Source organism: Thalia democratica, chromosome 9 (genome assembly GCF_965202585.1).
Source record: "Thalia democratica chromosome 9, ktThaDemo2.hap1.1, whole genome shotgun sequence".
NCBI classification, from domain to species: Eukaryota; Metazoa; Chordata; class Thaliacea; order Salpida; family Salpidae; genus Thalia; species Thalia democratica.
Window position 1 is genome coordinate 20,265,537 of NC_139173.1, and position 144,179 is coordinate 20,409,715.

At 27.4% G+C, this 144,179-nt stretch overlaps 4 protein-coding genes across 4 annotated transcripts in view; 1 reads left to right on the plus strand and 3 right to left on the minus strand.

The window, feature by feature from the left end:
- Positions 1-33,867: 33,867 nt before the first annotated feature.
- On the minus strand, positions 33,868-55,176 carry LOC145844157 (uncharacterized). The gene is made up of 17 exons (XM_082951522.1): positions 55,036-55,176; positions 54,315-54,421; positions 49,847-49,982; positions 48,802-48,850; positions 47,670-47,769; positions 46,992-47,057; positions 41,262-41,358; positions 40,992-41,086; positions 40,506-40,610; positions 39,975-40,076; positions 39,389-39,532; positions 38,848-39,012; positions 38,398-38,487; positions 36,550-36,642; positions 36,136-36,248; positions 35,524-35,671; positions 33,868-34,370 (listed from the first exon to the last, which is right to left on the minus strand). The coding sequence occupies exons 1-17, from the start codon at positions 55,154-55,156 to the stop codon at positions 34,194-34,196; spliced, it is 1,908 nt and encodes a 635-aa protein (XP_082807648.1). The 5' UTR covers positions 55,157-55,176; the 3' UTR covers positions 33,868-34,193.
- Positions 55,177-74,260: 19,084 nt separating this feature from the next.
- LOC145844044 (dynactin subunit 4-like) lies at positions 74,261-84,470 on the minus strand. The gene is made up of 11 exons (XM_082951373.1): positions 84,413-84,470; positions 80,132-80,278; positions 79,575-79,651; positions 78,876-79,054; positions 78,602-78,645; positions 78,427-78,528; positions 77,999-78,173; positions 77,059-77,168; positions 76,105-76,329; positions 75,753-75,859; positions 74,261-75,113 (listed from the first exon to the last, which is right to left on the minus strand). The coding sequence occupies exons 2-11, from the start codon at positions 80,264-80,266 to the stop codon at positions 74,891-74,893; spliced, it is 1,377 nt and encodes a 458-aa protein (XP_082807499.1). The 5' UTR covers positions 80,267-80,278; positions 84,413-84,470; the 3' UTR covers positions 74,261-74,890.
- A 34,259-nt stretch (positions 84,471-118,729) lies between these two features.
- LOC145844413 (multifunctional protein CAD-like) lies at positions 118,730-129,468 on the minus strand. The gene is made up of 3 exons (XM_082951812.1): positions 129,317-129,468; positions 127,671-127,869; positions 118,730-125,461 (listed from the first exon to the last, which is right to left on the minus strand). Exons 1-3 carry the CDS (start codon positions 129,466-129,468, stop codon positions 119,093-119,095), a joined length of 6,720 nt encoding a protein of 2,239 aa, XP_082807938.1. The 3' UTR covers positions 118,730-119,092.
- Positions 129,469-144,016: 14,548 nt separating this feature from the next.
- LOC145844144 (DNA polymerase delta subunit 2-like) overlaps positions 144,017-144,179 on the plus strand; it is a 1,375-nt gene continuing 1,212 nt past the window's right edge. The window contains exon 1 of the mRNA XM_082951506.1: positions 144,017-144,179. This exon is cut by the window's right edge and continues 1,212 nt beyond it. Coding sequence (XP_082807632.1) covers positions 144,025-144,179 — 155 coding nt within the window. The 5' untranslated portion in view covers positions 144,017-144,024.

A 144,179-nucleotide genomic window follows, 5' to 3' on the forward strand; every position in this document is an offset into this window, starting at 1 on the left:
GGGATTTCTTGCTCAAGTGCTAAGAGTTTTGGTAAAAATTGTAAAATAAAAAAAAATAATAATAAAACTCAAAATTTTTAAAGGGGCCCCACTACGAAAGTCAAACCCCAATTCGATGGAAATTATTGTGAAAAGCAAAGCAAAAGAACGTTTTTTAGATTAAAAAAAAGTTTCAAGTTAGCATTAAAGAATTTGAAAATAATTGGTTTTAAAGTTTTGTTTAAAAAAAAAATTACAAAAAAACCATTCAAGCCAAGTTCATGCTCATAAAATACTAACCAAGTCTTTAATGTATGTTGACAACGCTACATCCGCTAAAACGCTAAACAGCAACAAAATTTATATCAGGGTTACAAAGCAGAAGATATTTGAAAAAAATCTAATCTTTGTAGTTTTTACTAAAATTTTGTTTAAAATACATAAAAGTATACTATTTTTTTTTTTTTATTCAAAGCTAAATATTCTTTTAAAACTTAATTTTTTGAGTGTATATAAATTAAGAATAGAATTCTATGAGGAGCAGTTGATAAAATATAGTTTTTCGATTACTACTTTTTTTTAGGTTTTCAATTATTACAGACTTAATCAAATGCTATTTTTTAGCAAAAAATAAGTTTTTGAAATCGAAAAAATTAAACATTCAAATAGTGCAAATTGCTGTTAGTAAGACCAAAATCTAATTGCAGCTAAATTAGTAAACAAGTTTTTATTTATAGTTTATTAAACAAAAATAAAAATGTGCTCAAAACATTTGATCCTAGGACATGGTGCACAGGGACACGTTCAAAATACCCCTGTGTTCAAAATCCACCCGATCAAAATCCACTCAGTCAAATTCGAGAACAGCTTACCGATTGAGGGTAAGCGTTAAGGGTAACAGTGATAGTGAAAATATGTTTAAAATAAATAACAAAAAAATGCAAAATATATAGTAAATAAATTTTAAACAATGAAATAAATATCGGGTGGATTTTAAACGCAGGTGGATTTTGATCAGGTGAACTTTAAATGTGTGTGGATTTTAATAGTATACCGGTAAACGAAGAAACTTCGGTTAACGAAGTGCACAGTGCACATGCACACAACTAAAACTGTAGTTAACGTCTTGTGCAGGACAAACATTTGTGAAATGCTTCAGCTCTTTACTATTTATAAACATTTTGGAATGCAAAAACTAGATTTAACTATTAACTAATAGACTAAATAGAATAAGTAGTATTAACTATAAATAGTCTTATAAATAGTAAAAACAGATTTGCTTAATAAGTAAAATTTAAACTCAAACTAATGATCATCGGTTTTTATAAAAACTAACAAAGGAAAAATTTTAAACCAAAAACTCTTTATTATTTCTAATATTTACTAATTGTTTAAAAACTATAGGCTCGTTAATAAAATGTTCAAAGGTAAACTTTAAACCTGCGCCTTAATGCTAAATACTTTCTAAATTTTCCTTTATTATTTGTACTACATGATGGAAAATAATTTAAGGTTGTAAAATTTACATTTTTGAAAAAAGTAGTGAAACTTAACTTTTCTTTTAGCAAATAATTTTAAACTATTCCAATGTATTATTATTATTGTTATATTGTTTATTGTGCAATGTTGGACTCAGGCATCAAAACCTGAGCCACTTAAACAGGACACACAAAAAGAGAAAAAGAAAATAAACTTATATTCAAAACTTTAAGATAAATTCTATATATATATATATATATAAACATAATTTAAATGAAAACACAAAGTTAAACTCAATATGATTTACAAATGAACTAAATTAAAAATTCAATTCAAAAAATTCAAACTTATATATTACTTAGTACACACAATAAAGAAGTTTGTTCTAAAATCATTGCTTATAAAACAAAATTCATAATTACAAAATAAATAAGTAAACTAATAGTTTGTAGGGGGGAGGCGTAGGGAAACGAATATTTTTTCTTTTGTTTATAATGGAAAATTAGTGAATTTTACTGGTATTTATTGTATTTAAATCAAATCTTTTTAGCTTTAAACGAAATTGTTCTACCCCCTCACAAGATACTATATCCTGAGGTAGTCTGTTGCACATAGCTTTTGCGCTGTGAAAAAATGCGCCTTGCCACTGACTGTTTTGAAAATCATGTTTACATTCTATTTTCAAATTATTTTCTCTTAGTACGATCAACAAAAAACATCGGCGAAAGTCAGCAGAGCAGAAGCCTGGACTTTCGTTTGCCGTGAGACAAGCTATTGTATTTTCTCTTTGTTGATATTTATTTTGGGAAAAATTAAAAAACTGGTTAAAAAGATTTTTATATTTGTCATTGACAATTTTGTAAAGAGTTAATAGATCAAACTTCCATCTTCTATATTCCAGTGATTTCAAGCCAAACTTAATCATTCTATCATTATATGATGTGTAAGATATGTTGCAACGACTACAAATATGACGGGTAAAACTCCTTTGCACAGATTCAATTTTATTGATATCCTTTTTTAAATGGGGTGACGAAATTTGGGTATTAAACTCAAGTTTAGGGCGAACGTATGTTTTAAATAGTTTTGTCAGAATTGAAGCAGAATAAGCTTTAAAATTTTTTAATATTTGATAACATGTAGTTTTTGCAATTTTATATAAATAGTTGATATGTTCATTCCATTTTAAATCTTTGGAAATATAAATTCCCTAATTTTTAAAAACTTTAACTTCTGGTAACTTGATGTTATTAATGAAGAGGTCAGTTGGAGAAGATTTTTTTTTGTTAATGGTTAGAATTTTATGTTTGCTAGGATTTAAGTTTAGCTTTCTTGTTTTTAACCATATGTAAATATTGTCTAAAGATAGTTGTAATGAAGTATTTGACTGACTAAAGATTTTGGCATCATCTACAAATAAGCTTAACTCACTTTTAATATCAATGTTTGAACAAATATCGTTAATATAAATTTAAAAAAGAAGAGGACAAACTACACCACTTTGTGGTACTCCACTGTAGATTGTTAAAGAGTCAGAAAGCGTATTTTTGATAAGTACTCTTTGTGATCTATTATTTAAAAAGTTATCAAACCAATCAATTAAGTTTTCATGTAGCCCATACTGATTTAAGATTTTTAGTAATCTTTTGTGTGATACTAAATCAAAGGCTTTTTGAATATCCGTATAAACTACTTTAGTAAATTCATTTTTGAGATAAAGAACTAACCAAGAATGTAAGCATGTTAACAGTTGAATGGTTGATGAGCGGTTTGGGACAAAACCAAACTGTTTGTTAGTTAATAATTTGTTATCAAAGAGGTGATTAAGAATTTTTACAGATACAATGTGTTCATAAATTCTTGAAAAGCCACTTGTTAGAGATATTGGTCTATAATTTAACGCATCGTGTATATTACCTTTTTTGTGCACAGGAATAATAAAAGATGTTTTCCATTGTTTAGGAACATCAGATAGTTCTACAGAGCAATTAGATATTAATGATAGTGGAAAAATTATTTATTGGATAACATGCTTGATATAATAGGGTTTGGTAAGTAGAGAAGGACTATATGCTATACTGCTGAAAATTGGATGTCCTCCAAAATTATTCAATATTGTGAAGTCTTTTCATACAAACACAAGGGCAACCATTCAATATGATGGTAGTGTATCTGATTCATTTGAAATCAAAAGTGGGGTAAAGCAAGGCTGCGTACTTGCTCCAACTTTGTTTGAATCTTCTTTTCGATGCTATTAAAGCATGCTTTTAATTTATTAACCACTGGAATCAAGCTTCATACAAGAACTGACGGACACCTTTTCAACCCTCAAATCTAAGAGCTAAGCGAAATCTGAAGAAAGTCACCATACGTGATCTTTTATTTGCTGACGATGCTGCACTCGTGGCTCACTCTGCCCAAGACCTGCAGACACTGCTGAATCAGTTTTTTTCGGCATGCTCGGATTTCGGCCTTACTATAAGCCTTAAGACGACTAAAATTCTAAGTCAAGGAACAAATATTTTACCATCAATTAAGATCAATTGTAAGGATATCGAGAATGTAGATAACTTTGTATACCTTGGCTCAAATGTTGCGTCAAACGCATCACTGGACAAAGAAATAAATAGTCGCATTGGCAAAGCATCAGGCACTTTCGCTCGCTTGACTGCAAGAGTTTGGGATAACCAAAAGCTAAGCATTCGAACAAAGGCTAACGTTTACCGTTCCTGTGTCTGCAGTACTCTGCTTTACGGTAGCGAGACATGGACGTTACCTAGCGTACAGGAGAAGAAAATCAATACCTTCCACCTACGATGCCTTCGTCGCATCCTTGGAATTACATGGCAGCAAAAGATCACAAATGAGGAAGTATTGAGACGTACTGGTCTTACCACTATGTACTTTACCCTCAGTCAGCGCAGGCTTCGCTGGCTCGGTCATATCCTGAGAATGAATACTGAGCGGATCTCAAAGTTTCTATTGTATGGCGAGTTGGTCGTTGGCAAACGAAACCGAGGACGTCCTAAATTACGTTTTAAGGATGTATGCAAGCGCGACCTAAAAAGCTTGAACATTGGAACTGATGATTGGGAGTTGCTTGCAAATGACCGTGCCAAATGGAGATCAACGATACACAAAAGACTGCAAGAAAGAGAAAAGGAATATTTTAGAAAAACGAAGAAGAAGATGAAGAAATAAGAAGAAATAAGAAGCAGAATGAATTTAATTGTTTTTTTGTGTGTTTGTGTTTTGTTTATTGCATCACTGTGTATGTTTTTTTTTTTTTTAAACATGTAATTTTTTTATTTTTTTCTCTGTGCACAACACGCATAGCCGATCTCGGCTGATAGCGGGCCTTATTATTATTATAATAGGGTGGAATGTTTTCTGGCGTTTTTATGATTTTATCTTTTAGGTGGTTAATTGAACTTATAATGTCTTCATAGGTTATGAAAAAATTTTGCATTTTACTACAATTCTTTTGGGGTAGCTAAAAAAACTGGTAACTCTCGTCTTTTTTAAAAACTTTTTGAAAATTTATGTTAAAAAGTGTGGCTATTTCAAAATCTGAGGTTACTGTTTTGTTTTTATCATTATCATATAAGAGATGTATGGAATTATTTAACTTAAGTTTAGATTTCACGTAGCTACAAAACTTTTTTAAGTTTGGGTTTTTGCAGAATTTGTTTTCATATTCAAAGTTGTATTTTTTAACAGCTAATTGATACTCTTTAGACTTGTTTTTGTATTTTATCAATAGTGATTTATTTGTCTTACTTTTTTTGTATAGATTCGCTTTTTCTTTTAATAACTTTTTAATATGAGATGGATATTTTTTACTTTTGTTATTTTTAGAATAAATTGGAACAAAACGTTTAATTGAGATTTGAATTAAGCTAATGAATTGATCGTAGAAATGCTGGAGATTTTCTGAATTTTTAAATAAAGAGGTCCAATTACTTTTTGACAGGAAATCATTGATGCTTTCAAAATCTGCTTTTTTATAGTCATATGAGACTTTTTTAGCAATAGGTACTATTTTATTTTCAATTTTAATTTTTAGTGAAAGCAAGCTATGGTCACAAGTGTTTGTTATGGAAAATTAGTTGAGTGTGATATGATTCTATCTAGACCAAAATGATCAATATATATTTTAACTGTTTTTTATTTTTTAGAAGTTTTAAAAATTGAACATAAATGAGTTTTAATTTTTATTAACTTTTAGTTCCAAATGTTTCACTAATATATCAATTGTCGCATTTAGTCTTTTTTTTTTCAAATTTTTATTGAGAGTATTTCGTTTAAGTTTTTCTGTCTATTTATGTTTTTTGGCTTATTAGAGTTTTAGTATAAGTACATAAACATAATATTGAGTGTTTTAAGCATTTTCGGTTTTTTGTTTGTGTTAGACAAACTCAATAACTTTTTTACTTATTTTGTAACTTATAAGGAAAAGTAAACTTTTTTATTAAAATTAGTACTACTTCAACTTTTTTATACTTCGAATAAAAAATCTCTCTTAAAGTTAAAGTAATTACTTACTTGTTTACTGTATAGATTTCACACTAAAAAAATAAATTTTGCATCTAGTTTTGAGTATGTTATCAACTCAGTAAGTTTTGATTTGAAAAAGTAAAGATTTTATTCTTTTTAAAATATCAGTTAATATATTTTTTCATAATCAATTAAAATCGTTTATTAGTTTGCGTTATTTGTTATATTTATAAAAGTAAAAAATTAAATTACTAAATCTTCTACTTGCTCTTTGAAACATTTCTTTTTATTATATATTCATTAAAATATATTAAACGCTTAAATTTTTTATCTGTAACAACTTTTTTCTATTCAGGTAATAATAGTTTTAGTCAATGTTAGTTATTACTTCATGTTTAAGTTTATGTATTTTAATTGAATATGAGGTAATTTGAGTATTTTTTTACAATCAAAGTTATAGCTTATTGGTCTTATAGTATTTTTATATTTAATTACTAAGTTAGACAAAGGCAATCGTAGAAAAAAGTTTTAAAGTCTAAATTTTTTAGTTAACATTGTAAGAGTAGCTATAAATAATAACTTTTAATAAAAGATAAATTAATTAAATTTGTTTTAATTTTGATTTTACATAATTTAAAACAGAGATTAATTACGAAGGGTAATAAACATTGTTTTTACAAAATACAAGATACAGTTTAATCTTATAAGTCTATTTAACACTGTTTTCGCTTAAGCTATAGATAAACTTTAATTACTTAAGCGTTTTAAGCATTGTTTTAAAAATTTGTTTATTAAAGCTTTGTTTCTCAAACATTTATTGTAGTTATTTCAACTTATGAATAATACTTTCAAGCAAGCAGATTTTTTTTCAGCTGTTATGACTCAAAGTTTTATACTGAGTCGAAATTCGACCGAATAAGTTAGTTGTAAATAGTTGTACATCTGATCATAATATCATAAGCTTGATTAATTTAATTTTCATTTATCTGAAAATAGATGATATAGTTGATATATACAGATAATCGTTTTACTCAAAAATCATAAGTAACTTAATTCTAACTCTTTTTTTTTGATTTTTTGTTGTGTAGTAAGTTATGAATTTAAACTATGTTTTATAAGTAAACTAAAGAAATAAATAGTATATGAAAATACTATTAGGTAGTATTTTAGTGGGTACTACCTGAAGAGTTTTAAGAACTCAAATGTTTTTGAAGACATGAAAATCATTTCTTACAATTGTTTTGATGCAAAATTTAATTCTTTGTGACAACGATAAAAAAATTATTTAAATAATATTGTACACTTTGTTGAGTTTTAATCTTTGTTTTTGGTTTTATTGTATTACATACACGATTTGTCTTTTATTAACTATTAAAAGATATTTAAAAATAATTATGTAAAGTTCTTTCTTAGTATTTTTTAAGACTGTATAACAAGCAAACTTAATTTTGTTATAACAAACTGAAAAAGTAACCTACTAGTTATCTCATAAAATTTTATTTACATATCATAGTGAATATTCTAACTATCTGAAATGGAGAAGGTAACACTTTTGTCATTTATTTTTATTATATACTAAATAAGTGAAATAAATAAAATAAATGAAATGCTACGTAACTTATTCTTAGCCATAATCAAACTCCATAAAAGATTAAAAAATACTTCATGTATATTTTAATAAAAAGAAAACTGTTTAACACTCCATGTTCAGCTTTTTAATTCAAACTATCTAGAGTTGTGTATTTCTAAAGGTAGTTATATAATTAGTTAAAAGATACTTCAGTTTATAAGCTATCATTCAGTTTGTTTAGTATATATTATATAAAAATGTAGCAAAGAATGTTGTTTTTGTAACTTCAAAACAAATTTATGTTTTTTGAAAGTATAAGTATAACAACATGAAAGTATGAGTTAATTATTTTAAAAAAGATAAAACTTTAGTATAACAGATATTCGTGTAGATTTAAATTTTAAGTTAACTATGAACAAGATAAAAGAAACTTATAATAAAAGTATATAACATACTTCATGGCAAAAAAATTGTTGAGTTCGTTTAAAATATAACTTCTGAGCATAAAATAATAAATTGTAGTTTATTAAAAGAGAACCAACTACTAACTAAGTAAAAAAAGTGTCAAAATTTTCAAAAATTTAAGTTTTATTTTTAATTTCAATGTGTAAAACAAATTATAACACATATATTTTGTTACAGTTATTAATACAAAACAGTATTTTAAAATGAGTGAACTAACGAATTTGGTCGTCGGAAACCTGAAGTTTGTTTTCCATACGCCTCAAACTAAAGTGACAGCAAATGAAGCTCGTGAAAAGTGCGGACATGAAGAAATGCAACTGGCCACAATAAGTGACAAAGAGTTATTTATCCAGTTTTCATTACATGTCGATGAGTACATGAACGGGCAAAATTACGATATCTGGCACGTTGATGTTTATGACGAAAATGGCTTTATTTTTAGAGATTCAAGTAAAAAGTTGTTAGACCGGTTTTTCGTGCACAGTGATAATATAAAAGTTGTGAGAAAGTACAGGAATGTCGCTTTGTATTCATTTATAGATCAAGTGCATTTTGACTCAAACAAAGTTGGTAACTACATTTGTATGAGTCCAGTAGCTGGACCTCGGCAGAGACTTCTAGGTTTTCTATTTGGTTCATTGATTTTTGTGGTTGTTTTGGTTTTTGCTACGCTGTACTTTGTTTTTAAAAGAAGAGAAAGTAGAAAATAAATTCTATTCAATTCAAAAACTCTTTTTGTTTTCGTATTAAGTTGTCTGAACATGTTATTTTTTTTTAAATTAACTATTGTAAATTAATGACTAAAATAAAAAATTAAAATATGCAGCTAGTCTTTTTACATATATTTTATTCAAAAGTAGCAGTGAGTTTTTACAAAATTAAATTATTTACTTATTAGTAACATATGTATAACTACTTCTAATATTTTTCAGATTTGTAAGGCTTTAAAAATTTAAAAAAGTAAAACGGTTGTAAATTTTATTCTGTATAGTAATTCTATTGAACACAAACGAAAAAAAAAACAGAAAATGCTCAAAAAATAAATTAGCCTAAGGACCTGGTGAACAAAAAGACCTCTCGGTCATAAACCACAAAATTAAATTATTTTTAAATGTTTAGTTTTTTGTAATGAAACTAATTTATTTATTTGTTAAAAATAAAATTTTACTATTTAATTGGTTAAAACTTATCAGTACACAGTTGAAACTGAAGTTTTATTTTGTTTTAAATTATCTATTTGACGTTAATCATCGTTATTTAAATATCAAATGTAATATAAGATTTTACTTACTAACAATTGTTTATTAAAGCGGGCTAATGTAACTAAATATTTTTGATTTGCTTAAAAAGGTTATTTTTTGTAAATAAAAGCACTTTTACAAATTCTATGGAATTAGCTAATTACGGCCCACCGGCCAGATCAGTCCTGCCAAACAGATAAATCAGCACACGAGGTCTTTGTTACCTGAAATATATCCTGAGCAAAAGTCTTAATTCAAAATTTCATATTAGAAATTTACAAACGTTTTCTTACTTTTGTTTTGAGTTAATAACAGTGATGCTTGTACGATCTATTTGTTATCATAATGTTTTTAAACAGTTTTTTTTACAAAGTTACGGCAGCCTGCGTACACTTTTTATTTTATTAAGTATGGAACTTTTTTTTCAAAGCTGTGTTTAAAATTACACATTGGAAACCAAAAGTAATTGTAAACTGTTTCTAACGATTTGAATGTAATATTATACTTAGTTTGTGCTTATCAAAAATTACCAATTGTAAATAATGATGAAATAGGTTTTTTGATAAATTAATGTAAAAGGAGCTCAACAAAAAAAAATTGATAAAAAATTTGCTGATAGAGAATAACAATTAATGAACTTTACCGCAAGATCAACAACAGCATCCGAGACAACCAACGACCTAATTCGTCCTAATTAGGACTTATCAGGCAGGCATAGTTGCGTGAAACTGCTGTTGAGATCTAATCAAGCGGGTTTAAGTACAAAGTACTGAAGCGACCGTTTGTGGGTAAAGTTGAAAATAGTTGTATAGTTGCTGATAGAGAATGAAACAAAATTGAAAAAAAGGTATAAATAAATATAGAAAACATAAAAACTGGAATTTTAATCTTAAAGACCAAATTTGAACTTAATTTTCGAACATTTCGCTTAGTAAAATAAAACTAAAGCATGTATCCCGTACTAAGAAACATTTAAACTCGAAATAAAAAATATTAAATTGACACAAAACCACAAAAAATATTTAGCTGTACTTTCTTTATTAGATTAAAATCAATGTTTAGCATATAAAAATAAAATAACACTACCTAGATTTACCGAGTCCTATGAACTAGCAATATTATGATTATACAGTTACCATGAAGTCGCTACTTTTTGTGTTTGGAATGGCTGCTCTCGCCATGACTGCTTCCACCATGGTTACTGTCACCGTGGCTTTCTTTGCCATGATGACTTTTATGAGTCAGCTCGGGTAAGTGGTCGTCCGACTTGAACTCGTTTTCAATTTCTCGCCACGCGTGAACAAAATCCACGATTTCCTGATAGTTGTCAACGAAATCCCGGTTTTCTTTGTAAGGAAACAAGTGCTTTTTGTTCACGACTTCCACTTTTCCGGTCACAAAATGCTTTACAGTGTACCGCTTGCTGTTCAGAGGCGCGTTCTGGTCGACTTTGGTAATTTGCGCGGGCCAATGTTGCTTGTCGCTCTGCTTGCATATCACCAGTTCGCCGTCCCAAAACTCCGCTCTGTCTTGAAGGTTTGCTTTTCTACCCATATTGGCAGATAGTGTCTAACGTTACCATGTCAAAACACGATTGGAGTTAAATTTAATAGCTTAAATGGTTTTAAAGTTTAATACGTCATATACGTGAGTATTTGTGCTAAAAATGAATGAAAAGTTTTGAATTTGCAAGTTTTAAGTTGTTTTGTCAGTTGTCAGTAAAAACGTCAGTTTTGTTATGATTTAGTTTTGTCTTCGACACAGTAATGGGCCAGGGAAAAATAAGCCATTTAGTAAACAGATCTCAGTTTTGGGAGGACGAGCTCGTGATCGCCAAGCACAAGGACAAGCTGCATTGGCCGGCCAAAGTCATCAAGGTCGACCACGACATAGCGCTCAACGAGCGAAGGTACTCGGTCAGGCATTTTGTGACTGACGAGACTGAGTTCCTTGCCAAAAAAAAACTGTATCCATACAAAGAAAATCGAGCAATCAGGGAGGCCTACAAGGACCTGTTCGACTATGTCAAGGCGTGGGAGGAAATCGAGGAGCGATTCGTGTCGGAGTTCCCGGAATTGGCGGTTCGTGATGAAGTTACCATCGCGAAGGGCGGCACCACAAAAGGCACCACAAACGGCAACAGGAAAACTTGCGGGCGCGACGACAGCCTCTGCGAGCACCCGTTGTCGCCGGCCAACTCGGACAACTACTGGAACCCGCGCCTGGGCCCCGGCGACTCGACTTCCACGTTCCAGCACTCGGCCATGTCCGACGAGTACTGGAACCCGGAGCGGCCGCCGAAGCCGTGCCACGACGGCCACCTCGAGTGCAAGATGGTGTGCTCGAACGACAACGTTAACCAGGCCACGTCGACCTCCGGCATCGAAATGTGCCCGCAGACGGACTTCCGCAAGAGGCGGTCGGAGTACCTGAGGAAGAAGTGCCACGGCTACACTTCCAGCATGGACTTCATCCGGTACCGCGAAGAAGAGGAAGACTATTAGTTTGTGTATGTAATAGTTTGTGTGGATGACGAGCCAAAAATAAACGGATGTTGAAAGTTATAAGTTTGTTTATTTTTCCTAGTGCTGTTTGTGTTTCTGCATGCCCGGGATATTTCGGAGCAGTTTTTTATAACTTAAATCTTATATGAAAAATAAAAACCCCCTTAAGAATTATTAAAACAGCTAAATGATTAAAAGTGATCATTTCAATTTTTAGGTTAAACTTGTGTAATAGTTGTGTAATTGTTATTCGATTCATTGCCTAACAACTTAAATTTCTTTATAACATTTTTTGTGTCTTTTATTAAGTTTTCTGCTTCACACTGCTATAACATTAATAATATTAAATATGTTTTATTATTACGAAGCTTTTCTTCTTAAACTTTTTAAAAGTTTATTTATAATAATAATAATAGTTGGAATTATGTACTTTTAACTTTTAAGATTGGAGTTATCGAAGAATAAGGAGAATTATATCACTTCAAGTTTTTTAAGTTTATTACTAACTATATTTGAATAAGATTATTAATAATCAACTGAAGATCTTGTTTTAATTTGTTTTAAACGAGTGAAACATTGTTTTAGTAATGAAAATAAATAATTTGAAGTGATAACTAGAATTATAAGATTTCCTATTATTAAGCAAAATGAAATGAAAAATACAAGTTATAAAAGCCTAGATCTTAAATACCTTTTATCAAAAATTCAAAATACTTTTAGGAGTTATCTATATTGATCTACTCTTGATAAAAGGATAATGGTTTTTATATAGTAGAATTAAAAAAAAACAGACAAGCTTAGAACTTAATCAAAATTAAGAAAACAAAATCTATAATCAAAAGTCGTTGAAACAGCGAACACTTGTTACAGAAACATAATTATTAGCAAGAATTGTTAACATAAAACGGTAACTGAAACCAAACTAGTTTAAATAAGACACTTTAAAATCTTAAATCATTTTTTTTTACAAAAACTTCATTATAAAGTTTCATATTATTTTTCTTCTATTATATAGCATAATATTTCCAGAAGTAGAAATTCTACTATATAAAACATAATAAGTGTAAACTAATAAATGTAAAATGTTATTACAGCTCATAATTTCTGAAATACATCCTGTTGATACCACAGTTGTTTAAAGCTAAAAAACTTTTTCTAAAGCGGTAAATTATAAGTAATACGAAAATACTTGTCGTGAATTGCAAAAAGTAGTCTTAAAAGAGTTACTAATATAAAAGTAGACTAATGAATAGAAAAATAAACTTTTATGTTATGCTTAATGATTTGATTAATTTTTTTAATTCATTAGTTAACTTATTAGTTTCCAGTTTAAAATAAATTATATCTTATCACTTAAAATGTTAGAAAGCTTTAAAATATTAAAAAATAAATTTAGTACGTTGTTATTAGAAAATTTAAATCAAGCAACTGTAAGTGTTAACTTTTAAACAAATAGTTGTTAGTTGTTTATTTAATTATATGTATATTATTTATTGAACGACAAAGATAGAAGCTCAAATATTTGGTTCAAGGACCTGGTGGACGAAAACCTTACGATTATCGAGTCGCTTACCACGGATACCTTTTAACGAGTTCTCCAGGATTAGCTAAATAGCTATTTATTGACTACATGGGGTGTAATAAAATTTTCTCCAAAAATATTAACAGACTGCACATTTTGTTTCAATTAAACAACCTATTTATTATAAAATATTAACTTAAATTTCAGTTATACAAATCATATCTCGTGCTATCCCCTCAGTAATTTACATAGCAACAAAAGATCAGAATTAAAATATACTTGTGTAATACTTAGGTAATCAATATATGTTAGTTTAAAAAATTTATTAGCAAATACCAACTAAAAAAACTTACAATCATAAGAGTTATATCTAAATTACAGTATAAAAAAAATACATACAATCATAACAGTTACACCTAAATTACAGTATAAAAAAATACATACTTTACAATCTGTTTACCCAGTCACAAAAACAAAGCAACTTTGTAAAAATTTAATTTAAACAAGTATTCGTATTAAATAACTAATTTGATAAAATGATCAGTTAAAAAATATAATTTTACATTAAAACTGAAAAAATAGTTTAAATTTCTTTCTCAAAAAAAAACTGTCAATAAAACTTAGTAAATATTGTTTAATCTACTTCATCTAATATAAGAATATAAAAAGAATCAATTATATAATTTAATTATAATTCAATATAATTTGCATACAAAAATAAACTTAGTACAGTTTATAAGTTTTAAACAAAATATTTAATTTTTAACCTGGAAAAAATGCTGACCGATGTTAAGAATTCGTTTTTTTACAATTGAATTTTATTGTGTTTAGTAAAAGTATAATACTAAATTAAAGTAACATTAATAATTTTTATTTATATCTGTTTTCTTTTGTTTATTTGTTATATTTTCAGGATGGAATTATAATGAAGTTTAGTATGATATTCACAACTTCAATTTTAAACATCACTGGAGTAAAAAAATATATTAATAACAAAATAACTAACCAAAAGTTATTTTTTAACTAAGTTTTATCTTTTAAAATAAACAATTTATCTATATTTAATTAAACCCGTAGCTATTTACTCAAATCGAAAATATGATTTTAACATACAACTCAACTTTAATAACTTGTTATTTAATAGCGGTTTAATGTTCTTTAAAAATGATGTATAAAATAACTTCTACTTTTAGATTTAGTTTCAGCTGAACTATATTTCCTAATTGTTGCAATTAAAAAACTCTTTTGTTGTTGTTTAAACTAGCTTGTTTGATAAGCTTAGTATTAAATATATATATGGATCTAAACTACGAAATTAACGCCAGAAATGTTACATTATATTATTAAAAGTGAATTTTATTATATTATATAAATGTTTTTGAGCTACTACTTTTTTTTGTTTTTTGACTTGAATAAAACTTTTGATTTTATACAAAAATTAAATTTGATAAAGGTTGTTGTGAAAATTAAATATTTCAACTATAATTTTGTACAAATGTTCTGATAATTCATTAAAAATACAATTTAAATATTTGATTAGCAGAGCCTATATCTGATTCATTGGCTCTTAAAAAAATGAAAATTCCTGATACACAAATCATGGAAATTTATATTGCTTTCTATTTGTATACTTTAAGTAACTGTCTTTCAAATACAAGACTTTTATTTTTACCTCTAGAGGCGTGGTTCAATTGGATTTATTTTATAGATAACAAAAAGTACATATCAATCTAAATTTTTTTTAAAGTTATTTCAAGCTATAAGGACAAAACTGTAAGAAACTTTTTTTTTTTAAGAATGTAATAATTCTAACTACTTTTAAAGTCATATATTAACAAAATTGTTTTATTGTCAATCAGTAACTTTTACATTTTGAAATGATTCTATTTACACTTAGTAACATTTTTTTTTTAGTTTTAGTTTCAGTATTCTACATCTAAACTTATAGTTTGTTGCAAATAACCTAAAAAGCTAATTTGCTGTTTTTTTTACAAAGTATAAATATTTTTTTTAAATAAAAAACATATCTAGTGGTAAAAATAAAAATGCTTGGTTATATAATAAAACATACAACAATCAAAATACAAAATCATTTCAAGAAAACTAAGCTTTGTCTTATCATAAATTTTCAATTATTTTGAAGAGTCAATGATTGAAGTTCGGGCTTTTATGAAAAGAAATAGATATTTAATATTTTTTTTTTTATATAGAACTTAAAAATCTTGTCGTTGACATTACTAAATTTCACAGAAAATTAAGATAAAGCTGAAACTTATTCTATACCCTTATAATCATCTTTTGAACACAATTTAAAAGTTTAGTTTTATTATACTATAAAAAAGTTTTTATTCTTTTCAACTATTCTTCTTATAGTTGATGGTTTTTTAACTTTGTAAAATAATGAATAATTATTTAGTTAATTAAGCAACATCTGCTGTCATATAATTTTACCTAAAAGTTACAATTACCAACTTTTGATTCAGTGCTTGTTAAAGTTTATTTACAAATTGGCTTTAAAAAAATCTTTTATTTTAGTTTTGTTTGATTTAGCTTGTTTAATAAGTTTTGTATCGAATATCTGACACTAGAAATATTACATTAATTTATATCAAAACGTTTTTGTTGTAAAAATAGATATGTTTTAAGTAGCTATGTTCGATTTAATACTTAAATATATTTGATAAAAAAAATTATAAAGATTATTTAGAAACATACTTTCTGAACTACTTCTATTATTACAGATACTTTAAAAAAAAAAGTAGTAAAAATGTTTAAAATGTTAATATTTGTTTAGCAGAGCTAGAATCTGATTCATTGGCTCTTAAAAAGAATTGAAAATTCATGATAGTACAAAGTTTGAAATAAGGGTTACTATTAACAATATACATTTAAGTAGTTGTATTTCAAATTTCAAGTTTATACTTTTACCACTAGAGGCGTAATCTTAATAAGTTATTCGTTAAGCTTAGAACAAAAAAAGTTTTTCAGAAAATATATATTTATAAAAGTGTAGAAGTAACATTTTTTATCCGGATATTTTTTTAACTTTTTTCTTTAAAGTTTATTTGAAACTACTTTGTTCGAAATAACATAAACAGTATTTTTTATTGTAAAAAATGTTTTTGTTGATTAAAAATAGCATTCTAGTGGCATATTTATAAACTTTAATAAACACTTAATTTTATAAAAACATTAAATTATTCTTAAAACTTAGACTTGTGATAACAAGGCTTTTCAATTGTTTTGAAGAGAAAATAAATCAGATTAGCGCTTTAATACTAAAATATAGAAAGTGAAATGTTTATATAAAAAAAAACGGTAATATAATATATGAAATTACTGCTAATTTTCGGTTTAGTTTCAGCTGAACTGTATTTCTTAATTAGTACAATAATTATAACCTTTTGTTGTTGTTTGAATTAGCTTGTTTAATAAGATTAATTTTGAATATTTATAAATCTAAATCTCAATCACGAAATTAATACCGGTAGTATTACATTATATTCTTATAAATAAATTTTATAACATAAAATAATTTTTTGGAGCTCAAAAGTTTGTGTTAATTTTTGACCTAATTAAAATTTATCCAGTTAAAAAAAATTGAAAACTTCAAAAAAATTATTTCTAATAATCAATGTTTTGAAAAAGTCTGATAATTCATTAAAAATACCATTCAAATATTTGTTTAGCAGAGCCCGAATCTGACTCATTGGCTCTTAAAAAGAATTGAAAATTCATGATAGTGCAAAGCTTAGAAATTAATTTTGCTTTTTGATTATATAAATTTAAGTAATTGTACTTAAATTTTAAGACTTTTATTAGAGTCGTGATTTTACTGTTTTTTTTATAGTCAACAAAAAATACATATCAATTTAAATGTTTTTATAAGTTATTTGTAGTTATTAAGAAAAAACTGTGAAAAACATTTTTTTCAGGAATATATTTATTTAAAAATTTTTAAAGTTATATAATTTTAATTAAAAATATTGGTGATGATAAACTTTAAACTTTTGAGATAATTCTTTTACATTTAATTATTAAAAAAATACTCTTTTTACTTTCAGTATTTTAGAACTTAACTTAATAGTTTGTTGCCAATAATCTAAATAAATAAATTAATGTTTTTTATCAATAAATAACATATTTAGATATAAAAAAACCATACTTGATTTCAAAATAAAACATACAACTATGTTAATACAAAAACAGTTTAAGAAAACTAAGATTTTACTGATCATAAATTTTCAATTATTTCAAAGAGTCAATGACTAAATTAGAGCTTTTACAAGTTAAAAAAGAATATTAAAATTTTTCTTTTTTTTATATTAAAGCAACTTTAAAAATCTTGTCGTTTGAATCACTAAATTTCACAGAAAGTTAATAAAATGCAAAAACTTTTTCTTAATACCTATAATTATTTATATTATATTGTATTTTAAACATAATTTAAAAATTAAATTTCTATACTATATAAAATTTAACATTCATTTAAACTAGTCTTCTAATAGTTTGATGGATTTTAAACATAGTAAAATTATAAAGAACTAGTTATTTAATTAAGCTACATATGCTGTTATATAGTTTTACCTAAAAGTTGAAATTACCAACTTTTGATTCAGTGCTTGCTGAAATTTATTTACAAATTAGCTTTAAAAAAGCTTTTATTTTAAATTTTATTTATTTAGCTTGTTTAATAAGTCTTGTATCGAATATCTTACACTAGAAATATTACATTAATGTGTATCAAAACGTTTTTGTTGTAAAAATAAATATATTTTAAGTAGCTATGTTCGATTTGACACTTAAATATATATTTTTTTTAAATTTTAAGATCATTTAGAAACATACTTTCTGAACTACTTTTATTATTACAAATACTTTAAAAAAAAACAGTAACAATGTTTACAATGTTAATATTTGTTTAGCAGAGCAAGAATCTGATTCATTGGCTCTTAAAAAGAATTGAAAATTCATCATAATACAAAGTTTGAAATTAGTGTTATTATTAAAGATATACATTTAAGTAGTTGTATTTCTAATTTCAAGTTTATACTTTTACCACTAGAGGCGGTATATTAAAACTTAACTTAATAGGTTTTTTGCAAATAACCTAAACAGCTAAATTAATGTATTTATTACAAAACGTAAATATTTTTTATCAGTAATAGATCATACCTAAATGTAAAAATATAAATGCTTGATTTAAAAACAAAACATACAACTATGTTAATACAAAACAGTTTAAAAAACTAAGCTTTGTCTATTTATGAACTTTATATTGTTTCGAATACTCAATGAATTAAATTCGGGCTTCAAGAAAATAAAATATATATGTAATGTTTTTTTTTAAGCAATTAAAAAAATCTTGTCGTTTGATCGACTAAATTTCACTTAAATTTAGATCATACTAAAACTTATTCTAAACCTTTATAATTATTTATATTATATTATCTTTTAACACAGTTTAAAAAATTATTTTTTATACTATTTAATCGTTTTTATTCTTTCAGACTAGTCTTCTAATAGTTTGATAAAAATAAACGTTATGAATCATTAAAAATTTGTTAGTTATTAAAGCTACAATTGTTGTCATATAGTTTAACCTAAAAGTTACAATTACTAACTTTCGATTCAGTTTATGCTAAAATATATTTACAAATTAGCTCATTAAAAAGCTTTCATTCTAGTTTAGCTTGATTTAGCTTGTTTAATAAGTTTTGTACCGAATAACTAACACTAGAAATATTACATTAATTTGTATAAAAATGTTTTTGTTGCAAAAATTAATCTATTTTAAGTATCTATGTTCAATTTTTTACTTAAATATGTTTGATAAAAAATTCTAAAGATCGTTTAGAAAAAAACTTTTAACTACTTTTATTATTACAAATACTTTATTAAAGAAAAAACAGTAAAAATGTTTACAATGTTAATATTTGTTTAGCAGAGCCAGAAACTAATTCAATGGCTCTTAAAAAAATCTGAAAATTTAAGATAACATCAAGGTAAAAAATAATGCTGCTTTATGACCATATATATTTAAGTAATTGTATTTCAAATTTATAATTTATACTTTTACCACTAAAGACGTTAAAATATTTAGCTTTTTTAAATGTTAAAATAAAAAAAAATAAAAAGAAAATTATGTATAAAAGTGTAAAAGTATTTTTTTTAGTCGGGATATTATTTTAAACTTTTTTGTTTAAAGTTTATTTTAAACTATTTTATTCGAAATAACATAGATATCTTTTTTTTTTAGGATCTTTTTTGCTGCTAAGAAATAGCATTCAAGTGGCATATATATAAACTTTATTAAAACACTTAATTTTATGAACATTAAATAATTGTTTGAACTTAAAGTTGTGATACCAAGGCTTTTCAGTTGTTTTGAAGAGTTAATAAATCAGATTAGCGCTATAATACAAATACATAGAAAGTAAAACAATTAAAAAGAAAAAACCGGTAATATATAAAATTACTGCTAATTTTCGATTTATTTACAGCTTAACTGTATTTCTTAATTATTACAATAAATATAACCTTTTGTTGTTGTTTTAATAAGCTTGTTTAATAAGATTATTTTCACATATTTATAAATCTAAATCTCAACCACGAAATTATTACCGGTAGTAATACATTATATTCTTATAAGTAAAGGTTATAATATAAAATATTTTTTTGAGGCTCAAAAATTTGTATTTATTTTTTACTTAATTAAGATTTTTCCAGTAAAACAAATATAAATTTTCAAAAATTTTATTTTCAGAAAATAATTATTTAAAAAAAATTTCTTAATAATTCATTAAAAATACCTTTTTGTATTTGTTTAGCAGAGCCCGAATCTGATTCATTGGCTCTTAAAAAGAATTGAAAATTCATGATAGCACAAAGCTTTGAAGTTAATATTGCTTTTTGATTATATAAATTTAAGTAAATGTACTTGAATTTTAAGACTTTTATTTTTACCACTAGAGGCGTGACTAAAACTCCTTTTTTATAGATACCAAAAAATACATATCTATTTAAATGTTTTTATAAGTATTTTGTAGATACAAAATGAAACTGTGAGAAATATTCTTTTTAGGAAAGTGTTAATATTAAACAGTTTTAAACTAATATAATTTTAATAAAAAATATTGGTAATAAGAAACTTTAAATTTTTGAGATAATTCTTTTATATTTAATTATTAAAAAATACTCTTTTTACTTTCAGTGTTTTAGAACTTAACTTAATAGTTTGTTGCCAATAACCTAAATGGATAAACTTATGTTTTTTATCAATAAATAACATATTTAGATATAAAAAAAACCATACTTGATTTCAAAATAAAACATACAACTATGTTAATACAAAAACAGTTTAAGAAAACTAAGCTTTTACTTATCATAAATTTTCAATTATTTCAAAGAGTCAATGACAAATTAGGGTTTTAACAAAGTAAAAAAGAATATTAATATTTTTCTTTTTCTTAATTAAAGCAACTTTAAAAAGCTTGTCGTTTGAATCACTAAATTTCAAAGAAAATTAATAAAATGCAAAAATTTTTTCTTAATCCCTATAATTATTTATCAGATGTAACGTTAAAAGGCGTTAAATCCTGGAGATTCTGATAAGCTAAGCTTATCGGAATATATACCACAGATGTTCTTGTGTTAAAACTTTATTTCAACAAACGGCGTTTCACTGCTCTCAAATAAATTTAATAACAGATCTAGGGAGTCTCAAAAAGCTCTATTCTAAGAATATTATTTTAATAATAATTACTTTACACTAAGTTATTTAAAATATATTTTTTATTTTCAATATAATAAAACTTAACTTAATAGTTTGTTGCAAATAACCTAAACAGCTAAATTAATGTTTGTTATATAAAACATTAATATTTTTTATTAATAAATAACGTATCTAGAGGAGAAAATAAAAACGATTGATTTCAAAATAAAACATACAACTATGTTAATACAAAAACAGTTTAAGAAAACTAAGCGTTGTCTTATCATGATTATTCAATTGTTTCAAATAGTCAATGTTTGAAATTTGGGCTTTAGCAAAATAAAATAGAAATGTGATATATTTTTTTTTAAGCAACTTTATAAATCTTGTAGTTTGAATCACTAAATTTTACAGAAAATTAAGATAATGCTAAAACTTATTCTAAACCATTTAAAACATTTTTTAATACTTTTTTTAAACAAAGTTTAAAAATTTAGTTTTTATACTATAAAAAAATTTTCATTCTTTTTAACTAGTCTTGTAATAGTTTAATGGGTTTTAAATGTAGTAAAAAAATAAAGAATTAGTTAGTTAATGAAGCTACAATTGCTGTTGTATAGTTTTACCTAAAAGTTACAATTACCATTTTTCGATTCAGTCTTTGCCAAAATTTATTTACAATTAGCACGATAAAAAGCTTTCATTTCAGATTTTGTTTGATTTAGCTTGTTTAATAAGTTTTGTGCCGAATATCTAACAGAAAAAATATTATATTAATTTATATCAAAAAGTTTTTGTTGCGAAAATAAATCTATTTTAGATAGCTATATTCTATGTTATACTTAAGTATGTTTGATAGAAACATACTGAAGATCGTTAAAGAACATTTTTTGAACTACTTTTATCATTAAAAGTACCTTTTTAAAGACAAAACAGTAAAAATGTACTGAATGTTAGTATTTGTTCAGCAGAGCCAGAATCTGATTCATTGGCTCTTAAAAAGAATTTAAAATTCATGATAACACAAAGCTTATATTAATATTGCTTTTTCATTATATAAACTTAAGTAATTGTATTTTAAGTTTTTACCTTTTACTTTGAACACTAAAGGTGTGATTTAAACTAGGTTTTATATAAAAAAATATATATCAATTTGTATGTTTTTATAACTTAGTTGTTACTATAAAGAGAAAACTCCGAGAAACATTTTTTTCAAGAACTTGTTAATTTTAAAAATTTTAAAGTTATTTAATTTTAATAAAAAATATTGGTAGTGAGAAACTCTTAAATTTTGAAAAAATTATTTTACACTTAGTTATTTGAAAAAACTTTTTTTATTTTTAGTATCTTAAAACATAACTTAATAGTTTGTTACAAATAACCTAAACAGCTTAACTAATGTTTATTATATAAAACACTAATATTTATTTATAGTAAATGACATATCAAAGGTAAAAATAAAAACGCTTGATTTTAAAATAAAACATACAACTATGTTAATACAAAAACAGTTTAAGAAAACTAAGCTTCGTCTTATCATGAATTTACAATTATTTCAAAGAGTCAATGAATGAAATTCGGGCTTTAACAAAATAAAATAGAAATGTATTATTTTCGTTTTTTTTAAGTTACTTTAAAAATCTTGTAGTTTGAATTAATAAATTTTAAAGAAATTTAAGATAATACTAAAACTTATTCTAAACCCTTAAAAACATTTTATTATGTTATCTTTTAAACACAATTAAAAATTTTTGTTTTATATTACTTTAAAATTATTATTTTTTAAACTAGTTTTCTTATAGTTTAATGGGTTTTAAATGTAGTAAAACAATAAAGAATTAGTTAGTTAATAAAGTTACAATTGCTGTTATATATTTTTACCTAAAAATTACAATTACTAACTTTCGAATCAGTCTTTGCTAAAATTTATTTACAAATTAACTCGATAAAAAGCTTTCATTTAAGATTTAGTTTGATTTAGCTTGTTTAATAAGTTTTGTGCCGAATATCTAACACAAGAAGTATTACACTAATTTGTATCAAAAAGTTTTTGTTGTGAAAATAGATCTATTTTAGATAGCTAAGTTCGATGTTATACTTAAATATTTTTGATAAAAAATTCTAAAGATCGTTAAATAACATTTTTTGAACTACTTTTATTATTACAAAAACTTTTTTAAAGACAAAACAGTAAAAATGTTTACAATGTTAATATTTTTTTAGCAGAGCCAGAATCTGATTCATTGGCTCTTAAAAAGAATTGAAAATTCATGATAACACAAAGTTTATAATAAAATTTCTTTTTGAATATATACATTTAAGTAATTGTATTTCAAGTTTAAGCCTTTTATTTTTACCACTAGAGGCGTGTTTTAAACTAGGTTTTGTACATAAAAAAAAATCAATTTATATGTTTTTATAAACTAGTTGTTATTATAAAGAGGAATCTCTGAGAAATATTTTTTTTTCAAGAACATAATAATTTTAAAAATTATACAGTTATATAATTTTAATAAAAAAATTGTTAGTCAGAAACTTAAAATAATTATTTTACACTTAGTTATTTGAAAATATTTTTTTTATTTTTAGTATTTTAGAACTTAACTTAATAGTGTGTTGCAAATAACCTAAACAGCTTATTTACTGTTTATTATATAAAACATAAATATTTTGTTTTAGTAAATGACATATCAGAGGTAAAAATAAAAATGCTTGGTCTCAAAACAAAACATACAACTATGTAAATACAAAAACAGTTTAAGAAAACTAAGTTTTGTCTTATCATCAATTTTCAATTATTTCAAAGAGTCAATTAATGAAATTTTGGCTTTAACAAATTAAAGTAGAAATGTAATATGTTCGTTTTTTTAAGCAACTTTAAAAATCTTGTAGTTTGAATCACTAAAATTAACAGAAAATTAAGATAATGCTAAAACTTATTCTAAAATATTATAATCATTTATATTAAATAAACTTTTAAACACAATTAAAAAATTTTGTTTTTATATTACTTAAAAGTTTTTATTTTTTTAAACTAGTTTTCTTATAGTTTTATGAGATTTAAATGTAGTAAAAAAATAAAGAATTAGTTGTTTAATGAAGCTACAATTGCTGTAATATAGTTTTACCTAAAAGTTATAATTACCAACTTTTGATTCAGTCTTTGCTAAAGTTTATTTATAAATTAGCTCAATAAAAAGCTTTCTTTTCAGATTTTGTTTTATTTAGCATGTTTAATAAGTTTTGTGCCGAATATCTAACACAAGAAGTATTAAATTAATTTGTATCAAAAAGTTTTTGTTGTGAAAATAAATCTATTTTGGATAGCTATGTTCGATGTTATACTTTAATATGTTTGATAGAAACATTCTGAAGATCGTTAAGAAACAATTTTTGAACTACTTGTATTTTTACAAATACTTTTTTTAAGACAAAACAGTAAAAATGTTTACAATGTTAATATTTGTTTAGCAGAGCCAGAGTCTGATTCATTGGCTCTTAAAAATAATTTAAAATTCATGATAACACAAAGCTTAGAAATTAATACTGCTTTTTGATTGAATAAATTTAAGTAATTGTAATTTTAGTTTAAAACTTTTATTTTTACTACTAGAGGCGTGATTTAAACTGGGTTTTTTAGATAACGAAAAATATATATCAACTTAAATATTTTTACAAGTTATTTGTAATTATAAAGAGAAATTTTTTTGTAATACCAAATTAGGTTTTTAAGTTGCGATGTAAGACATACCAGAAATGCTAAACATAGTATCAAGTTTTTATATTTATACGCAAAAATATTTATATCTTTATTTTAAGAAAAGATCCAATTTCATTTCCTAACTCATAGACTCTTTATAACAGCAAACAAAATTCTAAAAAAAGAACAAGCTAAAAGTTAACTAGGTCAACGTATTGACTTTTCGTTTTTCTACTATTTTTCGAAACTGTCGGTGGTAAAGTATGTTTGAAAAAATTGTGTTCACTACTAGTAGTAAAATTCTAAAGATCGTTAAGAAACATTTTTTGAACTATTTTTATTATTACAAATACTTTTTTAAAGACAAAACAGTAAAAATGTTTACAATGTTAATATTTGTTTAGCAGAGCCAGAATCTGATTCATTGGCTCTTAAAAAGAATTTAAAATTCATGATAACACAAAGCTTATACTAATATTGCTTTTTCATTATATACACTTAATTAATTGTATTTAAAGTTTAAACCTTTTACTTTTAACACTAGAGGTGTGATTTAACTAGGTTTTATATAAAAAAAATATATATCAATTTGTATGTTTTTATAACTTAGTTGTTACTATAAAGAGAAAACTCCGAGAAACATTTTTTTCAAGAACTTGTTAATCTTAAAAATTTTACAGTTAAACAATTTTAATAAAAAATATTGGTAGTGAGAAACTCTTAAATTTTGAAATAATTATTTTACACTTAGTTATTTGAAATTTTTTTTATAGTCGTATATTAAAACTTAACTTAATAGTTTGTTGCTAATAACCTAAACAGCTTATTTAATGTTTATTATATAAAACATAAATATTTTGTTTTAGTAAATGACATATCAGAGGTAAAAATAAAAATGCTTGAATCTCAAAACAAAACATACAACTATGTAAATACAAAAACAGTTTAAGAAAACTAAGCTTCGTCTTATCATCAATTTTCAATTATTTCAATGAGTCAATTAATGAAATTTGGGCTTTAACAAATTAAAGTAGAAATGTAATATGTTCGTTTTTTTAAGCAACTTTAAAAATCTTGTAGTTTGAATCACTAAAATTCACAGAAAATTAAGATAATGCTAAAACTAATTCTAAAATATTATAATCATTTATATTAAATAAACTTTTAAACACAATTAAAAAATTTTGTTTTTATATTACTTAAAAGTTTTTATTTTTTTAAACTAGTTTTCTTATAGTTTAATGAGATTTAAATGTAGTAAAAAAATAAAGAATTAGTTGTTTAATGAAGCTACAATTGCTGTAATATAGTTTTACCTAAAAGTTATAATTACCAACTTTCGATTCAGTCTTTGCTAAAGTTTATTTATAAATTAGCTCAATAAAAAGCTTTCTTTTCAGATTTTGTTTTATTTAGCATGTTTAATAAGTTTTGTGCCGAATATCTAACACAAGAAGTATTAAATTAATTTGTATCAAAAAGTTTTTGTTGTGAAAATAAATCTATTTTGGATAGCTATGTTCGATGTTATACTTTAATATGTTTGATAGAAACATTCTGAAGATCGTTAAAAAACAATTTTTGAACTACTTTTATTTTTACAAATACTTTTTTTAAAACAAAACAGTAGAAATGTTTACAATGTTAATATTTGTTTAGCAGAGCCAGAATCTGATTCATTGGCTCTTAAAAATAATTTAAAATTCATGATAACACAAAGCTTAGAAATTAATACTGCTTTTTGATTGAATAAATTTAAGTAATTGTAATTTTAGTTTAAAACTTTTATTTTTACTACTAGAGGCGTGATTTAATCTGGGTTTTTCAGATAACGAAAAATATATATCAACTTAAATATTTTTACAAGTTATTTGTAATTATAAAGAGAAATTTTTTTGTAATACCAAATTAGGTTTTTAAGTTGCGATGTAAGACATACCAGAAATGCTAAACATAGTATCAAGTTTTTATATTTATACGCAAAAATATTTATATCTTTATTTTAAGAAAAGATCCAATTTCATTTCCTAACTCATAGACTCTTTATAACAGCAAACAAAATTCTAAAAAAAGAACAAGCTAAAAGTTAACTAGGTCAACGTATTGACTTTTCGTTTTTCTACTATTTTTCGAAACTGTCGGTGGTAAAGTATGTTTGAAAAAATTGTGTTCACTACTTAAGTTGTTAATTTCATAATTTTTTTTAAGCTTGTTGTTTTCGCAAATAATGCTTCCTGGTTTATAACTAAACAAATTTAATTGATAAACAACATAAGTCCAAGATCTGGTTTTAAACAAAATCAAATTACCATCATGTATCTAGCAAAAATTGTAGTAGCAACATTGTTTAAAAAAAACTTAAAATCAACACCCATTAAACTTGCGCATTGCATGTTTGTTATTAATTTTTTTTTATCTATTGTTTTGCTTTGCATTGGAACTAAGTCTAGAAATTCTTCTAAAATTTCAAAGTTAGTGAAAACACCTCTTATAAAAATTCTCAGATGAGCAGTATCTATAGTTTCAGTGCTCTCATCTTAAAAGATTAATTAAGGTCTTAATTTGATTTTGTGGCTTTATAATCTTCAGACTTCTTCTAAACATGAATTTTTGTTGTCATTGAAGAAATAAAGAAAAATATTTTATTACCGCCAACACATTTTCTTTAAAAACTTTTCAGTTCTAAACGGTAGTAATTACTTTTGCTACCTTACAACTTGCCTTAACAATTTTTTTTCTTAGCATTCTATAGTTACAGGAAGATAATAATGTGCTTTGTTGAAACTGACTTCGGAATTTTTTTTTATTTTGTTTCTCGCAATAACTCCTAACTAACATTTTTTAATGTTTATTGTTTGTTTTATATTTCACGTCTACTCTTTTTAACCGCAATGATTTATTGCAGATAAAGAATTGCTATAATGCTCAATAAAAAAATAGTTTTTCTTCTTCATTAATGGCTTAATGAGTTTTTATACTTAAGTTAAAAATGTTTGAGAAACTTAATTGTCCATTCAAGCTGACTTATAATATATATTTTAAAATATACTTAATTAATAGTTGATAAACTTTTTTGTCTTTTTGTTTTGTGAACTTTATTCGAAACAGGGTTGCCTAACAAATAGGCTAGTTTAAAAATTTGAAAACTTCAGACTAGGTTAAACCTGTTTAAGACATTTTTTAAAACTCAGGTGTGTGTAAAACTTTTATTTCAAACACTTTGAATAAATTTTCGAATTCTCATAATAGTCTTTATGACTGCAGTGTAATTTATTTATTGTATATTTTTTCTAGCCAGCTTACATATTATGTACTTTTTTATAATGATGATGTTTTAGTTAGGTATTTAAGTTTGATTAACAGCAAGTACTTAACTTTTTTAACTTTTAATAAACCTAGACAGGTTTGATATAACTCAGTCATTTTTGCTTTTTAAGTGACAACCATGTAAAAGACTAGTTTATTAATAATAATTTATTTTATTAAAGTATTTAAATATTAATTTTAATTTAAAAAAACTTAGTGTTATTACTATACAAGTAGGTATCAATTTTATTAAGTTAACTAATTAGTGAACTTTTAAAGAGTGAAAACTATTTAAAACGCAAAAATTATTTTCAAAAGTTCATATTTTTTAAAATATGAAAAAGCGCTTTTTCAACAATGTTTTTCAAGCTCAGTTTTCATAATGAACTAGATTGTAAGTAAAATGATAAAAATTTTAAGTTAAATTTATTAAGTGTTCAAGACAGTACGTAGCTTGTAATGACTTGACATATTATTTAATATAAATTTTATTCCGATGAGTATGTATAATTAAAATTGGCGTTTTATGTATATCTAAAAGTCACTTAAAATAATAAACTAAATGAAACTAAAACTTTCTTTAGTGTAATTAAAACTAAAACCGAAAGATTATTTAAAGGTCACTAAAACTAAAACTGCGGCCTGCTTAGATTTTGGAAACTTGAAATTTAGCCCGCGAGCACCACCTGCCTGCCGACCCCTGATTTAAGTGGTTGTATTTCAAATTTATATCCTTACCACAAGAGGCGTGATTATATTTCGTTTTTTTTAAGTTAAAAAAAAAATATCAGAAAAATATACATATATGTAAAAAAGTGTAAAAGTATATTTTGTTGTCGGGTTATTTTTTTAACTTTTTTGTCTAAAGTTTATTATAAATTACTTTGTTCAAAATAAGATAAATAGCTTTTTTTTTTTATTTTTTTTGCTGATTAGAAATAGCAATCAAATGGAACATATATAAGTTTTATTAAAACAATTCATTTAAAATTTAAACATTAAAAGATTCTTAAAACTTACATTTATGATAACAAGGCCTTTCAATTGTTATGAAGTATGTATACAAGTTATGTATATAAGAAGTTATGTATATAAAGTAAATAAATCAGATTAGCGCTTTGATACAAAAACATAGAAAGTGAAATGTTTATAAAGAAAAAAAAACGGTAATATAATATATGAAATTACTGCTAATTTTCGACTTAGTTTCAGCTGAACTGTATATTTTAGTTAGTACAATAAATAAAATCCTTTTTTATTGTTTGAACTAGCTTGTTTAATAAGCTTATTGTTAAATATCTATGGATCTAAATCTAAATCCAGAATTAATAACAGTAGTATTACTTTATATTCTTAAAAGTAAATTTTATAATGTAATATAAATGTTTTTTAGCTTCAACAATTTATATTTGTTTTCAACTTAATTAAGATTTTTCCAGTAAAACAAATTTAAATTTTCAAACAGGTTATTGTTAAAAAATAAATATTTTTTAAAAGTCTGATTATATATTAGAAATACCATTCAAATGTTTGTTTAGTAGAGCCCGAATCTGATTCATTGGCTCTTAAAAAGAATTGAAAATTCATGATAGCACAAAGCTTAGTTACTTATATTACTTTTTGTTTATATACATTTATATAATTATATTTAAAATTTATGACTTTTATTTTCACCACTAGAGGCGTGATTATAACTGCTTTTTTATAGATAACAGAAAAAAACCAATTTTTATAAGGTTTTTGTAAATATAAAGACATAACTGTGAGAAACATTTTTTTCAGGAGTGTGTTAGTTTTAAAAACTTTTAAAGTTATATAATTTAAAAAAAATATTGATAATGAGAAAGTTTTAACCTTTGAAATAATTCTTTTACACCTAATTATTAAAAAATACCTTTCTTAGTTTTAGTATTTTTGAACTTAACTTAATAATTTATTGCAAATAACCTAAACAGCTAAACTAATGTTTTTATTAAAAAACATAAATATATTTTATCAATAAATAACATATCTAGAGGTTAAAATAAAAATGCTTGATTTCCAAATAAACATAAAACTATGTTAATACAAAATCACTTTAAGAAAACTAAGGTGTGTATCATGATGAATTTTTAATTATTTGGAAGAGTCAATGAATAAAGTTTTGGCTATAACAAAATAAAATAGAAATGTAAAATTTTAATTTTTTCAGTAACTTTAAAAATCTTGGCGTTTGAATCACTAAATTTCACAGAAAATTAAGATAATGCTGAAACTTATTCTATACCCTTATAATCATTTATATTATATTATCTTTTGAACACAATTTAAAAGTTTAGTTTTATTATACTATAAAAAAGTTTTTATTCTTTTCAACTTTTCTTCTTATAGTTGAATGAGTTTTAAGCTTAGTAAAATAATAAGTAATTAGTTACTTAATTAAGCTACAATTGTTGTCATACAGTTTTACCTAAAAGTTACAATTACCAACTTTTGATTCAGTGCTTGTTAAAGTTTATTTACAAATTAGCTTTTAAAAAAATTTTTGTTTTAGTTTTGTTTGATTTAGCTTGTTTAATAAGTTTTGTACCGAATAACTAACACTAGAAATATTACATTAAGTTATATAAAAAAGATTTTGTTGTAGAAATAAAACTGTTTTAAGTAGCTATGTTCTATTTAATATTAAATATATTTGATAAAAAACAATATAAAGATCGTTTAGAAACATTTTTTCGAACTACTTTTATTATAAAAAATGCTTTTTTAAAACAAAACGGTAAAAAATGTTTACAATGTTAATATTTTTTAGCATTGCCAGAATCTGATTCATATCTGTTAAAAAGAATCGAAAATTCATGATTATACAAAGTTTAGAAATTAGTAATGCTTTTTGATAATATACATCTAAATAATTGTATTTAAAACTTTTTTTTTTTTTTCTACTAGAAGTGTAAATTTTCTCAGATTATTTTTTAGCTTAAAAAAGTTTTTGATCAAAAAAAAAATTTATATATACAAAAGTAAAAGTTTGTCAGGATACTTTTTTATCTTATGTTGTTTAAAGTTTATTTGAAATTTTACTGGAAATGTTTTGCTGATTGGAAGTAGCAGTCAAGTAGCTAATATATAAATTTGATTCGAACAATTAAATTCATAAAAACATTAAATTATTCTAAAAACTTAGATTTGTGATAACAAGGTTTTTCAATTGTTTTGAAGAGTAGATAATTCATATTCGCGCTTTTATACAAAAAAATCGACAGCGAAATTTTTTAAAGAATAATACAGTTAAATGTCAAAGTTCTCAGAAAAGGTAAATAAAAATATTAAAACGTTAAAACCAGTACAATTTTCTTCTAAGAATATAATTTTAAACGTTTGTTGTCATCTACATACTTTTTTTTTAAAGCAACGGATTATGTGATAAAAATGTTCTTATTCACAATAAATTTAAACTGTTGTGTTTTATTTAAACTATTCACTAGCATAACAACTTCTTGTAGCAAGGCTATATATATCATTACTATTTTAAGAAGAGTTATTTTAATATAAATTAAATACTTTTACTAATAAATATTTTTACTAGTCTTCAACTTATTTATGTTTCAAAAAATAGGATGTTTAAGTCGAGAACTTTTCATTATTATTTAAAATAAATTACAATATTTTAAAAAATAATGTCAAAGTTAAGGTTTTGAGATTAAGTTATAATTATAATAAAGAAAAAAAAAGGTTTTAATACAACATTACAGTAAAACAAACATCAATGTATAAATATTAGTTAAGCTTAGCAAAAATTTGCAAACTTTCTTTTAATTCCATAGATAACTTTGATCAAGGTTAAAACTTAACCATGGGTGTATCGAATTTAAAACTACTTAAACTTTTTATTTAAAATCTCTACAATTTGTTCTTCTAGTAAGTATTAGGCCACAACAGACAGTACTTTTAGTTAACAAAAATATTTTAAACTTAAATTTTTCTTGTAAAATCTTTTGAAAGTGGCGTATAATAACTAAGAAATAGATCTATTGGTTACCAGCTAAATAAATAAACATTCTTCGCTTCGCACTTATGACTTGGGCTTGCTTTAGGTTAAATACTTATTACTGGAGTTTACATAGTTATTTATTTTTTGTTTATGGAAAGATGCATAGTTGAGTTAGAGAGTTCAAACTAATAACAAATTAAAAGATAGTATTGTTTATTTTTATCGAATTGTCGTTGTTAGTTATATATCATACGTTCGAGTCATCTGAGCTTCACAAGGTGTTTGAATTTTGTAATTATATACGTTAATTTTTTTTTAACTAGAAACAGCTGAAGTTAAACAATATACTTTAAAACGTGAGCAATAAGGTTTTGGAAATTTTCTTCTTGTTGTGGAAATTTTTTATGGTGTTTAAGTGCAATAATACTTAAAATATTAAAAAGGAAAAAGTAGACAAAACTCTACTAAAAACCCTTATTATAATAAAAACAGTTAAACACAAAATCTAAAAAACGTAATGCTTTGTTTTAAAAATTATTTTGAAGTAAACAGTTAACTGTATAAATATTTAAAAAAAGTAAAGTTTCTAGCTTACTTTTTCTCGTGGTACAGTCTTTTATAAGCTTTAATCTATTATTTATACTTAAGAAAATACAAAAAAGTAGTTTGAAAAACTTGAACTCATAATTTCCTTACGCTTAATGTTCTACGCAATTTTTCTTCTACAACAGCGATGGGCAGCATACGGCCCACAACACATTTTTTAGTCTGAAAAACATCTTGTGCAAATCAAACTTTTCAATAACAAGTTTTGTTTTTAGTTCACAGTAGTTCTTAATAAATTAGTTTCATTTTTGCTTGACAACTGTTGATTACTTTATTTAAATAACGCGGTCTTCTGCCTCTCGGCTAGCAAAAAAAAATTCTGGTGAACCTGGCCTAAAATTTCCACGCTTTACTCTACAACGTACCAGCAACCACGTAAAAAACACTTTTGTCATAAAAGTTAAATAAAACTTAGCAATAAGTTAAATTATGTATAAAAAGGAAGTAATTCTTTTTTAATAACATGCTTCTTCAATTTTTCCAAACAGTTAATGCTCTATTTTAATATAGTTTAGTTAGGCTAATATTTTTTATCAACTGAAATCATTCGAACTGAATTGATACTAGTTTTCTAGTAAGTATTTTCTAAAATAAAAACTTGTATAAACCAAGAAAATAACATTCAACACAATGAACTTTATATCTTTCTTTTTTATTAAAACAAAACTTAATACAGAGAGTACCTGTCCAGGACACAGTCTATGTTTGTTTAGATTTTTTTACGGCATCAAGTAGATAAATAATCAAATGATTGTTTGAAAACTTAAAATAAACTGAAATTATTTTTATTTAAAACAGTTTACTTATTACATTTATAATATACTATAATTATTATCACCTAAAACAAATAATTATTGATTGAACACTTATTCAGCTTATGAATTTATCATATCATAAACTTAATAATTTTGTGTTTTTGAAAAATATGGTGGAGGTACTTTTGTTTAAGAAATAAAAACTTAAATTTTTGATTATATTTAAAACATAAGCTACAAAAAAATACATATACAACTAATTTTTAATCTAAGTTGCCAATTTAGATTCACACTGAATTTAAAAAACAATTACAATATTTTGATATGTGTTGGAGTTTACTAAGTTTTTATTCAACTTAAACCAAAAATAAACCTGTAAACAAAAAACGTAATTTTCTGTTTACAACAAAGTTAGTAAAACAATAAAAAAAAACTATAGTTTAATTCTACAACAGCAGAATAAATAACTAACTTTTAAATAGGTTTAACAACAATATTCAAGTAGTTAAATATAAAAAAAAACAAAATGAGTGTTATTATAGTTATTATTTATAAACCGAAAAAATTAGCTGTTAAATAAAATTGAGAAAAAAAATTATAAAAAAGAAACAATAATAGCGGAAAAGACCAAATGAAATTAAAAAAAACTCATTTCCAAACAGTAAGAGCAAATTAAAATGAAAAAAGTTGCTAACCAATTTATATTTAAAAAAATACTTAATTTACAAACTTAATTACAAACAGAAAGGAACCAAAATTTGTGTAAATTTTGTTGATAGTAAATTTCTTTAAAAAATACTTCTACTGAATAACTGTTAGAACTTATACTGAACCTTGAGACAGTCCTCGAAACCGATCAATTGTGCAAAACTGTCAACGAGTTCACATGCTTTCAATTTTCAGCACCAACTCGTCGGCGCGTTTGATCTGTTCGTCCAAGCCTTCCAACGTGTGCGTGTTTTCAGCTTCTTTCTTCACCACCTCCTCGGTCATCCGGTCGACTCTCAACTGTTTCTTTTCGACTTCGTCTATCTCCCTTCTCTTTTCGTCGCAAAAGTCCTGAGGTGTGTTTGTAAAGTTTAAAAAGTTACTTTTTTTGTTAGTGAATGTTTTATACATACAATTTCATTAACTATGAAAATTTACCAAAAAAAAGTGCGGTTTAGAGTATTTATGATAAAAACATAGCTCGACTGCTAATTATAGATTTAATATTAAATTTAATTAAAATTTAATTGAACATCTTACGTAGATATAAATATCAAGTTCACAGTATATTTCAATTATTTTTAAATATAAACCTTTAAAAATAAATACTGATATAGTCATGTAATAAAAATATTAATTAGCTGTTATTTATACTTAAAGCTTTAATGTGTAAACATCATAAAGCTCTTAGTAAAACTTCTAGACCTAGCAAGACGTGTAGTTTTAAACTATAGTGTGAAATTGAAATAAAAAAATATTTTAAAACCATCAAAAAATAGTACAAACTTTATAATTTAAATAGTGAGTAGCTGTAAATTTGCACTAATAGTGGTTTAGAAAATTAAACTTTTAACAGGGTTGCCACTTTTTTTTTTTCAACAATTTTTACAGGTTTTCCAAATTTCTTGCAAGTTTTTAAAAGTACACATTTTTGGGTCTATTTTTAATTTAATGTAATAAGTTAAAGGTAAGAAACTGTAAATAGTATAAAAACGTTAAAAATATATGTTTTTTAATAAAAATTTTTTGATGATGACAAATTTTTTTTTTCAAATTGATAGGATCTTTATGTCAAATCAAAAATTTAATACTGAACATGTTTAAAAAAATATAAATTCCACGTTTTTCCAGGTTTTTTTTTCAAAATTTCCTTAATTCCAGTTTTTTTCAGGTTATATTTGCCTAAATTGTCAAATTCCAGGTTTTACCAGGTAAAGTGGCAACCCCTGTTTTAAACTTAAATTTTCAAGTTATTTTAATCAAAAATATAAAATTGGTATGTATAATATTTTTTGTATAAAAAATACAAAAATAAGTTTATAGTTGAATAAAGTAAACATAAAAATTATAAAAAAGATGATGCTTAATAAGTACTTTAATTTGCAACAATATAGCAAAAATAAACTTGTTTTTAAACATTAATTTAACAAAGTACTTTTTAACTTAAAGTGAAATAAACTTTTATGATGAATTTATATCTTACTAAAAGAAATAAAAATCAAACCTTAGTAAATTTTTTGTAATCTTTTTCAGCTTGCAGCATTTCCTCAAATTCCTTGTTATAATTCTCAACCAAATGTTCAAATTTGTTTTTCAATTTCTCTGTTTTTTCAGCTTCTTTTATTTTCCTTTCTTTTTCTCTTTTTTCGTATCTGAAAGTTTAAATAACAAAACCGTCAAAAATAGCTAAAAATAAGTTTGTAATTAAAAAAATAAAAATTACCTACTTTCAAAAATTTAAGTCAAGTATAAACTAATTAGAAAAAATATATAGTTACTACAGGTTTAAAACCCATTTTTATTAAAAATGTTATTTTTAGGGTTGCCTACATGTCTTTATAAATAACTAGTAGACTTTTTTTATAGTATTTTTTTTTTGCTGAATCCTAAAAAGACTTGGAAACAATAATTGTAAAAGACTAAACTAATTATAAAATAGCTTTATAAATATTATAAAAATTTGTTTTTTTTTAACTTAAATGCTAGATCTGGCATAACAAAATATGTACTTATTTGTTTTAATCTTACTCAACATTATTAAACAACCCCTGTCTTCCAAAAAAACTTTTATTAAGAAAATCAAACAGTTAATATAATAAAACTCGTGATTGCATACTTGGTTTGTAACTGTTGAAGTTGCAACTTTAAATCTCCAATATTGCACACATTTCCTCGAGTCTTGTAATTGCTGTTCGTGTAACTTTCATCATCGTCTATTCTGCCGCACTCCTGTGTTAAGACTTTTTAGTATTACACTACTTAGCTAAGGCTATGAAAAACCGAAAACCCTAAGCAAATCAACAAAAACAATTTAACGGATATTTTGTTCACTTCAATTTAAAAAAATAAGGTGTAAAAAACTTAAAGTTGTCATAATATTTGTTGAAGCGTGATTTTTTTTAATACATAGAATAATAAAAAAAAAGTAAAACTGAAAATAATTAATGATATAATTCATTAATATATCAATTTATGTTAGCTGTCAAAATGTTATATTAATTTGTAGCTAAAATTTTAAAGCAAAACTAACTCGCTGCAGTTCCTTTTCGATATTTTCCTCAACACTTCTTTCTTGCTGGCACGCCAGAAGTTCTTTGGTCAATCGCTCACATTTGTACGTTTCCTGCAAAAATATAATCAGTAGAACAACAAAATGACTTTAAAAGTGAATACTTTATATTAGTAAATAACAATTTTTTTTGTTGATTTATGCTTAGAAAATTATAATTAAAATGATTTTTTAATAAGTTTAAAATTTCAGTTTAGCATCTACTTCACTACTGTTTTAAAAATAATATGTAGAAAAGTGGTTAAGCACCTTGAATCAGGGTAAAAGTGAACTTACGTAGAATGCACACTTTACATTGCTAGATAAATTTCAAATATAAATAGATGACGTCTACTCATTTTCAACAAAAATTAGTCATTAAAACTTATTTTAGAGTTGCTAGATTAAAACATTAATTATTGTGTTATTATATTATTCATTAAATCTTTCTTGTTTAATAAAATAGCATTTAAACTAAAAAAGAAATTGATGCCACTTATTTTCTAAATTTAGTGTGTACCTTATTCTGGTAAGTACCTCTTAATGCGTACCTAATTGATGTTCCTACCGTATATACAGTTACCCACATGTTTATAATAGATAATTTATTAAACTTGTTATAAAGATTAATTAGTATTCGTTTAACAAATTGATTTTTAAGTTACTTTGTTTGAAAATACAATGATACTACAACAGGGGTCGGCAAACTGCGGCCCATTGGCCAAATGCAGTCCTTGAAGGGTAAATAACGGCTCACTACAATGTTTTATTTTAAACGGGCGCGCGAAAGGTAAGACTGCAAGCCACGAGCATGAGAATCTAGTTTGCTAAACCATAAATTTTTGAAACAATTTACACTTGACATTTTAGGATTTGTGATGAAGAGTAAAAAATAAGGTCATCAATAAAATTTATGGTGGACTTCAAACTTGTATTGGATATTCTGAGGTTTAGAAATTTTAAAACTTACACTAGATACTCCGGGGTCTGTAATGAAAATCAAAAAAAGGATCGCGCAGCAACTAAAATTACAACTGCGGTCCGCGAATACTTTTACTTTTGAAGTTTAGCTCGGAACCACCAGACGTGCCTACCCCTGTACTACAACCTTACCATAAAATGCTTGCTCAATAAAATTTGATACTACATTTAAACACATATTAAGATCCACATTAAAATATAAAACAAGTAATTGAAGAAACAACTTGAAATTTAATAACCGTGTATGTTTAACTACCACTCTTTTGTAGTACTTTATCAATTTATTTACAGTCGTTTCAGATTCTAAAAACTTAACTTATGAGAAAAAATAAATCATCTCTAGTTCATTAAACTTAACTTTTTTAATTAAAACTTTGAAAGAATATAAAGACTTTCAAAGTCTAATAATCACTATCTATAATTGGTTTACTTCGGTTTACGAAATTGGGTAAACTAGAAGCATCCAAGGATAATTACATGCAGGGGTTGCTTGTTAAAGTATTAATAATTATATTACAATTATATCTAAGTACGCAAAACAGTTAGTGAAAAAATTAACTCTTTTTTTATAATGATCTTTTTGTTCTGTTTGTCAATAGAAAATAGGCTGACGTAATATTCTGCTTTGAGCTTCAATTCAGCAAACAAGTAAAATCACCACACGAATAAAACAAAGAAAATTTAGTTGAAGTGTTAGATTTAATTATAAAATTCAAATTTGATCTGCTATCTGTTTTCAATATTTTAAGACCACATAAAAACAATTTTAAATTGCAGAAATTTAACTTTTAAAGTAGCAAGCTCAATTTAATCCGCATACTACCGCTCCATAAGTTATTGCACTCTAACCTGCGATAATTTGTTTTCTTCCTTCTTAACATTTTTCTTCACTTTTTTGTGTTCATCCTCCAATCCAAAATGCACGTTGTCAACAAATTTCTGGTAGAAACAAAATTTACTAAATAAAAAAATAAGAACTGTCAGACTGTTTCAAAGTTTTATTTTAGTTGCAATTTTATAATTAAGCTACCTACAATTGAGATGTTATTACGCGTCCATTATTTTTTAATTACTAGTACAAAAATAAAACTTTCTTGTACTTATTTTAAAAACTTGAGTGTATTAACAACTTAACTTCAAATATATAAAAATTATCGAAAAAAGAACAGTACCCAAAAAAACCCAAAAAGATGGCACAAAAATTTCTCAAGTTGTACACCATACTTAATTTAAAAAAAAAAATTTCTACTTTTAAAAGGCTTTACTTTCTTGACCAGTATTAAATCTAAACAAAAATACCGATGCTCGTTTGAGTAGCATTTGTTTGACGCCATCGATCGGCAGTTGAGAATTTTGCATCAGGAACTGTTGGTAGTTTTGACAATGTTCATCTGATATGATTCCTGTTGAATTCCTGAACAAGCTCTCGAGATTTTCATCACAATCGACCTTGAGTCTCTCGTACTGTCAAATGAAATTTTTGTCAGAAAAAAATGGGCGTAAATATGCTTTAATTAATGTAAACTTTTGTAAATTTTAGTTAGATTAATGCAATAAATTTTTGTAGCCTTGTGCTGAATGAACTTGATAGAGCTTTTTTTAATAAGTAAAACCATAGTAGCAAAATGTGTCAGATTAAAAGTACATATTTGTTTGATCTGATAAATCAAAACAGAAAATTTTACCAAAAACTACTTTTAAGTAGTTTAGAACAGTCTTACATGCATACAATAACAAAAAACTATAAGACACAAATAAAAACCTTTATCGAAAAAAGCCACAAAAAAAAAACTTATTCAGGTAAAAAATTAATCAAACTGCAATATTGAAATCAACTCACCACGCTCTCGGCCTTGAGAATTTTCGGCAGCTCCTTCCTCTGTTGCTCCTGCAGCACGTGGAGCCTCTGCTGGAGGTCCTGGTTGTTCTCCTGGTGGTTCAGCAGCTGCTGCTTGAACTTCTCCATGTCCTTCTTGCTGTATTGCTGGTGGAGTGCAGACACGTAGTTAATACAAACACACATGGTTAATATATACAGGGTTGCCAAAGGTTTTTTATAAAGTTTTCCAGGTTTTCAGAATTTTTTCTTCTTTTTTTTTGGCCTATATTGTCAAATTACAGCTATTTCTAGGATTCGAGGTTTTTAACAGCCCTGAATATAGGTGTCAACAAAAGGAAACAGTGTTTTGTTTTTAACTAAAATAGGCTGTGCTTTGTTTCTAAAGCATCGAGCACTGCAAACCAAATTTAAAAATAAAGTTACAAACACTAGTATCATATATTACATAGGTCGTAAAAAAAAAAGTTTAATGTTGATAATGAAATAAATTTTTTTTTGTTAACTCAAGTCAAAAGTGTACTAACTGAAACTATATTTAGTCAAGAAAATTTAATATGATTCTATGCAATAACAAAAATCAACCAACTTGGCAGCAGACGTCCGATTTAAGTTGTGCAAGTTTTTTCTTTTCACTTTCAATGTCGGCTTGCAAACTTTTGCACTCGCTTTCTTTCAATTCGACTTTTTCCTGTTGGTAGATTCAGTTCATGAAAAATTACGTGAAACTGCAATAACATCTACGTGTACAAAATAATCAATTATAATAATTCTTTAGTAGCCAATTGAAAAAGTGTTTTAACAGCCAAAGCTAATAAAAACAGCAAATATATCGCAATGCTTTTTTGTTAATCAGAATACTATAACAACCTTTTCATAAAAAAATCTGGAGCTGTTTTTCTCAGTCTTAGAACAAATGGTGTTTGTTAAAAAAAAACTTTATGAAATGATTATAAATAAATACTTAGTCTTCGTTGTCCATAAACATTATTTATAACTTACATGGCAAAACAACTAAATAATAAAAATTACCTGACTTTAAGTTTAATATACCAAAATACATTGGTGTCACAAATGAAAAACCTCTTTCCCTATCACTGAATGAGAAAAGCAAACAAACCCTTGATCTGGGCAGGAACGCTTCCATTTCTTCGAAATACTTCTTTAATCCGGTCCATCTAGCCTTCATGTCCTCGACCTCAGTCGCCAGCTTTTGAAATTTGGCCTGCACGCGATTTATTGGTGTGAAGCACAAAAATTAAAAATCTTGCATTGCAATAAAATTTAGAACAAGTTTAAACCATGGCTTTAAAAGAACTAGCGAGGCTCGTTGTGAACTTTTTTTAACTGATATCGTCAAGTGGAATTTGTGAGACACTAAGTAAGTTTTACAATATAAAGTACAGGACAATGCTTTATGCATAAAATTTTTCAGGGTAAAAAACTTCAGAGCTTAAAAAGTTTTTACTACTAAAAAAAACACAAAATAAAATGTTTTTAAAAAAACTAAACAAACTTAAATCAAATTAAGTTATACATTATTAAAGTGACTTTATTTATTTAGTTTACGAAAAATACTATTTTTTACTATTATTTAAATCCAAACTTCTTCTTGTTTCAAAATTTTCATGTTGCATTCTATATCTTTATTTTCTCTCATAACAACTTTAACTTCTTCTTTTACATTTTGTCTAAGACTTTCTGTTAAATTAGTTGAATAAAAGTGACAACTAGTTGCTAAAATCAAATTAAGTTTCACTTAAAAAAAAAAGGAATTAAATTATTTTTCAAGATTAACCTTTACTAAGAAACGCATCTCAACTCTAACAGTATTTAACTTGTACCTGATAAAACATTACACTTTTTTAAAACTAACCAAGTCTTTTTTCCACTCTCAGTTCAACCTGTTCAAAAGGTTCGTCTTCGTTGTCCATAAATTCTTCGTAGCATTCTCTGAAGTAATTTTGCTTGACCTGGCACAAAAAAAGTTGTTTTAAAGTTTAATTATTTTCAATAAATTTAGCAACTTTCATGCTATATTACATTACATTGGAAAAACCTGCAATAAGCTGAGCAAATATAAAGATACTTTAAAGTTTAAAATTAAAACAGTTTTAAAATTAAAACACATCGATTTAAAATTAAAAAATACTAGTAAGAACTTTAAGTATAAAATCAAATAGGGTTCAATCAAAAAGTAACAATATAAATCGAATAAACTTAATACTAAAAATGTGTAGGATAATTAGACTATAGCTCATTTTAGTGTTTATGTTTATACTTGTTTTCTTTTCAGATTTTACATTGTTAATAAATTATTAAACTAAATTGACAAGGAGTTATTCTTCATGTAAAATCTTATTCAATATATTTGAAAGAAGTAAAATGGTTATAGTAAAGTGCCCAATTCGTGGATGCGAGTTCCAGACGCCAGATCTATCCGGTGATGTTGTGAGTAGCCTTCTCAACCTCCACAAAGTGGAGCATCAGCAAAATTCTGAGTTATCCAATATTGGAGTAATGCCAAATGCACCTCAATTGATTCGACCAAGGGTTGACCGGGGGATCAGCCAAGAGACATGGCTTGCTTTCATTCGGAGGTGGGAGGCATTCAAGATTGGTTCGAATATAAGCAACCAAAACGCAAGCATACAGCTTTTTCAGAGTGCGCAGGACAAGCTTGGCGATCTTATGTTAGCAAGTGATCCTCGACTGATGGCCAAATCAGAAAGTTACGTTGCTAAACTGATGGAGTCGATTGCAGTCATAAAAGTTGCTATTGGTGTAAAGAGAGCAGAACTTATGAACCTACATCAGGACCATGATGAACCGTTCAGAACGTTTGCCACACGTGTACGAAGCAAAGCAGAAACCTGCAATTTCACTACAGTCAGTGAGTGTGACTGTGGGAAAAGCAATGTGACGAGCTACACAGAAGAAGCAATAAAAGACGTTATGCTCGCTGGCGTTGGGGATGATGACATAAGAAGAGAAGTTCTCAGTACTGAAGATATCTTATCCAGGTCATCATTTGATATAATTTCCTTTATTGAAAGTAAAGAAATGGGACGCCATGCAACTGAGAATTTGCGGACCATATCTGCAGTCTCTTCCTTTCAACGTCACAAGAAGGGACGTGTCAATATAGGAGATAAGTCCCAACATGTTCCGTGCCAGAACTGTAAAAGGCTTTTCTATCCTTTCAACGAAAAAGGTAACCAAAATAAAAAGCCTTTCAGATATTGTCTATCTTGTTGGCGTAGTCGATCAAAAAGGGTTAATGCTGTTCAAATCCAAGCTGATCGTTCTGATTTTATGCAACAAGATACCCAAATAATGTCACTACACGCAAGTAAAAGAATCATGTTGAATAACACCATATTCAGCAAGAAGTCCTTGCGTAAAGCCAAGGCAACAACTGATCATCCTCGTGCATCAGTCAAGATTGCTAGACATGGCACAAACAAGTTTGCATGGGTAAGTGCTTTAGTTGATACTGGAGCACAGTCGAACCTTTGGGGGTGGAAAAACTTTCAGGAGGCTGGTTTTTGTAAGAAGGATTTAATGCCTGTATCCATCACAATTCGGGCTGCCAATAAAATTCCTATTAACATTCTGGGGGCTTTTAAAGCAACTTTCAGCGGAATGTCTCCAAAGAAGGAGGTTATCAGATGTGATGGAATTGTTTATGTAAGCGATTCAGTGACCGGATTCTTTCTCTCCTATGAAACCATGGTTGACCTCCTGATTATTAATAAGGATTTTCCCACCATTGGATCTCAACTGCCTCATCAGCATTCTGAAGTTGCTGTAAGTTCAAATGAAAATGATCCGAATAGACTGGAATCGCATAAAGATGTGACCTGTGATTGCCCGCCAAGGAGTAGAGTGCCAGACCGACCAAACAAACTTCCGTTTGAGGCAACAAATACAAACGTGAGCAAAATGCGTGATTGGCTCTTACAAAGGTACGCAGCTTCAACGTTTAATGTATGTCCACATAAATTACTCCAGCAAATGAGTGGGCCTCCACTTGAGATACATTTGGAGAATGATGCTAAACCACGTGCTTGTCATACACCAGCTCACGTGCCAATTCATTGGCAGAAACAGGTTGAAGCAGATCTCATTCGAGATGTGAGGTTGGGTGTCTTAGAACGTGTCCCATTTGGTGAACCTGTAAGCTGGTGTCACCGCATGGTGGTCACCAGGAAACAGGATGGGTCACCTAGGAGGACAGTAGATCTCTCACCACTTAACAAGTATTGCAAGAGGGAGACGTGCGCTACAGATACTCCGTTTAAACTAGCGCGCAGAATCCCAAAGGGAACGTTCAAGACTGTAACAGATGCATGGAACGGGTATCATGGAGTTCCACTGAGAGAAAGTGATAAACACCTCACTACATTTATCACTCCGTTTGGCAGGTTCCGATATACTAGAGCACCTCAAGGCTTTGTATCATCTGGTGATGGTTACAATCGACGATTTGCAGCTATTTTATCTGATTTTGAAAGAAAGGAGAGGTGTGTTGATGACACCATATTTTTTGATTCAGAATTAGAGTGTCACTGGTGGCGAACAATAGATTTTCTGTCAAAAGTTGGCAATGCAGGCATCATTCTAAATCCAAAGAAGTTCCAGTTTTGTCAAAATTCCGTTGACTTTGCTGGATTTAGAATTTCTGATGAACGTATAGAACCTTTGCCCAAATATCTGGATTCCATTCGCAATTTCCCAACCCCAAAGTCTGCCACAGATATACGCAGCTGGTTTGGTCTGATAAATCAAGTCGCAAATTATGCCAAACTTCGTAAAGTCATGGCACCGTTTAGAGATTTTCTCAGTCCAAAATGTAAGTTTATGTGGACAGAAAAATTAAACCAATCATTTAATGAATCAAAAGAGATAATCATTGACGCAATAAAGAGCGGTGTTCAAATTTTTGATCTTGGAAAACTGACTTGTCTTAGACCAGACTGGTCAAAGCAAGGATTGGGCTACTTCCTTATGCAGAAACACTGCAAATGCAATAGCCGGTTACCAGATTGCTGCACCACCGGCTGGAAAGTGACGCTTGCAGGTTCAAGGTTTCTGAATGTCGCAGAAAAGAATTATGCTGCCATAGAAGGGGAGTCGCTTGCTATTGCTTGGTCATTAGAACAGACAAAGTATTTCACTAAGGGCTGCAAAGATCTTGTGATTGTTACGGATCATAAACCACTGGTAAAGATTTTTGGTGATCGCACCTTAAACGAAATTCACAACACGCGCATTTTTAGGCTCAAACAACGTACTTTGCCATGGTTTTTTCAAGTGCATTACATGCCAGGTAAAACTAATCTAGCGGCAGATGCTGCATCGCGTTATCCAAGCTCGATTAATGTAGTTAATTCACATAATAATGATTTGACTAACGAATCACTTCTAATTGCTTCATTGAGTAATGAAGTATGCCATTCAATGGCAATCACTTGGGAGGAAATTGTAGAAGAGACACTAAATGACAAAGTTCTTTCAAGAGTATCCAGGTGTATTGAGGAAGGTCGAAGCTAGAAACATGATGAATCTTTGTCAGCGTATTTTAGATACGATGATGCATTGTGCTTAAGTGATGGGGCTATACTTTACAAGGACAGAGTAGTAATCCCCGTCAGTTTACGATATCGGGTCCTCAACAAGTTACACTCGGCGCACCAAGGAGTCACATCAATGCATAGTCGTGCCCAACAGATTGTCTTCTGGCCTGGTATTACACAAGACATTGAAGCAATTCGGGCCAATTGTCAAAGCTGCAACCGCAATTCACCTTCTCAACCATCATTGCCACAAGAGGCATCTGATCCTCCTACAAACCCTTTTGAAAAAATATTCGCAGATTTTTTCCAGTTTGCCGGAAACAATTTTTTGGTAGTCGGTGACAGGTTATCGGGTTGGTCGGAAATATTTTCCACACCCAGCGGAACCTCTCAGGCAGGTTCGCGTGGGTTAATTAAGTGCCTCCGAGTTTTGTTTACCAGGTTTGGAGTACCCGAGGAAATATCGAGTGATGGTGGACCGGAATTTACGTCCAGTGCAACAAAGGAATTTCTTAAAACCTGGGATGTCACGCATCGAATATCTTCAGCTTACTATCCAAGATCAAACGGCAGAGCGGAAGTAGCCGTCAAACAGGTAAAAAGGTTGCTAAGATCAAATGTTGACGCTTCAGGAAGTCTGGACAATGACAAGTTTTTAAGTGCGTTGCTCCATCTGAGAAATACTCCTGATAGCGATTGTCAAGTGTCTCCAGCCGAGATCATATATGGACGTCAGCTGCGAGATAGTTTCTCATTCCTGAACAAACTTGACAAATTCTCCAATCCTAATGTGCGACCCATGTGGAGAAAAGCATGGAAGCTTAAAGAAGAGGCGCTCCGTACAAGATTTGTTAAGAATTCTGAAGTACTTAACCAAAGAGCCAGGGATTTGCGGCCTCTCTATGTTGGCAGTAGGTGTTTACTACAGAACCAGAGTGGCACTCATCCACGTAAATGGGACAGAAGCGGAGTGATAATGGAGGTGCTTCCACATGATCAGTATGTAGTCAGAGTTGATGGTTCACGGAGACTTACTCGGAGGAACAGAAAATTTTTAAGGATGTACAACCCAGCCTCAACAAGCATTGAAGCAAAAACTTCCCATAGTTGGAGCAGTAATCTACCAAGCTCACATGAGTGCAATGTTGGTCCTCAACGTCCTGATTCTTCTGTAAAGATTACAGAGGATTCCAACAGTGCCAATAGTGGTAAAACCAGTGAGGTTGAAGCGGATCATGAAGAGGTTGAGGAAGAGTACATTCCTGCTCCTATAGTTCCCAAAAAAAATAAGGTGCCGCTTGCTTTGCGTAGGTTGAAAGACTTCAATGCGCCAGGGAGGCTTGAAAGTGGAGTACTCCAAAGTAGAAATAACCGTAAGTGAAGTCTGTTTGTTCCTGTTTATACAAAAATTTGTGCTGAGTGTTCAATTGATGCTGATAGTGATGATTGCTGAGCCAGGAAGGATTCAGCGTGAAATAGCATGAATTTGTATTGTTTTTGATTTATTTAGTGCGTTTTATTGCAGTTTTGATTTTCTTCAAATAAATCCCTTGTTTAAAGATTTTTTATTTAAGTCAATTGAGTTTTTTTTTAATGCATAAAATTTAGTTTCATCTTAGTAAAATATTTTTGTTACTCGTTTAAATCCCCGCTTGACGAGCTATGTCATTGCCTTAAACTTGTTATTATCTTTAATGAGCTGGAGGGGATGTAGGATAATTAGACTATAGCTCATTTTAGTGTTTATGTTTATACTTGTTTTCTTTTCAGATTTTACATTGTTAATAAATTATTAAACTAAATTGACAAGGAGTTATTCTTCAAAATGGAAGTATTTATACTTAAATGTTAACTTAAAAAAGCACAAACTAAGAAAAAATTATGTTAAAGCTCTTTTATAACATAAATAAATGTGAGTTTTTACAAAATATTGCACTAATACTTTTGAAATAATCAATAACTTACAAAATTTTCTTTTTAATTATTGTATAATTTTTTTTGATAAAACAAAAATATGAAAAACTCACTTTTTTAAGTTCGTCAGAGCAATTTTCTACTATATCGTCAACAGCTGGCACACTATACTCCATGTACTGTTTTTTATAAATAGATATCAGATAAGAATTATTAATGTATTTTATAAAAGTTTATAAAATATGCTATACGATTTGAAAAATTCAATTCGAAGAATTGTCCTCAATAACAAAACCGCTTATAAACCCAATTTACATAAAACAATAAACCTTATTTATAACAATGAGGCAATTAAAAAAAAATTAACAAAAATAAATTTATCGATACTGGAAAGTACTTTGAAATCGCCCAATACGTAAGGTGAAAGGATAACGAAAATAGATTTATTTTTTTAGTAAAATACAACAAAGACAACATTTTGAATCAGCAACTTTTAAATGTCTTTTACTTTTCAATGATTTATGAAGTCACTGTTTATTACCAACTAAGTTTATTTGTTTTTAATACTCTATCAAAGTATTATTTTGTAGACTAAAAAAAAATCAGCTTATCTTAAATATGTTGTAAATAAAAAATACAAAATGTAATTACAAAGAACATACTACAACAAGCAGTTCATTTAAACAACTTACAACTCCAGTACCTTGATTTTCAAGGTGAAAAACTAAAGTCTATATCAAATATCATATAACAGTATTCTAACTCATTTTATTAACTTATTATGAACCAACCTTGACAAGCTCTGCCAGCCAGCACAGGACGCCGGTCAACTGGGGATAGTTGGCGGGAACGGCATCCTTCAGCTTGCTCCTGGTGATTTCAAACGGGTACCTGAAATTTGGCGCTGGTTTTAAAAACTCGTGATTTTTAGGTTCAAGTTGTACAAGATTTGGATAAATAAAGGTTAAAGTTTGTAAGTTTAAAATAGAGGTAAGGTGTTTTGTTGTTTCCAGTTTTTTTATAAAGGTTATTTTTTTTATAAAGGTTTTTTAATGTAGATAAGGAATTTTTCTTTCAACAAATTAGATTTATTAACAATATTATACAATATACTGTTGTAGAGGATTTAATAATTCACTTCATTATAAAATACGTGCTTTTTAGAATAATAAATCAGATACTTTTGTTATACAATTTATGATACTTAAAAAAATTCAAAAAAACACTTTAAAAAATCAATATGTACCTTATATAAACAATACTTAAGAATTATTAATATTTTTGGTAAATAAAAAGCGTAGATAAAATACTACATGAAAATTTACATCGAATTCTTTACAATATTATTTAGAATAAACTTTAAAAAAAACTATAGTTTTAAAAAATGCTTTGGTTATTTCCATATAAAAAATTAAAGAAAACTTGATTTAAGTTTTTTATGGTTATTTCCATAAAAAAAATTGATTTTCAGATTTAAGTTTTCATAAATAAAGGTCAACGTTTGTAAATTAAAACATAAATAAGGTGTTTCGTAGTGTGCAGTTTTTTTTATTAAGGTTTTTTTAGTGTGAATACTGATTTTTTGTTAACAATTTATATTTATTAACATATTATACAACATTACTGCTCTAAAAGATTTTATAGTTCATTTTTATTATAAAATACGTGATTTTTAGTATAATAAATCAGATGCTTTTATGTTACAATATATGATACTTAAATATTAAAAAAAAAACATTAAAAAAATCAATATGTATTTATATAAACAACTAATTATATTATTGGCAGACAAAAATGTAGATAAAATATTACATGAAAATTTAAACTGAGTTCTTAAGAATAGTATTCAGAATAAACCTTTTTTAAAGTATAGTTTAAAAAAGATTTTGGTTATTTCCATATAAAAAATTAAAAAAAACTAACTCAAGCTGACGTAAAAAACTTAGCATGCAGTCTTCTAGTTTCGCATTTTCTGTTATTAATTTGTTGTTTTTATGTATTTACTATTTCAAAAATGCTATAAAGTTCTAGAATTTAACTAAATTCAAATACTGTAAAACTAATTAAACTAATTAAAAGTATATTATAAAAAAAAAGAAAGAAATATACAAAACTAGTTATTTCAAAAACATAGTTTTTAACAAGTGTTTTACAACTTAAGTTTTGAAACTTAAACTGATCATCAGAAAAACTTTTTTATTAGAAACTGGAAACTATTGAACTTGAGAAATGTTAAACATACTATGACGAAGTTGTGCCGAAGTCATGAATTGTTTTATAATTTTTAGAAGTAAAAATGTATATAAAAAGAAATATTCTATAAAGTGTTCTAATACGAGTTGTTTGTTTATTCAAAGAAGTAAAATAATTTTTAAAGCCTGTATATCGGAATTTATCTTTAAAACATGCGTTAATCTATTTCCCGCTCTGTAGTGTGTCACTAAGTTATGATGTTCGCATCATGAAATAAATTTAACGTTTAGTGAAGTAGCTACGAATTTGAGAATATCGATCTAAAATCAAACGCCGTGAGTTCCTTTGTGTAACAACTATTTCGTCAAGACTGTTAGTCTTTTACCATTGTTATTCTTTTCATAGTTTTACTTGTGTAGTGATTAAATAAAGTTTCATTCAAATAGTTATCAATTTTATTAATTAAGTTAGGATTGATTCTTATTGTGTCATAGTTTACAACTTATGAATATAAATTATTTGTAAATTAAGTATTGTAAGCTACTCGTAAGAAAGGCACGTAGATTAGCATACTTGTAAGAGATCCGTATACTTAAACCCTTAAACATAACCCTTATTTACAATATGTACACTCTGTGTTTATAAAGTAACAGTTTTGATTTAAGAACTTTTTTTTAATTTATATAAATGATGTATTCTAAATATCTAAACTATTACTACGTCATAATATCTTAAACGTCCTTAAGTTTTAAAATTTCACAACATTACAACAAACCAGGGTGTCTCGCTCTCCAATTGGGATCTACATGTCTTGCGAGAAAGTCGAAAGTCTCTTGGAAAAGCCTGCTAGAAATACTGGTCAAGTCTTTCTTTTTCAAACTACCACCTTTGTAGTTCAGCTCCATGAGAAACTGTAAAACATTGAAACATGAACGCTGTACTTTATTTTAATTTTAGAGATCTATAATGTATATAGACATTTCAATAGTATTTGAGTTATTGTAATTTTTTTTATCTTATTTTTTTTTTTTAAGTTTAAACTAAAGGGCATATATAAACTCTTCGTTTAAATGTCAAATAATATAACCATAATAAAGCTAAAGATTTTTTTATGTATCTAAACAGCTAAAAAAATATCAAGCTGGAAATGTAATTTTCTAATAAAAATCAAGTAGAGCTGTAGACAGATTTAGATTTCATTCCGTTAATTTCATCTTTAAGGGATACTAATGACCATAATCTTATTTCATTTGGAAATAACATTAATAAAAATACAAAACCAAATTCTGAAAAACTCTACTCAGACTTTTATAAAGCATATTTTAAGAATGTTAATAAACATTTATAAGGAATAAGTAAAAAAATTCTCGATAACACCTCACAAAATCTTACAAAAGTTTTATGATGAATTTATTAGTATTGTTATAATTTCAATCACAGTATTTTTGCCTACAAGCCAAACAAACCAAAAGATATCATTCTTTTATGAAAAATATGCTAAAAGAAAATTTCAAACTTTAAAAAAATGTAGATCTGATATGCAAATGATTAAAAAATACTGACAGAAATAAAATTAATATCAAAAAGCTGTGAAAATCTTCATCTTAAAACATGGGAATAGCTTTTGCCATTTCCAAACACAAGAAGTTTTTTTTTTGTAAAATCAAAGCTAAATTTAGATCCTTCTTTTTCTTCATTGTTGATTTTTTTTTTGATGAAAATTTGATCTGAATTTTTTATATGTTCTTTGTTCAATATATATTTTCTAAAAGTACTTAGTGATGTTTATGAAGACAAAAAGTTTAAACTTTTTGGAAAAAATTTCTTAAATGCAAAATTTCTTTATAAACAACGATTATCTGTTATACACATGAAGGAATAAATAATTAGAACACCATAAAATATTTCTTTAATCTATATATTCACAGATTATCAAACTTTACTCATCTTTAAATGTTCCCAAGCTTATATCTTCGATAACAAACAAGTTGAAAATATTGTGTGTCATACCAATACAACCCTTCTAATTAGAGATCAATATATCTAACAAGAAGTAGCTTCTGAAGAATTTTTAGAGATATAATTTCTTTATAAATACTTGATGATCATATTTTAAATAATATATTTTCATCTAAACCAGGGTCTCCCGAATTGGTATTTATGGTTCCTAGGGGCAATAAGCTGCAAAAGGGTAAGGGTGGACTTACTAGTAAAGGGGGTATTTAGATAATTCCTTCATAGTAAAGGGTTCCCAGGAAATTCAAAACTTACACTAGATAATCTGGAGTTTGAAAAATAGAGCAAAAAAAGGTCTTAGTTACATTTCACAGGAAAATCGAAAATTACACTAGATATTCTGGGGTTTGTAATAAAAGGGGCGATGATTTTATAATTTTATGAAAAAGAGAATTTTATTAAAATGAGTTATACCCTGATCTAAACAAGCATATTGTTTTCACTTATTAGATTGCTTGCATCTTGGTGTTTTTTTTTTTGGGAATAAGTCAAGTAAAGTAATTTATACAAATATCCAAAAATAAATTTACATTTATTGTACTTTAAATTAACAAAAACAACATCTTAGTACAAAATTTATATTTGTCTTGATAACGGTTTCCCAATTTTTTTTTAAATAGCTACCTTTAAAGAAATTAAAAAGCTGTGGCCCCTTCAACAAGATTAATCAAAAAAAAAAACCACAAAAACGCCTAAAACCTTTTTTTTTTTTGCTTTTCATCATTAACTCCAGACTATCTAGTGTAAGTTTCAAAACTACCATACGGTCCCTTTGCTGCTCCTGACCCCCTGTGTATCTGTTCTGGCCCAATTTGAGAAACCCTGGTCTAGATGCTAAGTTTAAATAGTTTCTTCTTGGAAGGACCAAAAAAGTAGTGATTGGTATAATATACAGGGTTGCCACTCGTTTTTTCAAAAAATTTTCCAGGTTTTCCAAATTTCTTCCAGGTTTTTAAAAATACACATTTTTATGTCTATTTTTAGTTTTAAGTTAATTTCTATATAAGAAACTGTGTTAAATAGTATAAAAACATTGAAAAGATACTGTAAAGTTACTTTAAATATGTTTTTTAATAAAATAAATTTGATGATGACAAAAAAATTCTTATTTTTATAACAGATTTTTTGTGTCAAATCGAAATTTTACTACTGAAAAAGTTAAAATTATTAAAAGTTCCAGGTTTTTCCAGGTTTTTTGATCAAAATTCCAGGTTTTTCCAGGTTATTTTTTCCTAAATTGTCGAATTCCAGGTTTTTCAAGGTTTTTCCAGGTTTCCAGGTAAAGTGTCAACCCTGAATATATTCTTAATCTCAACCTATTCTTAGTGCCTCAAGGAGAGGTCGTTGGTCTACTTTTAATTATAATAAAAGATATAGTTCCAAAAATTGACCCTGGCAGCAACCATAACCTCTTTGCAGACAGCATAAAAATATTTAGCAATTAACAAAAAATTACAGTTTTATTAGATACAGTGTTGCCACTCATTTTTTCAAATTTTTTCCAGGTTTTCCAAATTTCTTCCAGGTTTAAAAAAAAAACACTTTTTGGTCTATTTTTAGTTTTAAGTTATTTTCTATTAAAGAAACTGTGTTAAATAGAATAAAAGCATTAAAAAGATACTGTAAAGTTACTTTAAATGTGTTTTTTAATAAAAAAATAAAAATGATGACTAAAAATGTTAATTATATGATAGATTTTTTGTGTCAAATCAAAATTTTACAACTGAAAATGTTAAACATATTAAAAAATCCAGGTTTTTCCAGGTTTTTTTCAAAATTTCTCAAATTCTAGGTTTTTCCAGGTTATTTTAGCCCAAATTGTCAAATTCCAGGTTTTTCCAGGTTTCCAGGTAAAGTGGCAACCTTGTAGATAAGATTTACTATTGGCTCAAGTAAATAAATTTTAACATAAATTCCACATAACATCATGAAATATCTATAAAAACAGTTCTACCTCGACTTTAAAATAATAGACATACACCTACTTTAACTAAATGTTCAAAAATATCAAAAAAATGTGGTTGAAATAAAAAAATGAAATCACCAAAATAACTTTGTTTACGAAATTGCATCTACTACAACTTTTTATGTTTAACTTTTTTTTTTATAATTTTATTAATATAAACATCTTATAAAAAGTGTATGTGATAAATATTTGTTATAAGTTCGAATATAACACACCAATCTGTGCTTGAATAATAATATTAACTATCTGGAATCAGTTCAAAGAAAGTATTCCTCAATAATTTTTTACAATACTGCTTCAATAATTCTTATACATCATACATAGAAAGACTATCAATATTTAATACTAAATCTCTAGAGTATAAAATACTTGTAATTGAGCTCATTACTGCTCAAACTAGTTAATGATGAAACTAAAATTAATTTATAAACCATTTTTAAGCCTTAATAAAAAAACATTATAACGTAACAAAAAAAATGACATGCAGACATAATTTAAATAATAATGTGTTGGATAAAAAAAATTTATTGATAACTAAATTATAAAATTAGCTCCCAATGAAATAACTATATGTACAAATGTTGAACAGTTTCAATTAAAGATTAAAAAATTTATTTTAATCTCAATATTTATCAGACTTCTTTTCTCAGCAACCTCTATCCAAGAATAATAAACAATTTGTCTATGTTCTTAACAAATGTTTTTTTATCATCCTGCCCATGGATAATGTAACTATCCTTTTGATTTATAAATTTTGTAATTGATCACTACAAAGTTTAAACTTTGATATACTTTACTTTCGTCTAATACCATATTTGTGACACTGTACATATATTTTTTATAAATTACATGTTCCTTTAGTATAAGGTTTATTTGTTATACTTATTTATAAATTTCAACTTTTATTTTCTTATTTTTGAAAATGTACTTTTTGTGTTTATTTCTCTTTTTTGTTACTTTTGTAAGTAAAGTCTTTTGGTTTATATGGCTCAGGTCTTATAACCTTGGTTCAGCTTTGGACAAAAAACTAATAACAACAGTAATTTTTTTCAACTCTTATTTTTTATATACAGAATAAGTCTTATTGTTTTCAGAGTATAGTTTATTTAATTATATAAAACATAACTTATAAGGCAGTTTATTTAAAGACTGAATTATTTTTTTAAAGCCCATTATAATTGAAAAAATCTACAACTTTATGTTCTTATAATCTTTAGTATAACAGGTCATTTCATATAAAATTTAAACTAGCCAAGTAAACCTTATATAAAGTGCTGCAAGCTAATAGTCTTTCTTTCTTGTCATTGAGTTTACGCGGGTCAGGCTTTTTTATTTGGGCAGGTGTATGCATCACTTTTGTAGTGGAAGCTGTAAATTTATTAATATAACAACTTTATTAATACTTCACAAACGTGAATGATTTTTTTGATCCTAATTAAAGTTTTTACTACTAAATTTTTTTTTTAACTTAAAAAAATATCTGTAATGAGTTGCTAATTAAAGATAAAAAACTGTTATTAACTTTCCTTAAATAATTTGAAAAGTAATAGCAATCTAAATATTAAGATGATTAAATTTTCTATCCATAAAACATAATACGTTTAAAATCTTAAACAAAAAATTTCAAGTATTAGTTCTTTGAGTCAAAAAATATTGAGTCAAAAGACCTTAATTTATCTTGAGTCATCCTGAGTTTTTTAAATCCTTAAAAAAAGTTTAACCCCTCTGAGGCAAACTACTTATACAACATGTTTATTTTCCTTATAAATAAAAAAAAAGAAAAGCTGCTTATATGTGCATCTACATTTGATGTTTAAAGAGATATAAATATATATATATAACAACAATAAATTGAAACTAGTCAAATAAATCTCATTTAAGATCTTTAAAAAAATCTGTCTTGAGATTGAATCTTAAAACTATCCTGAGACTAGCTCAGCTTGGACTGGCGTAAATATTTACTTAATAAAGAATAAACAAACCTAAAGGGTTAAACCTATTACTAGGTCTGTTATTTTTGATCACAGTGCTTGTAGTTGACTTTCTGGCCAAGCTTCTGCGAGCCAAGCTGGACCTCCTGCTATTGATGCTGTGGCGATCCATGTTAGAATTTTTTTAAGTCTAAAAAATTTGGGTCTAAAAAATCTATACACAAAAGTCTACCTGGTTGTTTTTTGAACTTATGAGAATAAAATGACATTTAAAATGGTTATAACTCATAAATATAACAAAAAATATACAGAATATCAGAAATAAATTGTTTATTTAAACATAGCAATTAAACAATGCATATATAATTTTTTGGCAGTTCAATTAGAAATAAAATTTTAAACAATTACAAATTAACTAATTGAAAAAAAAACAATTACTTAATTTAATCAAATGTAATGAAAACAAATTATACAGTACCCTTCTTTTATTACACTGACATATGTTTCTTTGTGTTAAACAAGTCAACACGCTTAAACTGAGCTATGTAAAAAGATAATACTGTAAGGAAAGAATAGAACTTAAGTATGTATATACATGTACCCATTAAAAATAAAAATTATTGCTATGGGTTTTTAAAGGTTAATAATAGATAAAGTACTTAATGTTAAATCCCATTGTTCTAAAACTATAAAATATTTATAGTTATTAAGTCTAACTGTTCAAAATATAGTTTTAATCGTTTGTTAACATAATTCTTCACACCTTTATATGTTAAGTTCCAAGTTTAATTGGAAGCCTGTATTCAACTCACAGATAAACCGTGCTTTTTTACCTACTACGCCTAAGAGAGCTAGTAGGTTTTTTACTGCAGGTTTATACTTAGCATATGACTACCTTGTTGTTTTACATTTTAACTTTCATATATAACACAACTTACTTATTAATTATTTAAAATATCTGTAATATAATTACAGCTATATTATTGTAACATTGATATTTTAAATTAAACAGCCGACTCCTACTTTACCAATTAATTATTTTATTAATTATAAAATAAAATATATATTAAATTTAGTTCATTATGATTTTATGTATGTCGCTGTAAATTAATTATTGGTCAGTACATCGTAAGCCTAATAACAATTTTGTTTTTTTGTGTTTTGGTTTTTTCTTAAAGTTTAATTTTTTCATTTTGATTTTTACATTTGAACTAAATCTGCTTCCTAATTCTATATAACTTTGATTCAATCATTACAAACATTCAATATATAATATACATGTTATATCGATTTTCTGTGACTCTTATTGCCTTCACCGTTGTTAAGTTTTATAAAATTTTATTGATCAACTATCTAATGGTTAATGTTTTATTTTTGTTCAAAATAGATTACATAAAAACTAAATTAATGATCTTTGCAATACAAATTAAATAGTTTAAATGGCCTCATTTACATTGTGACATAATTATTAGTTGCAATGAATATATTTTTCATTAGTTAACGACAATAAATTTTGAATCAGTTATCTTTCCCATTAACGTGAGTTGTTTGTTTATATTATAATTTGTTGTTTTGCTGTTTAATTTAGCTTACTTTACTTATTTTAGACTTAATAATCATAAATATTATATAGTTTTATAACAGTCGGATTTAATATTAAGTATTTTACCTATTTTTACCTACTAATAACTATTATCTGTAGAAAATATCTTATTTTAATGAAAACATGTATACACATATTCTATTCTGTGCTTCTATTCTCTCATTACAGTAATTATTTTTTTACAGAACCCAGTTGAATTGTGTTGATTTGTTGACACACAGAAACATATGTTGGTAGAATAAAGGAAGATTACTGTATAACTTGTTTTTATTTAGTTATTAAGTCTAAATTAAATAAATTAAAGTAAAAATACAAAATAAGATAAAAAAAATTAATATAAATTATTTATGTGAAAATGAAGGAAGTACTAATTCTATAATATTTACTGGTTACTAATCATTGAAAAAGAATGTATCTTATAATTACATTACAATATATATGAACATTAGGACAAGCTAGTTAATTTATTCTACAAAGTTAGATAATTTATTCATTATTAATGTGTAAAAAAGAAGGATACTGTATAATTTGTTATTATTATATATTCCAGTGAACTTGTAGGATCTTTTGTTAACAAATGCTTAAATTCATATTTTGAATAGATGTGTTAAGATAAAGAAAGTATAAATAGGAAATATATTATTTGTTATACCTTTTATAAACTTAAGACTTTACCAAAAAATATTATTTTAATATCAATTTTAAACTTTTTTATTAACTGTAAACATTTTATTTACAACTATAATTTGTTACAATATCTTAAAACTTTATAACATCTAAAACAAGTTAAGCATGTATACTTAAGCAACTAAACGAAAACCAAGTAATAATAGGGTTGCCACCCGTTTTTTCCAAATTTTTTCTAGGTTTTCCAAATTTCTTCCAGGTTTTTAAAAGTACAAATTTTTGGGTCTATTTTTAGTTTAAAGTTAAGTTTAAGGTAAAAAACTGTTTTAAATAGTATAAAAACATTGAAAAGATACTGTAAAGCTACTTTAAATATGTTTTTTAATAAGAAAAAATTTAATGATGACAAAATTTACTTATCTTTATGATATACTTTTTGAGTCAAATCAAAAATTTTGTTACTGAACATGTGAAAATTGTTAAAATTCCAGGTTTTTTCAAAATTTCTCAAATTCCAGGTTTTTCCAGGATTCTAGGTAAAGTGGCAACCCTGTAATAATGGTTAAAATCATATAAAAAACTTTTAAGCTCAAAATTGTCCTAATTAACTAAGAACATTTAAAAAAATTCTAATGAATCATAATTTATTTGTATTTTTTTTAAGGTATTTTTTTTTCATTTTAAAAATTGTGTTTATATAAGTATTTTAGTTAAGTGCATAGGGGGATAATCACTATCTTCACAATTTGGCTTTATTTTTTAGAGTTTTAATTAAACTAAAAGATACTTTTTACTGATTTAAAAATTTCAAAATAGTTTTTGGGATGTAGCAGGTCAATTTGGAGGCAACAATAGGTTTCTTATGGGAGGTGCAAACTAAAATAGCAAAAAAAGACTGTCACTAAAAATCATCTTCTCCTACATTTTTTGAGATAAATACCTCAAACTTTCAGGAAACATTCCTTGTAATATTTGAAAAATTCTATTGGAAGGATTTTTTTTAATTAAAAAGAAAAATTATATTAAAAAATAATTAAAATAAAACTGTTTTTTTTTGTTATGTGGTGATAAAATTTTATTTTTTAATTTATTAAATATGTTCCGACAGATTTTTTTAAATATTGCAAGGAACATTACCTTAAAGTTTAAGGTAGTTATCTCAAAAAACTTAGGAGAAGATAGATTTTTAATGATTTCTAGTTATTTGCTGTTTTAATTTTTGCCTCTCATAACGAACCTATTGTAGTCACAAACTTCGACTGACTATATCTCAAAAATTATTTTGAGTTTTTAAAATCTGTAAAAAGCAACTTGTAGCTTTATTAAAAACTCAATAATATAATACAAAATTGTGAAAAAAGGTGATTTACCACTCTTTGCCCTTAATTGTTAGCATTTTTATTTTTTTAGTAATTTTCAGCATTAAGTAAAACTAATAAAAGTTATAAAATCTCCACACAAACATATGTTAAACTTAGATTAGGGTTTCCCAAATTCATTTTCATAAATATGCCTTTGTAATGAATTTAAAAATGATCACTTCTATTACAACCCAAGAGTATCTAGTGTAATTTAGTTTTTGCATCTTCAATACTTATCATCCCCTTACTATCTAAGTTTTCAAAATTGCCTCCTCCCCTTTTGGAAAATTCTGATCTACACCTTGTAGATATTCTTACAGAGTTAACACTCTTCATGACAAAATAATGGCCCTAATAACTAGCCTAAGTCAGCCTGAATTTATTAAAAATAATTTAAAAAAATACTTGCATTTTGGTGTAACTGTTTTAACCCATTGTTCACGTAATTATGTTTTAGTGTGCATAAGAAACTCTGTAAGACAAAAAAATCATAATCAGTCTTTTTCTAATCTTCAATCTCTTTATTCTAGTTATTGCTAAGGTCTTAAGGGATTAATCACTTTTATTTGAAATTTAGTGTTATTATTTAAGTTGAAAACTAAGATACCAATTTTCTTACTGTTTTTAAAAATTCAAAGTAACTTTTGAGATATAAGCACAAAAGTTATGAGTTCAACTGGTTTTTTATGGAAGTTGCAGACTAAGAAGGCGGAAAAAGACTATTTGACTAAATACCTACATCCTCCTTTATTTTTTGTGCAATAGGTTTAAAACGTTTTCACTCTATTCTTTAATAAATTTTGAAAAACTTGTAAAAAAATGTTATTTTAATTTTTTCTTTAAAAAATATTTAATTATTATCGTTTATATTTAAAAGATTTTATAAAAAAATAAACAATTTATTTTTGAAAAATCTACTTCCTACAAGTTGTTTGTAATATCAAATAAAACGTTTCCTAAAAGTTTCAAGTAAATTTCTTTAAAATTAAAGGAAAAGATAAATTTTTAATAAACTTTTCAAGTTTCTAGAAAATCAGCTTTAAATTATTTTTTGTTCTTTATGGTTGTATTGGAATTTTTTTACAAAACTAGTTGGATTTCAAAATTGAATCTTTTTTTTTTGTTCTATATAAACTATATTGCAATATATACCCTGAACTTTAAAGTTAGAGCAAATGTTAATTTTATGTAAGAAAAATGTGTTGAACTGCCTATGTCAGTAAGCTGTTTCATGCATTAATTAAGACAACTAAACTTTTAAAAATTATGTAATGTTATAAAAACTTGAAACAAAACAATATACTGTGCACAAAACTTTACCAGTGATTTATGTGCGCATTTTTTCTGTAAATCACCAAGCAGAATTTTTTAGATGTTATATACATGACCCACTAGAATAACTGTTAAACAAAAAATTAAAATTAAATATCATCTACAATCTATAAAAAAAATTGGCTAAGATTTTCAGAAATCTTAAAACTATCCTGAGTTTTTTGTTAAAAACAAAACTAAAAAAAAAGAATAGTAAAATATGTTTGTCACGTGCATGCACTGACTCCAACAAACTCAAAAATCTGGTATTCTGAAATTTAAGAGATGTTTGCAAGTTTGTAAGTTAATGGTTAACTTTAAGAGAATTTGAGGTTGACCACAGTTGATTTAATCCAGTAAGTATGGTTCATTCACACAATACCAGACATTTAAAATTAATAACTTTGTAGTTGAAAGGCCTATAACATGGCTTGGTCTAAATTCCTTAAGGTATTTGCTTCTTGAGTTGTGGTCTAGTGTTCCAGAAAACTTATAAAGTCCTTATAAAGGATCAGTTTAAACACATTTAAAAAAATTCTTGATGAGGCAGCATAGTGAGTAAGTTTAGCATGCTTTATTGTGAAAATTGTGTTACGTGAAGATTGCTTTATTGTTTTTAGTTGACATTTGCCATCTATTAATTTAAATATATGTCAGTTTCAAATGTGATTATTCTAATTTATGATTAGGTAGTTTTGGGCTGTTTATATAGGGGTAGGGAGTACTTGGGTGATATTTGCTAGACACATGAAGAGTCTTGATTTGGATGTGTTTTGGTCTAATTAAGAGAATTTAAAAAAAAAATTTAAAAAATTTCTAAAAAAAAAAACTGCACCCCAAAAAACTGATCTAGACCCCAAAAATCACTTAATTTTTGATTTTTTGACTTAAATAGTAATAAAGTCACTCATACATGTCCTAGACTTATATATTATATCTTAAATGAAAGCTAATAATTATAAGCATACCTTTAATGACATTTCAACTGCTTTTGATATATCATGACGTCAAAATTACACAAAATATGCAAATTTTGTCTGTAAAATTGAATTTTTTCTATTATAAAAAGCAATTTCTTCTGCTGGTTTTACTTTTAGTTTCTATGATTTTGAATGACAAATTCTGAAGTCAATCAACCAGAAAGATATTACTAAGTCATTTCAATTGTTTGTTGATAAAGATATAAAAAACACTCTCAAACTTTTTACACTTTGTTGAGGTTAGCTCTCATCAAGACCTTCTCAAAGTATTTCCTAAACTATACGAAGATCTCAGCAATGGAATAATGAATACTTTGGATGCCTATGTTGTACATTATCCACATATTAAATTGTTAAACCCAACTTCTGAGATATGTTGTAAAATTCTTAAGAAGATGTGTCTCCATGCCACTCAAGTTTTTGATTGCCAAACAGGTAGAGAATATGGTTTTGGAAAGTTTTGTTTGTTAAATCAACCACGTGCTACTGAGCTCAACCTATTGAGTAATGAAGAACTGGTTGGACTCCCAACAAACAACTTGGAATCTGAAAGACACCTTGCTGGTTTTGGAAGGCGAGCAGCAGTGGCAAAGTTTAGGAACCAACAATTCACAGCAAAAGGGATAAGAAATGACTGTACATTACTTATATCTGATTCTTTTCAAACTAAACATGAAAACAAATTTAATAAAGTTGTTCAATTTCCGAATGAGATGGAGCAAAGGTGGGTAGCAGATCAAAAAAATTTAAAGCTCAAACAGATAAAGGAAAAAATTGAAAAAGGGAAAAAAAGGGATCAATATGTGCAGAAACGTCTCAAACTGTGTAAAAGTTGGGGTGGGCCTGTAGTGAGCGTGGAAGAGCTGCGTTCTATTTTAAAATCTCATCCTGATCGAAATGAAGTTATTGTTCGTAATGAGTTAATATACTTTAGAGAGTCTCACAAATCTGAAGTGTTATACAATCCAGAACTTTTTAAAGTTAATGGTAATACTCACGAAGAAAGACTTCTAAACTTATGTGCTCTTGTTGCAGAAGATGATGAGTGCTCTCTATGTTCTTTACCAACAAACACTGATGCATCATTAATTGTAGGGGGTTCTTCCCCCAATATACAGAAAGAAAAAAATGAAGATATTATGGAAGGGATTTTTTATGTCACATTAGTTAGTGAAGGGTCATCAGACACATGGTATATTGCTATGTGTGAAGGTAAAAATGATGATGGGACTTATAAGATGGGCTACCTCATGAGAGTTCAAGACAGAAGAAATTCGAAGTGGAAACACCCACCTAAACGTGATTTGCTAAACTTGCATTTAGATTCTATTCTTGATTGTAAAGTTGATGGGGAATGGGATGTTTCTAATGAAATATCTATTACTTTTTCACTGAGAAACCATGTCCAAATAGATTTAATAGTAGAACAGATGTCTTTTACATAAAGTTAAAAAGTAGTTTTTATGTATTTTTATGAGTATTATGTACATATAGTCAGTTAGATTTTTATCAATCATTTGACAGTTATTTTATACTAGTAATTTTAAAAGTATCAGTCATTTTGCAGTAATCTTAAGTGTTAATACTAAATGATACAGTGCAATGTTCGTTTTATTATGCAATGTTTTTTATTTCTTTATTATACTAGTCTCTATTTATTTTGCAATCATTAACTTAATGTTTACTGCCATACAACATTATGTTGCTTATAATAAATTATAACTTTTTTGTATTTCGTTATGTTGTTGTAATGCAAATTGAATAACATTCTTAGGTTATTTTTAAATACTTATAGCTAAATGTATTATGACATCAAATATCCCATTAATATACATACAACATCACCTAAATTTTAAAAGTAAGTAAGTATATCTACAAAATTTTATTTTAAAATATTTTGTTTTAATTAGATTAGACAACCAGCTATGCTTCTTAATTTTTCAAAAAGCACCATTTTACAGATAAAATTTACATATTTTGTGTGATTATGACGTCATAATATTCCAAAAGCAGTTGAAATGTCATTAAGTGTATGCCTATAATTATTAGCTTTAATTTAAGATATAAAATATAAGTCTAGGACGTGTATGAGTGACTTTATTACTATTTAAGTCAAAAAATCAAAAATTATGTGATTTTTGGGGTCCAGATCAGTTTTTTGGGGTGCAGTTTTTTTCTTTAAGAATATTTTTAATTTTTTTTTTTTAATTCTTTTTAATGATACCAAAACACATCCAAATCAAGACTCCTCATATGGATTTTACAACATGACCAAAAAATGTGCTGTACTCCCTACCCCTAGTTTATAAGGAAAAATAACTTGTATGGGTGTGCATGATTATTTTTTTTTTGCAGTTTTCTAGTTTGATGTATTTTATTTCTTAGCTATATATATATATATACATTTTTTTATTATATATAACTTAATTACTTCTTTTTTTTTCACTTGCTTTACCAGGGTTGCCACGCAAAATTTTGTAAATTGTGTATGAATTTTAAAGATTTTGACTAATTTAGCCTGACTTTTACCTTCCTCTTAAGTACACTCTGGTGACAGTAATCTTATGATTGGATTGATTGTGTGATTTTTTTGTTAGCTTGTTAACTTTTGCTTGGAGATTTGAGCTTCACAATTTTCGCACACTTTGTGGCTTTTAATGCTGAGATTTCAGTCTTGTGAGTGTTCTCAAAATGGTATGTCACCAAGGGTTTTTTATTCATTTAAAAGATTTTTATTGTTTATTTTATTTTTCAATGATTAAAAATTAGATGTTAATGGGGCAACTAAATATAAGCATGATGAAAAACAATAGCTTTTCTTCAGAAAACACTTATTGTTGCAAGGAGTAGAGTTTGAGACTGATGTTTTTTCAACATAAAAAACAAATGAAAATAAAACTATCATGAGTAGGCTTAAACTTAAAAATCTAGTTCAAGATGTCCTGAATTATCTTAAGATTTAAAAATTCAAAATGTCCTAAGTATCCTGACTGTGTGGCAACCATGAAAATTTTTGAGCACTTTTTTTGTTATTCAATAAACAATTTTCATTTAAGTTTAAGAATTAATATAACTCCTTATCAAAAATAACTTTAATACTTTCTAGGTAATTAATAAAAACATAGACAAGTAATAATTACATTTATTATTAAAGTAAGAAAAATTGAAAAACTTAAGCTTGTTTTATTATAATAATAAATCTAAATAAATTACTGAAAACATCAATAGTAACAAAAAATATTTATATACAGTTTAAAAAAAGGTTGATCATGCCAATTTGATAATCAGATCACAAACTTTGGTAGACTGAGACCAGTTTCGTGCTCATTAGGACTCATCAGTCAACCACAACCTAAACATTTTTTTTTTGGTTGTGATCAACCCTTTGTTAAACTTGAGCTTGTCTCAAACAAACAAGAGTCTAGGCTTCTGATGTTTAGACTTTTGCTGATGTTTTTTTCTTGATATATACAGTTTAATGTCAATTTTGAATACATCACCTATTTTATCTACTTTCAAAAAGAAATAAACAAAAAAAAAGGAACCACTCAAGCATAAAAGTATAATTAAAACATCTAAACAGTTTCAAAATAAACAAAATAAAGATTCATTTTTACTTTAAATTATATTTAAAAATAAAAATTCCCTTACCTAACACTACAAAATTGAGGCGGGAAACGCTAAACTAAAAGGTTGAAACGAAATTATAATATTTTTGTTATAGGTTAGGTGTCATTAAATTTTATAAAGAAACTGCCTTTTTTACAAAAAAAAAAATTATAAAAAATTTTAGTAAATAGATACTTATTAGAAGTTAAATTTTATATAAAAAATCAAGTTTGATTTCACGGTCTACTCACATAGTATGTAGTAACTTACTTCAGTAAGATTTGCTACAACACTGTTCGTAATGATGGCAATATTCATTTCTAAGATGCTACCATTCCTAGTTTAAAGTTTTTATAACTTTGTGGACTTTTGAGGCAGGGAAAATTATATATGATGTAACATACACGCTTTTCTAACCAAATGAACATTTATCTTTCAGGTTTCTTCCAAGTAGGTGACTAAAAAAATAACTTTTGGAAACCCTAATTTATACTGATATTTAATAAATTCAAGTTAATTTTCTGAGACTGTTTTTTATTAACTGTAAATAATATCTTTAAAATTTTCAAAAGCTGGTTGGTGACAGCTGTTTATTAGTTTTAGTAAAAATGCTTAAAGCATGACTAATTAAACTAAAGAAGGTTTGTTTTAGCACTATATTTTGTTTAAATAATAAAAACACAATTCTATGAGAGCAGCCTTACAAATCATCAGTTTTCTTGCATGCATTAAAACAAGAAAATCTATAACAATAGCTTGCAGCTTAATATATATATATATAAAAAAGTCTAATTTCCTATAAGTCTTAACAAACTTTACATTTGAAAATTTATTATAAAGATCAGTGCTTATAAAACTATGCACATTAGCAAGCATTAAACATTTTTCTTTTAAAAAGCTTTTATATATTACAAACTTGTCTGTTAACTAAAAATTATTTTTGTGTACTTGCCTTAAAACTCAAGCAAAAAATGAAACTTTACGATTTTCGTTTATATTTGGTAAGAAACTAATTTTATAGTTTTGTGAATAAATTTAGTTTACTATTTTAAGTATAAAATAAACCATATAAAAGTATAAGGACGCTTGAACAACATTTGAAGTGTTTTAACGGTTTTAAAATACCTATAATACATAGAAAAGCTTTCATTTAAATCTGTTTTTAATTTTAGAAACAAATAAATAAATCATTTTTATAACCATACAAGTCAAAGTTTGTTTAATGTATATAAGCATATTTAATGTTACATATTGGTTAGTTAAGATTTCTATAGATTTATTATTAAAAAAGAATTAGGTTTTTGTGTACGTACAACGTTGTTATATATTAAGGCTTTTTAAAAATGTTATTAATGATTTGTCTCAGTCTACCAAAGGCTTATGGTCTAATGATCGAATTGATATGATCAACCGTTTATTAAACTTAAGCTTGTATCACAGCAAAAAAAGTAAAAAAGTCCAGGCTTCTTCTCTGCAGACTTTCGCTGATCGTATTTAATACGAGCGTACCAGCTGTCTTGCTTATTAGACAATGTCTTAAACGTTGCACGGCAAAATACAATGCTGACATCACCGATCGATACCAGCAAACGGTTGGTTTATGTAAAAGCTTCATAAACCGTTTGTAGATTGTCCACTGCTAATTTTTCGGTTGCAACTGACTAAAAAATCTTATTAAAGATGAAACCGGTCTCAGTCTACTGAGGGCTGGAGGTCTGATGATTGTAAAACTTGAGCTAGTCTCACGGCTTACAAAAGTCTAGGCTTCTACTCTGCAGACTTTCGCCGATATTTATGTTGATTAATGATTTAATTAATAACTTGATTGTTTACGAGGTTATGTTGCGATTTATCTAAGTAATGTTTTTCATATAAGTTATTAAAGAAATTCAAAGTTTTTAAATATAAAATAGTCATAAATAATCTATTTAAATCAATTTCTAATTAGTTTTGAATTTTTGATAAGATAGCAGTGTAATGCTATTTGCATTTTTCCCTTTTTGAGAGAACCTAATTCACTTAAAAGCGCAAGCTTTGCTTTAGTTTGGCTCACTTTTATTGACTGTTGCTCTTATTTAGGGCTGCCAAGATTTTCGCTCGTCATTTGACGTAAGAATGACGAGGTTAAATTTGTTGAAGGTTAGCCTATTAAGCTATGGTAGCATTTTTGGTGATTTGTTAGTTATAACTTGTTATAATTTGTTATTATTATGTATTAGGTTATTGTTACTTTCTACTCACATTTATTCATTGTAAAATACTTTTTTTACTCACAGACTCGATTTCAGTTTAAATAATAGTATAAGTCAAATAAATACTTAACGAACCTATTAGATTAAATAAAGAAATTAGTTTAAGGACTAACTTAGGGCAATGCGGTATATATTAAAGCCTTATAGTCACTTATAATCAGGCCAATATCAATATGTAATCAAGCATATACCCTCGTTAGTTTTAGCACCTTCAAAGAACTTAAAACTTCAAAAATGGCTGATATTTACTATAGAATTTGATTAGATATGTAGGTTAAAGTTATGAATTGTAATTTACAAGTGGTTACTAAATAAAGCATTGTTCTTTACTAAAGTATTAGTCTAAAATAAACCTAGTTAATTTCAAATTAAAGTCTTAGTAAAGTAGATATGTGTACTAGCATAAGTTTAAATTTTTTGATTTAAAATTTAAAAAAATGTAAGCTATAATTTTTTAATTATTTAAAATTTTTGGAAGCATAATGACATAAAAACTTTAAATCCAATTATAGACTTAAACTTTTAAACAAAATAATTAGTAAGTTTAATACGAGGGATCATCAAATTTAAAGCAAATATTTTTGTCCTCGATGTGCTTTTTAGCGAAAAAACAACTAATGAAGTAAGGAAAGTTTTCGTTAATTATTAAAAAATTTTGTTAATTTGAAACACCAACACAACAAGTTTTTACTCTGTGTGAATTTATATAAAAAGTATGTAAAAAACGTAATGTAATTTTTGTTTTTGTATAAAGTATATTTAGTAGAAAATTTGAACAATGATATTAAAGAATAAATATTTTTATTGTTGTTTAGTCTTTAAAATTGTGAAAAAGTTATTCCACTAAAGAATTCTGTTTCGTTACTATTTAGGATTGAATTTCAAAAACAGAGTTTTAGTTTTATCTAAAAAAAAATTAAAAGTAATTGTTTTGTACACGGAAAAACAATTGTTTAAAAAGCTTAAAAGTATTATATTTATTGTCAATAAATTAGTTATTGATTGAAAAAGTATTTTTCAAAGCACCTCAATTTGATAAACTGTTTTAAAGGAAACTTAAATTCAAAATACCTAAAAACGTCATTAAAAAGTGAAAAAATTAATCGGGAATTTAGTTTGCATACAGCTTTTGTTATTTTAGTCAAATTTTTTTATCGAGATAAAAAAAATAATTTTTGTATGTAAAAAGAATTATTTGAAAGATATCTTGTTAATTTTCTTAATAAAACATTGTTTAGAAAAAATATGAACGTAATTATTTATAGACAATTTTATGTATTAAATTTTTTTTCAATTATTTTCAAAAAAAGTTCGTGACAAACATATAGAGTTTAATTAATCTATTAAATATCAATCTCATGTACACCACAGTATATTTCATTAAAATATTTTTTAATGTAAATTGTATTTATGCATAATTTTACGAGTTATTTTTAGTAAAACTAGCAAACTGGAACCCCTCGTTAGGTAACTAAATAATTATCTAACTAATCAGTTTAAAAGATAAAGTATCCATAAAAATTATATTTAAGGAAAAAATTGAGCTAAAACAAAATATACTTGAAAACAGATGTGTTTTCAATTGATTTAATGTTTTTTATTACTTTAAAAACTATGTAAAAAACAATTCAATGATTTTTCTTCAAATTCTATATATTTTTACATGAGAATACTTGACGGTGACACTTGTTTTATATGTCTTTTCTATCATTGACTATTGTTCAAATATGTTTGCTTTGAATTTTGTATTGTTTTCTACTCGTTAGTTTAAATCTAGTAGTAAATAAAAATTATATTGTTCATAATTTTAAGGTTTTCAGTTACCAATCATATACTGTATAAAATTTGTTTAAATTTTGACTTAAAAAAATTAATGAAATTACTTATATCTTATAAATATTTTGGCATCACTATCAATAGAGATTTTAGATATAGTTGACCAACGTCTCTACCCCGAGACACTAGTCTTGAAGCTGGTAAGGAACTTTAAAAACTTCTCCGCCTCGTTTCTGTTCAGATTAGATCAGGGTTTCCCAAACTCCTTTAATAAATCGCCCCCTTTCCAGAAATTTAAAAAAATAGCCCCCCATGATTTTATAAAGTATTTTTTTTCCCTTGAATACGCACTATTGAGCCAAAAAAATTGTATTCGAAACGGAATTTAGTCTAGTACTTCTTATGCACGCACTTTTGGACTGTGTTCAAAGTAATTTACAGGGATTAAAAATTATTTACAGTTTTTGTTCTTATACGCCCAGTAAAGTGTATTAAAATACTTAATTACCAAAAAGCCTTGTATAATCTGTAATCAATTCTGTTTAAATATGAGTTGTTTTGAAACTAATGAAACTTTTATAGTAGTGGTAAACAACTTTTGTAATCAGCAATTCATATTTACTAAAAAATCTTTTCTAGTTTCAAATCGGTAAAAAAAATTAAATTGCGGGCTGCATAATTTAATAAAATAACATATAAGAAAATTAAAAAACTCGAGCAAAATTGTAATAAAATAATTTAGTATTATTGTGATCTTGGAAATACTTTTGTGAACTGAAAACCAAATTGAAAATGTATAATAAAAGATTAAGTAACAAAAAAAAAATGTTGTTTATTTTGCAGAAGTAGTTTTTAAGTTATTTAGCGATTCGAAATTTGAATGGATCTTAACCGTACGTTATCCATCTGAAATCTTAACTGAAACCTGACATTTTAATAATCTCTTATCTAACGAATTTCGGACATTAAGAAGTTAATACTAAGTAACTTAATAAAGCCGTTAGTTATAAGTCTATAATAATTTACCAGAAGTAGTGAAAAACCAAAAGCTAGTGTTGAACTGCTAAAATAAACAACACATTCTAATTGCTAATATATTAAAAATTAAGATAAAAAAAACAGTTGTATTAATATTTTAAAATTCCTTAACATATAGATTATTTAAAAATAATAAATCTAGTTAGAAAATAAATTTGAGTTTAAGAATCTTTTAAATGAAAAACTTGAAGTCATTTCAAATAGAGACTTCAAATCTATACTCTTATAAAACCAAAAATAAAAATTTGAGATAAAAACTTTAATGGTTATTTAAATTTTTTTATTTATACAGATTAAACAAGTAACAAAAATCTGTCCAATAAATATTTTTTAAACAAATATTTTAATCACTATGCTATAAAAACTTTTTGTGTAATGTAAAACGACAAATATAAACTACAAAATTAACCAGGCAAAATAAAACTATTAACAGATTTAAAACATAAAGCATTTAATAAATACAGTAGACTTCCGCTTGAAATCGTACTTTGAACAAAATCAAAAAAGGCAAACTCAAAAATTATTACCATTTTTTTTTTACAAAATGATAAATTTAAATATGTTATATGCAATAACGTTATGAATAAACATGAAATCAACTAAAACAAACATTCATTAAAAAAAATAGATCTATATAAGATATTAAATATTATGTATTTTTTGTTTTATTAATACTAAGTTAGTAATAGACTTTATTGAAGTTAAATTTAAGAAAATATAAATTTGCATTTTTTTTGGGTAAAAAGTGCGAACTCAAGAGGAAGTCTATCGTAATTAATACTTATTAGGCATTATGCAAACCTGTTGTAGAATAAATAACTTAATATTTTTTTTATTATAAAAAGACTACTTAAATACAACACAAACCAGGTTAAATAAGAAGTATTTTAAAAGATCAAAAAAAAAAAAAAAACTTTCATAAAATAATGTCTGCTACTGAAGTCTAATATAATGTTAAGGATGAGGTTCATGACTGCTTGCAAGTTTTTCTAATCTGATTCTTAATCAGTAAAATAAAGCCTCCTTTACAAATATCTAGATTAGAATTTTGCTCAAGATGTTGATAATGAACTGAAATTTTTTTCAACAACATAGCTAGAAGGAAAAACTATAAACAACAATCTAAATTCCTCTCAAATGATTGGATACTTTGCCTATTTTTTTGTTAAGTCCAAAAGCTTTCATATCGTTCTTTGGAAAAATTTACTTTAAGTTAAAGGTTTAAACCAAATTGTAAGTCTGAGAAGGTTTCCTGTAAGTCGTTTACTTCAAAAAGATCTGCCTTGGAGGGATCCATATTTTTATTTAAATGATAGCTATTTTGTGTCAAATAAAATTTTACTATATAATATGTTGAAATTGTTAAAAAATCCTGATTTTTGAGGTTTTTTTTGTCTAAATTGTCAAATTCCAGGTTTTTTCAGGTTTCTAGGTAAATTAGCAACTCTGTATAGTTTAATTTCTTAGTCTAACTTAGTGACTTTTCAAAAAACAAATTGGAAATATCATGAGGTGATAGTTGATAATAGATAACAAAGATTTTTACAAACCATTTATGATCCCAAATAACTTATATGTCAGGTTATAAAGTGGTGTGAGGGATTCCGATCGTCTATGATCTATGTATTGTCAAATTAGAAAACATATAAATGAAAATATGTAATTTACTTGAATGTAGAAGTCATAAGTACTTGATTTTTTTCTCTATATTTTACATAAGCAAAATTAATTTTTTTGTTTAAGTTTTAGCTCAGGGTCAAATATTTAATAGCAAGCTAAAATTAGTAACATAGCAAGATAAAAAGTAAAAATTTTATGACAGCCCAAAATTTTAAAATTGCCCCCTTACTAGTTATCGCCCCCTTACTTATTATCGTCCCCCGACTTACTAAAATCGCCCCCAGGGGGGCGATATCGCCCACTTTGGGAAAACTGGATTAGATGAACGACAATCAACTGACTACGTCATAAATTATTTTATACTGAGTGAAAGTTTATTATAGAGATAAATACGAAACTAATTCAAAAGCAGTCTGAATTATTTTAATAATGTAAATATACAAGCAGTATTGCAATTAAAGGCATGATTAACGATCAGAAAAAAGGCAATGTACTTTAGACACAAGGAGAGTTTAAGTCAAAGATTTTTAAGTGTTGTTTTAAAAATTCTACTAAAGCTTTTTGTTGATATATGAACTGCATAGGTTAATTGATTGTTTGAGGTCAAAATGAATTGAGAAATTTCTATAATTTTGTCACAACTTGTAATGCTTAACAGGCAATTTAAAATAAATTGATCTCTAAGATTTAATGAAAATGTTTACAAAGATTAAATGGTACTTTGTATTGTAATAGTTTTAAACTACAGGTATATTTTGTCATGTCATTGTAGTTTATAAAACATTTCAATTTATTAATTTTAATCTATAAGTTCAATAATTCTCTATAAAATTCTTACTTGCTTTTTACCGGGTTTATTTATATTAACAATTATTTAATTGTTATTCTCAATATTTTTTTATATTCATTTTCTTTTTTATAAAACAATTGTGAAAATTATGTAATTTAACTCGGTAATTAGTGGCCAAAACCTAATTATATTGGGGGAAAAGAAGAGTTAAGTAAATTTGGACTATAAACAAATAATTGAAAAAAAGTTGAATTTTGATTCTTGCAGAAACATTTTACATACTTAACCTATAAACATTTTAAGATTCTCTTTTTCTTAAACATTGACTTACCAGTATTTTATTACCAATACCGAATTTTTTATATAAAAACTTTTTATATGCAGGGTTGCCAAAGGTCTTTTAAAAATGATTTCCAGATTTTTTCCATGTTTTGTAGATAACTCTTTTTAACAATCGCAATCGGCTGCAGATGTTTATTGTAACAAAAACTATCCAATTAAAAAGTTAACAAGCTAGAAACTGGGTTGTTCTTCGTTTTTTTACAAATGTTTTCCAGGTTTTACCAAGTTTCTTCCAGGTTTTTAAAAGTACACATTTTTGGGTGTATTTTTATTTTAATGTTAAGTTTTAGGTAAGAAACTGTGTTAAATAGTATGTATAAAAAAAAGACTTTTAAGCTACTTTAAATATGTTTTTGAATAAAAATTTTTTGATAATGACAAACATTTTTTATTTATATGATAGAATTTTTGAGTCAAATCGAAATTTTACTACTGAACATGTGAATATTGTTATAATTTCAGTTTTTTTAGTGATTTTTTTAATTCCAGGTTATTTTTGCTTAAATTGTCAAATTCCAGGTAAAGTGGCAACCTTGTAGAAAACATAAAAAATGAAGATGTTAATATCTGGTAACGTATTTTGCTGCCCACATTATTATAATTTGCAGGAAAATGAGTAGAGATTAATTTAATTTTTGACATAAAAATGTTCTTTACTTCAAACAAATTTCTTAAACTTATACATGCTTTATAGTGATAAAAGCTTTAATTTTGTCAACATTTTTGCGTTAAATGTATGGAGGGTGCACGACTATTTAGATTCGGAAAATTCAAACTCTTAAAAAAGTTTAAGGGCCATAACTCAATAAGTATAACTCAATCAATACAACTTATCTATGTAGTTTATATTAGTTAAAGTCTTGGTCAGGGTTGCTACAGATAAAGCTGAAAAAAAAATCTGACTTTTCTAAATTAAAGTCTTAATTCAATCGATTTGAGATTCATAAACAAAAACTTGAAATATTTTAGTTTATTTAAAAAACTCAATTAGACCCTGAAAAAAGATGAATTGCAAAAGCGAAATTTTTTAGAAATCATGTCAAAAAATGATGACTTAAGTCTAATTATAATCATAAGCATAATTATATGTTTTATTATTCTTAAACTTAAGAGCTTATACTATTAATAATATTACGATGTATGGTTAAAGTAATAAAATCATTTTTAAATAACAAGTAAAAAGTAGTTTTTATAGTCTAAAAAACTGGTATAAAATAACAATTTTTGTATACTTAAAACAACATATTATTATTCGTAATGTAAAAGTACAATTTCAAGTAGTCTATAAATTTTAATGTTTTAGATATATCAGTATAAAAGTATATTAAAAACAAATATTAGTAAAATATAAGTAATATAAAATACTGAAAAACCTATAAAATTTATCATTTAATTTTTGAACTGCCTTTAAAAAAAATCATTTTATTCTTTTTTCAATATACTTTATATTCTATATCAATATAAAAAATACAGCTTTTAAAAACAAAGTTTTCAACCACAATATAAGCTATAAATTATAGGTTTAACACATAGCTACTTTATTAGGTTGTTACAATCATAAACTATGATAATAACACATGCTAAACATAAACAGCAAAGTTTTTAAACAACGTTCAAAAGTAAAACAAGATTTAGTTACACCATAAACATTAGTTGTATAAGTCAAGCTAAAAACAATAAAACTTTTAACACTAATAGAAAAGGATGAAGCATTTTACACAATTTACTTAAGTTCAATCCAAATTTCTATAAAATAACTAAACTACTACTAAAGACTGTCTCATACAAAATCAACAACGATCAAAATTCAGATAACTTTTTAAGGTCGAGGATTTAACTACAAAATTAAAATCTAAAATGTATAAATGAGAAAAAAATGTTGGTAATGCCTGTTCATTATATTTTATTGATATATTTGGAAAAAGGAAAAAATTATATAATGTAAATTTTATAAAGCTGTTTTTGATTAGAAAATTTGAAACTAAAATGTAAAAAAAAATTACATAAAAGTTCTAAAAAAGGTTAATAACACAAAGTAAAAGTGTTAAAATCTTTTTTTTTTGCAAAACTAAACATTTGAACTGTATATATATTTCTAAAAACTACAAACAAACTATTATTAAAAACAAGAAGAATTTTTTAATAAAAGAAACAATGTAAATTTTGTTATTAGTAAAACTAAAAATTTGAACTGTAAATATACTTCCGAAAACTTTCAACAAATTTTTAATAAAAACAAGAAGATCTTTTTTTAGTAAAAAACAATATAAATTTTTACTGTTAGTAAAACTAAAAATTTGAACTGTAAAAATACTTCAAAAAACAACCATAAATTTTTAAGAAAAAGAAGAAGAATTTTTTTGACTAACTTATTGCATCTTGCAAACATTACAACGAAAATGGCTACAAGTCTGAGCTACTTAGAACTTTAATTCTCTGAAAATTGTTGACTTTAAAAATTAAACATAAATTTTAAATAGAAATCATAACAAAATTTCAATGTGTTATTTTGGTTGATAATAAAAAATTGCAACAAAAGTTTCAGAGTATTTTTGTTTGTCTTACTTGACTTATTATAACATATTAAACCTGACCACCTACTCCGAAATCCTTCCGATGTCGACGAGAACCTCGTAGGTTAGGTTTTTCACTGTGGGGGGTTTTGCCGGTTGCGACTTGCTGAGAAAGGAGCTGTTCGCTTGCTCGTACTGGTACGTCATAAGGAGCGATGACGTCACCATCTCGTTGGCAGTCAGGCGCGGCGAAGGAGTGACGTGGCACGCGATGACGATTCGGTTTCCGTCGCGGTTCAGCACCACTCTGTTGTTTGGTTATGATACAAAAATTTTATCAACTTAAGTTGTTCTTGGTTAAATTTATTTGTTAGTATCGTGTAGAAAATTACTTAACTTTTTTTTAAAATAAATTATTTCAAGAGACTTTGTGAAGAAGATTTCTCAAAAAAAAAACGTTAAGTTTTAAATAATTCTAGTTAGCAACATTTACTTTATATCACTAAAAAGATTGTATCTAAAATATTTAAAGACGGAGCTGCTGAATTTTATATTTCTTATTTTTACATTTGCTTTTTACATTTAAGTAAATAAATACTATTCTTATAAACACTGAGATTTTATAGGAATATATGTTGTTTTAAAATTTCTTAACAGCATAAAATCAAGCAAATTAACTGGTGAAAAAACTGTCAAAAAATTATACTTAAAACTTTAAAATGAAAAAAAACTAACAATTTTTTTTTAGTTTAAATTTTAAAACTTGTAAGCGAAATAAAAAAAACTAGTGTTTCAATAAAAACAATTGAGACTAAAACTATAAGTACACTATAACTTATTTTTAATGAATAAAATAATAAAAATGTATGCATTACATACTTGGGGTAAAAAATACTTTGATACAAAAACTGCTAAGTTAAATTATAAACAAATTGTATAAACTAACTCTTTGTTATCATGTTGAGAGAGAGAGTCAATCAGGTCTTCGACGACAGTGAACTCAGCCGTTTCGTCCGTCTTATTTATCTTCAGCTCTTCGCTCGACACTTCCACCTTTTATGATTAAGTATGCTTTAATATCGCAAATAGCTATGTTTTATTTTAGTTTCGTACATATTTGTTGCAGTGATAAATTTAAATTTAGTAGATATATGAGAACAAAAAATGTGCACGGCTATGCAAACATTATGAAATAAAAGTGTGTGTTAAGTTGACAATAGTAATAAGTATTTATTGTATAACTCCAATATATATATAAACAGCTACATCTTTCAAACACAACCGTAACAACAACTAACTGTGGAGTTCGCGAGCTTGCAGTCGGAGGCGGCCAAGCTGATGCTGATGAGCCTGTTCGTCGGGTTTATCACCGTCAGCTGCACCATCTGCCTCACGCCCGCTTTCAGTTGAGGGACTTTCCTGTTGAGGCGAATTTCGGGGACGAACTTGAGCGCGATGTTGTGAATTTTGAACTTGCACAGCGTCGGGTTGTAGTCCGACTTGATCAGGTTGTGCTCGCACCCCTTCAGTTGAAATTAACGTGTGGATAAATAATAAAATATTATTTAAAAATAATAATATGTGAAAGTAAGTTGGAAAAGCAAGTGGTTTTGATTTTTAAGGTAACTTTAATAAGTGGAAAACTGGTACTTTTAGAAATACTCTAAAAATCACAACATAGTGTACTAATGACAAAACTAATAAATGCTTTAAACTAAATCTACGCTAATATGCTAAAGTTAAACCATATTTCAACTTGGTTGTAATTATATGTAAACAGGTCTCACATTTAAATCTACTTAACTTAACTGTCAAAAATAATTTAAAGAAATGCATTGTAATCTATAGAAGAATTTAAAGTACAAAAAGATTAAACTGCCCAATGCATTTACCAATATTTTGCTGTTATGAGGCAAAGATGATATTTTAAGGAAAACACTTTTGTATTCAATCAAGCACCAGAGTTTTTCTAACTATCTGCTGTGTAAATACAACACTCGCTTGCTAATATATTTAATAACAGTACAACAACCTTGTATATTTACGAAGCTCATTTGCTAGTACGTTTGCATACTATGTATCACATAGTATTCATCGTTTTTAATTTTTTTGGCGAAGATAAGATTATGGTTTTTTTAAATAAAATTAAAAACTGCTGATCATAAACATCAGAAAAAAAAACTAAAAACTATACACAATAAGAATGAAGATATACAAGCACAAGAGTTTGATAACACCTAGTGGCAATATACCTTGCAGCGGAGAGAGTGTTTTGTGAAGGCAATCATCGGGTACGGGTTCAAATCACCTATTTCAGTTGGCTGGCTGACGGGATACCCGTGCTGTTGCTCGATGGTTGTAACTGTGAACATGTTCAAAAGTACTTTGAAACATCAACTACACAAAAGTATATCTTAAAGTAACATTTGAACACTTGCGTAAACGATTTTATACTTTTGGTTTCAATACTTAATTACAGATGAACACTATCATAATTTGCTTCTTTTTGTTATTAGAGCAAAAAATACTTAGCATTTTCAACTATTTGCTTTTAAACATCTGAGCATGTTAGTATAAAGTTTAAGCTTTGTTTGTAGTTTTAATAAACTTAATTTATTCAAGTAGTTAAGTTTAAATAATTTATAAAAATATCAAGAAGCTTTTTATGGTTTGTGTGTGATAAATGTAAATATTTGTGCATAATATAAAGGTTATCTGTACAAATAAAATTACTCTGTACAACTTATACACTATAGCAGCAGTTCTTAAACTTTTTCTCATGATTTGCCCTTTTATGAAAAGTAATTATCAAACTTATCCCTAATATATAAAACAGATTAGCTTTGAGGAAAAAAAACTAGATTTTTTGAACCTTAAGCTTATTAAATACAAAAAAACATAAAAATATAAAGAGTTTATTTAACTAAAAAATAATTACAATTAAATAATTAATTAGAAATCAAAAAAAATAATTTACATAACTTGTAATCAAGAAAATTTACCCCCTAAAACAAAGCAATTTACACAGGTTAAGAATCGCTGCACTATGGTAAACAAAAATTATTATTAATGTTAAGAGCAAAACTTGAATTTTTAGCCACATAATGATAAAATAAAGTTTTAAATATACGTAAAACTGTTGTTACTGTAACAAGAATAAACACCTCTAAATAAATGAGTAATGAAACCTACCTTTAGTGATGTCCAATTCTTGTTCGAAAATTCCTTCAGGCAGCTTTTCAACCTCGTCAACGCTCTGTGTTTTGGAAACTTCCAGTTTGACTTCTTTCAATGACAAGCTTTCTTTTATTTGCTTGCTCGTGTAGCTGTGCGAGTGTTGGCCCAGTTTTGAGTACCTTTGCTGCATCTGATGGTAAGAAAAAAGCTAAAAACCTTTAAAAAAAATTATTTCCATACTTGAATTACTTAATTGCAATCAACCAAGTTAAAGCATTATTAAAAACTTAAATGTTTTATAAAGTTGTCGGTCGTGTCATTCAATTGTTTTCTAAAATACAAGTGTATAATTTTATCATGATTGCTAGAAAATTTTGCTCCGATTAAAAACTAAGCAAAAATACAATAATAGTAACTGATTATTATATTTATAAACAGCAAACCTGCTTTGTAACAGCCATATGCGGTGAGAGTTTCTCAAGTGACATTTTGTCTAAAGCTTCTTTGTGAGATATATACTTGAAATGTTCAATCAAATGACTTATCTATGTTTAAAAAATTAAAATTACAGGAGTAAATAAAACAGAGTTGTGATTAAAGTTTATATACAAAACTCACTCGTTTTTGATTTGAATTTTGTTTTTCAGTCCATGAAAGACTAGCTGTAATTATTTTTGTCAAATTAATATTTAAAGACATTTTTACTCAAAATTTACACACTTGTAAAATATAAAACAAAAGAAAAAAAGCAACAGAAAAAAGTATAAAACTACGTTTTTAACTTTGCTTAATTCTTTAAACTAAAAACAAAACCTCTGGTTGACTGTAGTATTTTACATTTAAAAAACACTTACAAGACTTCAACTACAAAACACTGAAAAAAAAAACTAACAAAATTCACGATCAGGAATGCCAACCTCTCTGGTGTTCCACCTGCAGTATCCGCAAGTTTGATAATAGCTTTTCTTATTGGTTGCTTTAGAATCACCAGCAGAGGGCAGCGAAGTGTTGTAAGAAGCCACGGTGAGGGACTGAGTGCATGTTGGGCAGTGCCAGGCATTACTGGATCGACTGTTGATTGTTTTATGAAATTTTATACTGTTCGAATTATGCAAAAAACTATTCCTTTTTGGTTGTCTTACGCACTAACAATCAAGAATTTTAAAAACTGAATAATTTTTAAACACATGTTTGTTCTTAATTTAATGTTTTGACTTTCTAACTCATTATTAAACTATTATGAGATTTTGTTATAAGAAAACTAATATAAATTAAAATTTAATAAATATGCTTTATTTTCAACAATATTTGACATAACATAAAAATATATACCATCTTGATCAAAATAAAGTTAAAAAAAATAATATTTAATGCATATTGACTTTTTAATTATTTTTGTACTTGTTTTTATGTCAAATATGCTGTTTTTTTTTTTGTAATCATAAAAATATCAAAAAGTTTTGAAATTGCAATCAAAAATGTAAATATTTAACAAGAAACTATAGCAAAATAATATTATAAATTGGAGTTAACTATACTTTTCATGACATTAAGTTTTATAGAACAAAATGTATTTATTGTAAAAACAAACTTGTTTTTCTTCGATAAAGTAGCTACATCATTAGAAGCCCAACTGTCGAGTGTTTGAGGACAAAAATGAGATTCAATCTTAAATAAAAATCAAGCTTAAAAAATTTATTAATTTTATACTTTTTATTAAATTTCAATAAGACTAGTAAAAACAAAAGTAATTTACAAGTTCTACAATAATAATAAAATTTTATTTGAATATTATACAGTATATTTCTACACTGGCAAATAAATTATTAATAAAAACTTAATCTAAAAGCAAAAAAAAACTATTAAACATTGTTTTTACTATTTGTATGTTTATATGTTATGTATATATGGTCAATCCTTCTGAGTTGTAAAATTCTTAAAAAATTTTATTACATAAATACTGATCACTTTGATATATCTACAAATACTCTATTTTCTACACTATACATATATTATAAAAAGTAAATATTGAATAATTCAGCTTTATTCATTTAGTTATTTGAAAAACTATATTTTTGTTAGATTTAAACTTCGATTACAGGTTAATATTATCATAAATAATTAAATATTGCTAATAAATTTTCTTACCTCATGCTGTAAATCATCTTTACACTTGAGTCCTACACAAAATGTACAAAAATATAGTTTAGCTAATGGTTCATAGTCAGGTCTAGATTCAGATACAAAATATCTTACTCTATCAGTTTGTAACAAACTAACCATAGTACTACAGATCTGTGAAATACGATTATAATTAACTATTGAATAATAAATAAAAATGGACAGTAACTTCAAAAAACCAACTAAATCAGCTTATAAAAAACTTCAATTTGTTATTGCTGTATAATGTTTAACTTTAAAATCTGTAAAATGTTGTTCATAATAAATTTTAGCTAGTAAAATTTATTTTTCAGCTAACAATTTATTTTCATTGTTTTGAAAGCTTATAAATTGATTTATAATTTTGTTTACTGCTTAAAACTATTTCATCTGTATAACAGGGATTCAAAGCTAGCAATTTTAATTGGTGTTTGTCTGGACAAGACGTTAAAAAGTACCTGGGGTGTGCAACTCATAACCAAAAAGTTCCTCATGCACCAGGTCATAGGATCAAGTATTTTAAGCTTTTTTTTTGTCTGTTGTTCAAGAAAAAAGAGATAAATATATAAAAATATATGTTACTGCTTTCAGGTTTTCCTATCCTTGAGTCAAAAAAACTATCCTGAGATTTTTTTTTAGTCTGTCGAAAAACTTAAAAATTTTCAAAATCAATAAAAATCAAGCTATCCAACAAAATTTGTTATAAAATAGCCAGATTTTGAATTTAAATCAACAAAATCTCATCCAAAATCTAAAAAAAAATTTCCAGAAATTTTCAAAAATCAAAAATTGTATCCTGAGTCAGCCTCAGTTTAAAAAACGAATTCAAAAATAAAAAAAGTAAATTGTTAATTGACTAGTAATGTGGCTTTTTCTATTTTACCAAGGGACATATATAATAATGAGTTTGGGAAACCCTGCCCTAACCGCTATTGGTCAGCTTTCAGTTAGTCTTATATTATAACCAAATGAAAAAAATCAAACTAAAACAGGTGGTGGAAATCTACTTTAATTAGGATGGACTCTAGATTTACAAAAATTCTTCCAGGTTTTTTAGTTTTCTTTCAGATTATTAAATGTACAAATTTTGTCTCTCTTTTTAGTCTAAAATTAAAGTTAAGGTTAAAATTGAATTAAATACTATAAATTAAAGATACTGAAAAGATAACATAGAAATGTTAGTTAAAATATATTTACAAATTTCTTCAAAATATTTTATATTTTTGTTATGATAGTTATATTTTATCTAATCTAATATAGTCTTTTATTTAACATGAAAAAAATATTCAAAATTAAATTTTGTCTAGGTTATTTTAGCCTAAATTTTTCATACCAGATTATTCTAGGTTAAATGGTCACCACCCTGTTTAATATCACCTTTTTGTCATGCTTGAAATTTAAAATAACTCAAAACAGTTCCAGGAAAACCTGATGTTTTTCTAACATTAAAAAAATCTTTAAAGGGGTACTGATGACTATAAAAACACATAACTATAAAAAAGTTAAAATAATTGAGTGGTACAAGGTTGCTATAAATTAAAAAACTTTCATATTTTAAAAATTACACATTTTTTTGTCCATACTTAGTTATAAAACTAAACTAAACTGAAAAACTGTCATAAATAGTATAAAATATTGAAAAGAATACTGTAATGCCACTTTAAATGTGTTTAATAATAAATAAAATTCTAATAATACAAAAAAAAAATTATTATAGAATGTTGTTTCTTATCTAAATTTCATTCTTATAAATGTAAAAACTGTTTTAAATTACTTAAGTTTTTTTTTGTTCAGAACTCAAGGTTTTTATTCAATTTTTTCAAAATTTCTCAAATTTTAGGTATTTTGCCTGTATTGTCAACAGGGCTGCCACAGATCAAGCTGAAAAAAATTTCCTGATTTTTCCTGAATTTTCTAAATCAAAATCTTAATTTAAACTTATTCTACAATACATAATCTAACACTTGAAACTATATAAAGCTTTCTATCTAATTTTAAATACTGGATAAAACAACAGATTTTTTTTGCTGAATTCGATCATCAAACTTCCATTATATCACTTGAACCATCTGTGTATGATTGATGTATTTGCAATAAACAGCTATACCAGCAATTGTATTATTACCTTATAAACACAGATTGTCTGAAAAATGAAACATTTTTTTAGAATTTCCCAACATAAATGTATTTATAAACAAAACAACATATAAGGAACTTTTACGATTAAAACCCTAAACTAATAATAAACTTAATCAAACACTGTTTTTTTATATGTACTGAAATCTATTTTCTCCATTTCTTTATTAGCACTTCTAACTCTTAATCTAATGAAGATATGGTTTCCTTCATCTGGTCTGCATCCCACTTCATTTTCATGGCAGATAAAACCATTTGCCTCATTTTATTTAATTGGTTCTCATCTACTGACCCTAAACTTGTCAAAGAGAATCTTTTCTCTAAATCTAGCCACAATTTGTGGGCTTCATTTATTTTCTTTTTGCACTGATTTATTTTTACTTCTAATTTTGCTACCTCAATTATTTACTTAAACAAAATCTTTTTTGTTTCTAAAAATATGTTAGATAAACTTTTTTGTATATATCACAGTTTCACTATAGAAGTGTCCTTGCTACAGATAATCAATACTAAAAAGCTTACAAAAACTGCTTGTTCAAGTAGGGTACTTGTTCAATATGTTTATAGGAAAGTTTGCAGTTTTATAAAGAAATTTTTATTAATTTATAGCAGATGAAGTTATTGGAAATTAAGTAGTTTTATAAGTTTCTAGGAAAATTTTGCAATTTTAGTCTGACTTTAAAGGATTTTTAATTAGTTTTTAACCATTTGAAGGCTTTGAAAAATAAGGAATTTAGTAAATTCAAATTGACAAAATCTGACTTTTTTTCAAAAAACCCAATTTTTTCCTGACTTTTTTTGTAATTTTTTTTAGTTTTTCTAATTTCCCGACTTTGTGGCAATCCTGTGTCAAATACAAGGTTTTTTCAGGTACAATGCTTATTCACTTATCCGGACTTCACTTATTCCGACGCTTACTTATCCGGACAGTTTGGGTCACACAAAAATTCAAAAATTTTCAATATTGAACACTACAACTTTGTTTGATACAAATGTTAAACGTGAAAAAACTAAATCAAACGTCTATTCTTTCTTGTCAAAGAAAAACTTCCAATAATAACTAGTTGGTTAGGAGTGATATGTTGCTGTTAAATTGACTTTAAACCCGTAAAAGTTTTTCTTTATGTCTGTTTTTGTTTCTTTGATTAAAAAGTATTTTTTTGTTTAGAGAGATAAGTTGCCATAATTTTTTTTAAGATATATTCAATTTGTGTTTTCTCTTAAACAAAACTAATCTTTTTTTTTAAATTGATAGTTAGGGCAGGCTGAATTACAAATGGTGAATTTTACTTGCTTGACCCTCAAAAAATGTATATTGTTGCAGAGGGTTAGTAAGTCTGATGTTTTTCTACCAAAAAAAGTTAAATTAATAAACCTAAAATTTAAAATTTATTATTTATCATTTTATTATATATTACTCACAATTATGTACTATGTATTTGTTTTTACCATAGCACTTTTATTATGCATTGCATTATATGCAGCAGTTATATTTGTATGAAAAAATTGATTTTTTGTAGTTATCCGGATTTTTAGTTATCTGGACATGTTTACAGAAAAATCTGTTATGGTTAACTTTAGGTGAGCACCAATATCAAACTGAAAATATAATACATTATGTCTTATTTAAGCATAATTTTAGGCTAAAAAATAACTATACTTTGTTTTTAACAAGCCATATAAATACATAGAAAGAACTAAATTAATAGATTATAAAATAAAATATTTAATCATTTTTTACAATTTCATAAATTTGTTTTACATAATTTCATAATCAATATAAATTATTGTTTGATATAACTAGTTTATATTGTAAAACAAAAGCAATTAAGTATTTAAGTTTATGATATATAAGTTTAATTTTATTCGTGTATTTATAAAAGATAAATTTTCAGCCTAAAATTAAGATTAAATTTTAATTAATTAAAATTAAATAGATTATAATTAAGATTAAATAAGACATCAAATGTACTATAATTTCAGCCTGATATTGGTGCTCACCTAAACTTAACCATAACCGAAAAATCTTGCCCAACGTGTGAATAAGCACTGTATTACAACTATTATTAAACTTGATGACAGATAAGTCCATCAAGCATATTTTATATTAAAAAATATCAATTGCATACTCACCCTAATTATGAGAAATCTAACAATGTATGTTAAAATAAGTTGTTTGTTGTTTAATAACTTATCTTTGAGTACTTCAACTAGAGTTGGCAGCCTAATTGTGATACATGCATGATAGTGTAAGAAGATACAAAAAGCATAAGTTTTTACAATTAACAACAAATAGGCATGGAACTCCTAGGGAGATATTAATTTTCATTACATGATTTTACTCATTTAGACAATCGTTTGTCAAACTAAGTACAGTTTATTAATATCAAGACTGAATTTTTTTTCGATAGTAAAAGAGTAATTAAAAACAGTTCTAAACAAAATGATTTAAAAGAACTTGAAAAAAAAAATTTAGCAAAGCAAAATTTTATTATATTTTTGTTTTTAATTTGAAAATGTAACCTTTAAAATGTTTAAATAATCTAAACAAAATATAGTTGAAATTTTTTTATATTATAAATATAAAACTTTTAATGAAGTGTGGTGTACGACTCGATGACTGAGAAGTTTTTTCGTATAACCAAACCCCAAAAATTTTTCGTTTTTAGTTTTTGTTCAATAAACCTATTTTAAAATCTAAACATGTGATAGTCTTCTTATTGTGGTGTAATTTAATTTATAGTTTGTTGTATGACAAAAAAGACGCTGAAAATATTAGGTCCTAAGACGTGGTGCAAGAACATTTTGGTTATCGATATATAATAGTTAATTATTATAAAAAGTTAATAATTAGCTAGTTAATTATTGTATATAGTTAGCATAGTATTGTACTATTGCTAAATGAGTTTAAACAAGAGTGCTAAAATGTTTTAACTTATGATGTAAGCTATACTTTTTTACAATAACAAATTAGTTTTCTTAACAATATATGCATAGCAAACATATGACAAGAGTAAATAGAACAAAACAAACTGTAAGGCGAAAAAAAAAAAAAATTTAGGTGACTGTATTTCTGATAAGTTTTTCTAATTCAGAGTTTCCTAAAGCATGCATATGAAAAAAAATCAACAACTACCATTACATTTACGATGCCTCTTCGGTCACATCCTTAGAATTGCATCTCAACAAAAGATCACCAACGGGAAAGTGTTAAGACGTACTAGTCTTACCACTATGTTTTTAATTGTAAGACAACGCAGGTTTTTTTGGCTTGATCATGTGCTCAGGATAGATGGGCGAATCCCAAATTCTTTTTTGTGAAAAGAATTGGTCGTCGTCAAACGCAAACGAGGTCGTCCAAGACTACGTTTATAATACGTACGCAAGCGCGACCTAAAAAGCTTGAATATAGGAACTAATGAGTGGGAGTTGCTTGTAAATGACTGCGACAGATGGCGGTCTGCTATACAAAAAGGAAAAATAGAAAGAAAAAATAATATTTTGAGAAACCGAAGCAGACGAAGAAATGAAAGGCTAAACGAATTTAGTTTGATTGTTATGGTATACTTATGCAATTGCTAATTTATTATTAGTCTGTTATATTTATTGCAACACTGTGTTTGTAACTTATATTATTTATTTTGACTCTTGTATGCACAATATCCATAGCCGATTTCAAATGATAACGGGTCTATTATAAAGATAAGTTTAGGAAACTTTGCACTGTAACAAAAAATATTTAAAAAAAATTTTGCAGCATTTGTTTTTATAAAGTAAGTTTTTTTTTTTTAAGTGTTTATATTGATTGTTAGTTTTTAGTAACACTGAACGAAATAAAAAAAATCTATAGAAAATAAGAATATAGAATCTATAAAAAGTCTCCATTTAACTAAATATTTCATTTTAAGCAAACAACTTTAAGGGTTTTCGCAAGTATCTTAAAATAACAAAATAGTTAAAAGTTTTAAAATACCATATTTTATTTAAGTTAAAATTTAGGATTAAAATGTATGTTAAGTTTCTGAATGTACTAACAGTACATTTTAAGTTTTAATTAAATTATAGACGTAAGTATGTATTATATTTTGCTCTTATTTTTATGTTTTAAATAATTGTATAAATATTTAATACATATATTTTTTTATTCAACTTATATTTATAATTATAATATGTTTTGTATTTATTTATTAAATATGTATTTATCTACAGACTTAAGTAAACTTGATTGTTTATAAAAAACTCAAAACTTTAAGTACAAGATTTTAAAAGAACTTTATTTTTACAAAGTTCGATTCCTTTGAAGGAAAATAACACTCTAAAAGTTTCAAGACAACAATAAGTAAAGTTTTAAACTTATAAAATTTCTTACGTCCCATAAATGTTTTTAAAATCTTTTATTTTAATTTTTTCGTTTTTTAAAAGCAATACAAATACTAAAGTGTATAGGTAAGTATATAACATAATTATAAAATAATATATCAGTTATGTATCCAGTAAAATTATACTTAGAGAATTATGTATAACTTTCACACCAAAATAAATCATGCAATAAAAAAACTTGAATTCTAGAAAATTTGAATGAAACCTGAAGGTTTAAACAAGTTTAATATGTAAAATAACTAAAGATTAGATACTAATACTTTATCACTATTTTATTTGTAATATTCAAAATTTTCTTATTATTCACACTTAAAGTCCCATTACGGTATCTTTTGAATATATTTTTATTTTAACATTGTTTATTGATTGATAAAAAAAGCGCTTAAAAACTTTGGTAAAGGACCTGGTGTACGAGAAAACTTTTCGGTTATTGAGTCGTACACTACATGACTTTACAATTTAAGTTTTAGTTTAATTTTTTATTTTAAACGACAATTTTTTATTTTTTCTATAAACAAAGAAATAATTTTCAAAATATCTATGGCCATCGTATTTTTGCAAAGTTTTACAAGTACCAGGCAAGGACGACCTTGTGAGTTGTGCAATGGGAGCCATACTCGGTCGCATGGGGCAGTTTCTTTGTGGAAAAGGAAAGTTAATGTAGACGTCATGCCGTACTTCTCCAGAAATGCTTTGACGTGCGAGAATGACGTCATCTTTCTGAAAAAAGGCTGACATTCTTCCACGCCAAGTTGATTTTGTATAATAAATAACAGAAAAGATATAAATTATATTAATTGAGTTAAAATGCTTGTGAAGAATTTACTGCATTTTACCCATGAACCTAATCTGACAGTTTCCTACAACTTTTATTATTTAAACAGAAGCATTTTCAAATAATATTTTACAAAGAATTATCACAGGATTAGAAAAGTTTTTTTTTTTTTTTTTTTCAAAAATAACAAACATTTAAGTTATGTTAAAAAATTCTCTTTTTTGTGCACTTAATTATAAAGATAGTTCAATCACCAACTTTGATACAAATTTTCAATTTTATTTTGTTTTTACATTAAAATATATGAACATTTCATAATTTTTAGAGTTTAATTTAAACTAAAACTAAACACTATCATAATGTCAAAAATATATATAAGTTGTAGAAAATTATTAAGAAAAAACATTTTTTTTTTTCGAACATATCTTAAATTTTTTTGTTATTAAGTAAATAAATGAAAAGCAAATAGAAATGTAGACAACATCTTTTATTTGCACAAGTTCTTGCGACATGTTTATTATTTTTCTTTTTTTGCTTTCAAAATATCTGTATAGTTGTTTGCGCAATACTAGTACATTACAGAATAAAAGTTAGAAATAGGCCAGAAAACTGAAAAGTATTTTTTTCAGCTATTTTTTTTTCTTTTTATCAGCTTTAATTTAACGTTTTATAATTTTTAGGCGTGCTTGTGTTTAATAAAAATTGTTTAAACAATCATGATCTAAAATTATAGTTATGTTAGTTTTTAGTATAATTCAGTCAAAACAATAAAAATCACTTCAACAGTACTGATGTTGATTTAATGAGAAAATTTTTTGTATAAAAATATTTTCAGCTCTGAAGCGGACCCTTCACCTACTGCTACTTGTTGGTCAACGGCGAGAGCGACCACTAGCCTGACGTCATCAAGTACGTGGGATTATTCGCCCCCGTAGATAAAATGTATCGGGTCGACAGGCCGCAAGAGACTTAATGGTTCATTTTTTGCCGTTCATACATCTGACTGGTACAAGTAATCAGTAGGTGTTTTTTTTATTTAGCACTAATCATACGTAAAAGTTAAGCAACTTACTTTATTTTTTTATTTATTTTTACTATTCAATTTAACAACTTTTGTGCTTTGATCTTGAACTTTTAGTTTTTTTTTTAAACAAATAGTGTACTATTAGCAATTTTTACTTCTCATTTTGAAAATTTTTTATGTCTAATAATTTTTTTTAGTTGTTTGCGATTTTTGAATTTGTACAATGTAGTTGTTTTTGTGAAATATAAAATAAAAATAAGTTTTTTAAATGGTAAAAATTTAATAGTAATGCAAGCATCAAAAGTTTTAAAATGAGAGCTTTAAAACAAAACAACTTTTAAAAATTTAATAATAAAAAAATTAATACTTATATAGTATTCCTTTTCTCTTTCAAATCTACTAATGTAAAATTACCCTTAGGACAGGGTTTCTTAAACTCATTTTTGTGATTACCCTTCAACTGAAATTTACATATTAAACATCCTCTTTTATTCAATATAGCCTTTTTAATAGATAATTACCCATTTGTTTTTTTTGCCCCGTAACTACTTATTGCCCCTGATAGACGAAATCTCCCATTTTAGGAGCTCTGGTCTATAATGGAACTGAACTAAGTGTAAGTATTACATTTAAAAACTAACGAACACAATAATTTTGATACTAGTAAAAATTAACATTCAAGTAGATAATAAATACTTTACAACTATTTTAAGAAATAAAAGTATAAATGGAACGGCTCTAAATATTTAGTTTATTTAATAAATTAGAACTAATTTCTTTTACCAAATATTTAATGTTTTATTTATGAACAATATATATTTTTTTATTGATCCATGTTTTCTATTGATCACAACTTTTGATTTTTATCGGCTTAAAAGAGCTATTTTTTAAATACAGCTTTAAACAGCCCACGATTAAACAAAAACAGTATTGAAATCTTTAGTTGAAAGTTTTATTTTATAAGACAGTAAGTTAGCTAACTTTAACCTTTTTTAGTTTAAATTTAGGCTTCAAATAAGAATGTTGACTATAACCGTTAAAATTTACAAAAGATAGTTTAACAAGCTTTTTGCATTTAATAGCTAGAATACCAAACTGAATTGACCAACTTTTAGAAGCATTTAAAAGTTAACTTTAAAAAATGTGTAAACTTGAAAAAAAAATCAAAGATTATTTTATCAAAGTGAAGGAGAACAACAAAACGTAAACTTATTTTCTATGCCTGAAAACTTTGCAGTATTTTTTATTTCTTATTACTTAATTATTTAATGGCTACTAAAAATATGCGCTACCAAATATTTAGTAAATTTTATTTACCAATGCTGTTTATTTTAGAAGTTAAGTTAAACAATAAACAAAAACCTGTGATACTAGTTGAAACTCCAATAAGATCGTCACTTTAATGTTTACTGAAAAACATACTAAAAGTTTTAAACGTGAGTAGTGGAAACATATTATGAAAAAAAGGAAGTTTAAACAAAAATTAATGAATTTCATACAAAAAAAGTGATTACTGTAAAAACTTTGATAAGAATTTTATATCAACACGTATGTAATCTTGATTTTTTCTACTTCATTTTAAAGATCAAAAATATGAACTATTTAATTAGCCGAAGAATAAAAAAAGTTTTTTAAACTTAACAAAATGTACTTAAATAATACTACTCACCCACAAAATATTTGTTCTTAGGACCTAGTACACCAAAATCTTTCGGTTATCGAGTCACACACCACGGATACCTTTTAACGTCTTGTCCAGTATGACCTATTTATTTTAACGTCTTATTTGTATTTTGTTGCTTCAGGGCTATAATACGACCTCTAAGGGAAGTTTAATTAAAATAACTTTTTAGAAATAATATACATTCTAGAGTTGTTAATGGTTAGTTTAGCACCGAAGTTATATGAAACAGAAGTAAAAAAGTCTAAATTAGGAAAACAGATTTGTTCTTAAAAACTTATATATTGATATATGATATATACATAAAGTATAAAAACAATCCTTTGTACATACTTAGAAATTGTTTTCATTATTCTTCTAAAATCTTTAAATTTTGTTTTCTAAACTTGTTTCTTAAATTTTTTTCTTTAAATATGGTTTATATAGTTTATACTGTTTGTTATGAAAAAAAAAAGCTTAAAAATTTAGGTCTAAGGACCTGGTGGACAAATAAACAAAATTTTGTAAATAACTTTTAATATTTTTAAGTCGATGCAGTAACTTCGAGTATGTTTAATTTTAGATTAAAATAGTTCTTAGTACATAGTACGTTTTTTAAGACGATTATAGTCTAAAATAACGGAAAAGATAGATATATATGTAAGACTTGAGTTGTCAAAAAACTGTATGAAAACAGTTAGGGTCTAAGTCTTTGAAAATGTAACAAAATAAGAACAATATAAATTAATTTATAAAGTATATATACAGTTATAGTTTTTGTAGTTTTAAAAACTAAAATTTAAAGCCTGAAATACTAACTTAGTAACTTTACAACAAACTTAAAATTTCACAACGTTTATAATTATACTACTTTAGATTTAAGCTTGATCGGTATAAATAATGAATTAAGTATTTTAACTTTTGTATACTTATAATGTTGTAATATGCAGCGCGTTAAAAGTTAAAAAAACTAAGAATAAGTTTGTAAAAAAATACAACAACAAAACTTTTGCGTTAAAAAAACTGGTAGTTGGGTTTTTTAAATTTAACAAAGTCTTTAAAGCTATGGCTACACAATTCAGTTGTAAATAAAAACTTCAAAACAGAATAATTACACTGTTCTAATTTCAGTATTTTTTTAGATGATTTTTTTTACGTTAAAAAAACAGTAAGTTTCCTATTTGAACTTAATTTAAATTATAATTAACTAATTAATCAAGTTTAGCAATTAAAAAACTGCATGATGTTAAGAGATATTATTCAAGTTACTAAATATTTTTGTCATAGTACATTTTTTCAGTTAAAGAAATTTAAGTTTAAGAAAACATTTGCTTCATAGATTATTTTCATGTTGCTATGAAAATTAAACAAACAAGTAATAAAACCTATAAATATACTTTTTAATAAACAAATCACAATTTTTTCATTTCAAAATAACTACAAGTTTTGTAGCATTACATATTATATAAGTATGTTTGAGAAAAACTAACATCAACTTATATAACTGCTTGCAAGACTTTAATTTAAAAAGTACAGCTTCCAAATAAACAAAATTGATGTTGTTTTTACTTTTCTAATGAACAGTTAACCGTTGTTTTGTTTGTGTAGACAAGTTTTAATTGAAAGTAGTGAAGTTTAATGTAATGATTATTAAAAAAAACTAGGTCAAAAGTAAACTATTCAGCTATTTTTTAGTAATTAAGTGTTGTTCCAGACAACCAATTAAAAACTTAACACCCTATCTGATAGGTGCTGTTTTAGCTTTTATGAAAAAATAGTTTTATTTTTTATTTTCTAGAGCAAGGAAGTTTCAGTTTATTGTAAAGCTATGCTTTTACTTTGTTGTAATTATTTTGTTTAATTAGTATAATTTAAGGTGTTTTACGAGCTTTCTACAATTTTTTTTGCTGTAAAACTAAGTGACCACTGTGTAGAAGTTCTTCTATACAATTCAATAATTTAAACAAAGATGTTTATATTTAAAAGCAATACATTAAAAAAAATCTCTATTTTGTGTCTATATCAATTTTCTCATTTTTTACAAAAAATATGTTTAAACTATTTATACATTTTAGTGTTGTTATCACGCTTATTGTTTTTACAGAAAAAATTACAAAATAAGAATTTGATACAGAAATAAATAATTCTAACTAAATAATTTCACATATGTTGTAGATTCTGCGGTATTAACATTGTAATAAATTAATTTTTGTATAAACTTTTTTTTTTACAGCTTTACAACTTTTTAAATTGGATTTGCTTGTTGAACTAAGAACGCCTTGTTTCTATCGATTAATTGTTTATTTTTAAAGCTAAACCAGGTGTATTGGTAATTAATATTTTACATATAAAAAAGTACGTAAAAAACCTTTATTTGCTTTAAGGCTATACATAGTACAAGTTTATATAAAACCGCATTTATTTTTCATGCAGAATATAGTTTTACTAACTGATATTCTAACCACTTCTGAACGAAACGCTCAAATTTGTATTGGTTAAGTATTGTTAAACAGATGTTGCCGTATTAGTAGCTTAATATTTACAAATTTATTTAGGAAGCTGCTTACTAAACAAGTAAAGTAAACTTGATATTAGGTCAATTTTTAAAAAAAGTTTATAAACGTCTTGTTAGAATAGAACTAATAAATATTTGTTCCTAGGCCTAAAACTTTTGAATATACATAACAAATTCTAGATAAAAATTATATTTATCTTTATTCACTCCAAACAGGCAATAAATTAAATTTGTTTTTTCAATATGTGGTTTAGCTTTAACATAACTAATTTTGTGTAACTTCTAAAGTTTAAAATTAACATTTGGTTGTTTGCAAAACAAAAGTAGTTTACTAAAAAGTATATAATTAATAGTTATTCAAAACAAAAATAAATATAAACGTTAAAGACTTTGTTGTTTAAACAGTTTAATGTTTTATATTTTACAAACTTATATCTTGAAATTTTATGACAGCCCGAAAAACATTATTCTACCCATTTTCTTTCGTAGCTAAATCATTTTGCATTTTATATATGTAATGTCGTTAAATGGTATTTTTGTTTATTACTTGTTATTTGATACAAATGTAATTGATTTCTGAAAGCTGTACTGATTACCACTATATAAAATGATTTTAAGTAGTTTTATTTCTACCATAACTAAGTTATAATTGGACAATTAAAAACTAAAGCTTAGTTTTTTTTTATAAAAAATATATTTTTTAGTTTCTAGCATAAAGGATATCACTTAATTTTGAAAGCATAACCAATTTAAGTAGTCTACTGTACTTTTTTATTGATTTATTTACTTGCATTAAAATTTCTTTTTACAAAAACTTTATTGAAAATATGATAACAGAAAAATAACTAAAATAATGAAAGCGTAAGGTAAAAGTGCTTTTGTCCATAAGCTTTACGAAAAATATTCATTAAGATGAATTGCAGGATAAATTTAGTTTGTTTGTCAAATTATTTATAATAGATTTGATGAAACTAGTTTTATTAAAAGATATTGCATTAGAAGCTGTAACTAAGAGATGTTTTGAAAAATAAATACTGTTTAAATGATTTTTAAAAAAATTCTTGACGCTTTAAAAAGTCACTGAAACTTTGAAAACTTGAGATCTTTTATTTCTAAATTTGCCTTAAAATATAACAGTTACCATATAATCCCCTATACAACTGTGTGTTTATAAAAAAAACTTAAAATAACAGCTTGTTTTTCTTATAAAGTTTTTTGTATATATTTTACACCAAAAAACAGTACGAAAAAACATTTAATATAGATTTTTTTTTAAATCTTATTAAATTTTTAAAACAAAAATTTCTCTAAACTTGATTTTATTTAATCAAAAGAAAATAATTTTATCAGTTTTTAAACGATTTTAGAAAAACAACAATTTTTTTAACTAATTATGTAGAGTTTAGTTCCCATTTTTCCCCTCTACTTGCACAACAAAATTATTTTTGTTGGTCTTACTTCTTTTTGATATTCAACATAATCAAAACACCGACTACAATAACTACCATTGTTCCACTTATTATAAAAGGAAAATAATTCACATTGCAAACAGAAGTACTTTGCGAGCTTGGTTTTAAACATATAAATCTCCTTTTTTTGCCACCGTAGTCCTAAACTACATACATAACTTTATCTAACTCTTCTTTCATATACGGTATAATCACAGCAGAGTTCATGTTTTCCTTTTCACTCGGTTTAAATCCATACTCAACGTACAGCTTCCCATGCTCAGTATAATTCCAAACCCTGTGGTTCGTAAACAAACGGGTTTCAACGCCATGAGGATCAATATTAATATCAAGCCCTACGTGGTACTTTTTGCTTTGTTGATAAAATTCACACGGTGCGTCTTTTGAGCCTGTTATGCTCAGTAAGGCGTCATAATCATGTTGATTCGTCACCGGCGCGAGAATTTGCTTTTCCACTTTGGCCTGGTGGTAAGTAACTTCGTCTCTGAAGTACGTAAACTCTCCCGTTGGAGTCGTCACGCTCGTCTTACACGTATACATTAGTTACAAGTTAGGAGCCCTGTTACAATTATTAAAAGTTAACAAGCGAAACAAATTTTTACGCCAACTGATCAAGTGTGAAGTTTTGAAAAAGTACGAAAAATGAACTGGACGTCTCAGCTTTTAGGGTTTTTCATTTACTTTATTTACTGTGCTGATCAAAGTAAGTGTGTTGTTGTTAGTTTTTCACAAAAAAAATTAATCTTAGAAATTACGTATGTGCGTAGTTAATTAAAAAAATATGTATATATAAGAAAACAATTTGTATTAATAAAACTATAAATCAAAAACTATCTACATTTAAATACTTTTTTTTAATTGACCTAATTTTAAATGATTTTTTTATAAAAACTAAAGTATTTTATAGTAGTAAGCTTTTGAAGAATTACTGTTGAAAAAATATAAAAAAAACAAATTTGAAATTTTGAAGTTGTAATTACTAAACTTAAAAAAAAGTTCTTAACTAATTTTTCAGTATACGCTTAAAATCCTTAAGTTTCACTTTAAAAATCATATTTAGATATTAATTTTTGAATTATTTTTTGTTAAACTGTTAAGTAAGATTTACTTTTAATTGTCTTAAAACAACTATAACAAACAGCTTTTTTAGTGAAACTTTAGACAGTTTTAAACAGTATTTAATGTGTAAATTAGGATGATTAACTATATTTTCTATCAAATGAGACAAAGTAGCGTCAAAGCTTGAGATGATAGCTGATGAGATTTAAATCTAAAATCTTACATTAACAAAATTTTTATAAAAAAAAGTTTTGTAACTAAAAGTAAAATAACAGGATGTTTATAATGCGTTTTTCAAAAACAAAAATATGCTTTAAAACTATCGATACATATAGTATTTAAACAAAAAAGCTATTTTTGAATAAATTTTATTAAAATTATTATAAAAATAAATAGCTTCAATTAAAACTTAAAAAAAAAGATATTTTTTACTAAAAAAAATTCTAAACAACTTAAATTATAAAACAAAATAGTAACAAACTTGTTTAAGTTAATATAAATCATCGTATGTTATCTAATTTTGGTTTCTAAATTTGAAACAGTATTCTTATTAGTTTACTGTTCTTAAAGATAAGTAAAATTTCTTACTACATTACTGTCTTACTGCAATTTGTTGATTTTATATAAACTTTGTGCCCGTTACAAAATACACTAAACTTAGTCTAACTATAAGGACAATTTTGTCAAGTTAAATATACAGGTGTGAGCTTGAAGTTCCAGGAATTCAATAAAATAATTGAGGGACGACAAGTTAGAATTATTAAAAAGGCCAACAAAACAATGTTACCATGCTTGAAAAAAAGTAATAAACTTGTCGTCATTAACAAAGATAAGTATTTAGAGATTAAAAATGACTTGTATCATCTTACCGACGTGAAAAAAGTTGAAGTTTTGTTGGATAACTATCAGTGCAACAACCACTGTAAGAATTGTAGATTTTTATACGATGTTGAAGCGGGGTTTTACAAAACATTTTGCAATGAACACGAACAAATAACATTTGCCCTCTGCATCGGATCATTTGAGAATATGATTCACGCCAAAGAAAAACTTCAAACACAAAGTTATCTATTAGTAACATTAACTACTATTTTTGGTGTGATGGCTTTAATGACTGCTGCATTTTTCTGCTTAAGAAAATTCAAAAGAAATAATAATTCCACAAAGGTTAGTTAAGTAATTTAGATAAAACAAAACAACAAACCTTCTAAGTATTTGACGACTTAATCTAACAATAGACTACAAAATTTAGTTTTACTTCTGTTTCTAGACTCATGATATTGAAACTGCACAACAAAATGACTGTGTAGCATCAATTCAAGAAGGACCAATTTCGATTGAAGAAGAAAACGAAGAGGAAGAAGAAAAAAACCAAAGTATTTCTCGACCAGCTGTTAGGGGCAAAAGAAACTGTGGAGTACTCAGTAGTAAGCTCTTTTAAAACAAGACCATTTTAATTAAGTTTAAATTTAATTTTCTTTAAATGCAAAAATGTATAAACTGACACGGGAACTTTAGATTACGTTAATTTAAAATAACTGTTAAAAAATAAAAAAACAATTAAAGCAGTGTGGATAAATTCAAATCCGACGACTCTAAAATCATTTCTAAAGAAAAACACGTGCATTAGAATAGCGTGCTACGTTGTAAATAAGGTATGAATATTTTTAATTATTTTTTCTTGATTATCAGTTTGTTTATTTTTGAAAAGTTCACTTCTTGTAAAATCAGACTGTAGATTTGTTGTCTTTGAAAAAGTTTAAATTTAAACGTTGTATTCGAGAAAGGATTACTAGACATAAATCAATAATGTAAAACATCAAAATGAAAATTTTCATAGCCAGTGCTTTTAATTTTTTTTTGGTGTTAAAATAAATTTAAAACCTTAGTAACTAAACCTATTAAAATTAAACTTTAAATAATAATAACTAAAATCATACTACTATTAAACTACTTTTCTTTTATATTTAACAGATTTTTTTAATCATTTTTTTTTAATTTTAAGTTTTTGTCAAATATAGTAAACTTGTTAATATCATAAAACATAAGTTGTTATAAATCAAAAATTATAAATTAACACATTAGTATTTTAGTTTTTCACCACAAAGCTTGCGAAATATTTGAAAAAAAAATTTCCATTTGTTATACTATAATATATAAGTCCAATAGACATACTTTTTGCAAACTTTAATGTTACAAGTTCAATTTATGAGTCGAAAGCTAGTCGAGTAAAATGTTAAACTGCTGTTACTAATGTAAATAAGTCTATAACTGTTGCTTTATTAGCTAGCTAAAAAAAATATTTAAAACAGAAATAAAAAACTTAAACCTATGAACTTATTTTTATACATAATTCTCATTTTAAAATTATACAGTGCTTCTAAAATGTTTTATGTTTTTATTTTTATACGTACAAGTTGATTTAATCAAAAAAAATGTTTTGCAATAATATATATCTATGTTAATTTTAAGATTCTTGATGAAATAAAAACACTCCATAATAGCAACAGAATTGTTGGACTTTTAACTCCCTCGACTGTGGAAGTTTTTAAAGATCTTAATGTAAACATAAAGCACACTGTCCAAATAGCTAGTTAGTTGATGTTACTTATAAAAATAGATATCTAAAGAAATTTAGAAATAAGTATTTTATGTTAAAAAGTATTAAGCAGCAGTTTCACTAATAAAAACAGTTCTTATAATATGCTGATCATACAGGTTTCTCAATCTATGATGAAGAAAATAATAGCGACTCTGCTTCTAAGACAACTCGCCTATATAGTAAGAAAAACTATTTCTTAACTTCTAATAGCTAATATAAACGGAAACAAGATAAAAAGGTTCATAGCAACTTTCTTGCCAGGTGAAAAATTTCCAGAAAGAAATTGTTTTACTATAAAAGAAGAAACAGACGAGCAGCTAAATTACATTGAAGAAATTGAGCAGCTAGAGTACAACATTGAAAATATACCTGACTATGAGAAAGCTTACATTCCTTACGAAAATGTAACTTTTAATATTGATTCCTTTCAAGTAATTTTTAATTTTTAACCATACGATGTGTAAAACTTAATATAATTTAACAAATAGCTTTCAAAAGTTGTATAACATTGATAAAATTATAAAAACTAATATAAAAAATTTAAAACACAAGGTATGCTTGATTCAATTAATTGTTTAAAACTATAATTATTAAAGTTATAAAAATGTTTAGAAAGGCGCAGGATCTACACCCTCTAAAAACACAGATTTATTTCAATTCTCACTTTTGATGTTTGAGATATTGTTCAAGAGCCAGACAATAGGTTTTAAGATAAGCGATAAATAGTACCTAAAAGTACTTCAAAATATCAGAACTAATCGCTTCAATTCTTCAAAAAAACTTCCTCTTGATTTCCTTTATATCGAATTAAAACTCGATTGATTCGATATAAATGAAGTCAAGAGGAAATTTTTTTTGAAGAATTGAAGCGATTAGTTCTGATAGTTTGAAGTACTTTTAGGTACTGTATATCGCTTATTTTAAAACCTATTGTCTGGCTCTTGAACAATATCTCAAACATCAAAAGTGAGAATTGAAATAAATCTGTGTTGTTAGAGGGTGTAGATCCTGCGCCTTTCTATTTTTTTTTTATAATTTTAATAATTAAATTTTTTCATTAAACTTGTCAAAGCTGTAAGAATAACATAAGGTTAAAATTGTATTTAGATACCGGTCTTACTCTAAGTTTCTGTTTTAAATATAAATAACAAAACAAAAGAATAAATTAACGTTTTAAAAAAATTTAGCTTCCCTGAATAATTTTTAGTGTTAGTAGTATATAAAACTAATATTTTTCTTTGTTGTTTTTACGCTTTGGAATTATGAATATTAAGTAGTAAAAAGCTATAATTATTAAACAAGTAAATTAAAATGATACTCTTTTATGAATTTATTTAAAAATATTTTATGTTCATACAAAAAAAAAAGCTTTTATATTTCAATCTGTATTAGTTAAACACTAATAAATTAACAAACTAAACTATTGTAAAAAAAATACTAAAAATTTTTATACTTAAGTTTTTTCTTAACTATCTAAAAACTGTTTCAAATGTTTAGAAGTTTTTACTGAAACCTTCGAATGATGTACTTATATACTATCTTAAGTATTATTACGATAGTTATTAAAGGGTTGATATTTAACAACAGTCTGTAAAATATTTAAAAAGTACAACGAGCATAGTCTTAGCAATTTAGTAACATGAAAACAAGTTTAGATTATAAGAAAAAATGAAAATGTAATTTTTTACATAAAACTTGTAACTGTTTTGGTTCTTGATAGTATAACATCAATTATTGTTCTTTAATTTTTTACATAATCCATAGCAAAAGCCTTTGTTAATAATTTCAGTATTTTTTAACTAATTAGTAGAGTAATTCAAAATAAGTTATGCAATGTTAGGTACAAAGTTTTAAACAGCGAATAAAATTAGTGCTCCTATACAAATGGATTATTTAAATAGTCTGCTGACTACACACAATTTCACTCTTAAAACTATTCATTGTGTCTATAAGTTTTACTATTACATACAAATTATGTATCTTTGAATATACAAAACTAATGAAATATGTAATACAACAAACCATACTTTTTATAAATTCACCGTAAAATATCATTTTCTTAGTATTTATAGTTAATTTATTTAAAATTTAAGTTTATTGCTGTTTAACATTCAATCACAAAATTTATAAAATTATAATTCAAACAAATGAATTAGTTTTTAAAGACTAAAGTATTATCTAATTAAGCTTAATTACTACTTACTTTTAGAAATCCGTGTTTTTGTGCAGTATTTAAAAAAAATTCTTAATAAAAAAGAACTTAAAATGACGTTAACTAAAATATAAAAAAGGCAGTTTTCACACTAACTTTTTTAAATATAAGATAAAAACATTTAAGATGTTTAATTTTTTAAATGAGTCAAAATTCATATCCATTTACGTCACTTGTCTATAAAATGTTTACTGACTAAACGAAAAACTTTGTTACCTTAAAAAAGTAATATTTAAACGAAAATACTATATTTTTTTCTTGTTTTACTTGTTATTTCACTTTATAATCATTAATTCAAGCAGTCATTAAGTTTTATAAAAAAAACTATAAAGTATTGTAAGTAAACAAAAAAAAAATTGCAGACCAGACCATTGGCCTAAACTTTATATAGTCATATCAGTTGTTCTTTTATGATTTGATTGTTTTCAATCATGGAATAAGCTCTAACATTTGCATTTTGCACTGCCAAAATAAAAATACTTATTTTAGTCTTTGTATTATATCTATTAATTTCAAAAAAGTTTTTAGTTTTCCAAATTAATATAAACTCAAATTTTTACACCGAATATGTACTGTAACTGTTTTTAAAATTATGTTGAATTCTAGACCCGGATTGTTTTTTTAATCATTTCATCTAGGTTTAAGTCTGAAGGATTGTACCTTTGACAGACTAGTTTCTTAAGTAGTTGTAGAAAAGTAGTGATTTTTGTTTTTAATATTTTTCTGCTGCTTAAAGCCTTTCTTGATCAATAACGATAACAATAGAGAAGCTATCTCTCATTGAATAAAAAAACTAGGCAGTTTTTTTTTTGTGTAAATCTTAAGTTTGTAAAATTGTGAAGCTGTTTTTTTTTTGCTTTTGTTTGCACAGTGGTAAAACAAAATTTTAACAGACTGTATACTTATTAAACTAATAGTATCCCTCAGTTAAAATATATGTTTGATACCACTAAAGATTTTTATGGAGAAAAAACAATATTTTAATTAAAACTACTTTTATCTGTAAACTTTTTCGACAAACTTTACAAGAGCTTTGATAAAAGCAAATACTTATTTTCTCTTCACTTATGGGCGTCTCACATGCATTGTCCATGCTAGTGTTAGGTGCTGATAAAAGAACCAGAGATCAACAAACAAGGCACTTAGGTGTAGTTGAAGATGGTGGTCTCAAAAAAAGTTTATTTACATTTTATACGTAACTACGTATTAAGTTTTGCTCTTTTATCTTAAAAAACTGTCATTTCGAATTACTATATAAATATCGAAAACATTAAACTTACTTTCATTTAATTAATACTTTTATTTAACGTGTTTTTTAATTAATAAATATATACTTATACATAATATAACAGATGATATTTTAATATTACTTTAAATTTTTTATTACTACTCAAGCAAATTTTAAACCAAAATACGCCAAGAAAACTGTTAATTGACCGTAATAATCAGCAGACTAACAACAGTTTAAGTATTTTACATACCTTTTAGTTGTTGAAAACTTATTGCATTCATATTTGAAAACTTTTATCGCAAATATATTTCATTAAAACTAAACGAGTTTAATATTATTATACTAACAAAATGAAAACATAATAGCACATACTTTTAGATGCATTAAAAAAAATAACAAAACTATAAAAAAATTGTCTGATAGACGGATTTAAAACAAAACTTTTACTTTTTACACTGTTATACCATGCGGTGTACAAAATTTAAAAATGTTTTTGTAGCGGATGTATTCCTTAAATCAGTCTAAAATTTACGGAGGTTAACATACGTAAAATTACTATACATTAATAGTCGATGTTTAAATTTTACTTATTTTACAAACATATACGTGTAATATTTATTGTAATATGTCTTCCAAAATACAGGCTTAATTATATGAAAAATAAATACTGAGTAATACTGTTTAGCAGAGCCCGAATCTGATTCATTGGCTCTTAAAAAGAATTGAAAATTCATGATAATACAAAGTTTATATTCAAATTGTAATTTTTCTAAGTACAGTAAAGTATTTATTATGTAAAATACAGTACTTACGCTTTTACCGCTAGAGGCGTAGTTTTAATTGAATAAAGATCGATTAAAAAAAAAAGTTTTAGTTTTAGCTTTAAACAAACCTGAAGTAATTTTTGTGTGAAATAAAAATAGTTGTGATAAAAACTTTGAAATAGAATGAAATTAATTATATTTCAAAAAATAAAGGTTTTAAAACATCTTAATTAAATAAACTCTTTAACTTTAACTAAAAAAAAGATAGTTGAAAATTTTTTTTTATAAGATATCATAATATTTGTTAGTTTTTGCATTTTTTATTAAAACTGATTTGGCTTCTGATAAAAGCAGTTTCTAAATGTTCATGTGTAAAAAAGCAAAACTGAAGCTTACATTTTAAATTTCTAAATAATTTTATCTAATAGCTTTTCAATGTTACTTTTTTAAATTAATTGTTAAGTAAGGCATTGTATTTATATTGAAATTATGGTACATCATATAAAGTTTTTTTACATATATAAGACTTTTTCTTAAAAGGTGTAAAATATAAAAACTTAAGTTGTTTGTTTTTAAATTTATAAAACTCTTTTTTTTTTTTTTAAATTAGATACGGTATTGATCTTAAATTTATTTATTTTTTTTTTTATTATCATGATCTGAATTACTAGATTTACAACCTCTTTTTTAAATAGTTTTTTAAACGTATATTTCTTTTTGAGCCATGACCTTTTAAATTGTTTTTTTTTAAGAACTTGAACATTCGGATTCTGAGTTGTCATGTAACCTTAAAACGGGCATGAAATACCTTTTTATGTAAAAAACACTGGAATCAGATAGAATTAAAAAACATTTAATAGTTAAAACTGTATAAATTCAACAATCTTTTGAGGTTTACGAGACTTGAAATTTATAGAATTTAATAAAAAACCTTATATTTTTTTATTTTTGTAAGTCAGTTTTAAATTTTTCTAATTTTAAATCTTTAAAAAATACAAAGTAATTTTATTTTACTTTACTACTTAAAAATATTTGTTTAGGAGAGCCCGAATCTGATTCATTGGCTCTTAAAAAGAATTGAAAATTCATGATAATACAAAGTTTATATTCAAATTGTAATTTTTCTAAGTACAGTAAAGTATTTATTATGTAAAATACAGTGCTTACGCTTTTACCGCTAGAGGCGTAGTTTCAATTGAATAAAGATCGATTAAAAAAAAAAAGTTTTAGTTTTAGCTGTAAACAAACCTGAAGTAATTTTTGTGTGAAATAAAAATAGTTGTGATAAAAACTTTGAAATAGAATGAAATTAATTATATTTCAAAAAATAAAGGTTTTAAAACATCTTAATTAAATAAACTCTTTAACTTTAACTAAAAAAAAGATAGTTGAAAAATTTTTTTTATAAGATATCATAATATTTGTTAGTTTTTGCATTTTTTATTAAAACTGATTTGGCTTCTGATAAAAGCAATTTCTAAATGTTCATGTGTAAAAAAGCAAAACTGAAGCTTACATTTTAAATTTCTAAATAATTTTATCTAATAGCTTTTCAATGTTACTTTTTTAAATTAATTGTTAAGTAAGGCATTGTATTTATATTGAAATTATGGTACATCATATAAAGTTTTTTTACATATATAAGACTTTTTCTTAAAAGGTGTAAAATATAAAAACTTAAGTTGTTTGTTTTTAAATTTATAAAACTCATTTTTTTTAATTAAAATTAGATACGGTATTGATCTTAATTTTTGAAGAAAAAAATAAATTTGAACATGCTATTTTTTAAACGGGGTGCACGACTATTCAAACTCGGACAATTCAAATTCTTTAAAAAAAAGTTAAAGAAGCCATTTCTAAAAAAGTAATAAATATTTAAAAATAATAAAAAATGAGTTGTACTCTTAATAATTATTTACAGACACTTATTTTAGTTTCAGAAAATTTAATTATTTTTTAAGTATGGCTAAAATAAGTAAAAAAAAAGAATTTTTTAGAACATGTAAAAATTCTCAACTAATAAACTGTAACGCCTTTGGCTATAAATTAAATTCAGCAAAAGAGTTTTCTCCATTTAGGGTTTTTTTAATTTGTTTACTTTCTAAATTGCCGCCTTATAAATAGAAAATGAGATGTTGTGGCAGCTCAAGCTTGACTTTTCTATGTGCTAAATTGTGAGTATTGTTATTAATCTCTTATTTTTAGTTCTGTCTCTTAAATTTATATATATATTTCTAATAAAGTTAAATTGAAGTTAATTTTACTTTGGTTTTGCATAAATTTGAATAAATAAACTTTGCTGTTAATAAAATTAAATTGAAGTTATTTGTACTTTGGTTTTACATAAATTTGAATAAATAAACTTTGGTGTTAATACTTAATTATATTGAAATTATCTGTAATTCGGTTTTACATAAAATTGAATAAATAAGCTTTGTTGTTGATAATTAATTAAATTAGCAAGCAGCTTCTTGTACTCTTATAAATCTCTGTAAATTACAAACCAACTTTAAGTAATTTAAAATAAACTAGTGGGCCACACCTAACTCTTGGTATAGCACAATGAGTAACAGATCCAAGCCCATTAAAAAGGATAGTATGTTCTCTAAAGAGAACATACATCATACTTTAAACAAGGTCATCAACCCCGAAACTCGCTGTAGCCAACGTAATATAAACAGAGGGATTAACAAAAGGGGTGTTGACTCACACTCTTCGCGCCGTAGCCAACCTGGTCCATCAGACCAACCACAAGCAACGTGCGAAAGATATGGTGACCCAACTAAGAGTGAACATGCTTTAATTGAGACACAGGGTATAGAAATCAGTGCCGAGATTGACATGAACGCAGGGGGGGATCAGTCAGGAGGTAACCAGGAGGAGGAACAACCCCAGGTAGCAATCGGCAGTTATCAACAACCTAGAGACCAGCCTAATCCAAGTGGTCTGCCAAGACAAAGCTACCCACCCCAACAAAATTCTACACCTAGCAACTATGGGCCTCCACCAAGGGTGACAGGACCACCTAGCAACAGCTCCAGCAAGAACCTCACCTATGCCATTCCAACAACAACTCCAACCTAACAACTTAAACATGGACTATTCCCTCCAAAACAACAGGAGACCCCCTATTCAAGTGCCACCTCAAGAACTGAGTGCCGAGGAGATAGTACAGGTGATCAAAGATTTGAAGGAACAAATTCGACAGGCTAAACTTCAAGAGGAATTTCGAAAATTACAAGAAGAATTACATGAATTGAGAAGTCCAAATCCATCCACAAGGACAAATCACGACATCTCAACTCAGGGTAGACAGAATACATACATGGATCTTCAAATCCAGGTTCCCCACCAGGTTTCACACACCTCAAAGGCTCAAGACCTACCAAGGAGCCAGGTGATCAGTCGCTCTCCTCCGAACTATAGAGGACCTTCAGTAGAGCAAGGAGGGTCAGGTGTGAAAGAAAACTTCGAACCATGTGTTCGCAGTCCGTCTTACGACTGCCAACCCCAGCCAGAAGATAGTAGGTATGACGTCACAGTAGACATAGGTGGCAGTACGCCCCGCACAACAACAAGCCAGCTGTATAAACTAATGCAGAAAAAGGGCGATCTTGTCAGTCAAATTGGATATTTAAAGCGCGATACAGAGCAGTTAAAAATAAAGCTAAAACACTTTGAGAAGATCGCCAACGATTATGACATTCGATCGGATCAAGATCTTTACAGGCTGCTTGAAACATTAGTGACCTGGAAAGAGAGAGAGAGCTACTACCACAGATATAAACCAGAAGATAGGAACTACGACACGTTGAAAGAGTTCCTAATGAGTGGGCAAGCGCGAGTAAGCAACGTGCTACTGGCAAGAACTGACAGGCACTCCATGTCAAGTAGGGAACTAGGTGATGAGATTAATCATTGGTTAGCTGAGTTCAGAAATGAAGGTGTATTAACAAAATTTCTCACAATACACTTAGCACCTCCTCGTTTGAAAAATCGTTTACGGGAGAAGCTTCATCTGAAAGACAAAGACTTTCAAATTGCTTGGAAAGTAATGCTCGACACAAATGAGCAAGAGGCAAAGGGACGAGCCAGAAATATAAACTATAGCAATGCCCCGCGCTCAAATCAAAACAGACCAGCCCAAGCACGACAGCAATGAACAGCCATTAACAACAATGAAATTATATGCAGAAACCATCAGAGATTTGGTGTAAATACCCATAACTGTTTAGACAGGAGATGTAGTATGCGCCATCAAACCATATCTCCGCCTCATGCAAAAAACGAGATCCCAAACTCTCCGCAGTGAGAGGGAGAGTGATTGGGGCTACACTATCTCACACCAAAGCTGTCCAATTTGTAAATAAACCGCCCCTCGACAGCAACCCCCATCTCAACCGAGACCAACCAGAAATGCCTCAAACTGCACTATAAGTCATCCAGGAAATGAAGTGTCCACACCTTCAAACAAACCGAAGATGACTTTTCATATAAAGCAAACAGCCTCACGTAGTTCAGCAGAAACACCTGATGAGAACCAAAGTTCTGAGCAACCGCAGCCAGCATCAACAGGGCCAGCGTCAACGGTCAGCGCCGCCAAAGCCAGCACCTCCACGACCAGCGCCAACGATCTGAGCCACCTTAGCCAGCACCACAATGGGCAGTCCCAACGGTCTGCGCAAACACAGCCAGCATCACTAGGGCCAGCGTCAACGGTCAGCGCCACCAAAGCCAGCACCTCCACGACCAGCGTCAACGATCTGAGCCACCTTAGCCAGCACCACAATGGGCAGTCCCAACGGTCTGCGCAAACACAGCCAGCATCACCAGGGCCAGCGTCAACGGTCAGCGCCACTGAAGCCAGCACCTCCACGACCAGCGCCAACGATCCGAGCTACCTTAGCCAGCACCACAACTGGCAGTCCCAACGGTCAGCGCAACCGCAGCCAGAACCACAACAAAAATCTCTCGACACTACCAATCACAACAAAGATAAAAGTGCTGAAAAATGGACATTTCAACTGAATAAATTTCCTGCACCCAAACCGAAGAACCTCCCTCAGGGCCTACTATTTGTAGCGGATTCAAACACAAATGTTATCTTTTTGGTTGACAGCGGGTCCGAAATTTCAATCCTGCCGAAGGAATTGACTAACGGTATAGACAAATATTTTCCTAAACAAAGTAGAACCATCCAAGGGTTTGGTAACAAAACAACCCACCCCATTGGTAGCGCGGATGTCGAACTTCAATTGGGGAATTTAGAACCCATCAACCACTCGTTCTGGGTTACTCAAGAATCACGCCACTTTGGCATTGTTGGCATGGACCTGTTAAGAATGAACGAACTAGCGATCCTGCCATCTACCTCTCAACTATGCAAGATGGGGTCAAACGAATCAGCTAGGCTGTTCGCACCTGCTGAGTTGCCCACCCCAATAGTCGCTTCAGTCAACCACATCAATCTGGGTGGTAAGAATACGACTCCGTTAGAAGAAAAATGCAAAAGACTATTAATGGACTTCCCTGAAATTACCAGGAAGCCAACCTACCACGCAAAGCCAAAGCACAACTACGAGCTCGAGATAATATTGGATAATTACAAGCCTGCCATGGTCAAAGCCAGGAGACCTGGTGGCCGACGAGCAGCCATATAAGACCACTTCAACGACCTCTTATATCGGGGAGTGGTGACTAGAGGAGAGGCAACCGAAGGGGCATCTCCAGTTACTTGCGTACAAAAGAAAGACGGTAGTATGCGCGTGTGTATCGACTATACCACGCTGAACAAAGCAACACGGCCGTTAAGTTACCCATTACCTAGAATTTACGAACTTGCCCAGATCATCCCTGGCGGTACGAGATATTTCACAAACTTGGATTTGAAAGAGGCATACTACAGCCTGCCTCTCGCAGCCAACTCCCAAAAATGTGCTGCAATTATCGTTCATAGTGGTGTTTTCATTCCCAATCGGTGCGTTTTTGGTTTGAATAACGCACCGATGAAATTCCAGCAGGTAATGGAGGCCTTGCTAAGGGAATGCGAAGACTTCACTTATGTCTATCTTGACGACATATTGATATATTCTTACACGGAAGAGGAGCATATCTATCATGTGAGAAAAGTATTTGAAACCCTGTCAAAATACGGACTCTTCTTGAATGTAAAAAAGACTACCTTTGCTAAGTCGAAATTAGAATTTCTCGGGCACGTGATCGGCGTAGAGGGGATCAATGTACAAGCCTCAAAAGTAGCGGCCATTAAAGAGTATCCTGTACCCATTACGCGCAAAGATCTCAAGAGGTTTCTTCGGATGGCGAACTACTACCATTCCTTTATTGTTGGTTTAGCAGAGATCTTGGCACCCTTAAGCGCAATATCAGGGGGACCAAAAAAGACCAACCGAACCATCTTGAAGTTAGACGATTCTCATATCAAAGCGTTTGAGGACACAAAGACAGCATTAGCTAACGCAGCCACCCTGTCGTTTGAAGACCAGGGTAAACCTCTCATTTTGTTCTCTGATGCCTCGGACACCCACACAGGTGCCTCACTAGAACAACTAAACGATAAAAATGTGATGGTACCTCTTGCTTTCTTTTCAAGAAGCATTCCGGAAAACAAACGAGCACGTTGTACATACTACAAAGAACTAACAGGTTTAGTTATGGCCATTAAGCATTTCCACAGTCGAATCTATGGGCGACAACTAATAATAAGATCTGACAATATGGCCCTTTGTAACGCATTAAAGAAGGAGTTGACAGATCAATCCCCCTACGTGCAACGTCATCTCCAAAGAATACAAGAATACAACCCGACCGTCATCCATGTTAAAGGCACAGATAATGTGGTGGCAGACGCTCTTAGCAGACCAGCGCAAGCGGCAACGATGTACATGGGTAGGTACGAAACGGATCCAGACTATGAGGAAATGTGGTACTCCGACTCTGAAGACGAAGTCTCAGAAGACGAGTCCATGGAAATAGAAGAGGAGATAATCACACCAGAAAGGATCGACAGGAACTCTGTGGCTCTCTTGCAACAAGGTGAACCTGACTTGATTGAAACAGCCCAAACACTGAAAAAAGTAGTTGAGTTTAGCAAGCCCGAAAACAGATATAATTTAAGTGAAAGGAAAAAAGTGATTAACTGGGATAAAGTAATTAACTGCCAGGAAGGAAGCAGTAGCGACGAAAACTAGGAAATTACAAAACTGGTTGACAACTGCTACAATGGAGAACCGTTGGTTCTGATTGGAAAACTCCAAGATTTCTTCCTTTTTTGTACAAGCATAAAAAGATATTTGGTACTTTTTAGATGAATACTACTTAGGGGCTTATTCAAATAAGCAACAGTTGATTTTCACTGATTTTTTTGTACAACACCTAGAAGCTGCTTGCATTTTTTATATTACTGTTAAATGACTTAACTTTAAGATTTTTTTAATTTTAAAATTGATGGGGTTTTTGGTTTTATATTTATTTGTACAACCATTAAAAATTAGTATCTTGTAGACATGTATTTTTTTTTGTAATTATCTTAGCTAAAATAGGTACTGTGTGATATTTTATATAAAAGTCTAAAATTTTCTATATTGCATTGAGTTTTGATTGTCTCCTGTTTAATGAAACTAATTTTTTTTTTTTCAAACACAAAAAAACTTTTTAAGAAAACCTGCTATTTTACAGTTTGATGGTTTCCATTGTTTTAAAAACTTTATAGTTTTAAATTTAAAAAGCATGTTTCTGTTAATTTTTAAATCTAAGCTTTTCTAATATTCACTTTTTTTGTGTGTATGACAACATGTAATGGTGAACTTTGTGGACCATATTAAATGCTCATTATTCATTCGAAAATGCACTGGGAAAGCTTGCCAAGGTTTAATACTGGCAAATTGTAAAAATCATGGCTCAGTGTAACCTTCACTCATCTAGTTTGGTGGGGTAAGTCGAACTGCCACACCCCAGAGACCTCAGAATGAACCATTCTAATAAGAACAGGCTGCCACTACGAACAGCAGAATTGTAGTGACGATGTCGATTCGTCTGGAGATACATACATTGCAGCACACCTTTGGATGCCATGGGGGCAATGCCAACCCGTCTGCTGATGATGCCAAGCAGACCCTCGAATCCGTTGGCGTTGATGACGATGATGAACAACGCCAGGTCGCCAGCGATTAATTTGCGGAGAAGGACGTCAGTGGAGCCAAACTTCCCGCCAGAGTTCCGGGGGAACCACTAAAAGAAGAGCGGCCGCAGCTGGAGCAACCAGAGAAGAGGAGGAGAAGGCGAGTAAGAAGAGGCCGAGCCTCAACCTCCAGTGGAAGAGTAAGGAACCATCATCATGAACGGTAAACATTGACTTTAAAAAAATTTTTGACTCATGATTGTAATAAGGAATTTGTAAATTTATATTTCAAAAAAGTCTTTTCTTTACAATTTCTTTAGAGTTTCTTTTTTATTTTGTTAAAAAAAGCATTTTTACCACACTTAAAAAGTGTCTTAAGCATTTACTACATTTAAATACTTATAGTTTTGTTTTGACTTTAAAAATAGCTAGTAGAGTGTTTAAATCCAGATTTTGAATTAGCTCATAAATGTTGTTATATGCAAGTACCTTCTAGCACATAAAGTTGATGGTCTTAAGTATCTCTTAAAATATTATTTCTGATTATTACATGTAAATTACAAAAAGAAAGTTATATACTTATGTTGCATGCTTATATATCTCTAAGTTGAGTGCTCTAGTGTATAATGGTTTTCACCTTGACTATATTTAAAGTTTTTTTCAGTTTAACAAACGTTTAACACCTTAAAACTAATGTTTTTCTAAAAAAACCCAAGTTAAAATTCTAAAAATATTTAATAAGAGGGGAAAATGTAACGCCTCTGGCTATAAATTAAATTCAGCAAAAGAGTTTTCTCTAATTAGGGTTTTTTTTAATTTGTTTACTTTCTAAATTGCCGCCTTATAAATAGAAAATGAGATGTTGTGGCAGCTCAAGCTTGACTTTTCTATGTGCTAAATTGTGAGTACTGTTATTAATCTCTTATTTTTAGTTCTGTCTCTTAAATTGATATATATATTTCTAATAAAGTTAAATTGAAGTTAATTTTACTTTGGTTTTGCATAAATTTGAACAAATAAACTTTGCTGTTAATAAAATTAAATTGAAGTTATTTGTACTTTGGTTTTACATAAATTTGAATAAATAAACTTTGGTGTTAATACTTAATTATATTGAAATTATCTGTAATTCGGTTTTACATAAAATTGAATAAATAAGCTTTGTTGTTGATAATTAATTAAATTAGCAAGCAGCTTCTTGTACTCTTATAAATCTCTGTAATTAACAAACCAACTTTAAGTAATTTAAAATAAACTAGTGGGCCACACCTAACTCTTGGTATAGCACAATGAGTAACAGATCCAAGCCCATTAAAAAGGATAGTATGTTCTCTAAAGAGAACATACATCATACTTTAAACAAGGTCATCAACCCCGAAACTCGCTGTAGCCAACGTAATATAAACAGAGGGATTAACAAAAGGGGTGTTGACTCACACTCTTCGCGCCGTAGCCAACCTGGTCCATCAGACCAACCACAAGCAACGTGCGAAAGATAAAACAATTTTATTTAATACTCATTATCATGACCTTAATAATTAAACATACTACCTCTTTTTAAAAAAGTATTTCAAATGTATTTAATATTTTGAGATATATCAATTTAAATATTTTTTCAAGAATTTGAATTTTTGGAATTTGAATTATCATGTAAACTTAAAACAGGCATGAAATACCTTTTTTTGTAAAAAACACAGGGATGAGCTAATATAAATGCTTTTATTTGTTAAAACTGATAAACTTTAACAACCTAATGAGGTTTACAAAACTATAAATGTCTAGAATTTAATGAACAAAAAAGGAAACGGTATAAGTTCTTTGTCTTCTGTTTTTAAGCTTTTTTAATATGAAAGATTAAAAATGTAAGTAAATTAAAAAAATGAAAATATAAAACCTTTTAGAAAATATACAGTAAACAGTTTTTACTTTGTTATTTAAATATTTGTTTATTAGAGCCCGAATTTGATTTATTGGCTCTTAAAAAGAATTGAAATTTCATGGTAATACAAAGCTAAAGCTGTTAGTAAATTAGTAACTTTTTGAATAAATATGTTTCTAAATCATTTCAATCAAATAATTTTTTTTTAAATATAGAATACCTAAAATACAACTAAGAAAAAAATTCAAGTTATTGTGAGATTTGTTTAGATTTTGCACTTGTTTCTTTCAATATAGTTGTTTTATGAGTAATATCATTTTCTTTATTTTTTGTTTATATATAAGAGCAATATTGTGGTTTAATTTTTCGTTAAAAAGTTTGTTTAGAAAGCACATCAAGTTATTTACTTAAAAATAAATTCTTTACTTAATACGGGATGCAACTTCCACACATGTGTTCGTGGTTGGCTGGTCTTTCAAATTTTTTAACAAATTAACTACCCACTCGTGGAAAATTTATCAACCTGTTTATCAATAAATAAACCTTACTATTTTCAGAAATTTGTATACATTCAGCTGTAGTACATTTGTAGCATAATTTTGCACATAAAATTACAGTAAAGCTGTTTTTTAAACTTATGCAATAAATTATATTTCTTTGCATGCCTGATTGTCTTCATTTATTTGTAGACCAAACCTTTTTTTTACAAAAAACTACATTGGCTTTTGTATAATATTAAAGTCTTATAAAATTTCTAATAAAAATTATTGCATAAAAATAAGAAAATAAGTAAAAGTATTTTTTATCTTCCCAACTATATTAAAATAAGCAAAAGTAATATTCACTTTGATTTGTTCTGTTATGCCGAAATATACGCTTAGTGTTTGAACTTAGATTTAAAAACGTTTAAAAACACTACTCCTTACATTATCTTTATGATTGTTTTATACTTATTTGTTATAAGAATGTTTTTTTTTTACAAATACTTTAAAGCCGTTTTATATGGCTTTTGTGTTTGTTTTTGCAAAAAAGTTCATTTACTGTTAGTTTATGTAATAAACCAGCTCAGTTAATACTTTTTAACTTCTTATTTTTATGTGATAAAAACCTCTGAATATGATCACAATATTCTTAGTGTTAGTTTATATTAAAAAATTTTTTATGTAAGTTTTTCTATTACAACAGCTTAAAGTACCAGCTTAAAATATTTTTAGTCATTGAAAACTATTTATTACAAGTTCAGACAATTACTGAGTTTTATTACTGAACGAATTGTTTACCTATGTAAAATTTTAATAAAAAAATTTTAATATATGAATGTTCAATTTGAATTCCTTTGTTAAATCTGTTTTAACCATGTATTTTATCTTTCGTCATTTATTATCATTATCATTGTATAAATGTGTTATGAATAGAATTTAAAGTATTTTAAATAGGATTTTGTTTCTGTAGTAACACAAAATTTCATTTATTCTTAAAATTTATATTAGTTTTTCATAAAACCATCTCTTAACCAAATTTTGGCACTAAAAAACTGATATACATAGGACGTTTAATTGAGATTTTTTCTTCATTTTAAGTACAAATATACTTTATTCAACGATTGTTACTCAGCTGACACTGTTTCACCTAATAGAATCTTAAAAGCTTTTAGTAACAATTACATTATATTTTCAGATGTGTTGAACTTTATCATTTCATTTTTTTTTTCACTTTTCAATAAAATCCTAAAAGTTTAGTATTTTTGTCTTATAAAAGCAACAGTTCAGCAAATGACTTCAGAATTCTATAAATTTTAAGCCTAACTCAATTATTTTTAAACAAAGTTGTGAATTTCTTTAAATTTTTTTGAATTAAAGTTTTTAAGGATTTTCACAAGTTGCAACGAATGAAGAACTATGTTGGGTGTGTAGCAACATAAACTGCCTTTCGTATACAGTTTATTCTCATACTTCAACATCCCAATTATTTTTGAAGTTTCAACATAATTGCAAACTTTTATATAAACTACAATGACACTAGATGTAGTTTAAATTGCCCTGTACCCCTATGACGTCATAGTGCGTCCTGATGATTTATTAAATTGCAGATTCGTGACTTATTTAAACTTGCTACGTTCCTGGACTAATTTGACTTAGTATAAGTTTAAAAGTAGGATTCTACTTTACTTAAGTTTTCTAAATACTGTTTAATAAGATGTTGTTAACTATCACAACAAATTTATTCGTTAGTGTTTAGTAAATTTACTATCAGCTCATGGGGTAGCTGTCTAAATTGCGCGAACATACAAATTTGCACGAGGGGACAAAACTACACGAAAACACAAAATTGCACGAAGATACCTTTGCACGAAGACTAATTTGCACGAGAGCACAAAATTGCACGAAGATAAAATTGCACGTAGACAAAATTTCACGAAGGTTCACTTTTGCACGAAGACACTTTTTCACGAGGGTATATTTTTGCACGAGCACACAATTTTTCACGCAGACACTTTTGCACGAAGAGTCATTTTTGCACGAGAGACAATTTTGCACTGAGGGTCAATGTTGCACGGGTTTTGTTTCCGTGCAGTTTTAACACCTACCCATGTAAATATTATTTTTTTTTTTTTTAATCTTGTTTTAATTCATATTGAAGTTTAGTATAATTTTAAATTAATTTAAGTTTACATCAATACGTGTTTATTCTTTAACAAGGATTATTTTTATTAAAATAAAATTCTAGCTTTAATTTATTAAAAACTTCTTTATTTTTTATTATTTTTTAAACACAATAATTTAGATTCAATTTAAAAGAAGCTAAATAAATTAAAATATATATATAAACAAAATTAATATAAACCTAATTAAATTAAAACTAGTTACACTAATACATGCTTATTATTTCTTTTTATAAATTATAAAATTTTAATATATTTTTTGTTTAGTTATTTTAAGTTAGTATTTTTTTGTGCAAAATTGAACCTCTGTGCAAAATTGTTTGTCGTGCAAAATTGACCTTCCGTGCAAAATTGTAACTCGTGCAAAATTGAGCTTCCGTGCAAAATAGTCTTCATGCAATTTTGTCCCCTTGTGCAATTTTTTGCCCGCGTGAAAACTAGTCTTCGTGCAAATGTATCTTCATGCAATTTTGTACACTCGTGCAATTTTGTTCTCGTGCAATTTAGTCCCCACGTGCAATTTAGTAACCTCGTGCAATTTTGTCTTCGCGCAATTTAGACCAGTTCCCCAACTCATGTTATGTAAAATGCTGCTACACACTGAACAAGTTTTAAAGATTAGTGTGCAATTCAGTAAAAAATAAGTAAAAATGACCAATGTTACATAGTAAAGTGTTTTTATTCAAAATCTGTTTGCTTAAAATAGTCTAGTCCTGGATTTCACAACCGGGTTGCGAGAAGGCTTTTAATTTTTGTTAGGAGATTTTCTTTGACTTTAGCGACTGTAAGCCTAAACTTCTTTTATTAAACAAAACAAAATTATTGATTTTTAAACCTAACAAGCAGTTCAAATCATATTAAAAAAAATTAAAGTTTTGATTATCACATCTTACTCTATTTGCAAAGCTGTAACGAAGCTTCTAAACTCAACAATAATTTAGCTGTGCTTTTGATTTTAACTATTCGTTAATAAAATTTTTTCTACCATTATCTGAAACTTAAGCTTGTTATAGCTATTATATCTTTTAAAACCCTTTTTTACAAGTTAAAGACTAATGTGAGTGAGTGTATGGATACATCAAATAAAAAATATTACTTTGGCTTTACATAGTACAGTTGATTTTATAATTTTTTAATACGTAATTCATAAAAAATGTACAAAAAGTTTTTGTTTTAAGTATAAATCTAATTTTTTTAACTCTTTTGGTGCCTTTTCCTTACTTCTCATATTATTATACAGATATTAAAAAAACAAACTGACGAGGTCATAGACCGAAGCATTGTTTTTTTTTAGATAAATCTTATAAAAAATAAATGTTTTGATAATTATTTTTTTATACTTCTTTAGAATACAATTTTTGAATTTGTACTTAATCTTTAACTATGTTAAAGAAAAGGAAGTGAAATGATAGTTATGTGCAGTTTAGTTTTACTTGCACTGAAACAACTGAAGGCCTGCAAACACCGCAATGCATGTTTTGTGGTATTGTACTTTCAAACGGAAACTTGAAGCCTTCTAAGTTGCGAGAACACTTTAACAACCGACATGTTGGAGCAGATGTTTTAGGTCATGGTGTTGAATTAATGAAAGCAAAAAGGATCCGCTTTGTATAACGAGGAAAACTTCCAAAATTGACTTTTGTACCTGCTGACAAACTATTTTTAATGGATTCATACCTTGTATCGTATAACGTAGCCAAAACCAAGAAACCCCATACAATTGCTGAAGGGGTTATAAAGCCATGCGTATTATAAATGACAAAAATTGTTTTTAATGAAAAAAACTTTTAAAAAACTTGAATTAGTGCCGTTATCAAATAATGTTAACTAGAGTCAAATTTGTAATCTAAACTCGGATATTTTGGACCAAATCATCGCTGGTATCAAAACTATTCCCTTTAAAATCCCTCAGTTGGACGATCCAACCGATTTTGAAAATTGCAGTCAACTGATCGCATTAGTGAGATATGTGCATGATGGTACATAACTCTTATTTTGCGAAAATCTGAAGAGAACCACCGAAGCAAAAGACATCGTCCAATAAGTGAAGACTTTTTTTTGCAAAACATGACCTAGACATCCAAGTTATTGGTTCTGTGTGTACTGACGGTGCCCCTGCTATGTTGGGAAATAAGTCGGTTTTTTTTTGCTTGTTAAGACAGGATATTTCGCACTTGAAAGGTGCTTTCTGTTTTCTTCATCGACATGCTTTAGCATCAAAAACAATGCCCTCAAACTTTAAAAATTGTCCTTGGAATTTCTGTGAAGGCCATCAATTGGATTAAAGGTCGTGCTCTAAATCACCGCCTTTATAAGTCATTGTCTCAAGATTATAGTAAAGAACTCTTTGTTTTACTATTCCATACGGAGGTCCACTGGCTATCACGTGGAAGAGCTTTCAACGCTTTTTTGAATTGCGAAACAAAATCAAATCTTTTCTTAAGAAACGTGATTATGAGAAATATGGTAAAGAAGTGGAGTAAAAAAAATAATCAAATACTAGCTTATTTGAGTCAAATTTATAGTATTATGAATAACCGGAGTGTTTCTATGCAAGAAAAAATACAAACATATTAAAATGTTGTAAAGTATTAAGTGCTTTCAAAGCAAAGTTACTTCTCTGGTGTCGAAGAGTTAAAAGAGGCAATTTATCAAATTTTTCATCACTCGAAGAAGTAACTGATAAAGATGAGTTATAATTTTAAATTTACGTGTAGAAATTACAAATCTTTTTAAAATACTATCCAAGTCATTTGATGGATATTTTGGAGTAGGAGAACTGGAAACATCTGAAGATAATAAATCCATATTATTTAATTTTTAATATATGCCTGATGATGATAGGTGTTAAAAGATAATTTTATGGAGTTAAGCACGAACCGTTTTCTTAAAAATGCAGTTTCAAAGCAAAACTCCTGAACAATATTGGTGTTGTACAATGAATGTTTCCAAGACTTTGTGAAAAAGCACCAAGTATGCTCATCCCATTCGCAACGACTTCCTTGTGCTAGTCTTGATTTAGTACTCTTGTCAATCAAAACAAAATCAAGAAATCGCTTGAATGCACAGGCAGATATGCGGATTGCTATGAGTAATAAATTGCTACGTTTTAAGAAAGTCTTGTGCAATAAATATTAATAAAAGAGTAGCTAAATTTAAAGTGGATTTTAAACTAAAGTCTTAGTCTTTTCAAAATAGTATTGCATAAACAGAAGTTTAAATTTTCGTTAAATAACTTGTGAGTATTTGTCAAACGACGTCATTAGGGATTTTTTCATTAGAGATATAGGATTAAATTTTTATTTTCGTTTACGCTATTAAAAAGAAATGTTTAAAGATAGATTTGTTATTATTTCGTTTGATAATAAGGTAATTAAATTTTAAAATAGTGCCGGTAGAATAACAAATGATGAACTCAAAACTCACTTGCATGACCTTCAGAAAACGTTGATCGTTGCAAAGGGGAGTGAGTTCTGATGTCTTCTCTTAGAAAAATCAGACAAAACTTGTTTAAATTCAGTTTATTGTATTTGAACATTTTAGCTCCCATATGTTTGTATATTTCAGCATCCACATATTTATTTTTTATTAAAATAGTGGACCATCAAAAAAAATTATACACAAATCTTCATCGTTTTATTTCAAATTTTTCTTAAAAAAGCCATTGCATAAATTGCAAGAGAACAAATTAAAAATTTCTAGGGGTGCGGGGCATCAAAAAGGTTGGGAACCACTGGTCTAGTCTAATATAACAAATGGTAAACAGATCAATCTTACAGCTAAACTTCTTTTACTGAAAACTTTTCATGTTGTAAAGGATTGCGCATTGTAGCTAAAAATGTAAATGTTAGTATCAATAAGTTTTACAGATAAAATCTAATATATACTTAGTTTAAAAAGATAGTTTTAAGGATTTATTAAAGAAATTTTGACTTTAAACAGAATAGTGGTTACTAGTGTTTTTTATTTATTTTAGAAATACAAAACACTTATCAGTTTATACAGTATAAACAGATTCGTCTTCATAAAAAATACTTACATATTTTAAAACTTAGTTATTAGGAAACAATACCAAAAGATGAGAAACAATAAAAAACTTTATTTTACAATAGTACAAAGCGAACTGTAAAAATTTAATTTGGTGTAATAAGTGAATAAAATGTGAGTGAAACAGAATGTTTGTTAAAGTTTTGATTATAAGGAATAAACTGAAGAGATTGTAAAGAATAAACTAACTTATAATGATATACAACAACGATTAAAAAGATTGAATAAAACTCAATTTGACTGACTTTAAAGACTATTAAAAAATTTTTGAAACATTACCTAATTGTTGAAAGTTTAAAGTGTGTATGAACCGCGATGTGAAATCTTATACGAAAAGGTAGTTTCAGAATTGTACTAACGAGGCAATACGCGAGAGAAAAATTGCGTGCGTAAAATATTACGGTTTGGTGAGCACCATGTAGAGCAGGGCCATTCTTACGTACATGCCGTACTCGGCCTGCCTGAAGTAGGCCGCCCTCGGGTCACTGTCCACCGAGCCGTGGATTTCCGAGATCCTGGGCAGCGGGTGCATGACCACCATCTTCGCCTTGGCCCTGGTCATGAGCTGGGGCGTGATGATGAACTGGTTCATCGCCACCGCCTCGTATTCCTCCCTCGAAGCGAACCTCTCCTTCTGGATCCTGGTCATGTACAGCACGTCGGTGTCCTGCAGCGCCTCCTCGATCGATCCGTACACCGTCTGCGGGATATTTCTCTCCGCCACGTAGTCGACCACCTCCTGCGGCATGGCCAGCTCGGGCGGCGACACGTACCTGAGGCTGACGCGGTACAGGCACAGGAGCTTGGCTAGCGAGTGCACGGTCCTGCCGTGCTTCAGGTCGCCCACCAGCGTGATCGTCATCCCGTTCACCGTTCCCAGCTCCTCCCTGATCGTGAACACGTCCAGCAAGGCCTGCGTCGGGTGCTCCCCCGCGCCGTCGCCCCCGCTTATCACCGGCTTGTTGCACTCGACGGCCGCCTTCTGCACGACCCCCGGCGTCGGGTGCCGCATCACAACGACGTCGGCGTACTGCGAAGTGACCTTGACCGAGTCCTCGATCGACTCGCCCTTGTTCGAGCTCGAGTACTTCTCGTTGACGGCGATGACCGACCCTCCCAGCCTCTGCATGGCCGACTGGAACGAGCACACCGTCCTGGTGGAAGCCTCGTAGAAAATCGTCGCCAGCACTTTTCCCTTCAGCAGGTCGGAGGGCTTGCCGCCGGTCACGTTGGTTTTGAAGTGGTGCGCCAGGTTGAACAGGTTGTGCAGGTGGCCCTTGCTGAACATGGCGCTGCTCAGCACGTGCTTGCCGTGCAAAGCGAACTGCAGGTTGTAGGACTGGTTCACAGCCAGCGCCTCTTGCGAGAAACCGTCGGCGTCGAAAATTTTGGCGTACTTAGAAACTGGCTTGAGCATGGGAGCTTGCACCTTGAGAGGCTCGCTTGGAAGTATGCTGGAGTTCTTCTCCAAACTGAACTTGGGCTTCACCTCGGTTTCCGCTACGAAATCGCCACCCGCTTTGATATCCAACGCAGTTTCGACAAATGCTGATTCGGCAGAAATGTCGCGGATGTTTTGACCGTCACCCGGTTTGGCGAGAACCTCGCCGTCGATGTAAACTGTTTTCTTCCTCATCACAACTCTGGTTACTTTACCGACGGCCTTCATGCCGGCAAACGGCGTCCACCTCGACTTGGAAAACTTCATCGCGTCCGGTATGGTCCATGACTCGAGCAGGTCGACCTCAATGTAAGTGACGTCGTCGGGCTGAACTGGGATGTTGAAAATTTTGGCGGGATTCGTGTACATTCTCAACACGATATCGTCCAGCGTGAGTCTTCCTTGAGAGACGGCAGTCAAGAGCATTGGCACGACCGTTTCCAAACCTGGTAGACCCGGGGGAGCTTTTTCAGACGTTTTTTCTTCAACAGTGTGGGGTGCGTGGTCCGTAGCAAAGCAATCGATGATTCCCATATTTTCCCACAAAGCGTCCTGGTCTTCCTTGGTCACCAGGTTGGGTTTGACGTTTCCAAAATTCTTTCCAATTCTGGACAAATCGTCTTCGGTGAGGAAAAGGTGATGGGGCGCCACTTCGCAGGTGACCTGCAAGCCGCACTCCTTCGCCTTCTTCACCAGCAGAATCTCTTCTTTCCTTGCCAGGTGGCAAATGTGAACCGACCTGTCGTAAGACTGCGCGAGGAAAAGGACCGCGGCCACGTTCTGCTTTTCGGCGTGGCAGCAAAGCGGCCTGGTCTTGGGCCAGTACTTGAAATGGTCCATCCAAACGGACACGTCTTTCAGCTGCAACGTCGTGAATGTGTCGTTCAAGTAGAGCTTCAGCGCGGCCGACCTCTGAGCCAGCAGCGGCAAATTGGTTGCGTTATCGCTTGAACCTCCAACGAAAAGCGCGAAATCGCACTTTGCCTTCTTCGAAGCGAGCTCCAACGCGAGGTTGAAAGACTCTTCGTCGGTGACAGCCGGGTTCGTGTTGGGCATTGCAAATATCGTTGTGATTCCTCCGGCGAGCGCGGCTTCAGTGCAAGTTGTCCAGTCTTCCTTGTGAGTTGCACCCGGCTCTCGAACATGGACATGAACGTCGATCAATCCTGGCAACTTAACCAACCTCTGCGACGATATACAGTCAATATGAGGGTGCAAGGCTGGAAGCTTGCAATCGGATTTGCGCAAAGCTTGAACAAACAGTTTTGCGCATTTAACGTCGGTTATCAGCGGTATGGAAAGATCAATGGCAAGCCTCCTGAACTTGTAACCTCTCGTCTCTCTGGATCTCACCGAATGAACTTTAGCTGAGCTCCCGCTGCCTGAACTACCACCGCTCCTCATTGGAAGATTAATGATCAAACCGAACGCGCGCTCTTTCAAATAATCCATAATGGACAATTCCGTTTTTGAGGAATCTCCCTTTGACTTGTTGCCATCATCTGACGGCCAAGACAACGGCTTCATACTTAAACCGTGAACAGTGTAAAAGTCAGCAGTTCCTAATGTACCGTATAGTTTGTAACCAAGACTTTCCAGCGTTCTGACGGCAGGTAAAAATTCGTGCTTGTGTTTGTACGACCCTATTGAAATGAGTATGTCCTTATTGGGAAGCTTAAAACCAGTACTAAGCAAAGCTTTTATGTAAGCTTCGTACCTCGTTTGTCCAAAACAAGCAACTTCACCAGTAGAAGCCATCTCAACTCCGAGCATAACATCTGCTCCATTCAACCTAGAAAATGAAAAAAGAGGAACTTTAACACCTACTTTTTGGTTAGCTGAAACAGACGGGCCGTATGAAATGTTAGGGTCGTCCAACATTGGAACGCCAAGTGGAAGATTCATTATAGCACGAGTCGCAACAGCTACCAAATTACAATCTAATGTTTTTGAAACAAAAGGAAAAGACCTTGAAGTTCTTACATTGCACTCAATAACTTTCAGCTTGTTGTCTTTCGCAATCAACTGCAAGTTAAACGGTCCACTGACTTGCAGCTGCTCAGCGATCGCATGAACTATGTGATTGATTTTGCTCATAGTTTCTTTGTTCATATCTTGGGGAGGCGTCACGAGAGTGGCATCACCCGAGTGGATTCCCGCGTTTTCAACGTGCTCTGACACCACCATGCGGACAACCTTGCCGTGATAAGCAACAGCATCCACGTCTATCTCTTTGGCTTCCAAAATAAACTTTGAAATAACCACCGGATATTCTTTTGATATTGTGGTTGAATCGCCTAAGTATTCAGTCAAGTCTTCTTCTGAATGAATGACCGACATAGCAGCTCCGCTCAACACGTATGAAGGTCTGACCAGACAGGGGTACTTGACTTTTTCACAAAACGCTTGCACTTCATTCATGTTATTGAGCTCTTTCCATCTTGGTTGAGATATTTGGATGGAATCTAACATTCTTGAAAATTTGAAACGATTTTCAGCATTGTCAATAGACTCAGGTGATGTTCCGAGTACATTAACGTTTTGGCGATGCAAAGCCATGGCAATGTTGTTTGGCAGCTGTCCACCCATGCTTACAATAACTCCTAATGGTTTCTCCATTTCACAAATATCCAGGACTGTTTCAAATGACAGTTCTTCGAAATACAAACGCTCACACTGATCATAATCAGTACTGACAGTTTCAGGATTGCAATTGACCATAATCGTTTTGTACCCGAGTCTTCCTAGCTCTGTCACGCATTGAACGGCACACCAATCAAATTCAACGCTGCTACCAATTCTGTATGCTCCAGAACCGAGCACAATTACATAGTTGCCATTAAACTCCAAATCGTTACAAGACTTGGAGTCAGAGTCGTAAGTCAAGTACAAATAGTTTGTAGTAGCAGGCCATTCTGCCGCAACTGTATCTATTTGTCTTACTGAGCTTGTGATATTATATTGCTTCCTTTGGGATCTAACAACTAGTTCAGTACTTGTGATTAACTTGGCAATCTGTTTATCTGAAAAACCAAGCTGCTTAGAAAGTCTCATTTGATCTTTCGAAATAGTAAGGTTGTTTGAACCAACTTTTTCTAGGGTTTTAGTCATATCAATGATACGTTTGAATTTGTTTAAAAACCACTGATCGATTTTGGTCAAACTGTAGAGCTGTTCAATAGTATAGCCCTTATATAAAGCAGCAGCAAGCACAAACATTCTTTGATCAGTAGGTGTTTTTAATATTTCCTCATCTAGCACCTCTTTGTCATGGCAAAACCCATTAGTAGATTCATCAACCATTCTTAAAGCCTTTTGAAATGCTTCTTCAAACCTTCTACCTATTGCCATAACTTCTCCAACACTTTTCATACTGCTGCCAATTTTTGTGCTGACTCTGGAAAACTTTTTAAGATCCCATCTTGGAATCTTAACTACACAATAATCAAGACTTGGTTCAAAATTTGCAGTTGTACAACCGGTTACAGTGTTCTTCAACTCTGGTAATGGTTTACCTAGTGCAAGCTTTGCAGCAATATAAGCAAGAGGATACCCAGTTGCCTTACTGGCAAGAGCTGAACTTCTTGATAATCTGGCGTTAACTTCAATTATATAAAACTCCTTTGAGTCGGGATTGAGTGCATACTGGATGTTACACTCACCTACAACACCCAAATGACGAATGCAATTGATAGCGGTTGTTCGCAGCATGTTGTAATCATCATCTGTCAAAGTTTGACTTGGTGCAACGACAATTGATTCTCCAGTGTGAATTCCGAGCGGATCAACGTTTTCCATGTTGCAAACTGTAATGCAGTTGTCATAAGCATCTCTGACAACTTCATACTCAACTTCTTTCCACCCTTTAAGAGATTTGTCAATGATAACCTGGCTAGAATGCGCGAATGCTGACTGGATTAAAGCTCTGAACTGCGCTTCATCATCAGCAAATCCTGATCCTAGACCTCCTAGTGCATAAGCAGCTCTTACTAGTACAGGATAACCAAGTTTTTCTGCAACCTTAAGAGCCTCATCTAAGTTTTCAGCGCAACCACTTGGTGCTACCCTCTCTCCAATTTGCTCCATTTGTTCAGCAAAAGCTTTTCTGTCTTCTGTCATTTCAATGGAAGCGATTGGCGTTCCAAGAACTTGGACATCGTAAGCTTTAAGTATTCCTTTGTTTTTCAGAATACATCCACAGTTCAAAGCAGTCTGCCCGCCAAATGTGAGCAAGATGCTATCTGGACGCTCGCAGTCAATAACCTGTTCCACATACTCGGGAGTAATTGGCAAGAAATATATTTTATCAGCTAAGCCACGTGATGTTTGTACAGTGGCAATATTGGGGTTGATCAAAACTGTTCTTATACCTTCTTCTTTCAAAGCTTTGATAGCCTGAGTACCTGAATAATCGAATTCACCAGCTTGTCCAATACTTAATCCTCCAGAACCAAGAATCAAAACTTTTTTTGGTGTAACACGTTTGCAAGGAACATTCTTTTCATCTACATTTTCATTAAACGCTTCAAAAAGCAACTTTTTAACAGATGGCTTGACTGCAATTGATTTCTGGTAAACTTCAACCAATTGATAGAAAACATCAAACATCATTTCCAAATCTCTTGGACCAGCAGTGTGCTCGGGATGAAACTGACAACTAAAGTATGGTTCAAAAGTGTGGAGAATTCCTTCATTTGTATCATCATTCGTGTTCACAAACAAAGGCTCCCAATTGTCAGGTAGAGTTTCAGGATTGACAGCAAAACCGTGGTTCTGAGAAGTGATGAAACATCTGTTGGTACCGACCAAGGTGCATGGCTGATTGTGACCTCTGTTACCAAACTTCATTTTGAAGGTTTCGCACTCTAACGCCAAACTAAGCAACTGGTGACCCAAGCAAATACCAAACATAGGCACTCCTTTTTTAACGTTTAGGTACTTTTGCAAGTTCTTAATGGTAGTTGAACACATTGTTGGATCACCAGGCCCATTACTTAGAAACAAACCATCAAATTCCATTTTGGTAAAATCAGCAGACCAGGGCACAACAGTAACTTTGAAGTTTCTTCTGACCAAGCACCGGATCTGGTTGTTTTTCATTCCACAGTCAACCGCTACCACGTGATATTTTCCTTCAGGGTTGTACACTCTGATCTCTTTGTTGGAAACTTCATCAACCAGATTGCGCAGATTTGGATTGACAAAGGTGAGATTTTTAGGGACTTGCTCTGCAGTCTTTCCAACCAGCAACTTGCACAGCATTGTACCGTGTGAACGAATCTTCTTGGTTAACCCTCTCGTGTCAATTCCTTCAATTCCAGGCACCTAAAAAAATAATAGTTTGTTTAAGCTATCTTAAAATATATATTACGTAAAACATTTTGTAAACTTAAAATCAATTTAAGCAATTAGGGAATTGTCACTATTTGAATCAAAAAATGCAGGCCTGAATAACTAATAACTAATCTGAGTTTATGAAAAAACTAATAAAAATATAGTAAGACAAAACTAAAAAAAATATTTTGATAATCAAACTTGAGTAGTTTAAAAAAATAAAAACTAAAAAAAGTGACTTCATCTAGAATAATTATAGTAACCAGAGCAAAATGCACATCTTTTAAGAAACAAGTTGATTCTAAATATATATAAAAATGAAACCAATCTGAGTCAGACTAAGTTTTACAAAAATCTTTAAAATAAACTAGCCAAGTTTTTAAAGTATTTCAAACTAGTCTCAGTGGCATGAATGCATGGCAACTCTTTAAAAATAATAAACTTCAAAATAAATATAAATGATGAGATGGGTCATTATACAGAAATTCCCTTAAAAAAATATACTTAATGTATATTATTACTGATTATAGATTCTTTATATTCTGAAACTTTAGTTTAATACAGAAATTACGTTTATAAAAACACTATACACAAATTATAACACTTGTTTTCATCTTTTAAACTAAATTTATCTTTTTACCTTCTAATTCTTATCTAAAATCGAAATTAATCTAAAATTAAAACTTTGAGGGCATATGAGGGTTCACCTTGTTTTTTACAAATTGATCTAAAGAGTTTTATCTGAGCTATTAGACTAAAATTTAAAAAAAAATTATAGAAAATTATATAAATTATAGCAAATCTATAGGAAAGTTATCAAAAAAAAACAACAAATTTCAAACGTTGCGAACATGTTTTTAAAGTAAATAAAGTAAAATATGTCATTAACCATTTATAAGCACAGTCTTGATAAGATATTTACGAAAGTTCGAAAGTTTTTGAGCTCTAATTTAAGTTACAAAAGCAAACTTTAGATAAATTGTGTTTAATATAAAATTATTTTTTTTATCAGCTAGGTAGTGCTATAGAGTCACAGTTTTGTACTGAGATTACAAAGTTTTAGATTTTAAGAAAACTATTTCATTTATTTAATTTTTAATTGTTATAAAAAAATTACGTGTTTTTCACTGCGCAGTGTTTTTGTTTTGGCTTTTTAATTTCATTCCCCAAGCAAAAAAACAAAATTTATAGGCATTTCTAGGGATTTTCACACTTTTTTCAATTTTTAAGAGATTTTTCAGAATATTGAATATTTATAGGGATTTATGGGGAAGTGGGAACCCAATGGAAGGCTCTAACCAAAAAGATGAAAACAGACTACTTCACTAAAATCTATGTTCTTCTTGATTTTTTAACCAATCTCCTTCAAATTTTCTGAGTAAGTCTATTACTAATATTTTAATCTTTTGAATGGAGAGAGTTTTTTATCTTTTTAGTAATGTTTTTTAAACACCACCATAGTCTTTTCAAGAATATAAGGAATGTTTCCTGAAAATTTGAGGTGTTGAGCAAAAAATGAAGGAAAAGATAGATTTTTTATGAATTTTTAAACTTGTAAGAATACTAAAAAATTAAAAAATGCGGTTAGTTTGTTTGTATTGGATACTTTATTAAATAATATTTATTTATTTCAAAAACTAATTATTTTTTATATTCTATAAACAAGATTGCAACTCTTTGAGTCAAAAACTGTCTGTGACCAAAAGCTGTCCTGTTTAATTGCTTTTTAAATGTGTTTTTTATTAAAAAATGTTTTGATCATGATCAAAAAAATTGTCTATATGATAAATTTTTTGTGTTAAATCGAAATTTTACTATTTTACATTTTAAAATAATTGTTTAAAATTCTAGTTTTTTGTGATTTTTATTCAAAACTACAGGTTTTTTCAGGTTTTTAAGCTTAAATTGTCAAACTCCAGGATTTTCCAGGTTTTTTGGCAACCCTGTGTATATTGTTAGGAATGCTTCCTAAAAACTTTAGTTATTTATCTTAAACAATAAAAATAAATATTTTTAGTGAAATAGTAGTATAATTTCACTTTTTTATTTTATGCCTCCTATAAATATCCTATCCTAACCTCTAACTTGGATCACTTATACCTCAAAAATTATTTTGAACTTTAAAAAATAGTAAAATGTAACTAGTAGCCTACTTATTTATGTAAAAATAAGAATAAAAGATGATTATCAGAAAACTAACATTTTGTTCAATTAACCATGCACTCAATGTTTTGTTAGAAGACCAGTGTTGAGGGTACTCACAGTTTTCCATTACTATTAGAGCTGAGGCATGGATGGCATCAGACTCGAACCAGCGTGAAACTCCATGGTTGTCTAGACTTTCATTGGGAATACCGTAATTTCCTATCAGCGGGTATGTAAGCACTAATAGCTGTCCTCTATAAAATTAATTATAGATTTCTTTTACTATTTTAGACTAAAATTTAAATAACTACTAAATTATTAAACTTTAGTCAAGACAAAATAGTAAAAATATCTGTTTCTTATTAAGTTTTCAAATAGCAAAAATTACAATTCTTTAATTACAAAAACCAAGTTGGCAGTAAATTCTGTACAAGTTAACAGTGCAATAAAATTTTGAAAATATCAATAAAATTGTCATTCAAATTTCAAAAACAAATTACATCAGGCAGACTTTCTACCACAGACAAAAATTCCTCAACCTTACAGTTTTGTATTCAGACTTCATTTTTCATATAAACATTATTTATGATTCCTTTACCAAATTTCACACTGTTTATATCATTATAACACACATCATTCTTTAGAAATAGTCATTGTATTATACATAATAAATCGTAACTAAAACATACTCTTTAAGGGCATAGGGGGAGGTAAACAACCTTTCACAATTTGATCTTATTTTATAGTTTTAATTAAGCTACAAGATGCTTTTTACTAATTTCATTTTTTATATATTTTTATTTGAAAATTCAAAGTAGCTTTTGAGATATAGCCGGTCGAAGTTGGAGCCAACAATAGGATCCTTATAGGAGGCACAAACTAAAACGGCAAATAACTAGAAATCACTAAAAATTTATCTTCTCCTACGTTTTTTGAGATAAATACCTGAAATTTTTCAGGAAATGATCCTTGCAATATTTAAAAAATTCTGTTGCAAGCAATTTTTTAAAATTATACAAAAAACGTTTTTATTATAAAATTATTATTCTTTGATTTTTTTTAATTTTGTTTCGACAGATTTTATAAATATTCTAAGGAACATTTTCTGAAAGTTAGAGGTATTTATCTCAAAAAACGTATAAGATAAATTTTTAGTGGTTTATAGTTATTTGCCGTTTTAGTTTGTGCCTTCTATAAGGATCCTATTGCTGGCTCCCACTTTGAGCTGCTATATCTTAAAAATTATTTTAAATTTCAAAACCTGTAAAACGCATCTCGTAGCTTAGTTAAAACTCTATAAAATAAGATCAAATTATAAAAAAAATTTATTTACCCTTCTATGCCCTTAAATAAAACAACAAACTTTTAATAACTCTCACAGAGTTATTTAAACTTAAACTTTATATTTGCAAAAATGATAATTTGTATAAAAACACACTGAACATGAGACTTATAAGTTTGTGAAAAAACAAAAAAGAAACAGTTTGGATTATAACAGCCTATTGAATTTACAAACCATTTAATAATTAAACCAATTTAATTTACACTTAAAAATAAAACAAACTTAGAAATTTTGATATTTATGGAAAATTTATAATTTCCTTATATTTTCAAATTAAGAATTAATATCAAGAGTAGATTACAAACAACCTTTTACATAAGTTAACTTTTTGTTTTCATAACAATTCAAATTTAATATACCTGTATGAAGGATCAGTAAGTGATTGAGGGTATCCAACCATTCCAGTTTGAAAGACAATTTCACCATCAGCATCTACATCTGCACCAAAATGCTTACCTTCATAAACTGTGCCATCTTCAAGTACTATGCATGCGGGCTTTTGATTATTCATTTTGATAAGGAAGTAATTTTCTAAATTTGTCTAATTTCCCTAAAATAACAAATATTTTCAGTAAAAGTTCTAAGGGATCATAGTATACAATGATTCAGTAAAATTTTTGAGAACTTTTGTATAAAAACAGCTTGAAATACCAGAACTACTTTCTTTAATAGACAAAAATTTTCTTGTTTTCAACAATGGTTAAGTTTATTTTTTGCATCTGGAATCTCATAAGCTATGTAAATTATATACCACCTCAAGGATACTATTCTTAGATACAAAAGAGCTAGCATAAACGACCAAAAACATGTATTTATTATCAAAGGATAGTTAGAGGACATAAATCACATGAGCCAGTCTGAGTTTTTTAAATATGAAGTTAGTTTTAATAGCCTGAGGTGTGGCAACCCTGCAACCAGTTTTTGCCACTTTTCAATTTGAAATTACTCAAAATTCTTCATAATTTTTGTACAAAAACAGCTTGTAATACCACACAAAAATACAATTTTTGCTGATAACTGTTTTAAAGCTATTTTTATAACAAATTGTTTTACTAATTAAAACAAAAAACTGCTTGTTCAAACGTAATAATGCAAACTCATTTTTAGCTTTCCTTTTATATATAAAGAAGAAAAAAATATGTGAGGTTTCTCACAAGTTTTAAGTTTTATGTGACCCTCTTAATTCACTTAAAAGCATACTTGATTTAACAAAATAATTATACAAATTAAGAATAATAAAAATTATCAAAAATTTAAAGTTTTAAACATTTTATTTCATATCTTAAGGGCTCTTTACCTCTTGCAACATAAATGTTCATGTAGGTATTGTTTCAATAATACAATCTTTTCTAATTTATTGGCAAAATTATACAATATTTTTGGGTGAATTCTAATTTGCAAAATTAGCCTACCCTTTAACTGACCAGACTTCTTTAAAACTTGGAGCAAAAAAAAACAACAACAGTTTTTAAAAGCAGTTAATTTAGTTCTATCTAAGCATGTTTAACACTTGGTTTAATTTTCAACTCATTAAAAAAGTAAGTTTTCAATTGCCAGCCTACTGTGCACTGAAAATAGTCATTTTAAGCACAAGTAAAATGTATCAACTACTAGCATTGTGTTGAGGTATAACTATTTTTGTAAAAAGTATTTTCAATGTAAGTAGCAATAAAAAAATATTTTAAGTTTTATTTTTTAATACTTTAAGAACTTAATGATACTTAAGATATTGAAAACATTAACAAACAAAAATGCAGTTTGCAAAATAATACACTTTGCAACATTAATTAAGAAGTACAAACAACTTTCGGTTGTAGTGTAATCTTGTTGTGTTTGTGTAAGAACTAAAAATGTTGCAAATAAAAGTTCTACTGCCATATAGTAGTTTTTTTGATAGTGCAAACTTTTATTTGAAATACTATAAAACTACAGCAGCAGAAATTTGTATGTTTACATACGTGTTGCATTCTGTTCTTTAAAGACTCGAATTTTTAAATATGACTAGTAAAGCATACAGACAAACTTTCAAGTTCACTTGCCTGCTTAGTTATAATTTAAATTTCTAGTCTTCAACAAAAATGAATGCAGCAACCTGTAAACACATGTGCTGAAGACAATTCTACAACTGGTTCTTGTTTGAAAGCTTCAGTATTTTAACGCTTAGGTTAAGGCTAAATAGATAAAGAACAAAAAGTAGTTTCAACTACATCAGTAGCCTTATTTTGCAGCTTTTAACATTTGTTTTTTTAAAGGATGAATATCTTAACTTTTACATTTACTTAAAATCATGCATCGTTCATACAGATATACTTATAAAGATACTAACAAACTAGAGAAATATTAATGCTCCTGACACGCAATGTAAGAGTTTTGTGCTTTAGATTTAAAATCTATACTCTTTTTTTATGAATGATTATCTAAAAATTTTACATATACTCAAAACCATCATTCGTAAAAATATGTTTAAAAAAAAAAATTATATCAAATGTTTATGCTAATCAGAATAAGAATAATCAATTTACCCTTAAAAATTTAATTTGAAAAGTTTAGTAGTTTAACGTTTCTAGTTAACAAATATAAATTTAAAACATTAAAGCTATTTTATATAGTTATAATAAAAATTATATTTCAAGTTCAAGGTTTATTTTGAAACTTTAAGTTTTGACTTTTTTTTATTAATTTTTTTTTTATATAGAAAAATTTAACAGTTTTAAGCTGTTTTGTTAATTTCAAAAAGGTTTTAGATTTTTTAATTAACAAAAATGAAACTACTCAATTTTTATTTTAGAATAAAAAAGTGATGTAACTGGTTTTAATAAAAAACTTTCACAAGTTAAATGTAGTCTTTATCTTTATTCAATAAATTAAGTTTTATGATAACTTACAGCAAAACTTACATTAATATACTTTGTAAGGAATACAAAACTTTTTTTTTGTATAAATCCTGTTTTTTTACTTTTTATAATAAGTAATTGTACTATAATAAGTTAAGTTTATAACGTTATCTCAATAAGGGGTTTTTGAGGGTAAAAGAGAATGGAAAGGATAAATAGGGTGTATATAAATATATATATTAATATACAAATCGAATAAAAACTAATCTTTTATTTACATGAACTAAAAAAACAAAAAGATTTATGATAACTACATCACACTACAATTTAACACAAATGGTCAAAGAATACTAATAAGTATCTAGGAACTTTAGTGAAAAAAGCAATTAATTCTTAAATCTAAATTGTTCATAGCATCACATAATAGCACACCAATTACTACCGAATGCCAAAAACTTTCAAAATGTTGTCTATTTTATATCAAAAGCAAAGAAATTGTTTTTTTTTTGACGTATTCATTGGAAAGAAAATAACTCATTTAAGTAAACAGTGTTGTTTTGGATATTACGAAAATTGTTTTAAGAAAGCTTAGAGAATGTTTACAAAAAATACTATAATTATTTTCACGCTTTAAAAAATTATAAAATGAAATTTTGATTTCATTAAAATGTATTTATATTCAATTAGTACTTAGTAATTCGTTAAAAAAAATTAGTTCTTGATAAGTGCTTATGAAACTGTTAAAAAAGTAAAAAAAATAATTAGGAAAAGTGTAAATGGGATTTTTTAGATTTAAAGTCAATTGTTAAAACTTCAATGATTTTTTTAATGTTTATGAAAGTTTTGTTGTACAATAATATGTTGTTGTTTATTTAAACAAAAGAAAAACGCTCAAAAGGATTGGTCTTAGGACCGGATGCACGAAAAAACCTTTTGGTTATCGAGTCGTATACCACGTAGTTACCTTATAACGTCTTGTATAGGTCTACAAAAAAGTTTCAGTGTTAGTTGTGTAGATAAAAGAATTGTTTTAAATCTATAAAACTTTTTTTAACAGCAGAATCTTTAAAAAATTTAAAAAGTTAATCACAAAGTTTAAAAGATATATCAACATAATTAAGCTTAACAAATATGTTAGGGTTATAGTTTTATACGTTTAGGATTTTGTAAATAAGTATTTAGATAAAGTTATTATACTACAAAAAATAATTTTTCGTTTCAACGTAGTTTTTATTTTAATTTAATCGGATATAAACAATTTTTAAGACTAAAAAAATGATTATATTATGGTAGAATCGACACTATTCTGTTTTAGCTATACGAAGTCGTAAATAAAATTTCATCTAAACTATCATACATAACATTAAATAGTTACCTAAAAGAGTGTGTAATTGATTATTACTTTTGCATAACTAAGGTTAAAAATAAATTATAAATTTTAGTTTAAATTTTATATCAACAAAAAACAGCAAAGATTTACCTAATATTTTAGACTAAAACAATAAGAAAAACCATAAAGATATTTTCTAAACATTTATTATGTACCATTAAACATACACTTTTAAGTTATGTCATTAGAAGTTTGTTAATCAAATAAAACTTTTTAACCGAATTTAACTAACAAAAATAAAACGTTATTTCTTATAACAAACAAATTGTTTTAATTTCCTTATTTAATTTAATTAACTCTTAAATTAGTTTAAAAAAAATACAATACTACAAATAAACTAAATAAATAATTTTAGGTTTATAGATATAAATTTAAATAAAAATATATCGTTATATATATTTTAAAAATACTGACTAAATTGTTATTTACTAAACAAAAAATGACAACAAATTTTGAAAACTATAAATCCTACTAACTTGTTTATCTTCATTTTTTTTTAATCTTATTAAACAAGCCCAGTGGTTTAGTACGATTGCTTTAGATAAACTTAACAAGTGAAACATACTAGAATGTATTGGATATGTAGTTTTTTCATTTTTAAAAAGCTTTGTCTGTAGACGTAAACAACTTTATGATATTTTTTTATAATACTATCAAAGTAAAACCTAATGCTAAAGTCTATGTCGAACGGATCCGGCCAGTTATGTACAAAATGAAACCACGTCCACATCTTAGCTGCTGACTAGATAAAACCAACTATCATATACCAACTTTCATACCAACCTATAAAAAATGTATACAAAGACTACTTTAATAAGTATTAAAATGTTCATAAATACTATTATAAGTACAAAAAAAAATAAAAATTATTGTTAGTATGTCATTTAAACAGAAACATAATAACTGAAAATAAATAAATCAACACCACGCTTTTATGGATAAAATAAAGTTTTACATATGCCACCAAACTTCATTAAAAAAAATATCTGTGCATTATTTTTCTACACATTTATAACACATATAATAGTGAAAATAAATATACGTAAACCTATAGTTATACATTAGTTTTAATTTTTAAAAGCAACTAGTTAGTGTAGATATTTACAATTGTTTTTTTAACTTTAACTTTTCATTTTTAGTTATGTCCGTCAACTCAATATCTTAATCGGTTGACTTGACATACTGAAATAGTTTTAAACATATTGTAAAGTATAAGTTATAGTTAGTATTTTTTTAATATTTGATAAATTTTTTTATAAATTTAGTTCAAATAATAATTTTATTTAAACTAAAAGAATGTGGTATTTTTAAAACTACAGAGCTTGTTTGCATGAGTAAAAAAATAAAGGTATTAAAAACTATTCATAAAAATTAAAAAACAACAGAAACTCATAAATTTTTTTTAACAAATTTTAAGGTGCAAAATGTTATGTAAAAAATGCTTTAGTTTTATAAAAAATTAAAAAAAACAGATGAAAGTGTCTTATATTTTTAGCTTTTATAAATTTTTTATAATTTTTCCTAGCAATTAAAATAAATGTACAATATCAAATTTTTATCGTAGCTAGTGTAATTTTTTTTATAGATATGTAACTAAAACAGTTGCATTTATTTAAAGAAACTTTATGTGATACACTTTTAAACAAAAGCTACTTAGATCAAACATGTTAAAAAGCACTGCTTTGTCTATTCGAGCGTGAAATTACCGACTTAAAAAAAAACCAAAGTTTATACGCTTCATTGCTAAATTACAATAGTAAATTTATCATTTTAACAAGTCTGACTAGGATATTTGAATTTTAGCTAATATTTTAATTTATTTTAGCTGAACTAAGCTTTATTTTACATATTTAATAACATATATAGCAGGGTTGCCAAATGTTTTTGAAAAACATTTTCGAGATTTTTAAAATTTCACGTTTTAGGGTGTATATATTTTTAGTTTAAAATTAAGTTTAAATGTTAAAACTGCGTTAAATAGAATAACAGCATTAAAAAGATATCAAAAATCTTCTTTAATTTGTTTTTTAATAAAAAAACTTTTGATGATGAAAAGTTTTTTTATCTATTTGATAGATTTTTTGTGTCAATCAAAACTTTACTACTTAACAATTTAAAGTTGTTTAAAATTAAAGGTTTTTCCAGGTTATTTAGTGGTTTTTGTTCAAAATTCAAGGTTTTTAAAAAACTTTTTAAGTTCCAGGTTTTTCCAGATTTTTTTAGCTTAAATTGTCAAATTTCAGGTTTTTCTATGTTTTTCTAGGATTCAAGGTTTTTTGGCAATCCTGTATAATTAATTAAGTTTAACACAGAAATCTGCCGACTTGTACGCACTGCCATTATAGTAGGCATTTTTTAGCCAAAAAATGCTGTGTTTAAAAATCAAATCTAAATAAACTGGATTTTAGAAAATACCATAACTAGCTTGAGTTGTTCTGGTAGCTTAAGTGTTCTAAGATTGTAGTAACTAGTAACCATGATAGAAAAAAAAGTCCACTTGTAACATTCTTAAATTTATTATTGCCAAACATAACTACGAAAACCACAAACTTTTCTCCTTTAAGCACCACACCATTTTATCCTTTATTATTGTGTATCCTACCAAGATAACCAGTTAAAACGCAAAAATTACTAAATAATTAAGTAAGTAGGAGTAAAATATAACCTAATATATAAACTAGCTAGTAAAATATAAACTAGCTTTTATGAAAATAAAAAAATACTAACAAATGCATGATTAATGTTTTCATAAACCTTTATTTATTAAAAAAATATATATATGTTTACTATGTAATTTTTAAAAGTATTAAGAGATACTTATAGATAAAAAACTTTGTGGTTTAAATAAAAACATAAATATACATACATAAATACTTACATATATGTATATACAATCAATAACTACACAAGACTTCTAAGATTAATAAATATGTTTTGTTTTTATTATGAAAGTTGTTGTTTTAGGGGATAGTCATACGTAAACCTTATTGGCTTTTAATACTAGACTTAATAATGGTAATTAAAGATCAGTATTTAGTAAGTACGTACTGCCGGTTGGGTAAGAATTAATTTTTGCGCTATGTTTAAAGTCTTTACCTAGTTGGCAGATTACTGTAATTTTAGTTATCTTTTTATTATTTAGAAAATACAGTTGAAAGCATAATTTTTTTACTTTATAATGCCTTATCTTGTAAACTGTTTTGTTAAATTAAACTTATATTACAAAAAGCATACATTTTTTAAAGTTTTTTGTCTAAAAGTAAGAACTTTAAAAATGGTCATTTTCGTTTTTTCTAATGCTTTCGCGGATTTTTTGGGGAGAACCCTAAAAAGACACTAGTTATTTAAATTAACCATCTTCAATAAGTATAACTATTGTAATTTTAATAAATTTAAAACTTGTACTAATATGATCAAAGATGTTTTACAATACTTAAATGAGTAAACTTTTGCTGGTTTATCATCTTCAACTACTTGAATATTTAATTATTTTTTATATTTTAAAGTTGTCACAGGGCATGTAAAATTACACATGATGTAAAACACTTGATATTGCCCAGAAAACATTTGTGTTTGCAAAGAATAGAGTGACTGATGTTAAAAAAATCTTTAAATTAAGTGTTATTATGTAATACCTTTATGAATAAACTTAACTTAAAGTTATTTCAAAACAGGATTGCCACACTTAAGCCTCTCACCCCATTTCAGGCTAACTTAAACCGCTTTAAAATTTTTATTTTTTTGTTTTTTATTTCTTTATGGTAGAAAAACCTCTCACTTCTTCTTCCCTCTTTAAAACTTTACTTACTTGAACTAACTAGAGCTAATTTTTTTTTAAAGTTAAAATATCCTGTCACTTCATAAATACTAAATGGATCTGTTTAGAACTAGGATATGGTTATATAACTAGCTTCAATATTACGCCTATGAATTTTTATAACTCTATGATTTGAAACCTAGCCAAAAATAAGGCTCTTAGACTAAAACCAACTTTCTTTGTGACCTCATAATTTTCATATAGATTGTCTTCAATTAAAAAATAGTTTTTAGATTAATTTTGTTGCATTTGCAGTAATTTTGTCAGAAGTAAGGTTGTTATTCAGAACTTAACTTTAACTGTTCTCAATAGCAAAGTATATGTGGAATGAATTGCCTTAATGCATTGTAAACAAACCTGGTAACAACAAATACTAGTCTTATTTTAGGTTCAACAGACTTTGTTGTGACATAATATGTAATAAATGGGTTTTGAGATGATTTTAAAAATATATCCGTGAGTTTTATGTAGTTTTATGATGGCAATCTTTGATTAAAAAAGAATTAAGCTCAAGAAAACTTACAAAAAATTATAAAAATTACATAAAATCAAGTTCCCTACATAAAACTTTCTTTAAATAGTATTTAATTATACACAACAAGTTTATTAGATAAATGCCACATGTAAAAAAAAATCAAGCTAAAAACTCCAAGGTCAGTTTTTTTAGTCTCATACTGTTTGCATTGAGATGGTTTTATGATAAATGAATTCTGCCAAAGTAAAAGTTTCTTCAGGTCATCGAAAATTTTGCATAGGGTATTTTTGTGGTATTTGCCAAATGTAAAATAGTTTCCAACTTAAGACTCAAAGATTGCCAAATTTATAAGCACTCCAATGTGCATTCTGCAATAAGTTTGCCAAAAATAAGTTTATTAGTTAATAACAAACTTTGTTTTGACCTAATGAATTGCTGAATGGATTAACTTGAAACTAAGAAATGGTTTTAAGAGGTCATCAATATTATTTTCTTTTTATTCATAATTATATATGTAAAAAATAAGCCAAAAAAAGCTCTTAGTCAAAGCTGCACTCTAACTTTCTTCCAAAAAGAAATGTATATTAGGGTGTTTATAAAAATAGAAACCTTTGAGTTTTCAGCTCAAAAGTTTTTTAAGATTTCAAACACTACAAAAACAACATGTGCGAAATTTTAGATTATTTTAAGAAAATTTCATCCTAGCAAATTTTAATTTTCTGATAACCATTTCAGTGCAAACTGTATGGGACTCAAAAAATTTAACCTTAGAGTTTTAAGCTGATATTTTTTTTATTTGAAAACTATTACAAAAAACATAATGCCTAATTGAAGGCAATTTAAAGATGGCTTCATGGAGGCAATGTTTAACTAAAAATCAAGAAAACTTACAATAAGTGATAGAAGTTACAGTAGTAGAAGTTACATAAAATCAAGAAGTGTCTCCATAAAACTTTGTTTAGGTCGTCTTTAGTTATGCACAATGTGCTTGTACATGAAAAGTCTACTTTTGACACTTATCAGCAATTTTTCTGAAACTTTCTCAGTTTAATATTAAAATGATTGAATGAAGGTAGTCTGCCTCTTTTGATTTTGTAAACTGGACAGTTTTTGAAAACTTGACTAAAAAAAATAAAAAAAAGGTTAGGAACCATCAAAAAATCTCTGTCTCATTCTATTTGTTAAAATTGATAATGTTTATTTAATAAATAAAAGATCTTTTCAATGTTAGTGTTTTGTAAAAGACTAAGACAGTGGTTTTTTAATGGTTCCTAACCCTTTTTTAGTCTAATATTAACTTAATAATAAACATTTCTATCATAGGGTTACTTTAAATTTTGAATAATAAACTGTTTTATTTTTTATCATTAAATTTTTGTATTTGATTAATATAGAAATTGTTCCAACAATTTTTCCAAGTATTGCAAGGAACATTTCTTAAAAGTTTGAGGTATTACCTCAAAAAACGTTAGAGGAGATAGATTTTTAGTGATTTATTTTTATTTGCAGTTTTATTTTTTTTTTCTTTTTATAAAGAAACCTATTGTACTCTCTGACTTTTCTCAGCTATATCTCAAAAAATATTTCTAATTTTAAAAACCTCTAAAAAGGAATCTAAAGCTTAGTTAAAACTCTACAAAGTAAGGTCAAGGTGTGAAAAAAGTGATAATCTCCCTATAACCTTTAAAAAATCATTATTGTTTTACCCTCTAAAATAAGGGTGGGCAACGTAAATAGTTGATGGACAGGATTCAAAAATAATAGTCCTCAGCGGGCCAGAGCATTTTGAGTTAGTGATCTACCGGATTCAGCTGGATCCATTTTTAGATCCGGATCCTAATTTGAAAATATTGTTTTGATCCGGCTAAATACTAATTTTAAACAAAGATCCGGATCCGAATGGAAGCTAGTTTGAAAAAGATTTTGATCCGGCTGGATGATTATTGATCGGGCATTTCAGAATTTTGAATCAATATTTTAATTATCAAGGTTCTTAAGTATGAAATTTATTTATAATTTTTTTTAAGTATTTATAACTATATATTTATTATAACTCTGGACCGAATCAATACTAGTTAGTCTTATAAAAACAATAACTTACTTACTAAAAATACTTGAGCCTAATATTTCAAGCTAAAACATTTGACAAACTTGGCTCGTTCAATAATATATAAAAATCTATCTAAAAATCTACTAAAAGCAACAAAAATTATATGTTTGATTTAAATTTTCATATCAGCATATTTAAATAATAGTTAAACCTAGATAAAAAACTACTTTGGCTTAAAATTCTAGTACTTTTACCTGCAAAATATTATGAATCAATTAATGATCAATTTGTGAAACTTAACTAAGTTCTGTATTCTAAATATAATATTATCAAACAGTTCATCTAAAACACTTTTATTAAAGTATAATATAAAATATAGTAATAGATATACTAAAATATAAAAGACATTAATTAATAATTAAACATGATAACCATATTAATTTATAAGACTTTTAGATTAAGATTAGTTTCACTAATGAAAATGATACTAAACAAAAAACTAACATACAAAACTGTCATATTATATTTTAAATGTAAGGTTAAAGAGTTTAGCAAGAATAATTACACTAAAAAGAAGTCAATGAGACATTTGTGGATCATCGAAGTTTTTAAGAAGTTGTTTAAAATCTGGAAGTATATACAAAGTAGATATTCTCAGTAATGACTGCAGATTGGTATCAGTAAGATTTTAACACAGCTAAATTTTGTTTCTATACATTGTTAAGATTGTTTGTTTGCAAGTATATGTAGACCCAAACAGAACAAGTAACTTTATTGCCATCTTTTTTAAATTAACAAACTTTGACTTGTTAATTAGGGCGTAAAATCTGTCAAACTTTAAAGGTTTAATTTTTTATAGTGTACTGTCATCCTGAAGTTTAGCAGTTCTAACTGTATATTACTAGGTGCATTTTTGGTGTCAAACTCAACTATGACGACACAATATCAAACTCTTCTATTAGTTGTTGAAAGTATGCAAAACGATGACCAAACTCATTATCAAGTGAAACTATTGTCATCAATTGGTCATCACTAAACTTAACTATATAATTAATCAGAAAGTCATAAATAAAAAAAATCAATAGCAGAAAAGAGTGGAAATTGTAGTCTCAACTTGAAATATTTTATTAAAATTTAATGTTGAGCAGTTTGACTTAAAATAATTGTCAGAGCTTAAACAGATTTTTATTTACTTTTTTAAACAAGTATAAAAACAACTCACTACACATCTGGGAAAGACAGAAATTTTTAACACGTCCATTTTTCATGAAAGTCATTATGGTAGGTAAGATCATTAAAGTTAGTTCAGCAAACAATTGTTTTTTGAATAATTTGAGAAAGGATTACTTCAACTGACTCAAAACAGAAAAAAAATACTTTAACAAAAGAGTGTTTTTATCACCACAAAAATAAGAGCCAATTTTACAAACGTTTTCAGGGTCAAAGTCTTACATTTTTGTTTTATTAAAATAATTCTAAAAAGTTTTTTACAAAATTTGTAATATTTACATTGGTTGGCCGGATTTCATATAAATTTTGAAAATGCTTAGCAGGTGGGATCCGGCTTGCGGGCCGTACGTTGCCCACCCTACTCTAAAACAACAAGAACTTTTAGAATTGAATATCATAATAACTTGGAGTATAATTTTACCATATTTTTTAAGTCACAAAAAGTGAGATAATCTTGAAACTTAAATCACTAAGCAAGTGTTTACCAACTGTACAATTGAAAAAATATATATAACTGCAATTTAAATGTTTAACCATTGCCACTAAAACTAGCTACCACCAGCAGTTGGTTTCAAAAACAGATGTGTAAAGAGTAACTAGTTTGTTCTTAAACTCTTGAAAACAATCCCTGTAAATATTTTAGGGAAACAATGTTTTAACTCTTTTTATGTTGAAAAATATTAAGTAGTAAATAAATTACCTTTAATTTATAACTAAATCTTAAAACTTTTATTTTTGAATAAAAACAAAATTAAAATGTTGGCAAGAATTTAAGTTTCTATTATTTTCTGGCTCATTATTTTTTAATAATTTATTGTTTAATATTTTTTGAGTAAGTTAAGTAAAATTTATACTAGTTTTAAATTAGATTAAGGAAAACATTTGTGAAAGTTTATAAGGCCAAAGCCTAGACTTTTGTTTGCTGTAAGACTAAGCTCAAGTTAACGTAAATGTTTGATTTTATCACCCTGATCATCAGATCACAAGTTTTTTGTCTCAGGTTTCATCTGACCACAAGTTTCAGTCTACTAAAAGCTTGTGGTCTGATGAACAAACAAGGGACAATCAAACCTTTATATTTTTGATAAGGAAATTGTTGTTTTAAAATTGAAATATTAAAAAATATATAAAGTTCCACAATGAGCTATTTAAAAAAAAGTTAAAACGTAAACAATTTCAAACTTAAAATTTCTATAAACAGGGTTACCACACACTCAGACTATTAGAATAAATCAGGCTAGTATGAAAAACAAAAAAACTCTAGCTGACTTAGGATAACATTTTCGTGACTAAAAAGTTAAACTAAGAGCATTGTTGAATATAGTTTGGTTTCTTTTTTTAAAAACAACTTTTATATTTTTTGGATAAGTGTTTTTGAATTTAAGTAAGTTTATATGAGGCCAATTTTGTTAGTTTTCTGCTCAAAAATTACCTAAAATAATTCTCATTCTTTCTTTGAAATTAAAGTGTGTACCGACTACCTGAAATACCTTACTATCAATACTTATATATATATATCTATCAGTTTTACTTTTTTTAATCTGATATGGTATAGTTTAAATTGAAAAATTACACAAGCTATTTGAAAACTTATAATACTTGAGTATTTATTTGTTTTTAAAATTCCTTTTTTTAACTAAGAGGTGTTTTTAAGACTAGGTTAAATAGTTGTAAGGGTCATATAACTCAAAAGTTTCCTGCAAACCTAACTTTATGTTTTTTTTCAGACTAACACTAAAGCATATACAATAGAGGATCTAAAAAAAAATAAAGTTTGGTTTTTACATGCAGAAAAGTTTTAACATTTTAAATGTTTTAATTACTTATCTTATTTTTTAGTATACATAATTCCAAGTTTAAGAAAAATAGCAAGCATAATATTTATAATAAGTATTTCATGTATTTTTCTGTAGTTTTCTGCAAACCAAATTTTGAAAAAATTATGAAGAACTTTGAGTAGATCTTGAACAGAAAAAGCAAAAAAGATGTCGGATTTAAACTAGTAACTTTTAAAATACTTGCAGCAAAAATAAATTGAAAATAAGAAATAAAGTTTAATCCAAGTACTATGTACAACACTAAAGTTATTTTTAGTGAGTTGTCGCTTGAACCCCTTTTCATAACACTGAGTAGTCAGAGAAAGTACGTTTATTCCACTTTCAAATAAATCTTCTCAGTTAAATTATTTCAATACACTTATATCTAAATAAACTACTTTTTAGTTTTTTGTTAAGGGCATAGGGGGGTTACACTTTTTTCACATTTTGATCTTATTTTATATAGTTTTAACTAAGCTACAAGATTTTTTTTACAGATTTTAAAAATTCAAAATAAACTTTGAGATATAACCGGTCAAAGTCGGAGGCAACAATAGATTTCTTATGGGAGGCGCAAACTAAAACAGCTAAAATAGACTATTTCACTAAAAATCTATATCCTACGTTTTTTGAGATAAGTACCTAAAAATCTCAAGAAGTTTTCCTTGATATATTTAGAAAATTCTGTCAGAAAGAATTCTTTAAATTAAAAAAAATAAAAATTTAATATTAAAATTAACAAAAAAAATATTTTTTTTTTAAATTGTTTAAAGTTTTTTAAAAGTTGTTTCGACAGAATTTTCTAAATAATGCGAGGAACATTTCCGTAAAATTTAAGATGGTTATCTCAAAAAACCTAGGAGGAGATATATTTATAGTGATTTCTAGTTATTTGCCATTTTAGTTTGTGCCTCCCATAAGGAACCTATTGTTGCCTCCAACTTTGACCAGCTATATCTCAAAAATTATTTTGAACTTTTAAAATTAGTAAAAAACAACTTCTAGCTTAGTAAAAACTATATAAAGTAAGATCAAATTGTAAAAAAAGTGTTTTACCCTACCCCCCTATGCCCTTAAGCTATGTACACTTTTCTAGTAATAAAAATAAAATTTACAAAATTAAACTAGTTAATATTATACAATATTATGAACCCTCTCCATAACCTCAAGTTAAGGGAATAGGGGAAGTTAAATCTTATTTTTTTGAAATTCAGTCTTAGTTTTTAATTAATTAGATAAGCTACTTGTTACTATTTAAGTTTAACTTGTTTAAGCTCAAATTAACTTTTGAGAAATAAGAGATCAAAGTTAGAGTGTTCATTACGTTTTTTATAGAAAGCATAAACTAAAAGGGCAAAAATAATGTTTATTAGTTTTACAAAATATACATATTATAGGTATTACATTTCTAAAAATAAATTTCAACTAGATTTTTAATACAAACTACTTAAATAATGGAAAGAGAAGTTTTAAAAATTCAAGATGAATCAAAATCATTTTTCAAAAACATAAAACAAAGTATCAGTTGCCAGTACGATAAAATTTACCAAGTTAGAAGCTCCTCTCTAAGACCTAAATTAAAAATGAAAGCAATGAGCTTGTGGAGCCT

Bases quoted from the DNA above. Each gene is read 5' to 3' on its own strand.
- LOC145844157 (XM_082951522.1), bottom strand. From the start codon at position 55,156: ATGGATCGCCACAGCATCAATAGCAGGAGGTCCAGCTTGGCTCGCAGA. The intron at 54,422-55,035 runs GTTTGTTTATTC...ATAAATTTACAG, and splicing joins TAATAGGTTTAACCCTTTAG to CTTCCACTACAAAAGTGATG. The intron at 36,643-38,397 runs GTTAGAGTGCAA...ATATTTTTGCAG, and splicing joins AAGAAAACAAATTATCGCAG to GAAACGTACAAATGTGAGCG.
- LOC145844044 (XM_082951373.1), bottom strand. From the start codon at position 80,266: ATGGTTAGTTTGTTACAAACTGATAGAGTAAGATATTTTGTATCTGAA. The intron at 79,652-80,131 runs GTAAGAAAATTT...TTTTTATTTAAG, and splicing joins AAGATGATTTACAGCATGAG to ATTGAATCTCATTTTTGTCC. The intron at 75,860-76,104 runs GTTAGTTGTTGT...TAATCATAAAAG, and splicing joins GCAAGCTCGCGAACTCCACA to GTGGAAGTGTCGAGCGAAGA.
- LOC145844413 (XM_082951812.1), bottom strand. From the start codon at position 129,468: ATGAATAATCAAAAGCCCGCATGCATAGTACTTGAAGATGGCACAGTT. The intron at 127,870-129,316 runs GTATATTAAATT...TTAATTTTATAG, and splicing joins CTTACTGATCCTTCATACAG to AGGACAGCTATTAGTGCTTA. The intron at 125,462-127,670 runs GTTAGTTTTCTG...TTATTTTTTTAG, and splicing joins CATGGTTAATTGAACAAAAT to GTGCCTGGAATTGAAGGAAT.